At 52.8% G+C, this 130,031-nt stretch overlaps 3 long non-coding RNA genes across 9 annotated transcripts; 2 read left to right on the top strand and 1 right to left on the bottom strand.

Annotated features, from left to right (window-relative positions):
* Positions 1 to 19,291: 19,291 nt before the first annotated feature.
* LOC109445926 (uncharacterized) lies at positions 19,292 to 126,828 on the bottom strand. 7 transcript variants are annotated; one of them, XR_012495971.1, is made up of 8 exons: positions 122,917 to 126,828; positions 119,335 to 122,642; positions 106,605 to 106,863; positions 102,395 to 102,590; positions 81,489 to 81,601; positions 27,034 to 29,958; positions 26,763 to 26,878; positions 19,292 to 23,294 (listed from the first exon to the last, which is right to left on the bottom strand). It is a non-coding gene; the product is annotated as an uncharacterized LOC109445926 (long non-coding RNA). The 7 variants fall into 7 exon arrangements; XR_012495976.1 differs by lacking the exons at positions 119,335 to 122,642; positions 122,917 to 126,828 and adding an exon at positions 115,379 to 116,114; XR_012495975.1 differs by lacking the exons at positions 119,335 to 122,642; positions 122,917 to 126,828 and adding an exon at positions 114,642 to 115,363.
* LOC109445928 (uncharacterized) lies at positions 53,627 to 56,593 on the top strand. Its single transcript, XR_002137112.2, has 2 exons — positions 53,627 to 54,323; positions 55,130 to 56,593. It is a non-coding gene; the product is annotated as an uncharacterized LOC109445928 (long non-coding RNA).
* LOC141571197 (uncharacterized) lies at positions 66,933 to 88,773 on the top strand. The gene is made up of 3 exons (XR_012495979.1): positions 66,933 to 67,040; positions 84,005 to 84,057; positions 84,445 to 88,773. It is a non-coding gene; the product is annotated as an uncharacterized LOC141571197 (long non-coding RNA).
* Positions 126,829 to 130,031: the final 3,203 nt, after the last annotated feature.

Raw genomic sequence — 130,031 nt, 5'->3', positions numbered from 1 at the left:
GGGTGGCCCAAGCTGGATGCAAGATCTCCCTTCTTCCTTGAACTTACTCCAGACCATCACTTCCAGCCAAGTACCCCAACCCTGGCCAGAGCCTAGGTGCCCTCCCGAACTCCTCCACAACACCCAGCCCAATACTTACAAAGACCTAAGGAGCATTCCACCTAAGAAATCAGCTCCCTTCACCCTGTGCCCACTGCAGCTGCCGCTCTCCAGGCGGGGCTCCCAGATCCCACTGTCTGCCTCTGCCCTCCATGTTTGCCAGACAGATCTTTCTAGAATGCAAGCCTGACCGCTTCCTTCTCCCTCTAACTATCCCTGGCTGTCAGGGCTCTCGATGATCATTCCCGAGCTCTGGATGTCCGGCTGCCCTCAGCCTCGCCTCCGCTCTCATCACCTTTGGTTCTGAGCCTCAGCCGTTTGTACCTTCTCGCTAATGTGGACATCTTTATGTCCTTTCTGCGCTGGGGTCTGCATGCATGTTATTCCCACTGCCTGGAACCATGCTTTCCTGTCTTCATCTTGCCAATCTCAGCTTAAGTGTCCCCTCCCTAGAAGACCCTCCCTGACCCCCTGGACCAGGAAAACCCACACCGTAATGAGCTGATTCGCTCTGGAGTTACCTGTTTCATGTGTGTTTCCCACCTGAACTGTGAGCACCGAGAGGGCAGTCTCGCTCAGCCTTGTTCGCTGCTCCAGCTTCAGTATCCGCAGAGTGCCTGGCCCAGAATAGGTGACACTGAAGGTTCACTGGACAGAGGGTCTGCACTGGACTAGAAATCAGGAGACTGAGAATGACAGTTCATATCTACTGCATGCTTACTGTGTACCAGGCCCTTTCTAAGCATAGCATGTGTATTCATTCACTTGTTTCTCATAAACACCTTTGAAATAGGAACTATTATTCTCTTTTTTCTACAGAATGAAGACACTGAGGCACTGGAGGGTTCAGAGAATTAGGCTCACAACTGGCAAGCAACAGACCAGATTTGAACCCAGGTAGTTCCAAATACCATGATGGGGGTGGGGGACAAGATTAGAGGTGGCAGGAGCCCAGAGGAAGGACACCAATGCAGCCTCGATGTGTGTTGCATGGTCTGTGTGTGAATGTGTGTGTTCATTGTGTGGTCAGGGTATATAAGATGTGGGTATTGAATGGTCTGTGTGATATATGTGGGATATGTGTGTCTGTGGTCTATGGCATATGGAATATGTGTGTGTGTGTGCATGTGTGTGCACGGTCACGCCTTTGTGTCGGTGATCCGTGTAATGGGGTGTGTCTCTGTGTGTGATGTGATCTGTGTGCTGTGGGGGAGTGTGTGCTAGTGTGTGTGTGTGTTGTGGAATGGTGGTAACTGGGACACTCCCCAGGGGAAGAGCTGGGGAGAGATGGAGGAGGAGATGTTAACCAGGAAAATGGGAGAGGAGAGGGAGTGTTCTGGTCAGAGGGACGGGAACAGCCCTTGCAAAGGCCTGGAGGCAAGAAGAGGCAGCCTGGAGCAATAGAGGACTTGAAAGAGGGCCAAACCGCTGGGGGGCCCGGAGGGAGAGGCAGGGGTATGGGGGTGGGAAGGAGAGGCAGGGGTGTGGGGGTGGGAGGGAGAGGTAAGGGTCTGGGGATAGCAGGGTGGGCCTTTCTCTGTTAGCTGGAGGGTGTATGTGGGCAGGGGTTTGCTAAGAGGAGCTGAGCCACACTAACCAGGTGTGGGGCTGGTCGGGGGACAGATGCTGCGTGGAAGTGGGGGTATGTTTGGGGAACACAGCATTTAGGAAGCTGCATGGTCCAGGACTCCAGACCTGAGCCTACTCCCTGCTCCACCCCTGAGAGCAATAGCCCCTGAGAGCAATAGCCCCTGAGAGCATTAGTTTCCCATCTACAAATTAACTCCCGAGATTACATTCCAAAGGCCCAAGAAAGAGGCTAAGAATTGCACGTTTCTGGAGCACTCTCACTGTGCCGCTCTGAGAAAGGACTGGGTGGGCATTTGCTAACAAGTTTTCCCAGCACTCCAAGAGGCGAGGCACAGAAGATGTCAGACCTTGACACAGGGCTCAGCTATTAGCACACTGGCCTGGGGGCACAGAGCCAGTAAGCGGGGGAGCAGGAGCCAGGATTTGAACCCAGGTGATAGGACTCCAATGAGATAATAGTTGCCTCATAGTCTTCACAATGCAACATGTCTTATCTCATTTGATCCTCTACTCTCAGAGATTCCACGTGGTTATCATACTGCATTAGAGATGGGAACACTAGCTAGAGTCCTATGGCCCAGCCAGGACTCAAACCCAGGCGGTACTGCTCTAGAACTCTCCACCCCCTTGCATGACAGGCTGTGGGTGTTCTCAGCATATGCCCTAAAGGGGTCCTCGGACAGGGGTAATTGTGTGGCAGGTAGAAAGAACTTGGAATTTAGGGCACAGAAACCCAGTTCTGCTGCCCACCTGCTGTGAGACCTTGGGCAAGTCCCTTCCCATCTCTGGGCTTGGGTTCACCCACCTATACAATTCACTTAGTCTGGGAAGATTTGTTCTGCTAAGAGCCTAAAGGTCTTGCCTAAGGTCAAGCAAGCCTCTTAAGCTGACTGGGGATTTGAACCTGGAACCCCGGGGTGTGCCCTTCACCGTGGCAGGCCTACTTCCCAGCCTCCTGGAGCAACGTCCTGCCCCTAGGGCCCCGCAGCGCCGGGCTGACGCGCCCCACGCGGTTCCAGGACCCGCCAGTCTGACGTCAGGCCGGGCCAGCGGGGCCTAGCTCTGCACAAACAGACGGCGCGGGCCGGGCCGGGGGCGGCGATGACTCAGGGCCCCAAGACGGGCCGGGAAGCGGAAAGTTTTGTGCAGATGACATCACCGGGCCGCGAGGGCGGGAGTGGGCAGGCTCCGGGAAGCGGCGGCCTGGCGGGCGGCCCGGCCTGGGTCAGGGCGCCGAGGGGCTGCCGCGGGGCGGGGGTGGGAACGCCGGGACGCCACGCTCCGCCGCGCCGAAAACTACCCCTTCCCCCACCAGCTCCAAGCCCTGAGTCTCAGTCCCGAAGCCGGATCCGCGTTCGCCGCGAGCAGCGGGCTCCACCCGCCTGCAAGGACGCCGCGCTCCCCAGCGATCCGGAGGCGCCGCATCCATCCTGCTGCGTCCCTGCATTTTAATTACCGCCGCATTAATATTCATGAGCCGGGACTCGAGGGGACCGCGGGCTGTCGTTTCCCTCGCCCGTGCACCCCCCCGCACCCTTCTTCCCCGGCTGAGTCGTGGATTTTTTCCCTCCCTCTCCCAGCCCCGCCTGCGCCAACAGTTGGTGCACAGCAGATCTGGGGTGCATGAGTGTGAGCGGGTGTGGGTGCCTTTGGGCAAGGGCGAAGGCGCGAGTGGGGGGACCGGGACCCAGGGTGCGGGGCTGAGTGTGAGTGTGGGATGTGCCTGTGGGTCTGTGTATAAACATGTATGAATGTGTTTCTACGTGCCTGTATGTGTGACTGTTTGCCTGTGTGTCTGCTTGTGTGGACGTGTTGCCGGTGTGAGCATGTGCCAGTGTGTATATGTGCATCCCGTGTGTGTGGGGGTCTGTTTGCACTCTGCACATATGTATGCGTGTATGCACATGTGTGCTTGTGTGTCTCTGGGAAATCCCAGGAGCTGTGTGCAGGTCTGGTGGAGGCAATTGTGTGTGTACATCTGGCCTAGGCTCGGGGAAGGGTCAAGGCTGCCAGAGTTAGCAGGGCCTGGCTACACAAATGGGGAAAAGGAGGCCTGAAGAGAGGCTGGGCCTTGTTCAAAGTCATCCCATAAGTCAATGGCACAGTGGTGCCCAGGCCCAGGGCCTGGCTGATGAGCTATCACTATCCCTTTCTCCCAGCTCTCCGGTGCTGTTGTTTAGAACAATGGCAGCCAAATGTGCTGAGCTGGCACCTCTCGTGTGACCTTCGCAGTAAACCTGTGCAGCAGGCTGCTATTAGTCCCCTTTGCAGATGGGGAAACTGAGGCAACTGGTCCAGCTAGTGAGAGGTAGAGTTGGAGCCCAGAAATATCTGAGTCCAGAACCCCTGGCTTTGACCACTGCACGGTGCTACCCCCTGTGGAATTGTGTGTGTGGGGGTCCTCACTGGTGTGATCTGGGGGGGTACTCAAAAGTTCCTCAGGGCTCCAAACATTGCCCATGCCCAGACATCAGAGCCAGTGTTTCACAAGGAACATGGCTCCGTGTCTGCTTCCTTCCCAACTGGGGCCACTTGTTTGTAGCTCTTGCCTCCACCACCCCCACAGTCTGTCCCCAGCCACCGTGCACATCAGGGGCTCCATGGGAGGCAGGAGGTCAGGTCATGCTTCACAAGGGAGCAGGCAGGCAGACTTCCAGTCTTCTGGTCCTCCCTGGGCTGGGTCAGGCAATCCCTCATTCACTCATTTGTTCAACCAACACATGCTTAAGTGCCTACTATGTGCCAGTCACTCTTCTTGGCACTGGGGAGTCTCAGTTTACGAGGAGTCACTGTGTTCCCAATTCTGGTCATCTCCACCCAGGGTGAGGGCCTCTGAGTCCTAAAACGGGAGTTCTCATCTCTGTGTGTGCATGCTCACTAGGGACACCTGTGCACTACAAACAGCTTGCCATCCTGGCTTTACTACAGAGGTCTGGGGTGTGTAGGGGTGGGGTGGGGCAGAAAAGATCTGTGTCCTCTTTGAAATAGTGGAGAGCCAGCCAGGCTGTGCTAGGCGGCTGGGATCTTCATGTCTCTCTTCTGGAGCTTGTCTTCTCTCAGCCTCTAAGCCAAGTAATCCCTGGGGCTGGCCGGCTGATCTGTCTTTCCCTGGATTGAGCCAAGGCCATCTTCCCTCTCACGTCTACCCTGCCCCAGGCCTGCCCTTTTGAGCACCCAGGACAAGTCGATTGCACTCTCCTCTCTGCCTACGCAGTGTTGGGCTGGAGCTCATGTCCCAGCCATGTCCCCTGAGCCTTTTCTCTCCTCCCGGGGGAGCTCCACAAGAACATAGATAAGGGGACAGGGGTGCAGTCTGGGACTCTCTGGAGAGGAAGTAATGGTTTCACCAGGCTTCAAAGGTCACGTAGGAGTTTTCCATGTGGATGATGGGAAGAAAGGGAGAGAAGCATCCAGGCAGAAGGAACGGCTCAGAGGGGATGACTGCAGCCCCGTTCCAGGAACCAGAGCAGGCCAAAGGCATGAGGTCAAGGACACTGGGGACAGATTTTCTCCTGCAGAGGCTGAGGCAGTACACTTTTAGGAAGGACTCTCAGGTGCGCCTACCCTGGGCGAGAATCCCACTGTCCCCTCACAGTGAGAGCTTGGACAGGCCACTGAGCCCCCATCCCCCATCAGTCAAATGCAGAAGGCAACACTTTTTTTTGCTTGGTTATATTCAGATTAAGAGATGCTGTCTGTAAAGCACCTGGTACAGTGTGTGGTGCTCCTACGTGGGACATTCTATCCTCAAGGACCCAGGGAGGCCTCTGGGATAACCGTCCTCAGACATTTCCTAGCCCCAAATGGTATGTAAGGATCAGCCTGTGGCCCACAGCCTAGCCAGTGAGGAGGAGTTTGGCGAGGACAGACTTCTGGGAGGGGTAGGGACAGGCTGCAAACATCATCTGTCAGGGAGGGCTAAGGCTCTAGGTAAGAGGAGCGTCTCAAAGACCCAATGGCCCCACCTGCTCACTGATCACTCCACGTAGATCTCAGAGATGGGGCTGTCAGATTGCTGGTCACTCAAGTAGCGGGACAGCCAGCAGTCAGGGAGGCGCCGTCAGGCCCACCAATGGCATGGCTCTCTCCTCCAAGCTCCCTGCTTTCCTTTAAAGTTTCCTCTTTTATTTTATTTTTTTAATGTACAAGGCAAAACTAAAAAAAAATTTTTTTCTTAAAGGAAGCACTATAAAAGTTCATGCAATGCATCCTGATCCTGTCCTAGTTGTTTTGTGTGTGTATGTATGTTTATAGGACATTTCTCTGCCTACAGAACTGTCTTTCTAAGCCTCCCATAGAATGATGTCCATCTCTGCTCAAAGATCTTCGATGGCTCCCCATTTCCATAGAGCAAAGGTAGGTGTCTAAGGCCTTGGCAGCCGAGCCTGAGCCTCAGCAACACTACTCTGGATTCTCTCCCCATCGCTCTCCATGCCCCGACTATGTTACATCCTCTTATGCTGCCATCGCTTTGCCCTGGCTGTGCCAGCCTCCAGGAATGGCCCTGGGCCCTCCACTAAAGTCCTCTTCATTACCCAAGACCAGCCTTCCCTGTTCCCTAGCTTCTGTGCCTCCACCCCAGCTCCCTCCATCCCTATCCTCCACACTGAACCCCACCTCTGTCCTGGTGCCCCCACAGCACTGCTAGTATTTTATGGTGGTACCTTTCACGGCTAACTTTCATGAGGATCTCATTGGACTCTTGTGTCCTCACTCAGTTATGAGCTTCGTGAAGGCCTGGCCGGGTGTCCTTATTTTTGTTGCCACCTACCTTGATGTCTTACACATAGTAGGGGCTTGAAATGTTTTATTTTTTTCAAACATTCAACTTGCTTTTTCTTTAGGGATTCAGGCACTAAACAGCCAGATCAGGGTTTGAATCCTGACTCTCATTTCCTAGCTGTGTATCCTTAAGAAAGTGAATCGACCTCTCTGAGCCTGAGCTACTTCATCTGGAAAATGAAGTTAATAATAAAACCTCCCTCCAAGAGTAACAGTGAGATAGGTGTATATAAAACACCCAGCACTGGCTTGAAGCAGAGAGTGGCTGACATGTTCTACTCACTCATTCGGGTTACTCAGTTTTGTGTTTTCAGTCTCATTCAGACTTGTCCAAGGTCACCAGTCCAGTTTGGGGCAATGCTGAAACTGACTGCCATCTCCTCCCACTTTAGTGCTCCTTACTTCCCTCTGGTGAGTGAGGGCCACAGGTCCCTTTGCAGATAGGGAGAACACGGTCCAGAGCTGCTCACCCAGCATCACACAGACTTGTGATTGAAGCAAGGGTCAGCCTGTCTGCCAGGTCCCGGGGTGGGTTCTTCAGGCCGCTTAGAACAGGAACCCCAGAGCCCCCACAGACTCCATGAGACCCACCATCCTAACTGGGGGTCTCTGCTCCACCTGGTGGTCAAGGAATCAGTGACATGGGCCCCTTGGAGGCCTGGTGACCCCCACAATTGAAACAGTCACTAAAGTGAACAGCCCCCACTTATGAGGTGTGAGAAGCTGTGCTAAGTTCTCACAGTGACCCTGTTATCACATGTTCTGGGGGTGCTCACTCACACTATTGGGGTACAGGGCATGCTAAAGGAGGGCACAGTCAGTACTGCTCTTGCCTGAGCCCTTCATGGGGACAAGGGCTGTGCTGGAGCTGCTCTGGGGCTGGAGCTGGAGGCTAGGTGCTCCCCAGGGCTGGGAGTGCTTCCCGGGTCCCCCACAACAAGTGGGGGCGCCTCCCAGCCCAGGTCCTGCAGAGCCTGCCCAACTTCGTCTCTGAGCCACACCCAAATGCTTCCCGGCTTTGCCAGGGAGACTGGAAATTTCTGCTCAGCGGCTTCTCTGGGGCGATTTCCACCCTGCTCAGCGGGAGATGGGGAGGAGGAGCCAGGCTGCTTGACAGGCTTTGCATTCTCATGGCTCCGCTTTCTGCTCAGGGGGAAACAGGGAGGGCTCTGCTAGGCCTCCGTGAGTCCCTCAGAAATAATAATAAACAACCAACTCCAACAACAGTGACATGTATTGAGTGCTTACTGTGTGCCAGGTCCTGTGCTAAGTCAAGACTGGCATGGCCTCAAGGAACCTTCCAGCACCCAGGAGAGGCTACCACTGTTAACCAGCCCACACCTGAGTAGAGAGACTCAGAGCGGTGAAAGTGGTCACCCCATAGCCAGGAGTCAGGCATGATACTAAGATCCAGGTCACTAACTGGCTGAGAGCAGGCAGGGCTGGAAGGGGCCACGTGGTGCCTGCCGTGGGGGAAGCGCTGGGGGGCCCTAAAGGAAACTGAGGTACATGGAAGTCAACCATGGCCTGACCAGAAATTCTGCAGTCCAATAGAAGACATGTTTAGAACTGGGGTCTCTGTTAGCATCTAGGATTGTCCTCCTGGTGGGTACACTGAGTCTGCCTGGAGACCTCAAGGGGTCTGGAAACTTCTCTGTACTACTGGTCCTGGTAAGCCAATAATTCCAGACACCTCCCACCCCTGCCTGGCCCTGGGGCTGGGGTTGTCTGGCACTGCTCAGTCAGATGGGCAGGCATGCTCACTGCCCTCCTGAGGCTCCAGGCAAAATGCCCCTGCCAAATTCAGCCGGTGGCTAAGGTGCCCCTGCTGTGTGCCTGGCTGTGAGCCCCCAGAGCTGTCACCAGGCCCAAAGGCACAACCGGGGAAGGAGGGTGAATGGAGAGTCTCAGGCAACGAATAGAGGGGGATCAGACACCTTGGGCAGGCAGCTGAGCCACCGGCAGCAGTAGGGACCCTCACTGGGCTCAGGTCCCCCCACTCGTTGAATGGGCATAGCATCCCTCCCCTCCGGAGCAGTTGAGAATTCAGTGAGCTCCTGGGGAACAGCGCAGGGTAACAAAAGGGGCCACCCCAGGCCTCGCTCCCCCGGTGTCCCCCACCCCCACCTCCGGCGCAGTTCCCCGCCCTGAGCTCGGCCGCCCGCCGAGGTCGATGCGTGCAGGGCGCGGCGGCGGCGCGGGCCCAGGCGCCCTGTTCAGCGGAAAGGAATGTCTTGCTGGGCGGGGGAGGCCGCGGCCTCCGAAGCCGTGTAAACCCCGCCGCCCTCCCCGGGCCTCATTTACTGCGGCTCTAAAGCCGAGCTCTCGTTCCGCCAGCCCGGACGCTCGCCGGGTGCGCCGCCTGACTCACTCCTCGCCCCCCACCGCCGCCTCCCGACCCCTCCCCGCCACCATCAGACGCTCTCCAACGTTTGCCCAAAGTTGGGGACAGTCTCCAAAAAGGGTACGCGTGACCCTGCTCGCGGGAGTCCCTCAAATCCCGTCCCCACGCCGCCGCGGAGCGCCCTCCCCTCCCCGCGCCGCTCGCCCGCTCCCTCCCCTCCCCCCCTCCATAACTCAAAAGCTTGTCAAGCTGGTTCCAGACTCCTGGCGCCGGGCTCCGCTCCAGGAAAGAAAAAAAGGAAAAAGAAAAAGGGAAAAAGCCGGCGCGAGGGAGCGAGAGGGCTAGAGAAAGGCCCGCGGAGCGAAACTGCGCCACTTGCGCACACAGCACAGCGGTCCCCGTCCCCCACCGCCGCTCCCCCTAACCCTAATGGGGAACTCCCGCACCCTGGGGGGCAGAGGGCGCGCGCACAACACAGATCCATTATTTATGGTCGAATCAATTATTCAGCTGCCCAGGAAGAGTCGGGGGGCGGTTAAGGCCGGGAGGGGAAGCGGCTGCGGAGACCACCCCGCCCGAGGTCGCGGCTCTCCCGCGGGGCCTCGAGCCTTGGGAGTCGGGAGGCGTCGCCACTCCAGGGGTCCTGTTGTGAGAAAGCTGCCTCGGGGTGGGCTCCGGGAAGAGCGCGAGGGAACCTGCGGAAGCGGGAAAAATGGCTCAGAAACCTCTCAATTAGATAGAGGAGGGGGTGGGGGGCAGGTGGCTGGGTTGGAAAGCTAGCTAGGGTGGAGGTGGCGGCGTGGGAAGAGCCTGGACTGTGAATTCTTTCCTTCATTCATTCCCATCTTACTGCGAGCCCACTACGTGCCACTGTGCCCACAGCAGATGGGCCATAGTAGGAGAGGGTTAAGAGCAGGAATTTGAAGTTAGAGCTGGGTCCAAATCCTGTTTGTATTGCATTCTCCCCTGCTGTGTGCCTGTTGGCCACGGACTTGCCCTCCCTGAGCCTCCACTTCCTCCTCTGTAGGATGGAAAGGAGCAGAGTGAGGACTTTAAGAAGGCAAATGTGATGATTCAGTGAAATGGGGCACTTGGGCAGGGCCTGGCACAAAGTGGGGGATGGGAGGTGGGTCTTCTCCTCACATTGAGGGGAGCTTACCCAGGCCCCCAGTATCCTTCCCTCTCTCCCCCACCCGCCTTCAACTGTGGGTCCTGCATAACCTTCATCTTCCCCTGGTTTCAGACATTTGAAGGTCATTATCAAAGCCAAGTCAACTCCATGGCCTCTGCCCAGGGCCCTCACCTCTGGCTGGTTTCTCACCAGCCTGGTCCTTCAAAGGCTAGTGCATATGTGGCTGCAAGAGGGATCTGCCTGAGGCTGTATCTAATCCTCTTGCTCCTCTTCTCCCAGCCTCTTCCCTACCCCATGTCCTCCATTCTCCTTCCAGCCTGCTTCTCCTTGCTTCCCAACTGGGCTAGAGGGGTTTGGAGCCCTGAGGTCATGGAGACAGGGATTGTCAGAACAAGAGTGGGGCTCAGCTCTCAGGAGGTCCTGGCCCTCCCCAGACAAACGTCGCCACTGCCCAGAGTGCCAGCAGGTTTTTCCAAGGCTCAGAAGCTAAGAAAGCTTTTGTTTCTAGACACAGGCTTGACAAGGGATTCACTGTCTTCTCACCAAATCTTGCGACAGCTGTATTAGGTGGGCCTGGACAAATCCAGGTTTTTTTTTGGGGGGGGGGACTGAAGCTTTTACAGTCTTGGGGACACTCTAAGAAAATAATGCAAAGTTATGAATACACAGTTAAGCCCAGAGCCTTGCCAAGAGTCCCTGGGGCTAAAGCTTCATTAGCTTCTTGGTAAATCACCTCTGTAGGTGGGTGACACAATTGTCATCCCTTTGCAGAGGTGGAAACAAAGCTTAGGAAAGGGAAGTTGCTGGCCCAAGGTTGCACAGCTAGAAAGGACAGAGCTGGGTGTGAAGCCCGGGTCTATTTTACAGGCAGTGCCTTGAACTGCCTCAGTGCACATACAGCCTGACTGCCTCATCTCTGTGCCACATAGCACCTGTCTCCACCGCGGGTCCGGCCCATGCAAGGTCAGGGAGAGCAGCCTTTGCCTCCAGACCAGCCTCTGCCCCTCCCTCCCAAGGCCTTCATGTGCAAGGCTCCGGCTTAGGAGACTGTTTTGTGACAACAACTACACAGTACAGGAGGACGGTCTATTCTGACTTTTTCATTCCCACAGCCGTACCTGCTCATTCCAGAACTCAAATTCCTCAGCTCCCCCTCTTAGGTGGTGAGCTCCCTGGGGGCAGGGGCGGTTCTCTTTTCTCTGGCATAGCATTCTGGTTCTCAGCATAGTACAGGCACAGAACAGTCAGCGCATTTAGCAGTAACATTTATTCTCAGCTTGGGTGGGGGCAGGGTGGTGGTGGTGGTCAGGGGCAGTAGAGAGCTTGTCAAACTGCACATTCCTGGGCCTCTCCAGGTCCCCGGAATCAGGCTGTCTGAGCGGAGGACCTGGGTCTCTGCCTCTTATAACTCCTCAGATGCGTCTCAAGCTCAGTGAAGTTTGAGATTCACTGACCCAGGAGCCAGAAAGGGCCAGAACTGTACCTAGACCAAGCCCCTCTCACAAAGGGGTTGCACGTCCCCTAATTCTGGCTGATATTACCAGTGTACCAAGCTCATCTTCCAGCTGAGAGTTAATGATTTCTAACACTTATTTATTTTTTAAATTTTATTGGGGAATATTGGGGGACAGTGTGTTTCTCCAGGGCCCATCAGCTCCAAGTCATTGGCCTTCAATCTAGTTGTGGAGGGCACACCTCAGCTCCAAGTCCAGTTGCCAATCTTTAGTTGCAGGGGGCGCAGCCCACCATCCCATGCAGAAATTGAACCGGCAACCTTGTTGTTGAGAGCTCGTGCTCTAACCAACTGAGCCATCAGGCCGCCCCTCTGGAAGCTCAGTGGCAGTTTATTGTCTTCAATCTAGTTGTGGAGGGCGCAGCTCACTGGCCCATGTGGGAATCGAACCAGCAACCCTGTTGTTCAGAGCTCGCGCTCTAACCAACTGAGCCATCTGGCCGCCCCCATTTCTAACACTTATGAAAGACCTACTGTCTGCCTGGGACTGGATCTCAAGGCTTCAGATAGTTGACTTCGTTGAACACTCACAGAAAACCTAAGAAGTAGAGACAATTATTGACCTCATTTTACAGATGGAGAAACTGAGGCCTGGGGAGGCAAAGTGACTTGCAGAGGGACATGGCACTGGGAATGAGGAGGCTAGAATAGGAATGCGGTCTGCAGGACTACTGACCTCAGGAGAGTAACTTGCAAAGGTATTGTGAGCACATCCAGAGATGAAAGCTCATACACCAGCCTGTGGAGGAATCAAACACGCTATAGTCACTACAGGGACCGCCAGCTAAGAAGTGCAACAAAACTAGGCAACAGACCCCAAAGTAATCTAATCAACTAGGCGTCTTCTCCCTGGTCTCTTTGGAGTCAGGTCCAAATGATGTGTTCGGTAAAAGGATTTGATGTATTTGCTTCAGGCGAATCTTTGCCTTTTCTCTGCCCCTGCAGTTCTGGCACAAAAGGAAAGGGGCCAGGGCAGCAAGAGGAGAGAACCAGGGCTGGGGGGGCACACGGCGCTGCAGGCCAGTGTGGTTCCCTGGGCCTAACTGCAGGGCTGTAGCACTATGCTTTTCCTGAGTCAGTGCTCTCTGCAAACGCATTCGAGGAGGGTGACAAAGGCATGGGGGAAATTTCAGATGGGGACTGCTCCTGGTGCCCGAGGGGCTAGCTGAAACAGAGGGTGTGGACTTGTTCTGGGAGGGCTCAGAAGGCAGAACCAGGGGAGGCCACCGAGGGAGGTCGGTTTGGCCTCACATGATAAACTATCCAATAGGGTGGACTTGTAGTTAATGAGTATCCCACATGGCGAGGTATTCAAGGATAGGCAATCTGGTGTGTGTGTGTGTGTGTGTGTGTGTGTGTGTGTGTGTGTGTGTATCTGTGTACGTACACAGCCATGACTAAGGAAAAGGACTGGCTGAGGCAACTTAGATCTTTTTCAATGTTGAGACTTTGGGAATTTCCATTTCTAACTTAACTGGTCAGCCCAAGTGGAACTGATAGGAAAATTAACAGAGAGGGAAAGTGGCAGGTAAAGGTGCCTAGACCAGACCCTGGAGAGGTACCCAGGGGCACCGAACCAAGACCCCAGCCCTTGGCCTTCCAACAGAACTGCCATTTTTTTGACATTCAAATGTATTCCTTTCGCAGTCATCTGTAAATGTCCATATCCCTTCATTATAATTAATAATATTACTGATAACTGACAATCAATAGCCATAATACCCATAGCATGAATTGAGCACTTACTGAGATAGGCTCTGTTCTAAGCACTTTATATGTGTAAATATATGTAAATGACACGAGAGTCCTGTGAACAATGTTCTTATTTTTAGTATCACTCCCGCCTTACAGATGAGGACACCAAGGCTCAGAGAGCGGATGCACAAAGCCCTGGACGCAGAGCCAGGCTCAGGAAGGGAGCTGGGAAATGCTGGCAGAGGCTTGAGGAGAAGCATGCTGCCCTCCGTCACGGGGCTGCTTCTGCCCTCAATAACCCGGGACTGTGGGCACTCCCAGCCCCAGAGGCATGGGATAGCAGAACCCAGAGTGGGAATGGGGAGAGGGGACCATCTTCTCCAGCCCCCTAATTTTACCCCAGGGAAACAGGTATCAGCAAGAGAGGAAAAGATGTCTCAAGGTCATCAGCAAGTCCAATGGCCGCTGAGTCTCCTGACTCCTTCACTTGGGCTTCTCCCACTGCACCCCTACATCCCGCTCCTCTTTAAAAATAATATTTTAGAAAGTATTATTAGTAGCATATTACTATGAAAACATGATTAAAAGAATGAGAAGACCTGTCACATGTCTAGTGGTTACTGTGTGCCAAGTGATGTGTGCAGAAGTTGTTTTCTCACCTGTAAAATGGGGTTGATAACAAATGCCCCCCTCGCCCGCTGACCTCACAGGGAGGGGTCAAGGTTAAGGTGATAGTGATAATAGCTATAAAGCCGCACTTTATAAGTTAGAAGACATTGTCAGTGTGATCGTCTTTGAATGTTGGGCATAGAAACTAGAAGTAAGTGCTGTGGCTCCAGCAGGGAAAGCAAGAGGCATGTAGAGTCCAGAAGCATTCAGTTCCTCCAGGGTTACATCGTCCTTAGAAAGCACCAGGCTACTGTTCATTTATTCATCCATCTGCCTGAAAATGATACACTGAGGATCTGCTGTGTGCAGCCCAGCAGCTCTGAGCACAGGCTTTGGATGAACTACTCTGGGGCCTGAATTCAAGTCTGGGCTTCACTACCTTCCAGGTAACCATGGACTTCCCTCTTGGAACCTCAGTGTCTCGTTAGGATGTAGCCCAGCTACTCTAGCAGAACCCAAGGAACAGGTTAGAGGAGAGGGATTGATTTCCTTCATATTTCAGTCTAGGGGACTCTGGGTTGGGAGTCAGTCCAGGGGCAGGGTTCCTTGCATCTTTCCCATCCTTTGGAGGATTGCCTATATCCACAAGGTTGAAGATGGCCACCACCTCCCCCTGCCCACTCTTTCCTGTGTGCTCTGGGGGGACCAAGGAGGTCAAAACTTCTCCTTCCTTTGCAAGCTGGATGGTGGGTAGATCACCTCTCTTGTGTCCCATTGGCTACAACCAATCACATAACCACACCTAGCTGCAAGGGACTCTGGGAGGTGTAGTATTTAGCTTGGCAGTGGTATGCCTTATTAAAACTCAGGAGTGAGTATTCTGTTATTAAAGGGGAGATGGCAGAATGCATGTTGGGCACTAGCCAGCAGCCTCTGCCATGAAGGATTCAGGGAGATAATTTGAGGAGGCACTCCACACAGGGCCAGGTACGCAGCTGGTGCTCAGGAAGTATGCACTGTTATCATTAGTATCACAGGTAAGTCCTGTGATAAGGTAAGGAAAAAACAGAAAAGAGGCCTTGCATTTGGGGCTTGGGACCCACCAGGAGAGAAAGGTGACATTGGGGGCCTTGCAGCCTGGCCCCACGGCTGCCTCCACAGAGCATGGCAACCTCTGCCGTCCCAGGGCAGGAGGCTGGGATCCACGTTGCAGCACTCAGGCTCTCAAACGCTGGTCAGAAGACTCGGTGAGGTCTTTGATTCTCCTAATGCAGCACCAGCTGATTTGAGCTCAGCAGTGTTGCCTCCCTAAATATTTCCTCTGGACCCGAAGCCCTTCCCAGCCCAAGGAGACCTGGTGGGTGTCATGACCTCCAGCGCGCACCATGTTCCTGTGGGTCCAGCTCACCCCCAGCCACTGAGCTGGAGGATCTCTTCTCCTGCAGATGTTGGATTCAGGGTCAGGAGCTGAGAATCCCAGATCAGACAGACCCTGGCTCTGCCTCTTGGCATCCGTGTGAGCTGATCTCTCCAATTATAATAGGGACGAGAAGGGCATTTGTATCTCCATTTGATTGTAAAGATTTATAAAATAATCCATGCGAGGTGCTTGTGGAGAGAAAGGACTCGATGAACGGTGCCTGCTCAGATCAGGATTATGACTATTATTTTCTTTCATTAGTTCCGCAGTCCTTGACTGGCTGCCACCTATCCACACGTCCCTGCCGGCGACGCCTTCCAGCCTGCAGTCTGCACACTAAGCCTTTTCTCAGGTCCCCAGACTGGGCAGGTCCCTTGCATATGCTAGCTTTGCACTCTAGCTTTCTCCTTCCCAGCACTTTCCATGATGAATTAATTATTTGGGTGGAATGCTGCCCTCCAGATGAGGAGTCCTGTGGCACAGGGACTGTGATTATCTCATTCATTGTGGTGGCCCTCGTGCCCGGAACAGGGCGTGGCACAGTGAAGATTCTAGTAATTGCTTGTGGAAAGAATGAATGGGTAAATGAATGGGTGGAAGGATGAGTGATAAGGCTTTTCGATGTCAGCCCAAGAATGTGTATTTAAGAGCAGAGTTTACAGATGCGGAGACTCTGATTTGAATCTCAACTCTGTCATTGACTTGCTGGCTGATCAGAGGCAAGACCCTTCTTCTTCTTGAGCCTCATTTTCCTCATCTGTAAAGTAAGGCTACCGACACAGAGTGGCGAGGAGTCACTGAGATGATGGGGAAATGATGCAGAAATATTGAGCATGGCTCAGTGAATGCCAGCTATAATACTAGTCACAGTTACTGTCAATTTCCTCCTTGAATCAGCAAGAAAGTTCTGCTCTGCTCTCTTACGTCAAAATCCCCTGGACTGACCCACCCTCTTGACTACTGGAAAGATCAGGAATGGCTGATAAAAGCTTGCATTCATTCATTCATTCATTCATGCACAGGGTGAATCAGCACACATTTCCTGAGTGCCCTCTGGACCTAGGGCTGGATGCTGGTGGTTGGGGGCAGAGAGGAGGGTCCTACACCAAGGAGAACACCATCGAGTTCATCCTCTGTGCAAAGGAAGTGGCGGAGACCCTCTCCCCACATCCTGTCATCCTCTCACCCCCCATGGCTGGTCCATCTGTGTCCTCTTCCTGTGCCTCTCTCATTCAGGCCTGGGTGGGAACTCTGCACCCCCACCCCACCTGCAGCCATTTCCTGCCCTTCTGTCGTCTGCTTCCTTTGATCCTTTTGTCAAGAGACTCTTGGAAGCCTCTGAACCGTTGGCAACCCTGGCAACCTCCTCAGAGGGGCTGGGCCTGGCCTGTTGACCTGGAAGGGGCTGGGCCAAAGTGGGTTTTTCTCTTGTGATGCTGCTCTGAGAGGCAGATGGCTTCTGGCCTCATTCATTCATTCACTCACAGGTTCCAGGCCTGTGCTGGGCCCACAAAGTGAACAAGACACCTGCAACCCCTGCCCTCATGGAGCTCTCAGGCCAAGAGTAGACTCATGGCAAGGGGATTGTCTGCAGAACTCCTACAGCAGGAGTGATCTGAGGACCCCAGCAAGAAACACCAAGTTAGGAGTCTGGCCTCTGGTGAGCGCCTTTACTTCTGAGCCTTGGACCATCAGGGGACTGGAGAGAGGGCTGATCCCTCATTCTCTAAGGTCTTCCAAACTCGAAAGCTGTCAGAGGCTGAGGGAGTAAGTGCCCAGGCCTTGCTAAAGTGGGCGTCCTGACACAGGAAGGGGTCCCTGTGTGGGGAGAGGAGCCCTTCACCTTGCACAAGTCTCCACGACTGGCTCAGGGCAGGAGTTTGGTTGATGTTGAGGGGTTGCCATGTTTCGAGCACTGACCATATGCCAGGTACGCTGGGTTGAGCTGTTTGTGCAGGGCACGACTGTTTCCTCCTCACTCTGACCTTAGGTGGTAGGTATAATTCTTCTCCCCATTTCACAGATGAGAACATGGAGGCACTGAGAGATGAAGTTTGCCCAGGTCCCTGCAGCTTGCAGATGGCAGAGCTGGGTTTTGAATGCTGTGTGCCTGACTTTAACCTTCACTCTTCTGTCCATTAGTGAATGATTGGGAGGGGGGCCTAGGCATCAGGACCCTGGGCTCGCCTCTGAAGTACAAAGCGGGGGAATCTGCCTTTTCCTTGTTCGTGCCTCAGTGCTCCCAGAAGCACTGAGTGGCTGGGTGGTTCACTTTCCTCCTGGGGAGGGTGGGAAGGAGGAAAGAGAGCAGAGGCTCACCTTCTAGGGGACTTCCTTCAGAGGACAGCAGTGCAGACTCTGAGAGCTGCCTCCTTTCTGCCACACCCACTCTTCTGGGGCCGCTGGGGACCTTTTCCTCCCCAAACGCAGAGACAGCTAATCTATCCATCCATTCATCTGTTCACTCATTGATTCAGGCCCAGTGTGGGCAACAGAATACACAGGTGAGCAAGAGACGCCACGTGTGTGTCCTCAGGGAGCTTCTTGAAGTGTAGCCGAAGACACATGGTGAACAGGTGAATGAGGTAGTTCAGGTTTAATAAGCTCTGTGAAGGCTGTGGTGATGAAGAGGCAGACAGAGGAGTGAATGAGGGGCGGGCTGGGGACCTCCCTGAGGAGGTGACATCTGAGCCGAGACCTGAAAGGTCGATAAGAAGAGCCCCTGGAAGGGCTTGGGAAAGGGGTTACCAAGTGCAAGGAAGGGCAAGTGCAAAGGCCTAGAGAAAGGGAAGAGATAAAAGGGGGGTGGGGGGGAGTGACCGGAGGTGACCTCAGCAGGGGCTGTAGGAGCAGTCAGGGTCTGGTGCCCTCCTGGGTGCAATGAGAAGCCGTGGGGTGGACACAGCCCAGTCACTCGTCACAGGCTCCCTGGGCTTCCCTGGGGCTGCACTGAGGAGGAGGCTGGCAGGGGTGGGGGTGGGGTGGGGTGGGGGTTGAGATGGTGAGGCTGGACTGGGAGGGGGTTGTGGGAGGCTCCGTTCCTTCCTCTGATTTTTTGGAATAGTTTAAGAAGGATTGATATTAATTCTTCTTTGAATGTTTGGTAGAATTCACCTGTGAAGTCATCCGGTCCTGGACTTTTGCTTGTTGGGAATTTTTGATTACTGCTTCAAAACCATTGCTAATAACTAGTCTACATACGTTTTCTATTTCTTCCTGGTTCCGTCTTGGCAAGTTTTATGCTTCTAGAAGTTTCAAGGACAGGGTGAGACGATTACTGGGTAATAGGGGTGAATCAGGCCCTGCTCAGGTCTCCTATCTGTGTGTGCAGGGGATGGTGGGAGCTCCTGAAATGACAGTCACAGCAAATGTAATCCCCCATCTACAGGGCTCCAGCACAGTCCCGAGAAAGATTTATCCATGGCCACAAACGGAGAGGGCACTGCCTATGGACAATAATAATAATAATGGTGACGACGCCCACGCTCTGTGCTGAAAGCCACACTTGCTCAAACTCATTCCATACCTTTATCTGCCCCATCTCACAGATGAGGAAACTGAGGCTCCATGGAGTGGAGTGACCCTCAGGAGGCTTCCACTGACTCTCAGCAGGGCCTGCAAGATGTCACATATTGGGGCCTGTTTGTGCCCCACTTGCTGCCTCTATGTGAGTCACAGACGCTTCCTGTGGATTCTGGGAGGTATTATGCTCCCACCAGCCTCAGGGCTTTTGCACATGCAGGGAACTCTCTTCCTCATGTTGTAATTTTTAGGGTATGTATTTGTTGCCCCAGAGTATTTACCTATGAGGATGAGGTTAAGGCTTATTTCTCCCTTGTTTCCCCAGGAAGTGGCCAGGCCGGGATGGAGCAGGGGCTCCCCTTCTCATGGGAAGGCATGAGTGAGTAAGTGGGCAACAACCTAAAGCAGGGCGCATGTTGCAGTCTGGCAAGGGGCGGGCAGGTCCCATGGTCCCGTTCTTCTGTCCTGGATGGGGCACCCATGTTTGCTCAGGATGGAGCTGACTGGTTAACATCATATCATTGAATCCTCATAACCATCCTGTGAGGTTGCTACAATCATTTTTATAAACGAGGCTTGGAGACGTGAGGTGACCCACCCAAGGTTACTCAGCCAGTGAGTGGCAGAGCAGGGATGGCTTTCAATTTATTGAGGTATAATGGACATACAATAACTGCACCCATTGAAATTATACAATTGGATGAGTTTTGCACAGGTATAAACTCATAAAACCACCCCTACCATCAAGAGAGTGAACATAGCCACTGTCCTCCAAAAGTTTTCTTATGCCCCCTTGTGGGACCTTTTGGCCCAAATGATCCCAGGCAACCACTGAGCTGCTTTCTGTCACTATAGGTTAGTCTGCACTTTCTAGAATGTTCTATCAATGGAATCACACGGTATGTATTCTTTGTCACCTGGCTCCTCTCACTTAGGCGCCATGACCTTGAGATTCCTCTGTGTTGTTGTATTAGTTCACTTCTTGTTGCTGAGTGGTGTTCCCTTGTAGGGATGTACTACAACCCCCTGGTGGACACGTGCATTGTTTCTGGTTTTGCCTGTTTCAAATAAAGCGGCTATAAACATTCACGTAAAAGTCTGTATGGACCTGGGTTTTCATTTCTCTGGCATAAATGCCTAGGAGGCGAATGGCCCAGTCCTCGGGTAAGTATGTTCCGCTTTTTCAAAAGCTCCCAAATGTTTTCCAAAGTGGTTGAACCACTTTACTTTCCCACCGGAAGTGGAGGAGGGTCCCACAGGAGGGTGGGGACTTGAATCCAGGCCTGCCCTCTCCAGAGCTTGTGCCAAGCCCCAGACATCCAGGCCCTCTCTCCCAGTCCACCTTGCTACCTGGGCTGCTGGCAGGAGAAGCCAACAGGCAGCAGGGTTGCACCCCTGAACCCCCAATCCCACCACCAGGAGCAGGCACCTCCCTTGCCCTGCTTGCATCAGTTGCCCACCCGCCCAAGTCTGGCTTCCTCTTTGAGCAGCGTGCTGCCTTCCCAAGGGGCTTAGTTGTTCTGGAGGGCAGGGCTGGCACACAGTAGGCACCGGGCCAATGCCAGCAGGCCGAGAGAATAGCCAGTGGGCCCTCTGTGGACGTTTGTCTCTGGCTGTGTTGAGGAGCCTGGAGTCTCCCAGGCCAGTGAGAAAGGCTTGGTGGGGGGCTGGGGAGGAGCTGAGGGTTTCACTGGGTTCCTTACCAAGCTGCTGAGAGAGGTGAGAGAGAGTGTGTGTGTCTCTGTGTGTGTCCCTTTGAGCTCAGAGAGAAGGAGAAAGAAAGAAGCCATCAGAATCCTGGCAGAGGCGGAGAGCGGGAGACAGAGACAGAGAACCAGAGAGAAAGAGAGAAGCAGCCCAGCTGAGGGGGGCGACCCTCCCCTTCCAGACCCCAGGGAGGTGGGCAGGAGGCAGGGAGGGGTGCAACAGGGGAGCAGGAATTCTTCATTAAAAATGAACCCCCGGAGCCGGGCCCGAGGCGGCCGAAGTGCTGGGCTGCCGCAGCTGCCCTCGCGCAGGAGCACTGAGGCCCGCGCTGGCTCCAGCCGCCCGCGGCCGACCTCACGCGTCCTTAAAGCCAGCCTGTCCCACTTCCCCCGCCGGTTGCTACAGCAACTGAGCTCTGAGTAATCAGCTGCACGGTGACCTTTCTTCCCCCGGAGAGAGGGAGGGAGGGCAGGCGGGAGGAGAAAGGATGGAGGGAGGGAGGAAGAGAGAGGATGGAGGGAGGGGGAGAGGAGAGACGATGGGGAGGAGGAGGAGAGGATGGAGAGGGGGAGAACAGAGGGAGAGAGATGAAGAGGAGGAGGGGGAGAGGATGGAAGAGAGAAAGAATGGAGAGAGGAGGAAAGATGGAGATGGAGGGAGGAGGAGGGGAGGGAGAAGGGGAGGGCCAGGAGGGAGACTGAGCGGCTGGTCAAAGCTGTAAAAACACTACAGCTGGGGTCTGGGGGCTTTGTGGGGGAGGAGCTGGCAGTCAGAAGGCGGAGAGTGGAGAGGCTGCTGACAACACTGCTGGTAGAGCGGGTTCCGTAATGTGGAGGGCACTGACCTGGCCAGATCCCTGCCCAGAAACCCCCTTTACTGCAATCACCCCTCCAGTGCCGCCCCTCCTAAGCCTTTGGGGATTATGAGAGAAGGATGAGTCCCCCTGTGCTCTGGGTTAACTCCCCCATTCCCCAGATGGGAAAAGTGAGGCCAGGAAGCTTGTTTACAGTTTCAGAACTCAGGCCCTTCACCTCTGTGACATCCCTTTCCTCTTCCCTCTCCCCAGCTGCCTCTGACTGGAAGCAAAGCAAGCCAGGGCCATGCGGGGTGGGGGTTGAGTCCTGGTCCACTGCCAGCTCCCTGCTGTCGGGACTCAGTTTCTTGGTGGTAAAGCAAAGATGCCTGAGACCGACGCATGCTGACCAGGAAGGCAGCCTTTGTGAGAGAGGGTCCATGGAGCGTCTCACCCCCAAGTGCTGATTTGAAATTCTCTCAACACAGGGGAGGATGTGAGAGATCCAGGTGCTGGAGGAGGTTGGGGAAGGGGGTAGGTGCAAATGGGAAACCAGGCCACAGAGGAAGTCCTGGGGAGTAGGGACACGAAGGAGGGAGGGCATGGAGCCTTCCTGGTACCTGGTATCCTGCCTACCCACCCACAGGCTCCTCCCCAGCCCGGCAGACCTGGGCCACCACTAGGCCCTGGGGACCAGTCGGCCTCCTGTTTACCAGGCAAGCCAGCCCCCAAGTCACGGCCTTGCCCACTGAGTGGGGGAAGGACAACAGATGGTGGAGGTGCCATTTTAACCAGAATCTGCAGTGGGTAGGAAAGGGGAGGGGGGAACCCAGGGCTGGAGGGGGCAGAGACCTAGCATTGTTGCCACCCCCAAGGTCCCTGGGTCCCTACTCCTTTCCACCTGGCACATCTCCCAAGCCCAGGTCACTCAGGTCTGACCCACCAACCGTCACTGGGCCGCCCAACCCTCTATGGAATCTGTGGGTGCGCCTCGGGTCAGCAAGGTGTTAGGGGTCCCCTGGGGGGAGCAGGGCAAGGAGGACAGTCTCTCAAGGCTCCGGTGCAAGGAGAGCCCTGTGACCCCCCCACCCCCAGCTCATAGCCAGGACTACTGCTGACCAGGAGGTGCCAGGTACCGAGAGGGAGTAGTGGCAGGAGGGGTGGGGCAGACTGAGGGCTCCAGAGCCAATTTCACCTCCACCTGCAGCTGGAGCGCTCAGGGCAGGTTGGGAGCCAGCTTGGGAGGGGTCTACATTTTTATCCTGTCTCCTCACCATCTTCAACTACAGAACCTCTCTGGACCTCCAGCAGTGAGGGGTGCTAGCCCCACCCACCTTGCTGGGAGGCAAAGCAGGTGGTGCTACCGAGGCGGAGGCAGGCGAGCTGCAAGGCATAGAGCTCACTCAGAGGCCCTGTCTTCTACAGAAGGAAACTGAAAATCAGAGAGGGGAGGTCCCTTGCCCAGAGGCACCTAGGTGGTGATGGGAAGTGCTGCCAGGCTCTGGGTTGTCCAGGACATGGTACACATGAAGCCACAAAGCGACCACACAGAGTTGGCATCAGAGCTGGCTGCCCCGGCTGGGAGCCGGCTTGGCCCCCAGTTCTTGACTCCCTGGAACGTCCTCATTCCAGAATCCTGTGTGCACCCAGACCTTCTTCACACAAGTGACACTCATTTTACAACAAGCCCTGTGGGTAGTCATTTGGGTCATGGAGGAGAAGATTGGCAAGGATGGCTGTGTCTCCCTGAGCCCAGCCCTGGGCCCACGAGGGGCCAAGCACCCACGTGTGCTTTCTCACAGAGCCTCCTGGGCACCCTGGGAGGTGGGTGCTGCTGTTATCCCTGTTTTCAGATGGGAAAGTGAGGCTCAAAGCGATGTGGTGTCTTGCCTCAGGTCCCACCACACTGAGTGCCAGAGCTGGGATCAAAATCCTCTTCTTGACGTCAGAGATGACCTTCTTACCCCAGCCTGTAACAGCCAGGCTTGACCAGATTCTGGGGCATGGGTCACCCATGCCGGACTTGGCTGTGAACAGAATTCCTTTGCCCCTATTAGAAAATGTTGACGGAAACTGCACAGAAGGTCCCTGTGGGCAGAGGAAAGAGGAAGCTTGTCACAGGATAGTCACATGGGCAGGGTGAGACTGGCCAGTAGGGTTGGAGAGGCCATGGTGCCAGAGGGCACTCACAGCCCAGGGATCTTTTCTGACAATTGCCCCCGTTAGACAGATACAGAAGCAGAAGTTCAAGAGATGACTCACTGCAAGTCCCACAGGGCACTAGCATCAGAATCAGGGCAAAGGCAAGATTCTCTGACCCTCAACCAGTGTGCTGTTTGCTGTACGCCAGAGCTACCTCTAGCCACCCACTCACCCCCATTCACTTATTCTTCCATCCATCTATCTGCCCATCTACCTACTCATCCCCATTGACTTACCCACCTACCCACTCATCCATCCATCTTCTCATCTACCAGTCCATCTGTCCATCCACCTGTCCATTTATCCACCCAATCATCATGAACCCACTTACCTGTTCATCTTCCCATCTACACCTCCATCCATTCATCCATCCACCACCCATCCATCCATTCACCCATCCAGTCATCTATCTATTCATTCATCCACCTGCCTTCCATCCATTTACCCATCCACCTTCCCATCCACACATCCATCTCTTCACCCATCCACCCACTCGTCTATCATCTATCCATCCATCCATCCATCCTTCTTTCCATCCATCCATCCATCCATCCATCCATCCATCCATCCACCCATCCATCGAGTTATCCTTCCATTTATCCAGTCATCTAGCTATCACCCATCCAACTATCACCTACCCACCCATGTACCATCCATCCATCTATCTTTCACCTACCATTCATTCATCTATTCACTTTATTCTGTAACCATTCTGAGTCTTGTTCCTATACCTTTTTGTTCTGAAGCATATATTTATGTGCACTGGGTGCTGAGCCTGTGCTCTGTGTGGAAACATACCAACTCCCCACCCCCAGTTCAGTACACCAGTTCCAAGTGATCCCCATCAAGACTGTTACTCCAGTGGAAGAGGTTCAGGCTGCCCCTCTTTCTGCTGGCCTTCACTCAAGTGGGAACTGAGTAGGTGCTTCTTCTCCTTTTCTCTTCTGAGTCACTTCACCTCCCCAGTTGGGTATTTCAGTCCCAAGAGAGTAGCCTCAAAAAATGTGGGAAAAGACCAACTGATGAGTATGGAGTTCACTTCCATAACCTTACCACTCTGCAAAGGACACTGATCACCAGGAGTTTGGGACCGTGCCATGGGCACCAGAGGCTGCCATAGTATGGGCCCAGACCCACCAGTCCAGGGACCAAGGACCAGTAGAATGGTCTGGACCAGGAACTGGGCAGCTTCTGCTCCTGCCTCCAACCTGCTGTGTGACACGGGGCAACTGAGAACTGGAAAGTATTGTCCCTGTCCTGAGGATTTGAGGGAAACATAGAAGTTTTAGAAAAGGCAGTGGCCCTTCACCAACACAATGGGAAGTTCTTTGAAGGGGTTAGCAGGGCTCAGCGTTTAAGGCGTACATTCTCTTATTACAAAAGCCTTCTGGAAAGGTCTCTTGATTCTGCTCAGACCAGTTAGCCATTCATTCATTCATTCATTCATTCATTCATTCATTCTGCACCATCTGTGCTAGGATCTATATGACTCCAGAGATCAAGAAATCAATAAAGATATTTTCTGCCCTCAAGAAATCTGCTGACACGTGGCTTGGAACAGAAATCAGTCCCGTTGCATGGGTGCTGGTTCTGGCACAAACTCAGTCCTGGGGGATCCGAGGAGGAGTGTCAACTGTGCCTGGGCTGGGCGGGAGAGGAGGGGCACACGCAGGATCCGGAAGGACAGGGCGGCTGATGTGGACAAGGGCCTTCAGGGCAGAAGGAACAGCACCTGCAAAGCCACGGAGGCAGGGGCGGAGGGGCCGGGGGAGAGAGGAAGGGAGCTGACTCCCTCGAGTACCTCCTATGTGTCAGGCACTGTACCCAGTGTTCCTGTCTCATTATCTCAAGATCCTCCCTACAACTCCACATGGTCAGCGTTCTATTCCCTTGCATATTTCACCTACTATAAAGCCAAAGCTCAGAAATGACCGGCAACTTTCCCAAAGTCACATGCTAGATCTGGGACACCAGCCCAGGCCTGTCAGCCTGACTCCAAAGTCTGGAGCCTTCATTCATCTCCCCTCACTCTGAGCATCTCCCCCTCTAGGTGTGAGGGTGAGGGAGAAAGCATCCCCATCAGTATTCACCTCTTTCAAGCAGCTTAGGGGGCTCATGCATTCATTCAATTAACAAATATCTATCTACCTGTTCTCTGGGTCAGGCCCTGTGCCAGGCTTGGGGGTGTAGCAGTGACAAGAGAGCCCCCTCCCTGCCCACCTGGAGTTCCCTGTTTGGGGACTCTGTGGGGATACACCTTAACTCCCAGCAAAGCCCTGCTTCACCTGCTTAAAAATAAACCCAGGTGCTGTCCAGGCCCAAAGAGTGTGTGTGTGTGTGGGGGGAGGCACAGGCTCCCGAGCCGGGCTGGGGAGGCAGCAGGCAGAGCTGTCAGCTCCTAGCAAGCTCCTCTCATCAGCATGGGGCCCCAGCCTTCCTGCTTAAAGATCGCCTCAGGCGCTCTCTTAAAGATGCGAACGTTGCAGCTGACATTTGGGAGATTCTGGCAGGCGATCAAACCCGAGCTGAAAATCGGAGCTGCTGGGGGGGCACCAGGCAGCAGGGACCATGCTGCTTTGGGCTGAGGGCAACTGGGCTTGGGCAGCCGGCCCTGGCTAAAGTTGAGCTTTCAGTCCAGCCTCACCTGGCTTGGTATCTGGCTCTCTGCTGGAAGGACAGGGGAGGAGGAAGATGCAGGAGTCAGGGGAGGAAGTGAGAGGAGAATGGATATGGAGAGACCTAAATCTCTTAGTTCACTCCCAAACTCTAGGTCATTGTCAATAATTACACCAATTGGCAAAAACAAACAAACAACAAAAACAAAACTCCAAAACATCCACAGAGTGAAGAGTTACTGAAAAAGGTAAGGTGGAAAAAGGTTCCTGGTGCCAATGACATCTCTGGCTGCAGTGCCCAGAGCTGGGTCCCCCCAGTGCATGGAGGAGAGTGCTCTGAGGAAGCTGAGGAAGGAGTTAGGAGAGAAAGATTCCCACTCCAGCTCCACCTTGGACACTCTTGGCCTTCACAAACTTATGTGCCTGAGCCAATCGTGTCTCCTTTCCCTTCCTTTATATCCTGTCTCCTTTCCACCCACTCATCCACCTACCTACCCATTCATCTATCCAATCTACCCTATCTTCCACCTAACCAGTTCACCTTCTGCGTTTCCATCTCTCCAACCATCATCTATCTGGTTAACCAATCATCTCCTTCATCCATCTATCCATTAATTCATATACTCAGCCATCCATCTCCAATCCATTCACTCAACCCCCATTCATTCATCCATTTCCCCATCCATTCACCCATCCCCCATCAATTTCCCCATCTTATATACCTTATCCATTCACCCACCCATCCAAATGTCCATCCATTCCCTCTGTATCCATCCGAAGAATATTTCTTCAGCACAGGAGAAGCACACCAGCCCACTTGTAGGGCGTAGGAAAGGCTTCACAGAGGACGACCACCTAAGTGGAGACATAAAGAATGGCTAGGAGGATCCAGGAATCCACTAAAATGTGGAAGGGAGAGTGTTCCCCAAAGAGATGGGAGGCAAGAGACAAAGGCCTCTTCGGGACCATCAGGTCTCATTCTAGTTGTAGCTTAGGAGAGAGTAGCTTACCAGAGAGCCAGGGAGAAGCCAGCTCAGGCTGGAGTGGGCAGCAGGGCCAGAGCACTAAGCTGGGACAACTTGCCCGGCCTGGAACCAGTCACCCGGGATCACGGGAAGGAAAGTGAAAGATACAGAAGATGTCTTGGTCCTGTAGCTGTTTACCGCTGGCCCCTCCAAATAGGCCCCACCAGTTCCTGCAGCCCTCCCACCCACGTCTCCGTCCTCTGGATTCCCACTGTACTCACAGTTAGGTCCCCACAGTCCCACTCTGATAGGACTTTTCCTGATATGTGTGAATTCTAGCTTCTCAGGGTCTAGGCTGTGCCTTGTCCTTTTAGGTTTCCTGTCCATGGTACTTGGCCAAAGCTCAAAAAAGATTCAAACAATAAAAAATACCTATCCTCCTCTCTAAATCCTCCCCTTCTTCCTCTTGGGGACCCCTTCCATACACCCAATCACCCTCTCCTGAAATTTGGGTGTCGTCCTCATCCCCTTCCTGTCTCCCTGGTACCCTCATCATGTCCAATCAAACACCCAGACCTGTCAGTTCCACCTCTGACATACCTCGAATCGGTCACTTCTCTCTACCTGCTCAGCCACCAACCTGGGTCAGAGTGGCTGCATCCAGTCTGCCTCCACGTTTGCTCTCCATCCAGGCCATGTGCATGGTTTAATCAGAGAGATCTTTTCTAAAATATAAACATTCCACTCTCTTCTCCTATGTAAAGCTTTCATGACTGCCCTCTGGATTAAGTCCTAAATTCCTGTCATTGTCTGTAAGACCCTTCCCAAGTTGGCCAATCTGACTTCTCTGGGCTCCAGGATCATCCGTCTAAGATATGAGATCCATCAAATACATTGCTGTCCATACTGGGTCTCCAACGCCAAGGTCCTGGCTCCATCCATGGGACTGGCTAAAAGCCTAGAAACGTCCTGAGTCTTCAACTCCCTGCTCATCCTACACTTGACTCCACTTAGACCCCATATGGTGTCCCAGTGAGCCAGGCAGCAATCCCATGTTCTCAATACCATAGCCAACACTTGGCTGGCCCTCAGCTAAAAGAATATTGCTAAGAGCGACAAGAATATCAGAGTTTACCCCAGACCCTGCCTCCCCAGATCTGACCATTTCCATTTGTTATTTGTGCCTTAAACCAAAGCCAACTGCCTGGCCTCTTCTCTGCCTACAAAACATTTTTACTGATTTTATGGCTACAAAAATGTTCTTCCTGTCTTCGCATTCACAGGAGAGAGAGAGCCTGGCCCTGACTCAGAATTGGATTCTAGCTGGAGGCGTCCTCTCTGTGGCAGGCTCCAGGGAAAGGGTTTATCTGTTTGTTCCTTGACCTTGAGCGGGAGCTGAGGCAGCCAGAAAGAGGGGAGACAGGAGCTGGGAGGGGAACGAGGGGGAAAGCTGGAGCTGTGGCCCCAGAACCCTGCTCTCTGCCTGGAGGGACCAGCCAGGGGACGGGAAATGAGAAGAGAGGGAGGAGACGAGCCATGCTGCTTGCACAGCTGGTCCATGGAGGCCCCCGAGGAATAGGAAGCAAGCTGCTGCTCCTGATTTCCCTCCTCTGAGGTCCTCAGGCTGCACTGCCTGTCTGTCCCCACCCCAGTTCTCCTGGAAATTGAACAGACCAGGTATTCAGAGCTGGAAGGAATTGTCTACTACCCCGGGAGAAACAGAATTGCCATCCACACGGGGGCGGGGGTGAGGTGGGGTGACAACTGTGGCTGTTACAGACCCAATGCTAGATGGAGGGACACAGTCCACGCCCACAGTCAGCCTGTAGACTGAGGACAGTGGCACTTACGAGGGCAAGAGATGAAGAAATAAAGCAAAGGAGCCGTCAGAAAGGGTCTTCTTGCTTCCCCCTCCTGGTGCGTGACTGAAATTTAACCTAGACATTTCTTGAGCTTCTGCTATTTGCCATGTCCTGTCTCTCAATGAGCCAACCATCTTTCCTCCAGCTGAACTGGAGGGAAGCTTAAAGTAAGGACTGTTTATTTCCTCCCAAACAACCTCATTCCTAATACAAAGTAAAACATACATATTTAGATACTGTAGGAAATACAGATAAGCTCAGTAAAGAAGATAAAGCCCTTTTCCATCCCATCACTTAATGGTGGCCACTTTGGACATTTGGGCTGACGCTCCCCCCTGTCCTCCCCATGCAGCATTTTCTCTGCGTCTTACACACGATGGGCATGTGAGAACAACTCGGTTGTCTGGTCATTTACCTGTGGATTCATTATCCTTTCATTCCAACAGCATCCATGGAACCCTCAGTAGGTAACCATTTAGGGGTATTTTAAATTCTTTGGGAATGCAAAGACAGGTACAGAAGCTTAAGCTAACACTGGTGTAACCCAAATAAAGCCAAGGTTCCACATGGCTCACTCTGCCCTGAGTGATTTGATAGGCCAGAAGTCAAAAGTAATTGAAATGAGTTTTCTGAATTTACTGGTCTCCCAAAGAACCTCAAAGGAGTCTAATTTACACCTCGCAGTAATTGCTCTCACCAGCGCTTTTTCTATCTCCCCAGTTCCCTCAATAGATGCTCTGGATGTTTGCAAGTGCCCAAACTCCTGAACCATTTGACCCGGTTGATGGTGCTTTTCTGTCATTCAAATTCTTTCCCAGATGCTTTTCCTGAGAAGACTCAGGGACAAACCCTTCTCTGCCCCTCCTCCAGGTAGGGTGAGTGGTGAACGGCTCATTCTCTGGGTCCAAATCCTGGCCCCATCACTCATCAGCTGTCTGGCCTTTGGCCAGTCGCTTCACCCCACGCTACCCAAAGGATGGTCCGCAAACTGGTGCTGGTCTACGTACGGTTTGATCTTGAGGCATAGATATTGAGAATAATTAGTGGTGGCTGGTTAGCTCAGTTGGTTAGAGCGTGGGGCTGATAACACCAAGGTCGCCACTGGGAGCTTAAAAAAAAAAGAAAGAAAAGAAAAAGGAATTGAGAGTAATTAGAAATGTTCATTTCAATTTGGCACTTCCTATATCCAACTGTGATTGGGTATCATTCCTGAAAGGATGGACATTTTTTCTAAAAGTTCCTTCAGCACAGATAGTTTGAGAAGCACAGACTTAACCTTCTCTGTGCCTCAGTTTCCTCATCAGTAAAATGGGAATAATGATGGCCCCTAACATCATCATTCTGGAAGGGTAAACAAGTTCATTTACGGAATCCTATCCGCATAGTGCCTGGACATTGCCATGTCTCATTAAATGTCAATGTCACTATTATTTTGGCACATTCTCCCTATTTTGCATTAAGAACACCAAATTCTCCTTTGAGGGCAAGAGAAGGGAAGTTGGGTGGGAAGTGGACCCAGGTCAATGCATCCTATTCCATCCTCCAGTTTCTATGATTTTTTAGTCAATCCTTGAGATTGAGACACTCTTGTGACTGCATCCAGAATCTTTCAGTGGTTCCTTCCAAAGGAACCACTGGCAGTTTATTCACTTCACAAATATCTATAGACCACTTACAGGGTTAGAGGCAGGAGAGCCCAGTGGCTAAGAACTCAGGAGTGAGACAGCCCTGGGTACAAATCCTGACTCTGCTACTTACGAGCTGAGTGACCTTGGGCAAGTCACTTAACCTTTCTGAGCCACAGTGTTGCCATGGGAGGGCTGGAAATGTCCTGAAGTCAGGACTCAGCCCAGCCTGGGCCCTGGCAGATGACCCCCACACACTTGACAGAGCATGACTACAGGTGCTCACTGCACCTGTGGTCAGTGTGAAGACTGTGGCGGCCTTCCCGGTTCCCACCTGCAGTGAGTTCTTGTGGACTCAGGAAGAATAGGTGGTGATTGGAGATGCCAAACTTGTTGGGTGTTACTTCTAGAAGAGTGAATGAATTTAAGGACTTTGAATACTTGAGAATGGAGGGATGTCGTAAAAAATATAAAGGTCTCCAGGCGAGTAGAAGTCTTAGCAATTGGACGGTGTCGCAGGGACCGGGGGAGCTTGTCTAACGCCCCTCTCTCCAGCATGCTGTTCTTTGCGGAGGGAAAAGTGTAACCAACTGGCTCAATGGTGGCTCTGAAAGTTTCTCTGAATGGCCTGCTGTCACGTCTCCTGATTCACGGGCTAAAGCAGGTCATGCGGCCACATCTGACATGGGATGGTAGGGGAAGTGCACCCCTCACATGAGGCCTGCACATCATGTGGCGATGGGACAGGCATGGATAATTATCTCATTGGGAAGACAGCTAACAACTGGAAACAATGACGAATCCACCATCGTGGCCACAAATATTCACTCCACTCTCTTGCACTGGTGTGGGGGATTAAAGACGGCTGCAGACTCTCTGTCTTCCCCCATCAAGACATGGGTGGGTTTTTTTCGCCCCTCCTGAATCTGGGCTGGCCCCAGGAGAGGCTGTGAACAGCAAAATGGAGCCATGTGATGCTGTGTAGCTTCTGAGATTTGAGGCATCTGCGTTCACCCTTCTTGGTGCGTCCCTCTTGGAAGTCAGCACTATGTAAAAACCCACCATGCTGTGAGGAAGCTGAGATAGCCACCTGGGAAGAAGAGGAACACTGAGGAGCCGGGCATAGAAAGTTCTAGGACCTTCCATCGCAGCCGCCAGCTAAATGCAGCAGAGTCAATCATGCTTCTCTCTTTTTTTTTTAAAGATTTTATTGGGGAAGGGGAACAGGACTTTATTGGGGAACAGTGTGTACTTCCAGGACTTTTCCAAGCCAAGTTGTTGTCCTTTCTCTTAGTTGTGGAGGGCGCAGCTCAGCTCCAGGTCCAGTCACCGTTGTTAGTTGCAGGGGGCACAGCCCACCATCCTTAGCAGGAGTTGAACTGGCAACCTTGTGGTTGAGAGGACGCGCTCCAACCAACTGAGCCATCTGGCCACCGGGGAGCTCAGCCACAGCTCATTGACTTCATTCTAGTTGCGGAGGGCACAGCTCGCTGGCCCATGTGGGAATTGAACCGGCAGCCCCGTTGCCCAGAGCTCGCGCTCTAACCAACTGAGCCACCTGTCCACCCCAGGGACTGAGTCTTAACTGACTCTATCACACAGAGTGTTTCTTAGTTGTATTCTTTTTCTTAAGTCTAGAATATTCTTTATTGACTGCTTGTGGATCATCCATTTTGAAGTGTCTCTACAGAAAGTTTAAAATTCACAATTAGACTTCTCAAATAATGCATTTCTGGGGGCACAGACATAGTTGAATTTAAAATTCATATCTGCTCCAAGATCATATCCTGTATTCCAAATGCCAATATGTCAGAAGTGTTACTAAAATGTCATTTGTAACTCGAATTTTGCAGAATCAACTAACTGCCAGAGGGGCAGGAACCGTGTCTCTTTTACCCACTTGTCATGCAAAGAGCAGGCTGTTCCAAAAATGGCCCTGGGTTCTCCCTCTAGGTTGTCTGGAAGACAAACTGCTAGGGTGGGAGTGGAGGTATCAGACTGTTTCCAATGGGGATGGGTGTCTGTGCCCAGGCTTAGCTTCCTGCAGGCAGGGTGGCCTCCTCCATGACTTCCCTGCATCTTCCCATGGGCTCCTGGCCCTCAGGCACTGGGCTGCGAGTCTCACTTCATTTCTCTTTCATTGGATGGAGATGAGAAATATTTGCATTTTTTAGCCCTGCAAATCCAAAATTTCTGGATTTTCTCTTTCCCTTTCATCAGTGCTTGCAGACAGGCTAATTCCCTTTGGCGCCCATCTCTTTTCTGTAGTATCTTGTGAAATGCAATGTATTAGTTTGCTAGGGCTGTTGTAACAAAGTACAGTAGAAATTTATTGTTTCACAGTTCTGGAATCTAGAAGCCCGAAATCCAGATGTCGGCAGGTTCATTCCTTCAAAAGAAAGGATCTGTTCCAGGCCTCTCTCCTTGGCTTGTAGGTGGCAGTCTTCTTCCTGTGTCTTCACATGGTCTTTCCTTCTGTATCTGTTTGTGTGTAAATTTCCTTTTTGTAAGAACACCAGTTATATTGGATCAGGGTCCACCCTGATGAGCTTGTTTTACCTTAATCACCTCTTTACAGACCCCATCTCCAAATACAGTCACATTCCGAGGTCCTGGAGATTAGGCCTTCAACATATGAACTGGGGAGACATGATTTAGCCCCAAACATGCAACAAATAGCAATCAAGGCATACTAGACATTTGTGCTTCCTGAGCTTTTCAGCTAAAGCCTCAAGTACAGTATCAGCTTTGCAAGTTATTGTGGGCAAGAGTCTTCCCAAATGTTTCCCACCGGATAACATGGGTCACCATCTTTCCTGCGTTCAGTAATGGTTTCCTTGTCCCCTGGTACTTGTTTCTAGAGCCAATGCTACATATTTTTTGTTGTAGCCACCTCTGCTAGGTACCAATTTCTGTATTGGTCAGATTTTGCTCAGTTATGCTGTATAACAAACACTCCTAAATGTCAGGAGATTGCCATAGCCCAGGTTTATTTGCATTCAGGTATAATGTTGGCTACAGTTTGCTTGCCTTACCGCTCAGCTTCATATGTCATCTTCACTCTGGGATCCAGGCTGGAGGTGCAGCCTCTGTCTGGACTGTGGCAGCCACAGAGCAAAGAGCCAGAGAGCTGGGAAGCTCTGACATCTTCTCCTGGGCACTGGTATATGGTCACTTCTGCTTACATTTCCTTAGGCAGAGCAGGTCACATGGCAGAGCTGACGTCAGGGGATGTGGAAGTATGCTCTGTCCATACGGAGGTGCTCTGAGTCACTGACCACAGGGCAGGGCGGTATAACCTTCTCAGCACAAAGAATTATTGGGAGCAATGGCACCATCTGCCAGAACTAACGCTGGTTGAGATTTACTAACCAGTGTGGGGCTTGGCTCCAGCAATGTTACGTCTTTGGCTCGTGGATTCCTCCTCCTAACCCCATTTGATAGATAAGAAAACTGGTGTTTCGAGAGGGGAAGAGGCTTGTCGATGACCTAGTATTAAAACAAGCTCAATGAACATACTTTGAGAAACCCTATGGATCTAGACACATATCAGGCCTTGTTCCTAGTATATCTCTTCCCAGCAGCCTCAGCGAGAACATGCTTGGTGAGAAAGGGCTGGCTCAGGATGTGGCCATGAGAGCACAATGTTCTCAGTTGGGTGGGGAGTCATGAGCCAGCCGCACACCCTGCCAGAGTGTTAGAAGAGCCTGTTCCTTGGGGAGCCTGCACCCCACCTTTCAGCTAATGTCTGCCTCAGCCCACCTGCCCTGTGAATCTAGGAATTCTGCCAGAGCTGTGCAGGGCTGAGGGAGGGCCAGGGGTTTATGTAAATAAGTACAACTCCCCTTGGAGGAAAGGGAGAGACAGAGCCTGCTCCGCCCTAGGAGCCTGCATGGTATGTAAGTCTGAGCTGATCACCCGCTTGCTGGAGGAGCGCCCCTGCTCTAAGTGCCTAGGGGGAGGTGGGTTGAGCATTTTCTGGTTTGTTTGTTTGGGGGAGGGAAGGCGGAACTTAATTATATGGCTTTATTATTATTATCCTTGTTTTACAGATGGGGAAACTGATGCCCAGGGAGGTTAAAGTGACTTCCCACATCCAGTGGTGATGGACCCAGGACCCAAAGCGAGCCAGGACAGTGACAATGAGGCCTGAATGCGAGGCCCACGCGGACCTGCATTCAAGCAGGCTGTGGGGCGGGCTATAGAGAAGGGGTATCCTCGGCTCCTCAGGGTTGCCCTCTGCTGCTCAGGGTTGCCCTTGGGTCTTCCAGGTCACACAGGTCAGCAGGCCTGTCTTTCAGTGAAGGGGAAGACGTAGGTGTGACAGTGGTTCTGTGGCAGAGGGACATAATCCAGGGGCCTGATAATGGGAGAGAGCACCCAGCAGGCGGCAAAGGGCTGTGTGCAAAGGACGGTGTGAGGACCCTCTGACAGATGTAGGACACACATTCCACACACACTAGATTCATACACTGCACACAGCACATACTGTATTCACACCCGCCTCACACACACACCACAGACTTGGTTCTGACACTCAACTCAGAGAAAACTTTTATTTTCTTCACTTCAGATGTTTGAAAATGTCATGATTAGGAATAATAATAAAAATAATAAGGATGATAGCAAGCCTTCGGAGACCTTACTGTGGGTCAGGAAACTTGCTGAAGGCTTTGTGTGGACCTCACCAGGTCCTCACAACCACCCTGTGAAGTAGGTGCCATTGCAATCCCCATTTTAATGATTGGGAAACTGAGGCTCTGAGGATTTGGAGCTTGGAACCGATGGACCTGTCACTGCACACAGGCCAGCATCACTGTGACCACACAAATGACCTTGAGAACAAAAGCCCTACCTTGCTGCAGACAGAGCTCTGTGCTCCCCCCTCACCCCCACCCACTGACTTAAGCTCCATCTGCGGATGAGAGGTTTGGGACTCCCCTCTGGTTTGCAGTGGCAGTTTGGAGGGGGGAAGGAGGCAGATGACGGGACAACAGAGGGTGCAGAATGGCCAGAGGAAGGAGCTTGCTACTGACATGCCTTTACCTTTGGAACACAGACCACGCCCACTTCCTTAGGGAAGGGAGGCAGGGAGGGACCAGACAGCCATGAGGCTCCAACATCCGTGGGCCCCCAGATGACCAGGTGAGGGGTTTCCCCTGAGGGGATGAGGGCTGGACCCTGGGACTCTGGTTTCCTGAGGCCATTTCCCACACCAGCTCTGGTCCTAGCAGGGCCCCAACCATCCTCTCCCTGTGGAAGGGGCTGGAATCTCCAAGAGCCACCCGCCTGCTCCCCATTCAGCGCCCCCTCCAATACCAATAAGGGCTCCTGCCCGTTAATGAGCCCTGAGAGGACAAGACTGGACACAATCTGTGTGGCCTTCCATTGGGGTTTGGATAACCACATGCAGGGACATGCGACCAAGGGGGTGCTACGCAGCCATGAGGAAGAACTAAAGGAGAAAGTCTAACGTATAGACTTGGAAAGGAGACCATAACGTGTACAAGGAAAAAAAATCACCAAACAGGATGTATAGCATTGCCCAACTTTTATAAAAAGAAATATTAGGTCTTGAGAAAGACTGCTGAAATTCATGGCATCTGCTTCTGACGTGCTTCCTGATTTTTCACGAGAAGCATCCACTTCGAAATGCACAGGATCTGAAGGTGATGACCAAACTTTCTGATAGTCCTTGTTTCTAACTGTTGAATGATGAAGGCCTCTTTAAAAAACACAATTTTAATGTCTTTCAGTGCATGCAAACAAAAAGCTTTTTTGCCCAGCCTTCCTCACATTAAGAAAGCAGCAAAGTTCACTGTCCTAAATTTTAAAATGTCATTTGTCAAGTTATTGGAAAAATAAAACATTTCAGCCTGAGTAAAAAAAAGTATTTATACATGCTTGTATTGACAGAAAAACCCAGAAGATTTCATGTTAAACTTTTGACACTGATTATTTGGGGGAGTAGAATTGTGAGGTGTTGGGAGGGAGGTAATTTTAGTATTTTCTTTCTTCCTTCTGTACTGTAACAATGAAGACGTCTCATTTTTGTAATTAAAAAATTAAAGGGGGTAGGGAGTGGAACATCTTGAGTCTCTGCAAAAAACACCAGAATTTACTTCCCAGCCTCACTTCAGGGAAAGTGGGTGGCTTTGTCCAAAGACCAGGGGTTCTTTCTCTTCTCTTGCATCTGTCTTCCCATCTTTCCCAGCAGGGACACCGTGGGTGGGTGGGTGGGGGTTTCAGCACCACCCCCGTAGGGTGGAACCAAGAGGCATTTGAGATAAACTGCAGGGTCTGGCCAAGAGAAGCCTGGAATCGCTGCGACAGGTGGGTACATAAATTATAATAATAAAAGTAACACGCACACGACTGGGGTGGGGGCACCTCCAAGTGCCCAGAGCTCTGCAGAGGGCTCCACCACCGAACTCACTGAACCCCAACAATGGCTCAGTGAGCTTTCTCATCTTACCAGTGAGGAAACTGAGTCTCAGAGATGGGTCGTGGGGAGCAGACCCGGCCTTGCCCTGGGGGCCCAGGCCCCAGCCACACTCTCTTCAGGGACAGAATCGTCCAGCCGCAGAGTCCAAGTTATTACCAAGAGGCAACAGAGACACCAGGCAAGGAAAGTAGGTGAGGTGGACACAAGACAGGTCATGGTGACCATGACAGAGCCGCCCCCACATGCCCAGTGCAGTGCCCACGTTGACTTGGTCCTCGCAGGAGGTACCACGGGCTCCATTGGAAGGTCACAGAGGGGTCAGTGGCCAAGGTCAGTATGATGGGAAACGTCATGGCCAGTGTTTGAGCCTAGGTCCGTCTGATTGCAGAGACCTCCTCGCCAAACACTAGGCCCAGCGTGCAGCACTGTCCAGAGCCCCTCATCCTTGGTGCCTGCTCAGAGCTTGTCCCCAAGCACGAGCTTGATACATATACAACCTCCTTCCTTGTCTTGGTTCTGCCAGGGTGTGACCTTGGCCAGGTCGTTCTGTTTCCAGGCTTCATTTCCCTATCTGTGCAGAAAAGGGGCTGTCCTGGGGGTGTCCTAGCTCCCCGTGCAGCTCCAACATCCTAGATGTCCATTATGGAAGACAGGAGGGACTGGTGGGGTCCTCTGGAACTGGGGCAAATTTGGGGGCCAGGGTTCCATTTGGGGTGATGGAGGAGAACCCCGCAGACGGCCCCCAGAACCCTCAGTCCAGAAGCCCTGCCCAAATCTGGCTCCCACCTCCATCCCTCTGCTACGCAGAGCCATGTTGGACCAGACTTGGGTCCCCCCATCCCCCAGAATCACGCATACTCTTGCCTCTAGCTGGGGCAGCCCCCGCCCCGGTCAGTGCTCAAAGCGCCTTGAAAAATCTCTCTGGCATTCCTTCCCCGACACCCAGCCCCAACTCGCTGCGAGGTGAGCAGAGTGAGGGGGAGACAGGGAGAGAGCAGAGGGAGCCGGCAGGCGCGAGAGGGAGAGAAATGCAAATGGTTTTTATCCTCCTTTCTTTTAAATGCTGAAACCAGCCTTGACAGCCTCTGAAAATAAATGGCACTGACTCGCTGGGATTTCAAATTCCGTGATTAAGGGCTGAAGCAAATACTTTTTCCCTCCCTCCCTCCGCCCCCGCCCTCCCTCCGTGGGCTGATAGAGCGGCACGCAGGACCGGGGACAGCTTTTTGCGAGCCTGCCAGGAGCTCTGATACGCAGCCTCCTGCCGCCGCCAGCGCTTCTGCTCCGACTCCCGGGCAGTTTATCAGGAGCGCTCACGCCGCAGCCGAGAAAGCAGCTTTAAATCCCCTCCTGAGCCTCAGCGGCCTTCTCCTAGCGCCTGCACGCCACACACACAGGCGCGCACGCACACACACACCACACATGTACATATGCATAAAGGCACACACGTATGCACAGTACATACATGCAAATATACACGAGTGCATGCACACACGAACACACACGCACACAAACCACACGTGCACACATGCATAGAGACACACAGGACACATACACACAACACAATGCACACACATGCACATGTGCCATACTCTAAATCCAGCCAAGCTGGATTTCTGCCTGTTCTCCAACCAAAGTTGCGGGGATAAGGGAAAGAGGAGAAAAACGGCGAAATGCAGAGAGGAGGGGGAGGGGCCGGGAGGAGAGAGGCCTCCTCTAGGTTCCCAGTTTGCAGGAGCTGCCTTTTGGGGGCTACCCTCTCCTTAGCTGCTAACTGCTGGCTGGCAACTCCCGCCTCTGCCGCCTTGGTCTTCCTCCTTCCTGCTCAGATTCTGCTGGCACCGCTGTAGCCCCAGGAGCAGGGAGTTCTGGCTGCCCAGGGGCCAGGCCAGCTCTGGGTTGTACCTTCTCAGGGTTGGATTCCCCCGAAAATGAGGGGCTGGCACAAGTCGGGCCTCAGTGTGACCACCAGTGCTGTGCACCCACGGTGTGCCAGGCAGGAGCTGCGGCAGCACCTTACACCTCACCTGTGAGGAGGCCGCTCCCCTTTTACAGGTCTGAAAGCTGGGGCTCAGCAGGCGCCACAAATGGAAAGAGGGAGAGTCAGGATTCACAACCTGGCAGGCCTTGGGGGTCGGGGTGGGAACTAAGAACACTTCCCTGATTCTGCAAGGGCCAGCTGTGCTCAGAGACAACATCCAGAGTGACTCCCTGGCCAGCTGGCTGTCTCTCACTCTGTGGTCTAGACCCTGCTGATGGATGGTGACAACAGGTGTGCTCAGGTGCCGGCTAGAGGGGGCACCATTCTCCAGGGTGGTCATTTGTGGGGAGCTGAGAACTGGGGTGAGGTGTGAAGCAAGTCCTCCCTCCCGGTGCCCGCTGGCTGTGTCACACCATCTCCCAGCAACCGTGAGCAATGCCTTCCTTGGACAACCTCTGGCGGGGCACCTGTGGAGAGCGCTGCACCACACATCCATGGGGGGCAATGCCAGCCAGCAGAGGCGAGGAGTCTTTGCAAAGGCTTCTGGGCTTCAGGAAGGGCTCTGCATAGCTGGAGTGCCGCTCCCCATGCTCCTCTCCACACATCTCCCAGAAGGCCCCACCAGGCGATAGGGGGGATAGGCGGGATTTATGGAGAGTAGTGAGCATGTGAAGACACTCATCCTGCTTGCTGAGCTCAGTTCCATATGCCACAAAAATGCCTCATGGAATCCTCACTGCAAACAGACCCATTTACTAATGGAGACAAGTTGAGGCTCAGACTGGGAAGTGACTTGCCCAAGGACTCCTAGCTGGGAAGAGGCAGTCAGGATCCAAACTCGCATTTACCCCATTCTGCCCCTGGAGGCAGAGATGTCACGGAATTCCACTTGGCTCTTTATGTGCAAAATTGTTGGGCTGAATTGTATGAATGTGCTGGTATTCAGCCATTTTAACCCATAGAATCCTCAAAATTGTGCGGTTCAACTTGAGAGCAGCACTCATTGTACATCAGTTCCATTGCTGGTCAATACGGCTCCAAAGCAAAGCAACGCCAAGTACCAACTGGGCCTTCTTCATTGATGGAAGGTCCATGGGCTCTTCAGAGAACGGTGACCTCCATCCAGAGATGGGGATTCTGGAACCCAGACAGGTCACGTTCCCAAAGCTGCCCAGCAGGGTGGTTTAGATCTCCCCCAGAGTCTCTGCCTTACACTTTCTCGCTATAGATGCTGAGACTCTGGGGGTCGGGTCACCAGATTTAACAAATAAAAAATACAGGACACCCAGTTAAATTTGTGTTTTGAATAAATAATAACATTTTAGTTTAAGTATGTCCCATGAAAATACTTAGAGTGAAAAATTACTCACTGTTTATGTGAAATTCACATTGAACTGGCTGTCTTGTATTCTATCCGGCAACTCTATCTGGGGTTTTCCTCTGAAAACAGGCTTTGAAATTGGGTGCTCTTTGATCCGGAAACCCAACAACCATCAGGAACGACACTGGTATCCCTGAAATTGGGACCGATCTGGACAGATGAAGTAGCCTGGGATTTCGGGCTGAACTAGGCTCCCCCGACTGCCACTTAAGGAAGTGGGCAGTGGGGACTACAGTTGGTCATGAGAGCTTGGGGTTCCACACAGACTGGAAGATGCGATGAAATGAAAGCTGAGACTTTCCAGAAAACCACCTGTCATGCAGGGTGTCATGTAGGGTCTCAGCTCCCGCTCCCCACATAAGAACACAGGACATGGTGAGGCCAAAAAGGAATACCCACGGAGCCATAGATAGAGGAGTCAGACCACTATAGTCTCGCTGGCAGCTGGGTTGGAGACAGGAAGCAGGAGCCATACTATCCACAACCTGCCGTCCACTTTTCTCTGCCAACCAACCTCACTTGCTAACTGCAATCCGCTCTTGCTAGCTCAGCCACCATCTTCTTGCTAGCCCCCCTTTTTCTGCTAGCATAGCCATGGCAATTAGTGGCCAATGGCTCACTGGTTACAGCTGACGGCCATCTAGCCACAGCTGATGGCCATCCAATCAGTTGATGGCCATTTACTACCTGAGCCAGCACCTTTCCACGTGAGGGCGAGAGCCTGGAAACTGCACTCCTGGCTCTGTCCCCACACCACCTGTGCAGTCTCCCAAATACCCATTCCAACCCCCTTCCCTTTGGTTCTCCTCTATCATAGAGTCCAGAAAATTAAAATACTCAATTTTCAGCTTCCCTTGCAGCTAGGGGTAGGCATGTGACCCAGTTCTGGCCAAGGAGATGAAAGCAAAAGGTTCTTAGGAAGGTTTCCCTTCCTGCATTAAGAGGCAAAGATTTCAAGGAAAATACAGTGGTACCTCGATTTTCGAACATAATCCGTCCCAGAAGACTGTTGGAGTTCTGAAACGTTCAAAAACAGCCGACAGCTGGGTCTCAGGATCTTGTACTCAACGGAAGCCACGTGACATGTTTGACTTCCGAGGTGTGTTAGAAAACCGAAGCATTTACTTCCGAGTTTACAGCACTCGTAAACCGAAATGTTTGTCAACGGAGATGTTCAAAAACCGAGGTACTACTGTACACTTCACCCTGCCCCACCTCTTCCTGCCTGGAATGTGGATGTGATGGCTCGAGGTGGAGCAGCCATCTTATGACTGAGATGTTCGCAAGTGCCCCATTAGGGACCAGTGCCAGGTCCTGGGCTCTGGCAAACCTTTCTCAGATCTTACAGTGTAAGAGACAGTGTAGAGTCTACAAATGCTCCTTTTGGGGGACGATGATCATTCGAAGATCATGTCCTTCATGCCTTTTGTGTTTCAAAATGTAATTTATTTCATGAAATGAAGGGATAGTTGATGATGAGTTTTTGTAGTGCGTGTGTTTTTGTTTTATTTTGTTTGTTCTCATTAATGTCCTTCCCTAGCAAAATTAAAAATTGGCATCACCTTAACAGTTCCCCAAGTTTTCTTTGGAAATTGTATTGGTTTCTTAAAACCAAAAGCTTAGGGAATGTACCTAAGAATCCCTCAAGTCACTCATATACCCAGGCCCATCTGGGAGAAGAAACACAGAAGCCGGCAGCTGCGGGGGTGGATGGCCCAGTGGCCCATGTTCCAGGCGCCTGTACTTTGGGGCCCAAGGGCCTGGCACTGGGAGGAAGTTCTCAGCTTGTTCTGTGCCTCTTGCTGCCTCCTCCCCACCCCCACAGGCATCCACAGAGGATCAAGAACAGCTTGTTCCAGCAACCCAGGAAGGTACGCCCAAGTACCCAGTGTTCTAGAGGCCAGCAAGGGCATGTACCTGGCTCAGGCAGTGAACTGTGTGTGCACACCTGTTCCAAGGCCCAGCAGCCTAGCAGGTCCCGGCCAGGGACAGCCACACTCAGCCCAGCTAACTCCGGAGGTGGCCAGGGATAGCAGGGACTCATGGGAGAGTCCAGCCCCCTCCCTCACCCTCATCCCCACCTCGCTACCCCTGAAAAGGCACAGGAGACCCTGCTGACCCACCCATCAGGAGAGAGAGGACCGGGGAGAGAGCGATGGGCTGGGAAACTGCTCAACCAGGAAGATAAAAGACGAACAGGGTACTACACTCTCAGCATTTTAAACCTTGCAGCTCCCACAACTCTGCCCTAATGAGAAGCAGGAAGGGGAGGGAGGGCCTCGGAGGTGGAAAGGATGGCAGAGCAGAGAGTTTAGCCTGGTTTCCACCGTGCCCTGCCGTGCCCTGCCACCTGGGGACCATCCTGCCCCACACAGACCCCGGGAGAGTGCTTCCAAGCAGCAGAGAGCAACCAGAATACCTGGATTGCGTTTGGGGCTCACTGTAATGGTGCAGACTGGGGTGCACGTGAGGATGACACCATGCATGGGAAATGCACTCACACATCTGTGGGTCATGTCCATGGTACCGCGCATCATGCCAGAAAGGTCCTGAGGCTGTTACAGCAAGACCCACGCACTCTGTCCCAGCCCCCTCTCCCCCGCCATGAAAACACACAGCTGGGGGCAGCACAGCGGCACATGGTTCTCTCCTTAGGGGTGAGGCCCAGCTTCAACATGTGCAAGGTCATCCAGGGGCCAGGTGTCACAGCCACCTTGTTAAACGTGTCTGCTTCTTCCAGCCTCATCCTCCCCACACCCCAGCCCCAGATCCAGGCCCAGCCTGCTTTTAACAAGGCAGTGAAGAGTGTCAGCTAAAGGTCTGGCTGGCATCAGACAGTGCTGAATTCAAATCCTGATTGAGCTGAAAACTGCCTGGCTGGGTGACCTCGAGCAGATAACTTGCCTTCTCTGAGCTTCAGTTTCCTTTCCTTTAGGGGAAGATGAAGTCCACGTCCAACAACTGCCATGAGGGTCAATGTCAGTGCCAATTAAAGGCTCTGGTTGGCCGGTTAGAGAAATGGCCTGATTCCTTCCAGAAGTTTCCAATGTTTCAGTGCCCACAGGGCTCCTAGGAGATGCCCCCAGATCTCACCATTCAGGGAAGCGTGGGCTCCACTTTCATTAGAGAGGATTTATCTTATTTTTAAAGGAGTTGAGGCCACTTGGCAATCAGAGCCCTCCTGGCTGGAGCAGAGAAGATCGGGAGGGACATTAATCAGGCGTCTAAGGACATGCAAATCAGGAGACGCTCAAGTGATTAGGTGAGGTGGGGCCTGGGGTCCGGCCTTTATCTCTAAGAAGAGAGAACCAGGGGGGAGATGGGTGGCTCAGCTGGTTAGAGCTCGAGCTTGATTCCCACATGGGCCAGCGAGCTGCGCCCTCCGAAACTAGAATGAAGTCAATGAGCTGCTGCCGCTCAGCTCCTGGGTAGCCGGATGGCTCAGTTGGTTGGAGCGCGTCCTCTCCACCACAAGGTTGCCGGTTCGATTCCCGCAAGGGATGGTGGACTGCGCCTCTGAACTAATAATGGCAATTAGACCTGGAGCTGAGTTGCGACCTCCACAACTAAGATTGAAAGGACAACAACTTGACTTGGAAAAGTCCTGGAAGTACACACTGTTTGTTCCCCAATAAAGTCCTGTTCCCCTTCCCCCAAAAAATAAAAAACAAGAAGAGAGAACCAGAGGCGTGGCTGGGGGCAGCAGCCAAGGGATTGCCATGGGGGCAGGGACAAGGGACTGTGAGTGAGTGAAGGACAACCACACAGGTGGCCTAAGGGCCTGATATTGTTGGAGTAGACGCGGTAGCCCTGCTTGCTTCTGCAGCTGTAGAGCGTGGGGCCTGTTTTGGCAGGACCCTCTGCCTGGCCTGGATAAGGCCCGTCTCCCTAATGATCAGAGAGTGGACAGGACCGGGGCCAGGAACGTGGTGCCAGCAATCTGGCAGTGTCTACACCGTGACAGACGTCCCCACCCCACGTGGACCCAGGGGTTCTAGTCCACAGACCTGACCTGACAACATAGACCAGTGAATGCACAAGAATGCCATCTTGGGGACGTGCACATTAATGAAAGACTGGAAAGAAACCGTGTCCATCCAACAAGGAGAATGTCCGAGCTGGTTATGGGATGTGTTTACGATGGATCTCCCTACCCCCCGAAAAACCATGACTTAGATGTGGGAAGAGGGCACAACATGCTGTTTAATGATGGGGAAAAAAGTAGGTTACAAATCACCAGGTAGTGAAGTAGTGAAGACCATCTTTGGACACACACACACACACACACACACTATATATATATATATATATATATATATATATATATATATATATATGAAAATATCTAAAAGGAAGGCTAGTCAAAGAAAGACCAGCAATAGTTACTATGGAGGGGGTAGATTCCAGGTTATTGTTACTTCTTTTCTATTTGGGTTTATGATAATGAGCAGATATTACTTTTATAATCAATAAAGCTATTTTTTATTCTTGTTTTAAGAAAACTGCTCTGTTGCTTGACCTCACATCTGCCCAACCCCTTTCATAGAAAATAAAATATCCCAGTGGATGTGACAGTGACACCTGCCAGCCTCCTCTGGGGGGTCAGGTCAGTGAGCCCCCTTTCTACCACCCAAGGAGCAAGTAGGCCAGGGACTGGGGTCACTGTCGGACACTCATGCTGCCACATGCCATCTTCGGAGGATGCAGAAGAAATGGGGTGCATGGCAATCGCCCTGTACAGGGTGTAGATACACGTCCTGTGTAAGTCAAAATCGCTTTTCCTCAACCCCCGGGGCCGGAGGCATTCAGGACTCAGAGTTGTTCCTTTCAGATGGTGCATGTGATATACATTAGGTAACACCCCAGCAAGGCCTAGAGGGCCCCCACAATCATACACATTAATATCCAGTAATGAAACGTACCCATGTTCACATCAAGGGGGATAGATAAAACTATAAATAGCTTCCCGTCAGCTGAGGTCACGTTTTGCCTGCAAATGAATCTGCCACCATCTCGCAAAAGAACTTTGACATTCGGACTTTTTATTCATTTCAGAATTCCAGTGAAGGGATGGGGGCCAAATCAGGACCGGGGCTCGGGCTTGTTGGTTTGGCTCTTCCTGCCCAGTTCCCCCAGCAGCAGGGCTGGCTTCATGGGCAAGCAGCCTGAACAGTTTCTCAGGGCCCCGGCTTGGTTTCATGTTGTCACCATCTTGAAATTCTTAATACATTTTGGACAAGGGGCTCCTAACTTCCTTTTGCATAGGATGCGGCAAATCATGTGGCTGGTCCTGCCAGCACCCAGAACAAGGGCCCGCTCAAGACAGTCGCTCAGTGAGTGCTTGTCGAATGAATGAATGAATGAATGAATGAATGTAATGTCATCCCTGTCCCACCCTGCTTTGCCCCTCCCTGTTTGCCACCAGTGTGGGGAACTAACTCTCATCAGGGTCCTGAATGGCCCACTCACTGGACAGCGTGACATCCATGCAGATTCTTGGGGTGCCCAGACCTTCATTCTAAATCTCAGGGGGCATTTGAATTTCTAACTTGCACCCCAAGTGATTCAAACACCCAAGACATTGAGAACCAATCGTGTGGTTGCTTTGAGGGCAGGCTTGCTCTCTCTGCCTCCTTCTCTAGCTGTGTGATCTTAGGCAGGTTGCCAAACCTCTCTGAAATGGGCAAGGGGTCAACTCCTATCCTTAAGTCCTTCCAGGCTAATTGCCTGGGAATAAGCGCCTTCCTGCCCGTTATCAGGGGGCTCCCTGGGGGCAGACAGTCTTGTCTTGTCCCCTGAGCACCCTAGGACGCAGCCTGTGGGGACCAGGCATATGGGGGGTTCAGGAAAGAATTCCTAGTGTACAGAGGGGAAAGGAGGATGACCCCCAACCTCACAGTGCTGCATGAGGGTGAGAGAGGGCGGGCAGAGGGCTTCGCCAGCATTGGCTGGACACACAGTAGGTGCCACATAAATGGAGCTATCGTTATTGGTCTCACACCCTGCTCTGGAGGCTGTGGCAGCCGGTGAGCCCTGCTAGGGGCTGGAGGCTTGCAGGCTGGAGGCGGCTGCAGGAGGAGAGGAAGGCAGGGGCCAGGAGGATGGAGTCCAGGCACGTCCTGATACCAATTAAGGCAGCGCTGGCACAGGGGGGCCTTGGACGGCATTTATCAGCCTGCCGGGGAGGGGCTGGCAAGCTGTCCTCCGGCTGACGGATTAGACAGCGGACAATTAGGTTTCAGGCTCTCTCTCTCTCTCTCTCTCTCTCTCTCTCTCTCTCTCTCTCACACACACACACACACACACACACACACACACACGCACATCCCTTTCTCCATCAGTCTGCAAGGCCCATTGACAGAGCCCAGCTGGGTCTCTGCCCAGCCCCCAGTGGTAGGGACAAAACAGACACAGAGCCCCGAGGAGGTAAAGAATGCCCCTCAAAGAGAATAACTAGGCCCCCACCCCCAGCGCTACACACATGAGGACCACGGCTCAAGACCCCACAGTCTGTACACCAAGCATCGCTTCCAACTGGATCAGGAGTGGGGGAATTCTCGAGAAACCAATATATAGGAGATGACAGCAATGTTGGTGCTTCTTAAGGCTGAGTGGGGGATGAACTGGACTCGCCCAGGCACCCCCTTCCTTCCAAAGAAATACCTCTCCCCATCCATAATTGGAGCCTTTGATCCATGGGTCCCAAAGGAAGGAATGTGTGAGCAAGGACAGGAACTGTGAAGGACTCTGCAATCCCAGAGGAAAAATCTTCAGGATTCTAAAATGTTCTATACTGCAGACACTCTGGGATGAGTCAGGAACACAAGAAGGGATAGCTGACCCGAATCCTTTGGGAAAGGCAGAATGGCCGGAACCCTGGGGCAGCTCCCACCCACAGCTGCTGCCGTCTGTCCTGGTCTAATGCCCACCTCTCCCCCGGGTCTTGGATGCTGTGGCCGCTGGTGGAAGGACCCTCCCAATAAGACTGTCTCAGGCACCTGAAACTCGACAGGCTCTAACCTGAGCTCATTAACGTTCTTGGGCTCTCCACACCAGCAAATGGTATTGTTGTCACCCCAAAGCCCAGTCTAGAAATCTGGGTTCAGTTTCACCTCTCTACCAGCCTCACCCTCCACGGTTGTAATAATCAAACGCCTCCCTTAACCTCCTGGCCAGCTCTCAACTCCACCTCTTCTTCGTCCCATGGCCGCCATCTCTCGCCTGGATACTCCACGGGCCCCCAGTCTTTGGTCCTTCCTCCTCCAGTCGGCCCCAGCCAAGGAGTGTCACCTAGAATGCCCTTTAGTCACACAGCTTCCCGCTTCACGACGCCTCCTCAGTGCCCACCACCCTCAGGAGCAGATGCCAGCCTGGGCCCCCCACAACCCTGCTGTGCTGGTTCATCCACTCTGTACCCTCTGTGATGCTCTGGTTTATTTATTTGGTTACTCAGTTGCTGTTTGTTGTCCTGCCTTCTCCCATTGAAATGTAATTCTGGGGGGCCGGGCGGGCGTAGGGACCAGTTCTCTTTTGTCCACCCTCTCAGCACCTGTCACCTGGCAGGGACTCTAGGCATCTGTGGGGTGAGTGGGGACAGGAGATCCATCCTCTGGCTTCTGTCCACCCACACGGGCCACACCCAACTCCTGGCTGTTTCCTGAAGACCACACTGGCCTCACTGTCCGTCCCTGTGCCTAGAATGCCCCTGGCTTATCATACCTCTCTTCAGCCACCAGCGCCCGCTCCCACTTCCAGCCTCAGCTTAGATGTCACTTTTTCCTGAGGGCTCCTAACTCCAGCTGGAGCAATCTCTTCCCCTGGGGTGATCACAGTCCTGAGGGCCACTGAGTCCAGGGGCCAGTTCACTCACCTGCTTCTCCCATGCCATGTGCACTTCCTGGGGGCTGTCTCATTCAGTGCGTGACACACAGTAGGTGCTCAATAAATGTTTGTCTCACACATGAATGAAGCTGGAACACCTCCTCTCTCCCTAGCAAAGCCCCTGCTGTCCTCTGGTCCGGTCCGCCCTCTGCCTGGGGCTCTGAGAGCTCTGGGGCCAGAGTGGACAATGACCAGGCACCAGGCTGAATGACACGGACAGAAAGTGCTCTGGGGATGGCCTGTCACTGGGGACTCTGCCCTGCAAAGGGGGCAAAGCCTTCTGAGATGATGGGCTTTGAAGGGCAGGATGACAGTTTGGGGAGAAAACAGAGAGAATATTACCTTTATCAGTGAAAAGTTACATGCTGGACACCGTGCTGGGCTTGTTCACAGGTTCGCTTGTTCATTTCTGGTTATAACCTTTTAAATAAATAGTTTTACCACCATTCTTCAGATGAAGGTAGCTGAAGAGACCTACCTAAAGCCACTTGCCCAAGATCTCACAGCTACACAGTGTGGCTGGTTCCAGGGGCAATGTCCTCGCTACATCTAGGGCACCAGGGACCACTGTGTCACCATCCAGCATGCCACCCTATACCGTGCCAGTGTCTGGGGGGAGGTAACTCTGTGAGCAAAGGCATGGGGGCTGGGTGAACCTGGTGAGTAGTGGCAGAAAATACCTCAGAAGGCTGTGAGGACTAACTCCCCACCCCAGAAGTCAGCAGTGAAAGCCTGAGGGGAAGTAGGTAAGGTCAGTCACTTGTCCTCTCTATACCTCAGTTTCCTTGTCTGTAAAATGGGGACATAATGGCACCTATGTCATACTGAGGATAAATATCTCTAAAAGGCTTAGAACAGTACCTGGCACAGAGCAAGCACTCTGTAAACAGTTTCAAATCAATAAATGGGGAACATGACGGGTTCGAGTCCAGACAGAGAGGCTGAGTAGCCCCCAGGGTGTCTCTGGATGGCCAGGCTCAGTGGGTCCTGGGCCAGTAGGAGGCATGAGGCGATATGCTGGGGTGGGGTTGCGGTCATGGCTTTGCTTTCACCAGCCAGATCCTTGGGGAGCCTTGGGATTGCCCAGTGGGGTCACCAGACCTGAGGGCAGTGGGCAGCTTCCCTGTCCTGGTCTTTGGAGGCTGAGCTGCAGGGAAGCTGCACGGACCCCTTCTGGATCCAGGCTGGAAGATGGAATAACTGTCCTTCTCTTCTTCACCCAAATGGGCACGTGTGCACAGAGGCTCCTGGTCAGACCCCAAGGAAACAAGAGGAGGTGAGACGGTCCCCTGAGCATGGGTTAGGCAGGCAGGGAAAGGGGGTGAGCCCACCGTCAGGAGCCACCACTATTAAAGTATAAGGTCATGAAGATACCCTAAAGCAGAGGGGTGGTCCCAGTTCTTGAATAGGTATCACAAGGCTGGTTATTTTTCAGTTCTAACTCCATCACTTGCTCACTCACTCACTCAACAAACATATAAGGGGCACCTACAAAGCGCCAGGCCTGCCCTGGTTATAAGGTAAAAGCTGAGCACACAGACTCAGTATGTGTGCACAGGGGACTGACAGTCAGGTGACACATGGAACAGGCTCATTGTCACTGACACTGAGGGAGAAGTTCAGGGTGCTGCAGAAATGGACTGGCCCCTGAACTCACACCCGGAGGTCAGGGCAGCCTGCCCTGGGGTGGTCACGTTTAACCGCGACAGGGATATCTGTTAGCTCAGCAAACACATGGCACCTCTCTCAGCCTTCGTTTGCTCATCTGTAAAATGGTTACTCATCACAGCTAGTGCACCAAACCTGCTTGGGGAACCTCAGGGAGTCAATCAGATCTAAGCAGAGGAACTTGGTCCGTTAAGAAATCGCTACCAATTTACTCTGTTCATTTCTCAAGGGGGGAAGGGCATTGTTAAGGCCCTGGGGGTCTGTGATCTATACCCAGGACCTCATCAGACCAAGGTCAAAGGCAGAATTCGCGGCTGTCGGATCCCGAGAGGCCTGTGGCCAAGCCACCTGGCCCTCTGTGGGTCCCGTGTTCCAGGGCCACCTCCTCCCACTGCCGCCTGACTTTGCCCACAGGCAGGCAGGTCCCTCTCCCTCTCTGAAGGGAGGAATCACAGCCAGGAAGGCCAGAGTTCTGCAGTGCCCAAAAGTCCTCTCTTGGACCAGGGGTGTCATTCTTGCTCGCTCATTCCCCCATACACACCACCAACCCTAAATATGGAGCCTCCACAAAGCATCTTATTAAGAAATTGGTCAATCTCCTGCTAATTAAAATAAATTCTATGCCATATTAAAGGCCAATTAATTTTCAGGGCTGCCAGGGAAACATGGCCTGGAAAATGTGCACCCCGGCGCACCCCCCACCCCTCAGAAAACAGCAGCCATGCAACGAGCTGCTTCCAGCCAGGAAGAGAGGAAGGGAGGGCTGGCAGTGACCAGGCTGGCAGGCGAGGCTTCCCGTTCCTAGGGGACCCTGCTCACTCAGCCCAGGAGCTCCCGACCCCATCACTCCCCCAGGACAAAGACCAGATCTCCCAGGCAAACCCCACAACCAAAGTCAAGCCCCTTCTCCAAAAAGGGTGTCCTTAATTTGTGAAAAATTTGGTGTTCCAGAAGGCTTGTGATCACCAGGCCCTGCCCCCTTGGGTTATCTCACTGAGCCCCACAGCAGCCCTTGGAGGGAGGTGCCATTGTCCCCATTTTGCGTATGAGCAAGCTGAGGCCCAGGGCCACCAAGTCCTTCTCCTGAGGTCACGGCTTCTAGGGGCAAAGCAGGATGTATGCTGGTCCCCTCTGATTTTATCCAGATAAACCTGCAGCAGTTCCTTTTGCAACACTGAGGATTTTTTTCATAACATAAAAAAGGGCAGGGGAATTGCCATGTCTGGATAAAGACAAATTTCATTGGCTACATTTGTTCAAGGTGAGGCTTACCTGCTCCCTAATCATAAGAAAGCTCCTGTTCCAATAAAACGCACCTAAGCTATCAAAAAAAAGAAAAAGAAAGGTCCTGTTTACTGAGAGTTTGGTATGTGCCAAGAGTCCTGCTAGGCCCTGTACAGTTGTCATCTCACTGAATCCTCACTAGTGCATGAGGCTCAGAGAGGTTAGGTAACATTCCCAAGGTCACACAGCCTGCCCACGTCTTAGCTATGGCAATCTCTTGTCTTTAATGTCCAAGTTTTTCCATTTCCTCAAGGTCAAAGCTAAGGTCTGTGGGTCTTCTCCTCTCCTGGCAGGGCAGCAAGCTACAGAAAAGAACACTGGATTCACTGTTGACCTTGGACAGAGGCCCCTTTCCCTCTCTGGGCCTCAACTTTCTCATCTGCCAAACGGGAGGGGCTGAACAGACCCCTGCACCCTGTTCAACTTGAGCATCCTACAGGGGCCCTTGGTTTGGGGCAGGTGGCTGGGAGCAGAACATCCGGTGAGACAGCAGCATAGCTGTTTTTCTGCCAGGACAGGGAGACCTGGCTGCCTCGAAGTGAGTGGCAGGAAGAGGCCTAGTGGCCAGGCAGGGGCACAGTGAGAGCAGTGGGGACAAGGGCCCAGCCAGGCTGGCCACAGAGCAGCCCCTGGCTGCCCTCGTACTGCAGGCAGCTCACAGGGCAGTGAGAGGGGTGCCCTCCTCTCTGATCCCAGCAGTTCCTGTAGGACCTGGGAACCTGTTGCCCACCTTCCCCCGGCTCTCCATTCCCCACCCAATCCTGGAGATCAGTTGCTCTGCCCAGGCCAGGTGTAGAAGGCAGTGGAGGTTTGCAGGAGAGGGGCTGAGAAGGCAGGTTATGGGGGGGAGCAGACTTTCTATGGGGCCACCATGCCACCCCTCACCCAGAGCTCTAACTTGAAGGCCCCAGCATTTCACAGAAGCTTTTCCCATGGGAAACATCAGAGAGGCACTGAGGTGTCCTGTTTCTCCTTGATAAGGAAGGAGCACAGAAGCGGGGAGTGGCTTGCTCTCCTCTGGTGTGTGCGCTCACTGCTTGGGGATGGATGGCTCCAATCATTCAATCCACTCTAAGGAGCACCCACTGTGTGACACTGGGCACCGAGGACGAGAAAATGAATGAGCCATGGCCCTCACTTGTGCCTAAGTCACACCGACGTAGGAGGATCAGACGGGAGGGAAATGTGGATACCACACTGGGACAGCTGCCATTTGGTTGTGTGTGCACAGAGCTCTGGATGCAGAGGATGCTGAGCAACCTGCCCAAGGTCACGCTTGGCTGAGGTGGGTTCGCAGAGCCCAGTCTCAGGGCCCCCAAGATGCCCTCTCTTCTCCTGATGTCTTGTGCACACATAGGTAGTTGTTTTGTTAGTGTCTTTTTCAGAATGTGAGGCCCCTGGAGGGAGGGATCCTGGGCACCTAATGTAAGGTTTGGATCAAGACGAGTGCTCAATAAACACTGGATGAATAGAAGGGGAAGGAAGTTAGGGAGGGAGGGAGTAAGGAAATGAGTAGAGTGATGAATGAATGAATGGGTAGAAGTATGGAGAGAATGGGAGGGAGAAAGGATAAGTGGGTGGATGGATGGATGCATGGATGGATGGATGCATGGATGGAAGAAAGGTTGGGTGGGTGGGTGGACAGATGGATGGATGAAAGAAAGAAAGATAGAATGGGTAAATGGAGTGAGTGATGGGTGACTGCCCTCTTCACCAGGGGGCATCCAGTGACTCAGGCATGGAGGGTGAGAGGATGGACTCGGACACATGAGCAGGCGATTCACCTCATGGCCCCTCCCCTCCCCCCTCTCCCATCCCCAGCATTTTCATTAGGACACATCTGCTGCACCTTGGCCCCTGCCGGGGAAGATACAGACGCCTCCGCTGGCTTTATTAAGGACCTATTAACCCAACGTCTGTCAGGCCTGGGTTATAGAAGCAGCTCTGGGTAGGACTAACAACCCTGCTGCTAGAGACCTTGGTTGAGCCCCAGAGGGGCTCCAGCGGGGAGGGCCGGTAACCTAAGGTTACAGGGAGGGCTTTAGCGCTGCTCAGACCTGCCTGGTTTAATCTCAGTTCCTCTGCTAATTGGCTGTGTGGCCTTGGGCAACTCACTTCCCCTCTCTGAGTCAGCTTCCTCACTTATAAAATGGAGTTAAAATGTGCTTGTTTGAGGATTCACTGAGCTAATGCCTTACATCAAACAGCAGAGCGAGCACTTGCTGTAAACATCCGAGGAATCTCTGGGAGCCAGGCAGGGCGAAGCTCTCCCATGGGTTAGCCACCTGATTCTGTGGGACAGCAGGTGCTGTGACCATCCTGAATTTATGGATGAGGAAACTGAGCATCACAGGGAGATTAAGTGCTTGGCCAAAGCCACAGGGCCAGGAAGTGACAAGGCCAGAATTCAAATGTAGGCAGTGGACGTCACAACTAGGCCATTTTGTGCATGGCTACTGAGTGGGAACAAAGCCTGGGGCGGGTGGGTAGGGCGGGTGGGGGCGCCTCTTCCCCCAGTGCCTGGAGGTGACCGCACAGCAGAGCACAGGGGAAGCTGGGACAATCACGGAGATTTACGGCTTCCAGTGCCCATTAACTGCACCATCTGGATGCCACACGTCCACTAGGGACCCCGACCCTTCGGTATAAATGGCAGGGAGGGATAAAGTGGGTGGGAGAACTGTCGTGAGCGGCTGGGTTGACTGCAGGGATTGTGTGGGGCCCGCCTGGCTCTCCTTGAGCCCCCAACTACTCTTGAGGGTGTCTCCCACCTGAGAGCTGGGTTCCCCCCCAAGTCTCAGGAGAGTCCAGAATGCCTGAACCCCAGGGTGCAAATGCAGAGAGAAGGCTGTGGTCAGATTAACAAAAAAAGGTCAGAGGATGAGCAGGGAGGGTGTGTGTGGGGTGGTGACAGTAATACAAACAACATGATAGTTGCTCTAGGGACGGGCGTGAGGATCCAGCACGTGATGGCCTTCAGGCCTTTGCCGTGTGAGCCCCAGCGAGGAACTTCACTTGTCTGAGGCTGTGTCCTCCCATCTGTGGCATTGGGATAGCCATGGTACTTAGCGCTTAGGATTGTTCTGAAGGCTGAATTAGACAAGGAAATGCACTGGCCTCAGTGTAGTGCCTGGCAGTCAGTTCACCATTAGTGGTTGTGGCCCTTATTGCCCGATTTGCCAGATGGAAAGACTGAGACGCAAAGAAGGTAAGTGACTTGCCTCAGGTTGTACAATAGGTGGGGGGCAGAGTCTGTGCCAAAGAGGGACCTGCCAGGCCCAGATGGGGCACAACCAGGTCCAGTCTCGAGGCCCTAAGGCGGTAATCCTGGATCACACCAGGCAGAGTGTTAAACCTCCTCCAGCTCCAATAATGGTTACCAACTTCTGAGAACATACTCTGCGCCAGGCGCCGCCGTGCTAAGAGCTTTTATGCATCACTTCACGGAAGCATCACAACTTGGGAGGTGGGCATGGTACTGTCCTATCATCCAGATGCGCAAACTTTGGTGGGGCCGAGCAGGGCTCAGCACCAGCACTGGGTCTGAAGCCCGTGTCTCAGCACATGCTACGCCCTCTGGACAGAGGTGAGGGCTTGTGTTTATTGTAACAACTGTTCCCAGCTCCCTCCTCCCCTCGAAGGAGAAGGACAAATACAATGCCATGTCAGCCATAGGGACCAGAAGTCTTCCTGGTCTTCTAGACATCAGACAAGCCTCCCCTTGAGAGCTGGGGTGCCTCTTTCACATGTTGCAAGGGGAGGGAAGAGAAAGGAAGGCGCATCACTCAAGCCCCTCCCTCTCTCTTTAGCTCTGTAGAGGCTGAGTGGCCAGAGCCCTTCAGCCTGCACAAGGCCACACTGGGGACCAGGCTTGGTGGTTGAGGAGGGTTAGTTTTCAATCAGTACTCCCCCTTCCTTTCGCACACACTCCCTACATTCCCATCTGGTCAGCCTGAATGCTCAAAGTCTACGTCTGCCAGTACAAATAACAAAAGCATCTCGTTTCCATTCTAGAAAACCCGAGACCCAGCTGCTCTGCTTGCCTTCTCTTTCCGCCAGTGTGGTCAGGGCAGGAGAAGGGGAAACGGCAGCTGTCCTGCCCACGGGAGAGAGGTCCCTAGGTCCTCTCTGGGGCCCATACCCCAGGGAGGAGCCTGGTGAGCCTGATGGACACCCCACCGCCTGCCCGGAGCAATGCCAGATGGGGTGGCTCTGGCTCATGGCCTGTGCCCCAGTCTGCAGGCCCCTTGACCTGTCCTGCAGGGACTTCCTGGCCTGTCCATCTGAGGTGACCCTTCCCCACAGAAGCCCAAACCTCTGACCCTTATTAAAAACAAAACAAGCAAAATCTGGAGAAAAAAAGTCCTCCACAAACAGCTTCAGAGATGATCGTGTCCCCCCACAACACACACCAACACGCGTATCTCAGACATTCAAGGCTTCAGCCAGGCTTCCACATAAACAAGCTATTGAAGGGTGAGTTGTTTATGATCAACATTTAGGCTTCCCTCAACTTTTTCTGGAGGGATGGACTGTTTCATAGTTTTCTGGTGAGCAGGAAGCAGAGAGGGAGGCTGGGGTTTGGCAGGATTTCATTTTTCCCTCCTGCTCTGAGCTGGTTAGAATTTGGGGAAGGGGATAAGAGAAAGGGATCAGGAAACACGGGAGGGGGGTAGTCCCCCCAATCCCCTGGGGAGGTCAGGCTCAGAGAAGGCTGCAGGTCAGCCCTGGGCCTGGTTAAACTGTTTCAGGTCGGGCCTGCGGGAGGGTAAGGCCAGGCGCCCTAATCCCCTCGGCGTCCGGGGTCCAGCGCCCGGCGCTCAGAAAACATGTGGGACCGCTGGCTGATGAGCCCCAGCCCCCTCGGCTCCCCGCCTTCAACGCCTGGGAACCAGTGAATCCGCCAGGAACAAAGGCGGGGCTGCTTTCCAAAGGCAAACAACCAACAGTTTTGCTTTTTTTTTTCCACCCAAGCGGGCGGTCGGACAGGTTTGGGGTCCTGGCGGCGCCTGGTCTGTGGCGGGTGCCCCACGACGCCCGCGCGGGGCAGACCCCGGGCGCATGTGCAGGCGGGGCGCAGGAGGCCGGGGCCGCCCGCGCAGCCTCGCTCTGGCCAGTCTCCTTGGCAACGGGCTCGCGGGGGAGGGGCCGGGCGGCGCGGGCCGCGGCGGCAGCTATTTCTGCCGCTTCCTGTTCCTCGCGGCCACGTCGCCATGGCAACCATGTTACTCACAGCGGCCGCTTCCCGGCACGGCTGGCGCGCGTGACCCCGGCTGCTCGCGTACCCTAGTCTCTCACTCGCCGTGCTCCCCCTTACCCACGGGTCCTTTTCCTCTAGCACCCCGGCCCCACCCAGCGCGCCCCGGTGTCCCGTCCTTCCCCCCATCTCCGCCCCGCGCTGCCGCCAGTTCCCGTGGCCAGGGAAGGAGATTGATGGGGGACGCTTATTAAAAAACATTGTAACCGTTTCCGTTTTTATTACGTTGACAAGGGAGCGTTATTTATTGTTATTGTTTGCCGAGCGGGCCGCGCCGGAGCGCGGCGGCCTCCGGGGGGCTCACCTTTCGGGCGGTCTTGGGGAAGTCGCGAGTGGGAGCGGAAGGCCGGGCTCCGCAAGGACGGGGGGCCGGGGCGGCGAGGGGGCGCCGGCAGACCCGGCACCCTGGGATCCTTCCTCGCAGCCCGCCGGCCGACCCCCTCGGAGGGGCGTGTTTGCGCGGGGAGAGACTGCAGATGCCGATGTCTCGTGTTGCAGGAGAAAGGCAACAAAAAATAAAAAAGGAACAGATGACTTCATTCTCGGGAAGGCTCTGTCCTACGTGGACCAATTTCCTGGGGACTGTGGTGGAACAGCCCTGCTGCCTTTGGAAGCACTTAAAACTAAACCAGATAAAGACCAGAACATTCTCAGCCTTGTCTGGACCAGGCAAGGGCAGGCTGGTTGGTGGCGCGTGAGCCCTGGGTGCTCAGGGATGAGGGTCAAATTCCTCCTTCCCCGCTGAGGCTTGGCTTCCAGCAACCTCCCCATTTAGACTCCAATACCCTGAGAGGCTGGGCAACTGCCCCAAGGTCACACAGCCAGTTTTTATCCTTCAGGATCAAAACCAGCAGAGGCTGGTGAGCAAAAGCCAGTGGCTGGGCTAGGAGCCTTGGAAGAGAGTCAGGCTCAGCTGGAGGCCTGTCCAGGGGAGATTAACTCGGCAAGTCTAAGCTGGCCTGGGTTCTGCTAACCCCACCGAGCCTCAGCTGCGGGGTTTGTGGGAGGTGTGTCTACTGGGATCAGATGGGCCTGAAGGATGCCCCGCCCAAGCCCCTGCTGGGATGTTAATCTCATCTGCTAATTAAAATTTGCAATACTGTCCCTAATTCAACTCCCCACTCTTGAAAATTATTAGCTGAAATGCCAACGATCCTGCTCAGGACAGAGAAGCCAGAGGAAAAAGGCCTCTGGAGTTCACACTGTAAAAGATTTTTAAAAACATGTTTATACTTTTAAAAAAACACTCCCAGTGACACAGACCAGGTTTTGGAAACTGAACTTTCAGAGCCCGCCTCGGCCTGTTTTGTATGGGTTGTTTCTCCCCTTTCTAAGGGCACAAGGCTTGGGATTTGGTCACTGAGGCTTCTCCCAGTCTTTTGGCCTTAGATGATAACAGAGCTTTCCAGCCCCAGAATCGTCCTTCCAGACTTTCTGGAGTCTAAGTGGACAGGCCAGTTCCTGGCTAAGCCCTCTGGGTTTGGGGCATCACAGCAAGATAGTTATCTTCTGCTCCATTGCCAGCACCCATCAGCTCTCAAGTGCGGAGCCCTCCCTGAATGCATGAACCAAACAAAAGTCCGGGCCCCAAGAAAAAGAGAGTGCCCCTCCCCCGCAGTCCTCCCTAGCACTTTGCTGGTCACCTCTGTAATATGGGAAGGCAGAGAAAAGCGGTGGGGGGCAGTGGCGCCTTCCACTCCTCTCTCACCAGCACTCACCCCATGGGCTGGCCTTCCAAGCAAAACATCTCTGGCAGCAGGTTTAAGGAGTTTAGCTGATGAGAGAGTCGTGCCCCTGGCCAGTGTTTGAAGATTACCAAGATGACAAATGACACCCAGTATCACAGAACTCCAGAGCTGGGAGGACTTGGAGATTACCCACACCAACCATTCCCGCTTTCCCATTATACAGATGGGCAAACTGAGGCCCAGAGAGACAGAGAGAGAGAGGAAGAGACCTGCCTGAGATCTGTCACTGGTTAGTGGCAGCACCTAGACCAGAACCTAGGTACCTTACCTCCCATTCAGGAGCTCATTGCGCACTCTGATTCTTCTGTGGAATTATCTGAATGAACAGAAGTTCAGGAGCTGGGGAGATGGAGATAACAATGGTGAGGCAGGAGGCACTGAATTCAGACTGCCTGGGTTCAAATCCTCACTTCTAAGGGAAAACTTGGACAAACAAATCCTCTCCAAGCCTCTGTATTGTCTTCTGTATTCACTGGAGATAATAATAGTACCTGCCCTAAGCTTGTCTTAAGGCATAAAGAAGATAGTGCGGGAAAACCAACTGGAAGAACACCTGGTATGTACAAGTACTTAACTAATGTTGGCAATGATGCTGATGCTGCTGGTGTGCTGGTGGTTGTAGTGTGTTGAATGGCACCCCCCCTCCAAGAAAAAAAGTTCACGTTCTAATCCCTGGAACCTGTGAATGTGATCTTATTTGGAGAAAGGGTCTCTGTCGATGTAATTACGGTAAGGATATTGACATGAGATCACCCTAGATTACTCAGGTGGGGACTCAGTGCCATCACAAGTGTCCTTATAGGAGACAGAAGAGAAGACAGGAACACAGAAGAGGTCATGTGCACATGGAGATAGAGATGGGAGTGACGCAACCACAAGCCAAGGGCACAGAACACCTGGGGCTGCAGAAACTGGAAGAGGCAAGAAAGGATTCTTCTGCTCATCTTGGGAGGGAACACAACCCTGCTGACACCTTGACTTTGGCCTTCTGGCCTCCAGCACTCAGAATAATCTTGTCTTAAGCCACCAGGTTTATGGTCATTTGTTATGTAGCCACAGGAAATTGATACAGTGGCAAATCTGGCTTTGCCGCTGGAGTGATGGTAATGATGGTTGGTGACAGTGGTGGTGACAATGGTCATGATAATGGAGGTGATAGTGATGCTTGTAATGTCTGTATGAGTTTCCCGAGGCTGCCGAACAAATCACCAGCAAATTGGGAGGCCAAAATAGGGTGCCAGCAGGGCGCGCTCCCTCTGAAACCTCCAGGGAAGGAACCGTTGCAGGCCTGTCTCCTGGCTTCTGGTAGCTCAGGTGTCCCCTGTCGAGGTAGCACTCCGATCCTCCATGCACGTCATCTCCCCTCTGTGTCTGTCTCTGTGTCTACATTTCCTTTTTTGATAAGGACGCCAGTCCTATTGGATTAGGGCTCATCCTAATAACCTCGTTTTAACTGGATTAGCTCCGAAAGACCCTGTATCTCCGAATAAGGCCTCATTCTCAGGTACTGGACATTAGGGTGTCAACATATCTTCTCGGGGGCACGATTCACCCCGTAACAGTGGTAATGATGGAGATGATGGTAATAGGCTTCAGCCTTGGACCCCCAAACTCTGTAGGAGCTCCTTAGGGAGCAGTGGTCAGTTTACAACGCTTTCTGGAGGTCAGGGACCTGTTCTCTGCAGTGAAGGGCTGGGTCGGAGTATCCAGCTACAGGAGCAGAGAAATGAAAAAGGCGGTCCCAGGACTCCATTCCCAAGTTAGTCCCATGGGAAGATCCAGACACCCTTCTGGAAGCGCTGCCATTTGCCAGGTGTGAGGCCTTAAGCAAACCGTTTAACCTCTTTGCCTTGGGTCGGATCTGATTGCAAGGACTTGCTCAGCTCCAGGATGCTGAGAGTCTGGGATTCCCTGTGTGCTGAAGTAGGAGCCCAGCCACCTCAGGCCAGGGAAGAGTGTGGCAGGGCGAGTGGGCAGAGGAAGGAGGGGACAGGTATGCGTGTGAGCGGCTACCTCCAGTTCCCTGTGCGCATGCGTCCTCCCTCTTATGTGCTAGCACTGCTATTTTTATACACAGTTAAGTCAGTGCTGTCTCCTGGCCCCTCCCAGCTGCCAGAAGCCTCCCTGAGGGCAGGGACCATGTTTGCTCATCTGTGAGGCCCCTCAGAGCCTGGCCCGGCCCTCCGCACGTGCGGATTGAGCATGGACTGTTTTAAAGAACATCAACTCCCTCTCTTCTCTTTCCATCTGGGCACAATGGCGGGGATGGCCACCTGTTTCTGAACGTGATATTTCTCCGCCAGACCCTGGGCCCCTCAGGGAAGACGTGCCACAAACTGGGTAGAATAGCAGAGTCAGCTTGACCTCGCCTTTCTTCTGGAGTCTGAAGCGTAGGCAGACTGAGCCCTGACCCCAGAAAGCCCACTGGTCTCTGGCAGAAAACAGGCAGGGTCAGGCCACTGTTTTTTTTCTTATTAGACACAATTACATTAACTCCCTCCTCACCCTATCTTTTTCCAGCTCTCACAGAGCAAGACTGATAATAATAATAACATAATTCATTCGTTTGTCCAGTCATGGCTATCAGGGGGCATGAGCTCTTCCAGGCACTGTCCCATGTATCAGGGGACAGTGGACTCACATTCTAGGGAAGAGAGAGACAAAGAACAAAGAAACCGGCAATACCAGGATCCAGGGCACAAGACAAGTTACAGAGGAAACGAAAACGGGGAGGGCCTAGGCTGGAGAACGCCAGGGTTGGAGTTTGGAGAGGGAGGTCACTCAGGTGAGGAGGTGACAATGGACTGAGACTTGGGTGAAATGAGGGAGTGAGCCCTGTGGAGGGCTAGGAGGAGAGGTTCAGGGCACGGGAGCAGCAAGTGCGAAGTCCTGAGGTGCCCTAAGGAGAGGGGGCAGTGCATGCAGGTCTTGTCAAAGTCTCAGGTTTTTTCTGGGTGTTCCTGAAACCAATAGAGTGGGGAGGACAAAAGACAGCCAAGGGCCAGTTTGTGTGTTTAAAGGATCTCTGTTTCCTGAGTGGAGCACAGACTGAAGAGGCTGGAGGAAAGCTGAGAGAACAGTTAGGAGCTGATGGAGTCCAGGCAAGAGATGGTGGTGGCCTGAGGACAGCAGCCGTGGGGGAGGGACAAATGGCTGGATTTAGGGTGTGTTTTAAGTAGAGCCATCAGGATTTGCCAAAGGATCGCATGTGGGTGTGGAGGAAAGAAAAAAAACGTCAAGGATGACCGTAGTGTCTTGAGTGGTGGGAGGTACCATTTCCTGAGCTGAAGAAAGACTACAGGAGAAGTCGGGTGGGGTGGGCGCTCAAGAGCTGGCATTCGGACACATTATGTCCAGAAAGCCTATTTGATACTCACATATCATGCACTTAGAGCTATCAGATACTGTCGTTTAATCCACCCTATGGTAGATTATACACCTATGTCAATATAACCACCCTAAGAGGTAGGTGCTATTTTTATCCCCATTTTACACATGAGAAAACCGAGGCCTGGAGAGGAAACTGGCCTACAGGTTAGAGCTGATGAGGATACAAACCCATGTATCCTCACGGATTCTAATTCCGAAGCTCATCCTCTTGTTCAATCATTCATTCATTCATTCATTCATTCATTCATTCATTCAGTGCTGTATGCACTGCATGCCAAGCCTTGCTCTGAGCACATCGAGCTAATCGCTGTGCAGGCGCCTGGAAGGTGTGCCAGCAAGCCAGACCAGGCCTAACCACAGGAAGCTGACTTTCTAAGGAGGCAGGCAGGTGACAAGCAAAGAGAAGCACAATGCAAGATGCTCACAGACTGTGAAAGGGCAGTGGGAAGAGTGGCAGTAAGAGGGGACATGTGCTGTACAGTGCGTGGGGCTGCCTCGGAGGGGGGATACCTCTCAGAGGCAGCCCAGCCGAGAGAGAGGAATGGCGTTCCCAGCAGACAGAACAGGAAATGCAGAGTGTCTCTTGGTGGCACAGTGGGGAGGGGAGAGGGCTGGATGGTGGCACCAGGACTAGGCCAGGGGGCCGGAGCGCCCCCAGAAACCAGCCACAAAGAGGGGCCAGAGGCAAGTGAAGTGGGGAAACAAACCAAAGCAGGCAGTGAGGGGCCCTCACCTCACAAGGTGAGCAGCCCTGGAGCTCCGTGAAGGACATCAGACCATGACCGCCAAACCTGAAACATGCAAGTACAGGCTTTGACCCAGTGGAAACCAGGAGACGGATGGCCCAGGCCCAAATAAGGTGAGGAACCCCCAAGTTCTTCCCTCTTCCTCTACTGTAAGTATCAGCACTTAAACCCAGGGCTGACTCCACGGCTGGGCCCTAAAGCACCAGGCTGTTCCACCCCAGGCTGCGCTGCCTGTGGCCTCCAAGGAGACCCAGGGCACAGCGGCATCTGCCCTCTGGCACCACTGAATCCTATCATCCAGAAATAGCCCTGCTGAGCCCTGTGAGCCATTCATTCACTCCCTAACGCACGCAGTCAACAATTATTAGTCAATCCTCAACGCACCCTACTCTGTGTTGGGGAGCAGCATGGAATGAGACCAAGTCCTGTGCATCAAGAAGCTAAAGATCAGGGCGAGCCCGGTGGCTCAGGCAGTTAGAGCTCCAAGCGCCTAACTCCAAAGGCTGCCGGTTCGATTCCCACATGGGCCAGTGGGCTCTCAACCACAAGGTTGCCAGTTCAACTCCTCGATTCCCACAAGGGATGGTGGGCTGTGCCCCCTGCAACTAGAAAAGGGCAACTGGCCCTGGAGCTGAGCTGCGCCCTCCACAACTAAGATTGAAACGACAACAACTTGACTTGGAAAAAAGGCCTGGAAGTACACTCTGTTCCCCAATAAAGTCCTGTTCCCCTTCCCCAATAAAATCTTAAAAAAAAAAAAAAAAAAAAAGAAGCTAAAGATCATAAATGTAAAGTCAGGTAGAGAGGTACAGGTGTGATGGGGAGGAAGGAGGTGTGGCCGGCCAGAGAAAGATGGGTTTCCTGGTCTGAGCTGGAATGGTAACTCCGAGTTTGGGGACCAAGCCCTGTTGGATGCTCTTTGGGTCCCCCTGGCGCACCCTCTCCCTGGCTCATGGAGATGTGGGGGCTCCCATAGCCACGGGCAGGCTTCTTGTGAAGAGAGAGCGTTGCTCCCAGGCTCCAGAACCTTTGTTCCCCTACCCTCTCCTCCCCACGCTGCTGGGCCCTCCCTCTGAGTCCTCACCCCTCCTTTTCTTGGTTAGCTGCCAATCTGGGGCAAAGCCAGGCCTGCAAGCAGAGCAACCTCTGAATGCCCAGGGGCCTATGTCAGAGCTGGGGAGGAGCTCACAGCACAGCCCCCTGCCGTGGGGTGCAGGCTCAGCTCCTTTAGGCCTCACCCCTTTACCTCCCCTCACCCCATCTTCTGCCTGGGCATACTAAGTGTTGGGGGAAACAGGGTCCCTGAGACCCAGGCCTCAGAGACTGAATACTTCATGTGGGCTGGAGGGCAGAGAGTCGGGCTGAATATTGGGAAGGGAAGGGAAGGGAAGGGAAAGGAAGGGGAAAAGAAAACATTGCCCAGCAGATAAAGCAAAAAATTTACCCGCAGCCACTTCCGTTTAAACCCTCGACACTCACTGAGCTAAACGTATCCCTGGATGATCTCAGGGCAGCCTCACACCCATGAGGGATGAACTATCACTTGCCCCATTTTATGGAGGAAGAAACTGAGGCTCCATGGGTCCAATGAGTTACTTAGGTGGGAGAACCAGGACTCCAGCACAGGGCCAATGACATTAAGCCGGTGTTGGCAGAATGGCAGAGAAATTGGGAGTCAGGTGAACAGCTGTAATGGCAGCAGCTCCGTCAGGCTCCCACACGCGGGGTGGGCCAGGTGCCTTACATGGAGGGCCCCACTGGGTCCTCACAACAATCCTGAGGGTGGGCCGCTACATTAGCCCCATGTTATAGGTGAAGAAACCAAGGCCCCAGGAAAGGGGTGAGTTACTCCCAAAGTTGCAAAGTAGTGAGAGGGTAAGATATTTGAGCCTAGGTCTCTTGGATGGGAAGGCCCAGGCTCCCATGTACCTGGGAAAACAGGAGGGATGAGTTAGGGGCACGGGGTCTTGAGAACTCTGGCCCCTCAGGCTCTCTGCACAGGCCTCCCTGTGTCCACGTGGCGAGCATGGAGGGTTGGGCACCTCCGAGGGCTCCCCAGTGGCCAGCCCAGCTATTGCCTTCTCACATCACGTCACTGTTACAATCCGTGCTGCCCCAGGACCCAACCCCGCTGCCCTCAGGGCTGCCCTCCACTGCTGGGTCTCTGCAGTATGGTGACCACGGGGAGGGCACTCTGGGGAGTCCAGCCTTTCAGAAGCTTTGGCCTGGTCAGGGGTATCCTTTACCCCACAACCTCAGAAAATGCAGCTGCCAAGCTGCTGGAGTCTACGGAGCCCAGGACCCCAGCCCAGCATCGGCTGAGGCAGGAGGTGCCTCCAGGGGTGGGGACAGAGGGAAGGGCCATGGGGTCTCCTCCCACTGCCTCCTCCTGGGGCCAGTCCTCACCCTCATCGCTGCTGCAGAGCCAATGGGCAGGGGTCTGTGTGTGTGACTTTGCATGTCACTGTCCGTGTGTGTCTCCACGCGTATTTGTGTGTGTGCATGTGCGTGTTTGTGTGTTGAGGTGGGCAGAAACAGCAGGATGGGAGAGGGAGGGAGGGAGGAAGGCAGATACAGACAGAACAGAGGGCTGGGGTGACAGACAGAGACAGCCATGGCAATACACAGAGAGGAGAAAGCTTGAAATACAGCTGGGGAGAGAGGAACTCAGAGAGGGGGAGACCAGCGAGGGGCCAGCCAGCAGCAGAATCATAAAAGCAGAGCCCTGAAGAGCTGGATGTGGGGAGAAAAGGGAAAAGAGAACGGAGGGAGGAGGTGGGAGCCAAACCCGGAATACAGCTGGGGGCCCTGAGAGTGGGGGATGGGGGCTGAGCCTGGGGGTCTTTGATGGGGACATGGACAAAGCCATGCCTTCTCCACAGTAACATCCTGAGTCAGCCCTGCAGAAAAGTCTGGGGCTAGGTGGGAGGCAAAAGCGGGTCACCCAGCCCCCGTCTGGCCCCCAATGCCCTGGGGAGAAGACTGGCATGAGGATACCAGCCTGGAAGGGCGTGGTGGGATCTTCTAGGGTCTCATTTTGAGCCCTTGAGCCCCCAAACCCCTCTTCTCCCTGTATCAGCCTGGGCTGTGTGACCTTGGACAGGGACTTTGCCTCTCTGGGCCTCCAGCCCCATGAAAGGAGAGCTGAGCTTAGTGTGGGAGGACGCCAGGGGGGTTGCAGAGTCAGACCCAGACAGGCCTGGGTGCCACTCGGGCTGGCGAGTGTCTGTGTCCAGGGTGCTTGTCTTCTAGAGCCGCGTACCTTCTCTGTTGTGAGGGATGGTCAAATAGGGTCTGCTGAGAAACGTGTAAGCGGTAAAGAGCTAGGGACAATAGGTTGCTTATTTTAAATGGTCATTCTCAAAGGTAAAGTCAGATTTATACAAAACTGAAGGGGAAGGAAAGTGCACTGAGAACCCGCTAAGGGACCCAGACCATTTGGGTGGGGAGACTGTGGCCTGGATCTACGGGCTGGGCTGCCCCAGGAGCAGCAAGTCTGTCCTGGGGACTCCCGCCTGGGCAGCAGGGGTCCCCCTGGGGCCAGGCTGGACCCTAGGGAGTCCTGGAAAGGCATGGGCATGCAGTGGGACCCCCTGAAGGCTAAACTTGCAGACAGGATCTCCAGGAACCCCCAAGCCTCAGAGTCTCTAACCATCCCCCCATCCTGTGGCCCAGGAGGAGGCTGCCAAGGGCAGAAGGAAATAGGGACAGGGAAGGAGGCTGGGGTCTGGTTCTAACTGTGAAGATTTTTTTCCATTCTGTAAAGGTAAGGAGGAGGGATGTGGGGAGAGGAGAGAAGAGGGGGAGGTGGAAAGGAAGGAAGGAAAGAGAGGGATCAGGAAAGGGAGGCAGGGAAGGAGAGGAACAAACGGAGAGGGTTTGAAACCTGTGAGAAGCAGCCCAAGGAAAAGAGTAAATGAGAGAAGGGAGGGAAGAGCTGCGAGAGGCTGCGGGAGCCCACCGTGCAGCAGGCAGGCGCTCCAGAGACAAAGGCCCGAAGGCCCAGGGAGGGGGAAGGAGGGGGGGGAGCTGAGAGGGGGAGGTGGCAGGGAGGAGGAGGGAGAGGAAAGCTCGGCAGCCTGGACGCTGCCTGGGCTCCAAACCCGGCCAGCAGAGACCCTGCCCCCAGCCAGCTGAGGCTCTGACCCTCGGGAGAGGGAGCATGCTCCAAACTTAAGAGGGAGAAAGTCTGCCAGCTGCCCTTGGGGCTGTCACAACAGATAAAACCTCATCCAGGCTTCACCAAGAGCGCCCCTGCACACTAACGCACAGCAGCAAGCTAAAAATACTGGCTTGAGAATGGAGGAGGGTGACAGAGGGAGGAGGGACAGGAGGAGGGTGGGAGGAGGATGGGGAGGAGGGAGAGGAGGGAGGGGAGCAGGGTTGCAGGTCCGGGCTCAGGCAGCCCCGGTGTTCCAGAGCGTCCTAATGACCCAGATGTGCTGCTGCAGAGAGATGACTGCTTTGGGAACTGCAAATCACCGGCCCCTGGCGGCCCCCCCCTTGGACAGGGTGAGGTGGGGAGGAAAGAGCTGGAGAGAGAAAAAGGAGAGAGGCAGAGTGCGAGAAACCTGAGAAAGAGGGAAATCTAGGAGAGCAGAGCTCTGAAGGGCAGGGGTGGAAAGGACGAGGGAGGGAATATGAGGAGGGAGGAGGGAGCAGGGTTGCAGGTCCGGGCTCCGGTGTTCCAGAGCGTCCTAATGACCCAGATGTGCTGCTGCAGAGAGATGACTGCTTTGGGAACTGCAAATCACCGGCCCCTGGCGGCCCCCCCCTTGGACAGGGTGAGGTGGGGAGGAAAGAGCTGGAGAGAGAAAAAGGAGAGAGGCAGAGTGCGAGAAACCTGAGAAAGAGGGAAATCTAGGAGAGCAGAGCTCTGAAGGGCAGGGGTGGAAAGGACGAGGGAGGGAATATGAGGAGGGAGGAGGGAGCACGGGGAGGGAGGAGGGAGAACAGGGAGGGAGAAGGGAGGATGAAGAGGGAGGAGGGAGGGAGAATGGGGAGGGGGGAGGACAGGGAGGGAGAAGGGAGGACGGGAAGGAAGGAGGGAGGACGGGGAGGGAGGAGGGAGGACGGAGAGGGAGGAGGGAGGATGAAGAGGGAGGAAGGAGGGAGAATGGGGAGGGAGGAGGGAGGACAGGGAGGGAGAAGGGAGGACGGAGAGGGAGGAGGGAGGAGGGAGAACGGGGAGGGAGAAGGAAGGACAGGTAGAGAGGGAGGAGGAGGGATAGAGGAAGAGGAAGGGTGGTGGGGAAGAGGTGGATGAATGTCCCTGGGGCTCTGAGGCACAGGACTCCAAGGCACCAAACATGGAGGCCAGGTCTCTCCCTGTCCACTGGCCCTGGATGTTGGGGAGTTTGGCTGAAGGTGTGGCTCCTTGGAGAAGACCTGCCAGGACCCCCGCCCAGCCCCGGCTCAGCCTTGGTGCCCTGGCTAGTTTAATACTCAGAACGTCCTGGAGAGGGAGGGACCGTGTTGTCCCGTTGGACAGATTCACTCCTGCTTTCAACAACATCTATTAGCACCTTCTCTGGGCCGGATACTGTGGGTGCAGGGAAAAACAAGGCAGAAAAGTGTCTGCCGCACATGGACAAAGCTGTCCTTAGGCCCATAACATGAGAGAGAGAGAGAGAGAGAGAGAGAGAGAGGTCAGCAGGGTAATGGTGGGAGGAGGTGCTCATGATGACCGGTCCCAGGAGATGACAGGGAACCTAAAATCTGAGTGGCAAGGAGCCACTGAAATCCAGAGGCATGTACCCAAGAGGGAAACGGAGGCTGTGAGACAGCAGGGTTCAAACCCAGGCCCAGCTGACCCCACCTCCTCAAGCCGGGCAGGTAGTCAGGCAGGTAACCGGGCTCACCTGCAGCTCCTGAACCAAGGGCTGGGCGACCTCCAGGGGACGCAGGGAGGCCAAGGGACCTGGGCCCCAGGAGTTGTGGGAGCAGCAGCAGTGGGGCCCTCATATCCCCACACATCACAACCTACAGGCCTGGCGCTGTGGCAGTGGGCAGATATGCCAGCCTCTGGGACAGACACTGCCAGGCCTGGCAGGGCGTGTGACATTGGGAAAACCACCTCACCTCTCTAAGAAGGGCCTCTTTCCTTTCATTCACCAATCTTTTTCATGCTGAGCTAGAACTGTCTATGGCCTTATGGAGGCAGGACTGCAAGGTGGTCTGGGGCAGTAGGGCTGACTGCGTTCTGACCCCTGAGCAGCTCTCCCCGGTCATGACAACTCAGGCCTGTCCCTTAACCTCTGTCTGCCTCAGTCCCCTAATCTCTAAAATGGGGCTCCAGTGAGGTCTTGCTGAGATGCCTACATATAAAGCCGATGCTGGCCCAGAGCAAACAGGCAGTGGGGCCCCAGCTCAAAAGCCGCTCCCCAAAGAGGCCTGCCCTGCCCCCCTTCCCGGTCACTCTCCACTGCCTTGTTTCTCTACAGCAGTTATAATCCTAGGAGAGGCAGCAGCGTCCAGTCCAGCTGTGATGTTCGTCCACTGGGAGCTTTGGGTAGTGACTTAACTGCCTTGCCTCAGTTTCCCCATGCTCAAAGGTGATGGTGGTGATGGTACCTGCCTCATGGGGCTTTCATAAGGGAGTTGGAGGTAACCCTGCCAGCCATCGGTGCCTGGCACCAGGGTCTAGCTTATTGGCCCAGGCTATGGCATGCTCGCCCTCTGAAGTGATCTGGTGTCCTTTGCGTCTCCCCCACTGGACCAACCCTGAGTCTCCTGGAGCAGGTCCTGTCTATCCTTGCACCGCACCTCGGGCCGGGCCCCTCGGCAGCTCCTTCTCTGTGTGGTGGTGGTGGAGGCTGTGGAGTAAATGCTGACATGAGTGTCTCCCACTGCCTCGCAATGTCTCTTTGGTTTCTCTCCAAACCCTCTTCTCTGACAGAGTACATAGTTCAAAACCACACTGGGACAAAACAGAAGGAAGCCCCATCCTCCCTGCCCACTCCTGCTTGCTCAGCGTGGCACCTGCCTGAGCTCTACCTGTCCCCTTCCCATCCATCTCTGCACCTTCCAGGTCCCCTCTGCAGCTGCCCTTCCTGGGCTTTGCCTCCCCACCCGTCAGACCACCCCCACCCCGGGCCCCCAGTAGGACAACGATAGCCTGAGGCTGGGGTCCCCTCACACACAAAACACAAAGCAGGGATGTGACCCCAAAGAGGAACAGAAAGGAAGAGGAGGGTCTGAGAGAGACCTGGAAATGAATACCAGGAGAGTTGGAAGCTGAACTTAAGTTGTATTTCAGATATCTATATTATACACACACACACACACACACACACACACACACACACACTCGTGTACTATACCAGAGGTGCCAAAAAAAATCTATACAAGTGGACATTTTGGTCAACGTTGCTCAAGCAGTAGTTTGCCGTAAGTCTGAAGTGTCTGGGCACTGATGAGAACCACTTTGAGCACCTCTTGTAATTGTAATATATATATATATATAAAATATTTGGCCTTTCCTTATCTTTTCATCCTACTGTCTCACTAACCATTTAATGCAGCCCCTGATTCTTAGGCTTTCCCCCCTTCTTTGTCCCCCTGGGCTGCCTGGCTCCCTTCTGCAGCTCCCATTGTGTGTGTGAGTGTGTATGGTATGAGTGTGTGTGTGTGTGTGTATGTATGTGTGTGTGTGGTGTGAGATTGGGGCTGGGGAGTCAGGGGAACGGGCACTTTCTATGGGGGCTGAGAGGGAAGGAGGCATTTTCCCCACAGCTGAGCAGGGCTGGACAAGCGCCCTGGTCCCCAGCACCCAGGACCCAAGACTGTGCCAAGGTGACGTGGGCTGGCAGGGCTGGGTGGTTGTTTGTTTGATTTCCCCCTACTTCCAAACTAGTTGAAATTACACACCAAGAATCGATTTAATTAAGTTTTCCGGTGTGTGGCATAATTAGTACGACACACGACTGGAACAGGGTGGGCGGTCCCATCTCTGCTCTTGCCTGTTAGAATTCTCAGCCCTCGGGCCACAAAATATACCAAGTGGTAACATGGGGATGGAAGGGCCAGGGCCAGCCAGCTGGAACTCACCTCCTTGGCTCTGCGGGCTTCTGTCTGTGTGAGGGGAGCCGGGTAGGCCCTGCAAGGAACCCACCACATACCTGGTGACAGAAACTGGGCCCAGATGGAACTCAGGGAGTCTGTCACCCTCACAGGACCTCAGACTGGGCAGCGAGGATTAGAGAGCGGCCTTGTTCTCTCTGTAGGATCAGTGATTTCTCTATAAGTACGTTATTTCCAGGACATGGTCACCCAGGGCCTATTTGCTACAAGGTCTGCCCAACCTCTTGGCAGCAATCTAATCACAGATGGACAACCCCGTAGACCCGGAGCCCCGTCGAAGCCAGCAGGACGTGTCCTGTGGAACCCTAATACTCTCATTTCTCTCATACTCGAGGGCTGGACCGAGGGAGGACAGGCCTGTGGCCTGGCTGGAGCTTCTTGACCCCAGTCAGGAGAGGTGAACCGTAACGCTGGGCTCCCATCCTCCTGGACGAGGCTTGCTTGGACTGATGGAATCCCAAATCAGGAAGCACCTTTAGGAGTCTTCCAGCCCATGGTACACCTGGGGAAACTGAGGTCCAAAGAGGTGGGGGAGCCAGGTCCTAGTTACTGACTGAGCGAGGGAGAGGCTGTTGGAGTGGCACCCCTATCTAAAAGCACCTCACATGAGTCCAACCTTGTGGAGCGCCCTCTCTCCCCTGCATGAGCCACCACCCTCTCCCTCACCCCTGCTCCTGGCTTTGGCACCCCTTTGGGCCATGCCTGGCCCTCTTCCCTTTCATCTGAAAATTCCATGACCCTGTCCTGAGCTCCAGCGACACGGATCCCAGGCCCCAGCCCTGATGCATTGCCCTCCTCTCCTTTCCCCTCCTTCTCCCCCCGACTCAGGCCACCCTGGGGCCCCTTCTCTGTCCCTCACAAGAGGTGCCTGGATCCGGACTGATCACCTTGCCCAGTGGACTCTGTGACCGTGAAGGCAGCCCCAGCACTTCTTTACTCACCACCACATCCCCAAGGCCGAGTTCAGGACTGGGATGAAATAATGGAGTGAACATTTATTAAGCACTTACTGTGTGTCAGGCGCTGTCCTAAGCTCTTTCCACGTATGAGCCCCGAGTTTCACTGCTCTTTCCACCAGGGCTCCCGTCCACCTTCCCGTCCAGGAAAATTGAGACTCAGAGAAATTATGTCACTTGTCCAGGGGACACAATTATTTGGTCACTCATACTTGCGAGAGGCTTCCCTTGATCTCTTCTGCACCCCTCTCCTTCTGCGCCTGGGCTGTCCCTGCTGTGCTAACTCCTCTGCCCCCAGAGTGCCCCCCACCATGCCAGCCCCAGACTAGCAACCCAGGGGGTGTTGCCGGCCCCCCATCTCACTGGGCCTCGTTCTCTGCAGTGGAGAGAGCAGGGCCACCTTGAGGGCACACACAGTGGGATGTGCCTTGGGGGACACAACTAATTTTAACAACAGCCTTAGGAAAAAGACAAATCTGTTCCCATTTTTTCCTCCTTGGGGGAGGAAATGTGTGTGCGCACACATGCATATATGCACACATGGTTCAGAGCACCAAATGTCAGAAGACTGACTCGGGGGTCACCTGGCCACATTTGCAGCAGCCCCACATGCTGACTGCTGGCAGCCAGGTCCCCACATTTGCTCAGCCAAACTTCTGGCTGTGCCCTCATTCATCAGCCCAAAAGCCCAGGAACATCTCGTGACCCACCTTGGGAGAAAGCTGAGCAGAGAAGGGAGAGCAATAGCCTGCCCAATGGTGAGCCAGGCACCCTTGAGCCAGGTAATGACCTGGGGCCCTCAGCTGCTTCCCCTGTCAACTTGGCAGACAGGCTGCTGAGAGGAGGAAGCCAGACAAGTCAGGGAGAGCACCGGGCACGCTGCTGGTTCTCCGGCCTGTGTGTCCCCTCCTCTCCAGAGACAGGCTGACTTGCCCAGCCCAGATCATCTGACAGGCCAGACAAATGAGGGCATGTGGCCCAATTCACTCCTATGGACCACCTTGGAGTTTGGGGCTCTTGTGGGGATATGAAGCATTTGGAAACTCTCCCCCGTCCTCCCCACCATCCTTTTCCCTTCCAAGGCAGGATCTGGCCTCTTGAAATTCTGCACACTAATAAAATTGTAACTAATTTACATCTGAGATGGGGAGTGAGTGGCAGCGGTTGTCATGGAGACCATCTCCAGGGCCCTGGCTGCCTCTGCCTCTCTGTAGAGCCAGAGATCAAGAGACTCACTCCAGCTCTGCAGCTGGGGCCAGTCCTCGGTCCTCGTGCCTCCCAGACACCTTGCCCTCCACCCCCATTGGGTAGGTCCCTAAGGGATGGGATAGGGGCAGGTACCCTCCAACACACAACAGAGCACGTAGACAGGTCTCCCGGGCTGGGGCTGAGCATCCACTGTCACCCCTGCTTCTCTCACCCTGTGAGACCAGCTGGCTTCTTCATTTCAGATGGAGACCCCAAGAGGGACACAGGCCCTTTCTCTAAGCACAGTCAACAACAACACTCAGCGTGGGGACAGTTTCCAGGGATAGAGCAGAGCCCTGAGCTGCCCACAAGCCCGCTCTCCTGGGGTCCGCTCTGAGAGCGGTCCTATCCTAGACCCCCAAGTGTGCCCTCCCTGGCCTCACAGAGTCTGCTCACCAGCAGGGAACGTCTTCCACTTAGTACAATAACTAAGTGTACTCTATGCTGTGTACTGTGCTTAGCCCCTCACATGCATCACCTCAGTTAAACGGCAGGGCCACCCAAAGCAGAGAGTAATGTTTGAATCCCCATTTAGTCAATAATGAAAAGGTCTGAGAGGTGGGTGCACAACACGCAAGTTCAGACCCCGGGTAAGCATAGGGGTTGGAGGCAAAACCAAGTCCCTGATTCTAAAACCATCACGGTAAAGATGATAAACTGCCTCCAGGGAAGCAACTGAACAAAAATAATTATAACAAAACAGAGCACTTGCAACCAGAGGAGGGGATCTCAGGAATCATGGAATCTAAATTGGGTTTTGAGGGATGAATAGGAGTTCTCCAAGGGGACATGTGGGAAAAGAGCATTCCAGGCAGACGGAACATGTACAAAGGCACAGAGGAGAGAACCTGCCTGGTGCACTCAAAGATAATAACTGGATGCTAGAGGGTAATGTGGAGAAGCATCCGAGTCAGCAGGAACCCACGGGGGCAGGGCCCTGAGGGTCTTTGCTCACTGAGTTAGGCCCCTGGAGCTCATCCTGTAGAGAAGGGAATAAACAGCTGAGGTCCAAGCAGGGCCACCCTTGGCATTTGTGAGACCCAGGGCAAGTGTACAAAGTATCTAGACATTTACCAGTTAGCGATCTGGCTAGAAAACCTGTCGTTCTGGCTGTCCCCTTGACATACACCCTCACAAGGCTCTGGAAGGCCAGGTTCACCTTTATATCATCATGTCCTCAGAATGTTGAGCCAGCATGTGAGAATGGGAGTAGAGCCAGGCCCTGGGCCTCTGACCCCAGCCCCAAAAGGGGACTTGTGAAATGTGCGTTCCTGGGCCCCACTCCAGACTCAGAAAATCTTACTCTTCATATGGCTATATTTTAATAGGTTCCCCGCTTGTAATAATTATGTATAAAAAGCTGGAGAAGCCCCTGCAGAAGACAGTGGAGTCTCTGATGGGGGCCAGGGAACACAATCAGATTTGTGTTCTAGAAAGATGTCTCCAGCTACTGGGCAAGAGTGGGCAAGAGAGGAGAGGCCAGGGGAGCATGGAGGCCAGGCAGGCGCCGTGTCCAGGTGGGAGGGTCAGAGGCTGGGGCTAGGGCCGGACAGTGACAGCTGCCAGCAGAGGCTGTGTTTGAAATTCAGAGGCTGGAATGGACAGGGCCTGCTGCTGAGGTTTGGAGGTGAGCAAGGATCCAGGGTGCTCCTTTGGGATCATAAAATCTAATCGGGCTGCAGGAGGCCTAGGCAGACTTCATTAGGCAAGAGCCTGCTCCCCTCTGCCTGACCCCGGCCTCCCTGGGGCCCTTCACTGTCATACTGAGGGTCAACTCAAGGCTATGAGGGGGGAAAGAATGAAAAGCTGGTCCCTCTCTCCTCCCCTCTTCCCACCCCCAAGGAGCTTCAGCTCTGCCTCGAGGAGGAGGAGGCTAAAGTGAGCTGCAAGGAGCAGCAAGCCACCAGCAGGGCAAGGCGGACAAAAGCCAGGGAGGTTGAATGATTGGAGGACGTGGAAAGGAGGGAGGTCTCCTGCTATAGTAGGATTTTGCTTCCATCCTGAGAGCAGGGCCCTCTCACCTTCCCTACCTGGCTATAGCACTCTGGAAAACATCTTGGGAATAAAAACAACAGCCACAAAAACAACAGCAGCAACTCTTCCCATTGTCTCAGCATTTATGACATGTCACACAGCAAGAAAGGGGCAGAGGTGAGTCTGTTGGGCTCCAGCCATGGGCTGGAAGCCAGTCTTCTCCGTGCCAAGCAGAGAGGGGGATTAAAACTCAGCCCCTGCTCTCAGGGTGCTCACAATCTATTTGGGGCTGAGACTACTCTGGATTTATCTCTGGGGGCACCTAGAAGGCTCTGGAAGGTCCATGTGTCTCTAGAAAGCTATGTTGCCGAATGCCAGCTTTCTAGACCATATGGGACTAGACTGTATTTATCAGCAGCAAGAAGAGAGAGAGCTTGCAGGAGCTGCTGGGGGAGGCATGACTTGAGCAGAATGCTGAAACAGCAGTCATCTGAACACGTGAGAAGAAGTGGAGAGGGCATGCTAAGTAGAGGGTTACAGTCTGGGCAAAGGTGTGGGAATGGAGTAGGAACAAGGAGAAGGTCAGTGGTCTGGAATGACCAGTCACAGGAGGCAGGGACCCCCCACGTGCAGGGCGAAGGATGTACCCAGGCCTGGCATGTACACTCATGTGTATGTACCATCAGGAGGCTATAATAATGGGACATGGAGGCATCCACCATCACAGGCCTGGATGGTTCCCCGTTGTTAGGGGTGGGTTTGATGAGTTCCCAGGAACAAGAGCCATCCAGGAGGAGGCATCGTGAGGGGAACGGAGCTGAAGCTCTCGGAAGAATGGAGGCCTCTGATTTCCCAGAACCGTGGGAGAAACGTTCCCATGCCCCATCCCCACCCCAACCAAGGGCAGATAACCAGGAGGCAACAATGTAGATCCAGCCATTAGCTTGGCCCCGCTGTCTCTTGCCTGCCTCTAGCAGAAGTGGACACCCTGGGCTCAAACCTTGCTTCCCCATTTACAGTGTGACCTTAAGCAAGTTTCTTCACCTCTCTGAGCTCAATTTCCTTACCCATAGAATGGGCATAAAAACACCAACCTCAAAAAGGTTTTTGATGTGTTTTAGGATTAGATGACATGATGGAATGATAGCATTTGTTGGTGTACTCGGTGCACAGCTCATGTTTCATAAATGTTGGCTCCCTCACTCTCATCCTCAAACCCACAGACAGGTCAGGTGCAGCTCCAGAAGGTTCTCACTTGACCTACACTTTGTGTTGCATAATTCTATGTCATTCGACAGTCGCGCCAGGCTGAGAACCTCGTATGACAGAGATGTGGTTGCTGGTGGCCTTTCCCTTTAAATCAATTCCACTGTGTGTTAAATTGTGTATAAGGTATGAAGTTCAGTTTTTAACAAAATGAACATCCAACTGTTCTAACACCATTTGTTGAAAAAAGTATCCTTTATGCGTTGAATAGTATACAATCTTGACCTCCCCCAATTTCCTGGCCTTACTACCCAATCTTTTGTGCCTTTCAGTCATTCATTTAATAAATACTAAGGGACAATTGGGCATCCATAGGCAGAGAGAGAGAGAGAGAGAGAGAGAGAGAGAGAGAGAGAGAGAGAATCTTGACTCTTACCTCACACCATAATACAGGAAAAAAAATCAATGCACAAAGGATCATAGATCTAAATGTAAGATATCTAACATAAAACTTTTAGAAAACATGAGGATAAACCTTTGGGACTTGGGATTAGGCAAAGGGTTCTTAGACATGACAATAAAGAACAATCCATAAAAGAAAAAAATGATAAATTTTACTTCATCAAAATTAAAAACTTTTGCTCTGAGAGCAAAACTGTTAGGGGAATGAAAAGACAAGACATAAATTGCGAGAAAATATTGCAAATCATACATTTGACAAAAGACTTGTATCCAGAATATATAATGAAATATAAAAACTCAAAAGTTAAAAAAAAATCTAGTTTAGAAATGGGCAAAAGATTTGTCCAGACATTTCATCAGAGAAGACATGGATGACAAACAAGCACATCAGGGACATGAAAATGAAAACCTCAATAAGCTACCACTCCACGCCTAGGAGGGCTAAAATAAAAATACTGATAACACCAAGTGCTGCCAAGTATGCAGAGCAACTGGAACTCGCCATTGCAGGTGAGAATGCAAAAGGGTACAGCTGCTCAAGAGAACAGGTTGAAAGCTTCTTAAAAAGTTAATCTTAGGGCCGGCCCGGTGGCTCAGGTGGTTGGAGCTCCGTGCCCCTAACTCCGAAGGCTGCCAGTTCGATTCCCACATGGGCCAGTGGGCTCTCAACCACAAGGTTGCCTGTTCGATTCCTCGAGTCCCGCAAGGGATGGTGGGCTGCGCCCCCTGCAACTAACAACAGCAACTGGACCTGGAGCTGAGCTGCGCCCTCCACAACTAAGACTGAAAGGACAACAACTTAACTTGGAAAAAGTCCTGGAAGTACACACTGTTCCCCAATAAAGTCCTATTCCCTTTCCCCAATAAAATCTTAAGAAAAAAAAAAAGTTAATCCTACTCTTGCTGTATGATGCAGCCATTCTGAGTGCTTATCCCAGAAAAATGAAAATTTAGGTTCATGCAAAGCTGTGTGTGTTCAGAGACACAGAAGCATGAATGTTCACAGCAGCGTTATTTGTAATAGCCCCAAACTGGAAACATCCCAAATGTTCTTTAGCAGGTGAATGGGTAAACACACTGGTCCATCCTTATCATGGACTCTTACTCAGCAATAAAAAGGAACAGACTATGGATGCACACACAGCTTGGATGGCTCTCAGGGCCATCGTGTTGAGTGAAGAAGGCCAATCTCAGATGATCACATACTGTATGGTTCCCTTTTCTAAAGGACAGAACTAGAGCCGTGGAGATAGGTCAGTGGCTGTTGGGTTAGGAGTGAGGGCAGAATATGACTACAGGACAGCACAAGGGGGTTTTTTGCGGTGATAGAATTGTTTTGTATCCTGTTTGCAGTGGGGGTCACACATATTTATATCTACAATAAAATTCATAGAATTGGACTCCAAAAAGAAGTCAATAAAAATGCAATTTAACAGAAAGACTATGCAGGACCTCGAGTTCTCAGATAGCTTCTTCTAGCAACCCTCACGGGCCACAGCTCTCCCCTACAGCTCCTTTGAACAGATTAGAAAAGGGTACTGCCTCCCGTGTGGAATACAGCCCTTTCCAGAGCCTTCAGCTTGGCAAGTGGAGGGCTGGTGGAACTGCAGCTCCATCTGCCCCGAGTGGTACCTTTGTGCAGTGAACTACCTACACAAATGTCCATGTAGGTACCAGAACCCCTGTGTTTCCTTCTCAATCTCTGTTCTTCCCCCAAGGACGGAGCTTTAACAAGCAGCCTTCAGGGAGCGGGGGTGAGGGGTGGGCTGTGCATTAGCCCTGACTGGCCAGGCTGGGGCCTCTTACTAATGGTTGTGAGTGCACTTAATGCTGAGGCTGCAGGCTAGTGCTTTTGGGGCCTGGTGCTTAATGGCTCTAGCTCGCCCGCCAGGGAGAAAGAAGGATGGCTGGTTAGCCAGACACACAGCCAGGCTCAGATGGAAGGAGGGGGTGGGGGGACTTGCCCCAGCCTGGAAACCTCCCTCCTTCAGACATGTGCAGTTGGGGTGTGAGCAGATGCAGGCAGAAGGACCTTGTTGGAGAGGCTGGCTTTGCCTGAGCTTGGTACCAGTCCGGGCCTGTCCCTTAGCACACCTTTGCTCATTGACGATGGAAGTGTCACGCCTCTGAGTGAGTGGGCTTCAGGTGGGCCCAGCCATACCTGCTCGGTCCCAGGAATCTGAGGATGATGGTCAGGGTCCCAGCTATTACTTTCCAGCACCTGCTGCTGCTGGCACTGTGCTAAGGGGTCTACCAAAGTGGCAGTAATAATGAAGGCACTGATAGCAATAATATGAAAAACAAGTCATGTTTACTGAGTGGCTGCAATGGCTAGGCCTTAACCCACCGAACAACCCGGTAGGCTAGTCTGTTGCTGCCTTCATTTCACTGTGTGTAAACTCTCTGCAAAGTAAGAACGTCAATAGAGGTAAAAGGACACTTTGCTTTCTCACATGTAAAAAAACAAAACAAAACAAAAAAACCACAAAAGCCCAACTCTCCCTTTAAGCCTTTCTTCAAGGTTGGTTCAGGCCCCACCTCCAGGAAGTCTTCTCCCCTCCAGGCTAGAAACAAGCTGAGAAACAGGATTCCTCACTCTTCCAGGGGGCACCTCTTCATCTTCCAAGGATGAGCTGGTCTTGCCTTCTCTGATGGAGCGACATGAGGATAACACCTGGGACTCCAAAGTCACTGCTACTACACTAACTGGACCCAGCTAACACCAGGAGGAGGACAGAGGGACAAAAACTGCAGAGAAGCCAAGCCAGAGCCCCAACAATAGCATGGATCTCTGGATCAAACCATGCCTGAAACCCACAACCACCTCTGCACATTCTATTACATGAGCTCACAATTCCAGATTTTCTGTCTGTTACAGCAGAAAGAGTTCAAACATATAGAGGAATTCCCCAAATATAGACAGTAGCTGTTTCTGGGGGGTAAATAATGAGGAAACTTTCATTCTCCAATGTACGTATTTTATATTGTTTGCAGTTTTACAATGAGTGTGCAACAAAATTGGTGCTAGTGTTTCTGTCTTGAGCAAACAAGTTGGCTGTGCGTTTGTGGCTTGAAGAACTGGGTTGGTGGCAGTGTCAATAATAAAGGAGTGAAGTGGGGGGACAGATGGCGGGTTTGACCTGGGGCCTGGCTGATCTCTGGTGAAGCACCCATGTAGGGACTTTAAGGGGCTGCTGCTCAGGATGGAGAAACTGAGGCAAAAGTGAGTCAAGGTGAAGGGCAGGTGGCAGTGCTGAGGAAGGTCACATGCCACAGCCAAGGCCAAGGCCTTAGTCGTCAGTGAAGTTGATGATGATTCCTCCCCAATATGCTCCCTTTGGGAGCTGTCACGGTGCCTCAAGCATCCCCATTGTTGCAACTGATGACTAAGGCTGGCTGTGAGTGGCAGAACCCATCAAGCTGCACGTTTCTTGGAAGTTCGCCCTCCCCTGTGCCCTACATGTCCAGTCCTGTCTCTATGTTGGTCATCACCTTGAACCCTGAAGCATCCTATTATGAACCCATTTGACAGACAAGGAAATGGAGGTTCAGAGAGGTTAAGTCATTTGCCCAAGGCACAGAGCTAGTGAGGAATGGAGGTTTCTGGCCCTTTGGAGCCCAAAGCCAGTGCCGAGGCCCTGAGACAGGACCTAGGAACAGGGTGCATTAGAAGAACTGTCCGGAAGCAAGCAGGCTGGGGCCATAGGGCAAGTGGAAGAGGCCCTTCTCAGCCACATCCAAATCCTACTTTCTCAAGCAAAAGGCTCCACCTTCCACCGGATTTGGCTTCCTGCTCAGTGGAGCGAGGCTCCATCCATTCTGGTCTCGGTTTCTTGTTTGGAGGGGAAGGGTCACAGAAGGGCCTCTGGAGTCAGGAGAAGTAGCAGCAGCTTCAGGGGCGAGTTGTTTTTCAAAGACCTAGAAAGCGAGAGGAGGCGGGAGGGGCAAAAGGCGGATGCCTGGCCCCGGATGCAGTGATGAGAATGGGCCTTTTCTCCCGTCTACTCCAGCGGGACCCACCTCTCCTGGCAATGCAGGCAGGGGTGGAATTGGGGCCGACGGAGCGGCAGGGCTGTGAAGGCCAGCCCCAAGCGCGCTTTCACACCCTTCCTTATAAAGAGCGCAGGGCGGCTGGGCCACGTCGCGCCTGACGCCAGGCTGCTGGGACCCGGCGACCCGAGCGCGGCCCCCCCGGCGCGGGCCGGGGCGCGAACGCTGGGAGAGTGCAGGCACACAGGCGCGCTCGCACGGAGCCCGCAGAGGAGCCGAAAGGAACCAAGAAGTGAAAGTGAGCAACCTCTAGTGAAAGAAAGAGACATGCACAGACAGCTCGGGAATTTACGCCGGTGGCGGCGAGCTGGGCATGCCCGGGCGCGCACACGCGGCGCGATCCCGGCAGCTAGGCGCGTGCTCGGCGGCCCCCACGGAGGAAACGCCACTGGGGGCCGTCACTGGGCTCGCGCGCGTCGGGAGGCCCTGCGGCGACAAGGCTCCTCCCTTCCCTGGTTCCTGCCTGCCTTCGCCTCTCCACGCCCGGCGGGCACAGTGTTTGGCACCCAGCGGGCGCTCTGGACGCTCGCCGGACCGAATCCCCGGCCCTGGCACCTGGTCAGGTCGTGCTACTCCGCCTGGGCTTTAACGTAGCGCCCTAAAGGCCCTTAGCATTGGAGAACTTTTGCCCCCTCTCCTCCCCACCCGTCTGCACGAACTGTTCCTTCCCAGCGGCTCCCAGGAGCGCCAGCCCTGCAGTGGTCCTTGCTCAGGTGGCCTTAGCAAGAACCCATCTCCCAGAGAAGGAACCTCCAAGTGACAGCCCTGGGAGACCAGGAGCCACTTGGCTGATGAGAACAGCTCGGCAGCAGGGGCCCTGGGGCCTCGGAAGCCCCCCCCCCCCCCCCATCGTCTCCTTTCCAGAACCAGCTTTTCCAGCTCAGCAGCATTTTCCAGCTCTGGCTGGTGCAGATTGTTTTCAAACCCTGGGGCTTGGGTGGGAAGAGTAAAGACTGGGAAGCTGGTTGCCCACATAGTGTTCTGCCATTCCGAAACCCCTCTCCTCCAGAGGGCCCCAGGGACCCTCACAGCTGAAATAAACAGAAATCAGGCCCAGCCTTAACAAAAAAGGCACCGACGCTCATCAAGTCGTGTTTTTTGGATAGATACCAGGTAGAAACCATGAATAGTACTGCAAGGATTAGCTGATGTTCTTGGTGGGCAGTAAAGGGCACTAAAGGGTCTCAAGAGACAGAGAAGGACATGGCTTCTTCCCAGTGCTGAGCAAATTGTTCGGAGACTTGGAAGACTCACCCCAGACCTTGTCTCAGCTGGGTGAGGTCCAGGACTCGGACCCGCAGGACGTCCTCCACTAAGCTGGGATGCAGAAAGACACACCTGGTCCCGGCTCTCTCAAAGCTCACAGCCTGATGAGAGACAGAGAAGTGAACAATCAAACTAGGGTGGTCAGGAGCCCAAGAAGAGCACTGAGGCAGAGAGGCATCCCAGAGGAGGTGACATGGCGACTGAGAAGGTGCTCTCTGCAAAGGCAGGGATGTGGGAGAGCGGGCCGTCTCAGGAGGCTGCAGACCCCAGAGGCCCCACACACCTGGGCTCAGAAGAAAGCTGTAGACGCCATTAAAATAAAGGTGAAGATCCCTCAGAAACTGAGGCTGCCCTTCACTCTAAAGATGGAGAAACGGGCGATCTGAGAGGTGCAGGGTCACCCAGGTGGCTGTAGTCTGGGCTGGGCCTGAGCACAGTGGTGCTAAGTAAATGGGGATTGTGAGGATTGGAGTCCAGAGAGCGGCCGGTGTCCACTGCCCCTCCCTCCCTGCCTTCCTGTGAATTGTACATTGAATACCTTCTACATGGTGATTAAGATACAAACAAGAGCCCAGTAGACAAGTGTGAGGATAATTTTAGCTGTTGCTAAGTGGTATGAGTGTGAGTGACAGGGGGACTGAGAGAGCAAAATTAGCAAGGGCCTCTCTGAGGATGGGGCCTCTGAGCTGAAGGACAAGCAGGGTTCAGCCCTGAGATGATTTGGGGACAGAGCACCAACCAGGCAGAGGGAATGGTCAATGCAAAGGCCCTGGGGCAGGAACATGCCTGGTGTGGTGTAAGAACAGAGAAACAGCCTGCAGGGCTGGAGCAGAGGGAGGTGCGTGGGGGCTTAGGCCTTGGAGAAGGGTTGGGGTTTGATTTCAAGTGAGTATCATGTGTAGCTGGCATGGAGAGGGCAGGGACAGCTGTTGTGGGCTGTGGGAGAACCACAGAAAACCAGAGAAGCAGCTCCAGGATGAGCACGTGGGCTGAACATCTCTTCACCCCCCTGATTCCTTTGGCTGCAGCATTTTCTAGGAGCCCTGTGGCCAGGGGGGAGGGATACAATCATCCCGCCGGGCCGGGAGCTGCTTTGGCTTGCCTTCCTGGTGACTCCCACATGTGTGGTGTGTTCTGGATCACCTTGGTTTGCTGCCACCAGAGGAGCACCGTCACCGTCCTCACCGTTGGCAGCATCGTGGTGGGTAACGTTTTTTTGCGCACTCACCATGTGCCAGGTTTTGGGCCAGGCCCTTTATGTGTGGCTGCGAGCTCAGTGCCCATTTCACAGAGGAGAAGACGGAACAAGGCAAAAGCATCCGGCCAAGAGTGCATGCTTGATGTGCCCTCACTCAGATGCAAGTCGGATGCAAGCTCTGGGAAATGTATGGCTGGCTGGAATGTCAGAGCGGAAGCCCAGATGGAGCTGGAGTCTTTGCTGGGGGTGGGACGGTGGGGGCCGGGGTTGGAAGATGAAAAAAAAAAAGTCAAAAGCAGGAAGGTAGGCTGAGTGCAGGTCAAGGAGAGAGCAAAGGTGAGAGAAAGATATGTTGAGTCCTCCATCCTTGAGCAAGAAGTAGTGTGCACGATTGGCACAGGTGTGCACACATGCATGCACACACAGGTAAACACACATGCACACATGCAGCCTCCAAGTCCGTGCACACACATGCAAGCACTATATGCACTGCCCACATAGGCACACAACCCTGCACATGCGTATCTGCACACGCGTGCACAAATGCACCACACCCACCTGTGTGGACACATGCATGCACATGCACATGGACACAAGCACAAAACATGCTCCCAGAACCTCAAAACAGACCATCTGCACATTTCTCTCCTTAGCAGTTACATGATTCATTCATTCATGCAACAAACATATGTTGAGCCATTTTCAGTGCCTGGCCAGGCGGTGGGCACTGCACACCCAGCCAAGAGGACCCATAGCCCAGTCCCAGCCCAGCTTTCCGGGAGCTCACAGTCTAGGCTGAGAAGCGACAGTAAACAGTGGACTAAAATCTTTAATGACATCTGTCTCTGGGGCCCTGGAGGAAGAAGCGTAGGATGCTGTGGGGAGTCTGGTGAGCTGGTCTGTGGCAACTTCCCAGAGAAGGTGTGTTTCCATGAGTGAGGGGACTACAGTTTGGTCAAATGACAAGTCAGGTCAGGAAGGAAGAAGTAGGTGTGTAAGTGGGAGAGGCTCAGACAGGCCTGAAGGCCTGTGGTAGGGGGGCACGCTCAGGCCCAGGAGTGCCCACTCATGGACTCCCCTTCCCCATTGTGAGTTCAAAGGACCCAGCATAGGTGAGTGCCTAGTCCCTAGTCCCTTATGCAGGAGCCTGGGAGTGGCCGCAAGCAAGCAACGTCCTATGTCTCCCCTCCTCTTCTCTCCCCCTGCCCCCTCCCCCCTTTGCCTTCTCCTTTCCCCCTCCCCTTCCCCTTATTCCTCCATCCGCTTTCCTTCCCTCCTCCCCCCTCTCTCTTTTGCTCACATACAGGCCTCAGTTTCCCTATCTGGGCAATGCGTGGGTACCTTCCTCAGAGCTGTGAGGTGAGTTGATGGGAGACTGCCTCCCAGAGCGGGCCTGGGTCACTCCCCATCCCTCCAGGCAAAGATGGGGCCGGATGTGCCCCGCATGTGGCAAAAACATCCCCACCCTGCACCCTCTCAGGACCCCTTCTCACACCACACACACAACTCCCCCAATACACTCGCTGCGCCCACATATACACTCACACCACACCTACCCTACACCACTCCTCACACCACATGAGACCACCTTGGGCTGTCCAGACAGTCTTACCCTCCCCCTAGCTGACTGCCCCCTCAGGTCCTGGCTTGGCGGTGACAAGCAGAGTGCCCTACGACACCCCCACACACACACCCTGGCTGCAGGCTCTGCTCATTGATCCAAAGATGCTCTTTCCTCTTCCTCAGGCACTTCTCTGAAAGATGGAAAAATCGATGTGCTCAGAACTGTGGAGCAAGGAAGGTACCGCCCGCCTGCGCTGGAGAGGAGACCAAGGGCAGGGAAGTCAGGCACCTGGGGGGGCTGTGGCCTCTTCCCCATCTCCCAGAACTAACTCAGAGGCAGGTGTGGCTTTGTTTTTCATATTTTCTTCTGATTATAAAAGTCATATATGTTCATTGGAGAAAAGGAAAATCACCGAATCCACCCCGGAGGTAACCTCCCTGTTAACGTGCATAGGAAATCCTTCCAATCTTTTTTCTCTACACATCGAAGGCACTTTTTATTTTCGCAAAATTAGGACATGCTCGACTGCTTTACTCATCTAACTCTGCCATCAACATCCTTCTCTCCTTACTTGGTGCCACACCATTGTACCTGAGTTGGGTGATGGACATGCACAGCTCAGGACTTGGGGTCAGACTCTTGGTCCGTTGGCTGTGTGACCTCGGGCAGGTGGCCCACACACTCTGACCTGGCCTGCCCTCTGTGTGGTGGGGCTGCTGGCACCTGCCTTACAGCAGGTGGTGAGAATTACATGAGAAAAGTGGCAGACAGTGTTCATTCCATCGAAAGCATGCCATCAACTGTGGGAATCATTATTTTTTATCTTTGTCGTTGTATAGTTAAATCATCACTCTTTCACCAACCCTCAATTTTTGAACATTGAGCTTGTTTCTTCAATTTCCCTTAAAGAAGGCTTCAATGACTGTCCTTGCCAAGAAATCTTTGACAAGTCCTCAACTACTAATTTTGAGTAATTTCTATGAGGAAAGTGCACGTTTCTAGACATGGCCACGCTGCCCCCCAGAAATGTTCTGATGACACTGCGTGAGTTTCCTAGGACTGTTGTAACCCATTACCACAAACTTGGTGGCTTAAAATAACAGAATTTTACTCTCTCATAGTTCTGGAGGCTAGAAATCCCAAACCAAGGTGTCTCGGGGCCACACTCCCCCTAAAGTCTCCGGGGAGGAGCCTTCCTGCACATTGCAGCTTCCTTCAGCTACCCACCTTCCTTGATTTGTAACTCCATCACTCCAGTCTCGGCCTCTGTGGTCATGTTGCCTCCTCCTCTGTCATTTTCCCTGCGTGTCTCTCACAAGGATACTGTCCTATAATCCAGGACGACCTCCTCATCTCAAGATCCTTAATTTCATTATATTGGCAAAGACCCCTTTTCCAAATATAGTCACATTCATGGGTTCTGGGGATGAGGACATGGTGATATCTTTTGGAGGTTGCCATTCAACCCATGACACACTACCAAGGAAAGAGGGTCATGTAGAATTCCATTTCCCTCACCACATAGAATATTCTCATCTTTCTAAAAACATTTGGCCAATTTCAGAAGGTAAAGAGGATGTCTTGTTTTAATGTGCATTTCTTTTAGTATTAGTGGAGAGGAATCTCTTTTCATATGTTTATTGGTCATTTGTATTTTTTATTTTCTTGTCCTTTGCCCAATTCCCTATTAGGTATTATTGTCTAGATGTGTAAGAGCCCTTTGTAAATTAAGGATGTTGAACTTTTATTATATCTTGTAAATAACTTCCTAATTGGTCACTTGCTTTTTAGGTTTTTTTTTAATATTTCTTCAATGTACATAACCTATAAACTTTTCTATAATCAAAGCCTCGAGAGAATTTTACCATCAGTTGAATAATTAAATGGGCTTTTCTCACTCACATTATTTTCACCTAGCACTTTTACAGTTTCACTTTTGTATTTAAGTTTTTGTTCTGTCTGCAATTTATTTTAGTTATGGTGTCTGTTAAGGCTAATTGCCTCCTTCCCAATTATTGAACAGTTGTCTTAATGTCATTGAATAAATAGTCCATATTTTTCCTACCTATTTTAAATGATTCCTTTATAATGCATTCAATTCGACTCCAGTAACTTAGTAGACTGAGCTACTCCTCCTGCTGAGGGATGTCAACAAAATTTAAGAACAACAAAAATAATAGATGTTGAAAGAAAGATAGGAAATTCCCACGTGCTGGAGGTTGGGAAGAGAAAACCAGAGCCAGAAGCTCTTCCATAACTGAGGACCCAACAAGAAGGCAAGGTCCTCAGGGAAGAGGCACTCACAGGACGAAATGACCCACCACAAGAAGAACATCTGACCACCAAGAAACTGAGCTAATTGCACGGTCTGGAAGAGACTATAAAACAAGTGTGCTTTAACTTATTAAAGGGAAAAAAAAAAGAAACCGTAAGAAAATAAAAAGACACCATGAAAAAAGAAGAGGCAGATTTGTAAGAAAATGAAGATTTTCTAAAAATGAAAAATGCAGTCACTGAAATTAAAATTTCAATGGGTGGGTTGAATAGCAGATTAGACACAGCTGAAGAAATGTTCATGAACTGAAAGACAGAACTGAGGAGATTACCCAGAGTGCAGCCTACAAAGATAAAGAGATAGAAAGAATGAAAAGGGAAACAATTAAAATGCAATGAAAAAGTCCAGGTCTTAGAGAAGACCTGGAAGGAGATATATTATGAAGAGAATGTATGAAAGATCATATTTGACCTGATAATACCTGTGTATATTCCAGATGTGATAAATGACACAACTCCCAAGTACATCAATCCTAAGAAAGATAAATAACAGTGAATCTACACTGAGATGCATATATACTAAAGACAAAGGAAACAACTTAAAGCAGCCAGAAGGAAAGATTACCTAACACCATTAATAAAAGCATAGTGTTCTTAGCACTTTACACATTAGCTCTTTAAGTCTTCAAAACAATACTCTTAGTATTATTATTATCCACATTTTAAAGATGGAAAAGTCAAGGCAAAGAAAGTTCAAGTAATGTTTATTAATCTAGTTATGTAAGTAATTTTTGTTACAATAACGGCCGCAAGAATCACACCTCCCCATGACCATACCCTTTTGTGATGTGACTTCGCTTCTCCTCCCTCCAAGAGGACACTCTTGCCACGAGGGAAAACATGAGTCTCTTTCCCCACCCTTGAGTCTGGACTGGGCTTGAGACTTGCTTTGACCAATGGAATGCAGCAGAGACAATGCTGTGTGACTTCCAAAGCCAGGCCTTTAAAAAGTCTTGTAACTTACATTTTTGCTATCTTAGATCACATCCACCATCATGTCAAGAAGCCCACTGTAGACTTCTGGTGGAAGATAACCAAGGTGACCCACCTGACAGCCAGCACCAACTGCTAGGCTTTTGAGTGAGACCATCCTGAATCCTCCAGTCCAATCAAGCCCCAGATGAGAGCAGCTACATGAGTGACCCTAAGCAAGACCAGCAGAAGAACCGTCCTGCTGAGCCCAGCCTAAGTAGCAGAATTGTGAGCAGTAGCCAACAGGGCACAAAATTACACAATGATTCATGGCAGGGCCAAGGTGGCCCAGGACTCCAGAACACACACTTTAACCAGGATGCCACAACAAAACCCATCAGCAACAACGAAAGCCAAAGACAACGCAATCATAATATCTTCAAGATGATGAAAGAAAATGCTTGTCAATCTCAGCTGTCCTTCAGTTAAACTTTCAAGAGTCAGAGCAATAAAAAATAAAAATAAATAAAATTTTAAAAAAGAGTGAAAGCAAAATAAAGACATTTCAGACAAAGACTGAGGAGCTGTACCACTCACAAAGAACAAAGGATTACCTAAGGAAGAAGGAAATTGAGCCCTGTATCAAGGATGTGTTGAATAATTAGCAAAGATACTAAAACATGGGTAAAATCTAAGGGAGAGTTGGCTGTACACATCAGTAATAATAATGACAAATGTATGCTCCAAGACAAGAGGGAACTAAGATACTAGGCAATCATGTATGGTGACTGGAAGGTATGACTGGGGTTAAATCACTCTATGACCTTACATAGTCTAGGAGGAGGGTGGAGAATATTTATTTAGATTGTGTTATGTCAATTATACATGATAAAAATTTAAGGATAACCTCTAATAGGCAGAAGAGGAATATATAACTTTCAAACCAATAGAGGAAAAAGGAAATAATCCACAATCAGCCCAATAGAAGCAAACAGAGAGGAGGGAGGGGAAAAAAGCCATTAACTTTTTGTATTTTGTAACTGACCACTTTTGTAAAATTTTCCTATTATTTAAGTTTTTTCATTTGTTTCCCTTGGGTGTTGATGTAGACAATTATATTATACACAAATAAGAATAATTTTGTCTCCTTTTTAGTGGTCATTCTTTAATTTATATTTCTTGTCTTATTGCATTATCTAGAACTTTCAGAACCATGTAAAATTATAGAGGCATTATTAAGCATCATTGCCTTATTCTGGACATTACTGAGAATGCTTCCATCATTAAATCTGATGTTGGTGGGGGGGCGGCCGGATGGCTCAGTTGGTTAGAGCGTGAGCTCTGAACAACGGGGTTGCTGGTTCGATTCCCACGTGGGCCAGTGAGCTGTGCCCTCCACAACTAGATTGCCGCTGAGCCCCCGAGGGGCTGCCAGATGGCTCAGCTGGTTACAGCGCAAATTCTCAACAACAAAGTTGCTGGCTCAATTCCTGCATGGGATGGTGCACTGCGCCCCCTACAACTAAAGATTGAAAATGGCAGCTGGACTTGGAGTTGAACTGTGCCCTCCGCTTGAGATAAATATTCTATGTCATTGAATTAGTCACGATAAGGTAGATTACACTGCAATAATAACAACAAAAAGTCACAATCTTATGGCTTGATAGAGGTTTATTTCTTGTTCATATGAAGTCAGCTGTGGGTCCAGCAACTCTCTCTGTTACAGCTGTGATTGGCTCAGCAATCCACCTCCACATCATCAAATGCTTCCCCACTTACTGAGGCAAAGAAAATAGAATTGAAGAGACTCGCAATTAAGTGCTTCTACCTAGAAATGGAGCACGAGTGGAAGTAATGTCACATGGTCCTGCCTAACTCCCATGGAAGAACAATCCCAGCCTGGAAAGAGGTCTAGAAAGATTGGCAAGCATTGCAGATGTCACCATAACCATATTAAGGAAGCTGAAAGACCCTAAAGGTCAACTTGAAAAGTCCTTGGACCTTGGCTGTCTGATGAGTAGTGGAGAAGGCTCATGTACAGCAAAAGGTGATTTATAGGCCCTGACAAATTCTGTCTCCATCGGAGCCTGGCTGCCCGTTTTCCCCTTTAATTCCACGAGGTCTCTGAGTCCTTTTAAGGGGTCTCCCCCTTTCTTGAGTGTATTTGAGCAGATTTCTGTTTCTTATGACTCAAAGAGTCTCAGCCAGAACAATTTGCTGGTGCTTTATTTAGGATTTTTATCATATTCCTAAGCTGAACTGCTGTGGTTTTGTGCTACCTGACAGCTCTTCATTTTAGGGTTATGCTACATTCTTAAGATAGTTGGGGAAACTTCCATCTTTCCGGTGTCCTGAAACAGAATATTTGAAATATTTGAATATTTGCCAGTAAACTTGTCAGGTCCTAACACTTCTCTAGGAAGTAGCTCTCTCCCTACTTTTCAATTTACTCTGTAGTAATAGGTTCTTTTTTGGTTTCCTTTTACTTGTTGAATTGGTTTTGGTTATATGTGTTTTCCTGTAAAAATACCTTATTCATATTTTCAAATTTATTATCATAAGGCTTTACTTAATATAATTTTTAAAAATTTCATTCCTATTGTGTATTCATTTCTCTCTGCTTGTTATCTTTGGATCTGCCAGAAGTTTACCTAATTTATTAGACTTTCCAAGGAACCAATTCATAGATTTATCTTTTATTTCTATTGTTTTCTCTTCTGTAATTTAAATTCTGTTTTTTTTTTCTTTATTGACTTCCAAGCTTCTTTATTTAAGAAATTCACAACATTGAGCTATGAATTTTCCTCCTTGTAACATTTTAACCACCTTCCCATATGTTTAGATGTGCGGTATTTGCAGTGTTATTTTTTTTTTTTTGTAAATAGCTTGTCATGTAGGTTTTATTTAGAGTTATTTACCAAAGTGGTTTTTAATTTTCAAATGGTTGTCTTTTTCATTTAAACTTTCGTTAATAATTTCTAGCGTAATTGCACTGTGGTCAAAGAATGAGACTTTCACTATATCTACTTTGGGGATTATATTGAATTTTTCTTTATGACCTAATATATGATCAATTTTCATAAATGTTTGATGGACTCTGGCAAAGAAATGAGTATCTTTTATTTGTAGGGTACAAAGTTCAATTATTAAATCAACCTTATTAATTATAGGATTCTGATCCTACACTAGCGTGGGGAGATTCTCTTTAAATACGTCAAAGACAGAAGTGTGTTATGTCTCCAGTGGTTTTTTCATTTGTTCTTCTATGTATGTCTAAGTTATTACTTCCCCTGGGTGGGTCTAGTGCTATATAGGACATAAAAGATCATGACAATCAGATCTTTATTTGACTTGTGTTCTTCTTTATCAATACAAATGACCTTCTATCCCATCTCATGATTTTTGCCTGTGATTCTTTATCTGATATAAATATTATTACCTTTCTTGTCATTTGACTGGAACTTGCCTCATATAACTTTGCCCAATCTTTTATTTGTATCCTTTTTGTGTCCCTCGGTTTTAAGTTTATTTCTTATAAGCAGCATATAGTTGAATTTCCATCTTGGTTTTTGTTTTATCCGATCTGAGAATCTTTGGTATTTTACTAGGAAAACATCATGCATTTACATTCATTCATTATTGACGTTGACGCAGCGGATCTCATTTCGGTGAAAAGGCTGGGCTCAGTCTTTTCTGTTTATCCTATAACTGATTCCTTTTGTTTTCTGGGCTCTGAATTTTCAGTCTTCTCCAGACTTTGGTTAGTAGATATTTCATTTCTAATTGCACTAGAAGTCATCTTTATACTAAAAAAGACCCCTATGTATTACAGATGCCTGATCATCTGAATGGACTCTGAAACAGGGCCCCCGGAGCCCCTCCTGCCTGTCAGGTCCCAGCCACCTTTCGACCCATATTGATGTGACTTAAAGTTTTAGATCACATGGTTAGATCATTATTTTTCCATACTACAATTTGTCATTTAAGAATAATTTTTGATATTTCTATTTGATCTATAAATGATATTTATAATAATTCTTTAGACTTGCTATATTTATTTATTTCTTATTTTATTATTATTTTTTTACCCCCTCCCACACACTTGCTATATTTTCATTGATTTCAGGGCTAATGCCCAGACTTTTTAGCCCCCGTTTATCCTTCCTGGACTCCCAGCTGGTGGGAGCATACCTTTCAGTAATAAATGTTTCAATACTCCCTCCAAACTTCGCTAATAAATGCTTCAGTATTTCCCCCACTTTGCAAACGTGTGCTCCGTATCACTTAGCACCCAGTATGACACAATCAAAACCAGCCTGGGTTTGTTCTTTTACAGGTAAGTCACTTTTCTTCCTGGAGGCACATACAACATTGTCATTATTTGGATAATTCATATTGTTTTCCAGGACACGTCTCGGTAGGAGTCTCTACTAATTTCCTCCAGAATGCAGCGAACCTTTCCAATCTGTATATTTAGATCTTTTTGCTTCACTTTAAGGCACAGGTGAGGTTTTATTCATTATAGTCTAAGTTATCTCTTACTCTGACCTTTTCTGCAAGACTCCCGTTATGGGTCTGTTGCCTCCCGTTCCTCATCACCTTCCCGTGCTTTGTTTTCATCTCTTGGTTTCTGTGACACTTTTCAGAAAGTGTCTTCAGCTTGGCCTCCCTGTCTCTGCATTTTGCTGCTTTATAGTTTCTGTTTGTTACTGCCTCTTGTGTGGATTCCAATTCTGCTATTATGTTGTTCTCTTTCCTTGCCATCCTTCCTCCCCTCATCTGTATTAGTTTCCTGGGGCTGTACAAATTATCACAACTGGGTGGCTTAAAACAACAGAAAGGTGGTCTCTAGCAGTGCCGTAGGCCAGAAGTCTGAAATCCAGGTGTAGGCTGGGTTAGTCCTTCTGGAGGCTATGAGGGTGGGTCCCCTCTCCTGGCTTCTGGGGGCTGCTGGCAGCCCTTGGCCTTTCTTGGCTGGCAGCTGCGTCACTTCAGTCTCTGCCTCTATGTTCACAAGGCCGTCTCCTTGTCTCTCCTCTCGTGTGTCTTTTCTTATTATACAGATACTTACGACTGGATTTAGGACCCACCCCATTAACCCACGATGATCTCATCTTGAGATTCTTCATATCTGCAGAGACCCTTTTCCAAATAAGGCCACATTCACAGGAACTGACAGTTAGGACTTGGACATATCTTTTTGGAGACTACAATTCAACCCACTACACCATCCACGTCCCTCTTCATATCCTCATGCTGCCTTTCCCCATCTGTCGGGGCTTCCCTGTGCTCCCCTGGTCCTGTTTTGCCATTAAAGTTGCCCCTCAGTTTCCTGGCATCTTCTTCTGGTTCCTTCAGGAAATCGCTGTCAGCCAAACAGCCTGCTGTTCGGTTGTTGCAGAATGCCAATTTCTTTTCCATGTTCTGCAGTTTTTTCAGAGTCCTTTGTTGTTGATGCTTATTCCTCTATATTGTCCCTCAAACGCAGAAACGTCAACCCACACGCCACGATTATAAGTAGACGGTATGTCAATTGCCTTTGATCCTGTTCTCGTTACTTGCCTGATGGCTACATCCCAGTCTCAGTGTTTGCTCTGGGCAGCAGAATCCAGGGGACTTAGCTCGATCCAGCTCCCATTTCCAGCAGGCTTCTGCCAACTGCAGCTCAGCTGAGTGACGGCAGCTTTCTATCTCTTCTGCCCCACTAGGTGGTTCTTGGATATTATGAACCCACGATATCAGCAAAAGTTCCAGCATGCACTGCTACTGGAGCGTTCCCTGCTGCTCTCCCCGCACCCACCCTCCCCTACACTCATCTTGTTTGCTTCCCAGAATACCATGCACCCTGAAAGCCCCCTGCCTTGCCCACTTTCTCTGAATGACCAGGGACTATTACTCAAGTCACCTCGCAGGCTAGTTTCTGTGGGAGAAGGGACACTGTCAAGTTTTCAGACTGGCACAGATTCGAGTCTCTGAGTGGGGGCAAATGATGGAGGAGGTTCTGAGCACCTTCCTACTTCGGTCCCTGGTGTCTGTGTCCTGAGGCTTCCCTCCAACACTGTCCCCCACCATTATCGTCAGCGTTGCTCCTCCAGATTCTGGCACGAGGTTCGCAGCTCTTTCCTACACTGAGTGAGGTTTCATCTTTCTCTCTGCTTTCCTGGGCATTCTGTGGAAAAATAAGAACAGCTGTATCAGGGGGCTTCTAGTTAGATGCCATTTTACATAGAAATCCATGGATTTGTTTTTCAACCCAGACTTGCTCGTTTATTCACGTTTATTTATTCCAAAAAAGAGTAGTGCCTTCACCATCTGGCTTCATAGGGGGATGTTGAGCTAAATCGGCTAATATACCAGGAGAGGATGGAGGATGGAGGAGTGGGGGAAAGGCCCAGGCCCCAGCCCCTACCTGCTCTTCTCTGCAAAGCTGGCTTCCCCAGGGGTCTTTCCATCTCGCAGACTTTATTCTTGTGCCCCCCAATTAGCAGTCTATGAAATCAGGCAGGTTTATTGAGCAGCTATAATACTTTGACCCAGGCACTAGGTAGTTCTAGGCGCGAAGGAGATAGAATCGTGGGGATTCCTGCCCACATGGGACCTGGTTTTCATCTCCCACTTTAGAGCATGGTGTCCATTTGTCCTCATGGTTAATGATGGTTATTTGGTTAATAACCTCGCTAGACTCCTGTCAGGAGGGCAGGGACAGTATCCTTGTTAGCACAGCTGGGACTGGGTAGGACGGCCTGGAGGAGAGGCCATCTGAGCCGGGCTTTGAAGGGTGGATAGGAGTTCAGTGAAGATAAGGTGAGAGAGAGCAGGAAAGAAGGGTGAAGTCTCTCTCTCAGGGGTCTCCTCAGCCCAAAACCTGATCCTCTCTCGGCCTTGTTCTCACTGTGGTTTCTGCTGCTACATGGAGAAAGTTCCTCTCTGGATCTCATTCAAGGTCGAACCACCCCAGGGTCTGGGCCGTGCTCAGTCCGCCGTGTTTATTCCAGTGGACGGCTGCGTCCTAAAGCAAAGGACAGCCAGGTCCTCTAGGCCTAAAAGCTAAGCCAGGAACACAGACAGTGCCTCCTCTGCTTTCCTTTCTTTGGCTTGCTCTTTACTTTATCTTCTTAAAGCAGATATAAGTGGTGCCTGTCCCACCGAGGCAGCCTCCAGTTGTCATTACTTTTCCAACAAGCACGTTCATGGCTGGGTCTCCTGGATATGAACCAAAAGCCATTTGCTTCGGAGGCAAGATTTGAGTCAGGCCCAGCTGGGTTTTCCCATCCTTTATTTGCCCAATGCTATTAATAATTAACGGTACAGTAATGAGAATTGCTTTTAATAGAATCTGCTGCCATCACCACATTCTGTTCCCCACCAAGGGTTTCCCCCAAAAGGATTCACGCTCACGTGGCTGTGTTTACTGCCACAGGCACTGGGCACCGGACACGGGAAAGCTGGAAGTTCTCCTGCCCATGTCCTTCCCAGCCCCTCCTCTCTTCTGGGCCTGAGCCCCACTCCCCCACGATCTGGAAGCCCCTCTCACCCCTCTGCCATTTCCTAACCCTCCCCAAAGCCCGGTGGAATGAGGCTGCCCCATCCTGCCCAGCCAAGCATGGCGCTGTCATGCCTCATCTGTCATCAGGGCAAACTGGTCCCATTGGGCAAGGATGGGGCAGGCTGGAAGCTGCCTGGCACCCAGCCTGGAGCAGGCATGAGACCCACGTCACACCTACAGGAGCTGACACTCTGGATGAGAAACTCATCTACAGCAGAGGCCAGTAAGACGGGGTGTGGGGGAAAGGGCCTGGCTAAGCTGGGTGAAGTCCTGGCTTGGCCACCATTTGTGGGACTATACAGAGTGTGGTCACCCTGCCCCCAGCCTCAGTTTATTCATCTGCAGAACGGGGATGAAGATGGTCCTTCCTACCCCCATCAGAACATTCTGGGAAGGAGAGCGAATGTGAGGGAAGCAGAATTAGGGGCTACTCCTTAATACTCCAGGAAAATATCCGTGATGTGCCCAGGTTTAGTTCTTCATGATGCTCGTCATTGTGACACTATTAATGATATCACAAGTTGGAAACCACCGTGTTCGGTATTAGAGGACTGGTTAATAAGCGTGAGCGTGGGGAGACTGGTTAGCTCCGCTGGCTAGAGCGCGGTGCTCTTAACAAGGTTGCCGGTTCCATCCCCACATGAGCCACTGTGAGCTGCGCCCCCCACAACTAGATTGAAACAACTCCTTGACTTGGAGCTGATGGGTCCTGGGAAAAACACACTTCAATAAAAGTCAAAAATAAATAAATAAGTGTGAGCGTACCCACACAGTGGGACACGTGGCCGCAGGTGGAAGGGGGCCTGCTTCCCAAACTGCCCTGCGCCTAGGAACCCCTGGGAATCCTGGGGAAATGCAGGTGCTGGAGCTTCAGGGCTGAGACCTCACATCCTCACATCCTCACATCCTCACAGCTGGGAGGGGGGTGCTCTGAGTACCAAGTGGGTGGAGGCATCTGATGCTGTACAAGTTTGGCGTCTGGTGGTGAACGGAAGACTCAAGTGGCGAAACAGAGTGTGCTCTGTGACCCGCTCCTGGGCTTGAAGCAGAGCTAGAAGTCCACGTTCATTACACAGTGGAGGTTAGAAGCTCAAAGTGCTCTTAGACGGGTGATGAATTACAGATCACTTAGAATTTTCTCTTTGGTTTACCTTAATTTCAAAATTATCCACAATTAACATGGACTACTTTTACAAACGGAGAAAAATGTCATTTTTTTAAAAAAGAAGAACAAATGTTCTCTTCCTTTTCCTACAACACAATCAGGGTGATATTCAGCCTGGAAAGATGGGAATTAGACAGACGAGGACCAGTGTGGGTTCTGGCCTTGGTCCACAGCCTGCGTGGAGGGCCATGGGCTAGACTGACTGGGCCACAAGGCTCCAGCATTCGGCACCGGCCTGACACCATGCTAAGCCCTCTGCTCTGTGTCCCCGCCCCCCACAACCCCTGGGAGGGACCATCACCACAGGGACTGGTATTAGTGCCACTTTGCAGGGAGGGAACTAGGAGCTCTGGGAGGTGAGTACCCCACCCAGGGTTGCCCAGCTCCCTGGGGGGTAGATGTGGGGGGTGGGGAGTGAGGGGCTGCTGGAGGAAGCCCCTTCCTCCTTGAAGGTCTTTGTTTGGCCACTAGTCAGGGAAGCCTCACTGGAAAATCCAGAAAGACAGGTAATGAAGAGCTTCAAAAATTAGCTGGAGTTTTTATATCCTTGGGGGGCGGGGGAGGCAATGGGGAGCCATTGAGTGTTCCAAATGAAGAAGAAATGATTCAAGTTCTGAGCAGCTTGGAGCAGAGAGCTGCAGTGACGACAGGAGGCCCAGACATGCGCTAGGAGGTGATTACAACAGCCTGGGCTGGATAATTCGTAACAATAACAGCAGTGACAATAAGAGTTAACATTTACCGAACTCCTATGGCCTCCAAGGAGGTGACAGACACTCTTCACTTAATCGTCACAACAGCTTTAGGGCGGGTGTGCTGGGGTTCTCCCCATTCTACAGATGGGAGAACTGAGGCTCAGTGCCATGAGGTGGCCCAGCTGCGATAAGGATCCAGATCTACGTGACTTCAAATTGGGTGCTCTTAGCACAGTGCTAGGCTGCAGAGAGAATGGGGAGAAGGGAAAGGCCACTGAGTCCCCGGGAAGGACAGGGGTGCAGGGATGGGGCAGGGCCGGAGTGGGGCAGGGTGGGACTCAGCCATCCTCCCACCAGCACTGGTGACCACACCTTCTGGCCAGGCCTTTGGCTATTTGATCAGAGACAAACAGGACACACACCCTTCCAGGACAGTCTAGTAGGGCCACAGACAAGTAAACAGACCATGGCCAGAGGGAGAGTCAAGGGCAGCTCCCTGGAAGAGGGGAAGCCCCTGCTGAGTCCTAAACAATGAACAGCTAACCCAGTGACAAGAGAAGACATTCTAGGTCTCCAGACAGCATGTGCAAGGTCCCAGAGGCCTGGAAAGTAACTGGGCTGGCTGGAGCAGGGGTAAGGGGTGGAGATGCGGGAGGCTGCAGGGCTGGGTAGGAACCAGGACCCTGGAGCGTTCAAAGCCAAGGGAAGGAGCAGACTTCATCAGGAGTGACTGGGGCATCGTGAGCTGGGGGGGGGACACCTCATCAGGCCTGCAGGGCCCTGCATGGGGCCAGGTCCTTGGGGACATCCTGGAGGCCAGGGCCCTGGAAGAGGCTGGTGTGCAGTCCAGGCAGGAAGTGAAGGAGGAGAAGAAGGGTGGTGGCTGGGAGAAGTGGGCAGATGTGTGCTTCCTTGGGGAAGAGTGGCTGCAGGCTGGGGCAGGTGAGAGAAGGGCGGGAAGAAGGATGGCTGTGAGCACCCAGGGGGCGATGGTTCCCAGGGGGGGGGTCTGGGGGACTCAACAATGGCTCTGTGGGGATGTGTGTGGGCAGCATGGAGGGATCCCCCACTCTAGGGTGCCCTGAATATCCCACACTCTAGCTTTGGTCCTCTGACCTGTCTGCTGGAGAAATCTGGACCCTGCTCCTGTGGCTTGGGCCCCCCACCCCCCACCCATGGGACTCTGGCTAGAACCCCTGGTTGGGGAGAAAAGTGCTAGCCCAAAGGACACCAGAGCTACCTTCAGCTGAGGGAGGGACAGCATCTCATTGAACCCTCCTTCTAGCCTCGTTGGGTCATTTACAGAGGGGGAAACTGAGGCCTGATGTCATAGACCAAGGACACAGCTGGAGAGGGATGAGATGTGTCTCAGAGGCTCAGACTTTCCCCAGGGACATTTTGCTGGTCTAGGTCAGGAAGTGAGAGTTGAGGAGTGTGGGGGGGAGTGCTTTGTGACTCCTGCTCTCCAGGAGTCAGCCCTCCCCTGCCTGCCTCTGTCCAGGGACATCCAGTAGTGGGGCATGGCCTCCTGAAGCAATAGTGGCAGCTGGCCCTGGACCAGGAACTGGAGAGGGAAGAGGAACAGCCTGCAGAGGGGGGTGGGGAGACAAACCACACTGCAGCATTCACTGGCAGTGCTCCCCGGCCCCCTGGGAAAGGACCGCAGACAGCCCACCCTACGCAGTGTCATGCAGGTACTGTACCCAGCAGCCACTGCCCAAAACTGTGGCACCGCCCCCTGGCCCCCACTCAGCCTGGACCGGGGTATGCGCAGCCCTTCGTGGTTGAGACCTTGGGGCTGGGAGAGCTTGGGACTCCATCTGTTAAATCCACTCCTGTTACCCAGTTAATCCTCACCAAACCTCATGCAGTGGATACTACTCCCAACCCATTTTACAGACAAGGACACTGAGGCCCAGAGAAAATGACATGAGCTGGCACCCAAACCTCGCTAGGTGCAAGGCCTGCCTGCCGTGTAGACATCTGGTAAAGACCAGCTCCTTGAGTGATGTCCTCAAACACAACTGGAAAGAGGTGCCCACATCACTCCACATGAGCGAGCTGGAAGCAGGCTCAGCTGGAGTGAGACTGGGCGAGGTCACACAGCAGGCAGTGAGGTCCCTGTCCTTGCCCTGTGCTTCCACTGGCCTTCCACCGGGCCCCTTCACAGGGGAGCTGCCTGGAGGCTTCAGAGAGGGAAGAAGAGAGAGGGGTGTGGGTGATCTGAGGCTGTGGTCACTTGAGCTGCTGTGACCTGCCAGAGGTGGATGGCCCTGGCTAGCAGACCTGGCAGCTCCGCACACACCCAGGTGCCCCAGGGAAGGTGGGAACAGCTAGAGACGGACCCAACTGCATCTTAACATCTCCATGCGTGCTGCTCCAGAAGCCAGATCTGGAGGCTCTGAAGCAATGTTGTCCAATGTGGGGTACTCAGGAGCCTCAGTCTCCCAGCCTCCCAGGCTGGGTAGCCCCACCCAAGAGGGGACCCCCTCGGCTGTCAAACCAAATCAGTTCCCAAACATGGGTTGGAAAATTCTCCAAGTTCCTTCCCTATGTTGGAGACCAACCATCCCCATCAGCATGTGAAGGTTCTAAGTCCTGCAGGAAGGAATCCTACTCGATTCTGCTTAATCCAGCTTCCCCCACCATTGATTTAACCATGAACTCGACTTTTACCATGAAATACATACTAGCATCTGTAGCAGATTAAACATAGTTACAAATTCATTGGCACTCCCATCATTGAGAGGGGGGTCTAGTCTCCCCTCCCTTCAATCTGGGTGGGCCGCAGGACTGCTTTGATCAGCATCAGCTGCCAGAAGTGACACTGGGGCAGTCCCAGGGGTGGTCCTTAACTGACCTGACAGCTTTACCCGCTGCCTCTCGGAGTCTTGAGCTGCAATATAAGAAATCCAGTCTAGGGCATATGAGGCACCAAGATGAGGCCATCTTGGGCACCGGCCCGGTGGAGCCTTCAGATAACGCCCGCCCCAGCTGCTGACCGCGACCATACAAGAGACCCCAAGCAAAAACCGCTCCACTGAGCCTGGTCAACCTCCACACACATCACAAGAGAGATGAATAAACTACTGTTTGAAGCCACTGCGCTCGGGTGGTTTGGCACACAGCACTGGGTAACTGGAACCGTGTCCTGTAGACCCCTTGGGTGCTAACAGGAGGTTTTCACCCCATCCTCACTGCCCATCATACCAGACCCTTCAGTCGTTACCACATGCAGGAGCTCGCCTGCCTCACCACGGCTTTGCGCAGGTGTGCCCTCTGCTTGGAATGCCCTTCTGCCTCCCTTTCCACTTGGGAAGACCCTTCTAGACTCAGTTCCTAGGAGGCCTCCACTTTAAAGGCTTGTCTAACAACCATCAAGGAAGCTGCAGCGTCCCAAGGCTGGGATCCACCTGGGCTCTGACTTGACTGAGCTGTATGAACTCAGTCAAGTATTTGCCTCTTTGGGTCTCAATTCCCTCATCTGGAAAATGGGGATAATAATGGTAACTCCTGCATGAGGCTGTTGTACAGATGAAACAAGACAGCAGGGTAAAGCGTACAGTAGGTGCTGAATAGATGGTAACCTTATTAGCTGCTTAACACTTCCATTTCCATTGCCACATGGCTGGGAGTGTGTCATTTGCACTCAGGCTTCCCCCAGACCAGGAACCCACTCCCCAGAGCTCACTGCTCACACAGCCTTTGTGAAACTGCTGGTGTTTAAGAGAGGTTTGGGGGAGGATGAACCTGGAAGAATCCTTGGAGATTCCTTATTGTGACTGATGCCCAGAGAGGTAGAAGGCCTTGCGCAAGGTCACACAGCTAGTTCTGGTACTGGATCCCAGGTCTCAGCTCCCATCCCGTGCCTTGTCTGACATGAAGGTCAGACTGGTCTTCTCTGACCTCTCTAATCTCTCTCGTGCCCGCCGGAGACACAGGTAACCCCACAGCCTGATCTCTGTCTCCACTGTGAGACCAGCTCGCTGCAGGGTCCTCCCTGCCTCTCTTTCCTCTGTTCTCTCCCATAGATGTCATTGGCCAGGGAGTATGAACTGGACACCCGTAGTGTGCCAGGCAGAGATACAAGCTGTCCTGCCAACCCCAGAAGGCCTTGGGGAAACCCCAAACTAGCATCAGGGAAAAGATGGCAGGATGTTGGCCACTCCCCCAGCCTGCAAGCGTAGCCGTGTGGGATAGAGTCTAGAGCCCCAAAGACTTTGGCTCAAGTCCCAGCCACTCCTCTCACCAGCTGGGGAATTGCGCGTAAGTTATCTCTCCCAGCCTCACCTTCTCCATCTGAAAAAGGGGAGTCAGAGCACTTCCACCAGGGATGAGCTGAAGCATGGAGAGCCCTGGGCCTCACGGGGCATCTGGCCCCCCCTCTCCCCATCACCCTTGCTTCCCATCAGTTTCTGGGAGGCTCAGGGTTCTGAACACACTTCGGGGGTCCTGGAGCTCTGAGGGTATGGGACAGAGAGTCTAGAATCTTTGGGACATACAGTCTAGAGGGTTCTGGAGAAATCCTTCCCGGCAGGAGAAGTGGCCTGGGTGAGCAGGCAAGGCTTCGGGACTAGGGGCCCACAGGCCTCAGACACACAACGCCGGTCCACGTGGGAGAGCACTGGATACCGCACGGATGAGTGTGTGTTTGCTGCACTGAGACGCGCGTGTGTGTGTGTGTGTGTGTGTGTGTGTGTGAGATGCATATGCCTGCTGTGGAGAACGGGAACAGGGAGGAGGTGGGAGGCCCTGCAGCTGTCCCCAGTCCTGGGAGAGCAGGCCAGGCCTGTCCCTGCCACTGGAGTAACCCCAGGACCTTGAGTTGGGAGCACTACTGCAGCCAGATTAGAGCTGGGAGCTTCAAACAGGGCTGGCCTGGCAATGGGCCTGCAGCTCAGGCTTAAAGGGGCTGCTGAAATTATAAATAGCCATCACGCAGGTGACTTCCCAGTCCTCCCTGGGGGGGGGAACATTCCATCAGCCCCTTCACCATCTTCCAGCCCAGCAGCAACAGGGGGGCAAGGAGGAGTTGGTACCTATCAGAAGGGTTGCGGCCAAACAGTCTACCTATTAAACGGCACACTTGGTTTTAAGTTGCAGGGATGGCGAGTGTAGGCCAGGAAGCCCCTCCCCCGATGACCCTAAGGAGTCCTCGTTATTAACCATATGCTTCCCTGACCCCAAATCTCGAGCTCATAGGGCAGGCTCAGAAGTGGCTTCAGGGGAGGAGCTGGCATCCAACTCTGGGGTCTAGGCAAGCATACCATCCGTCTTGCCCCCCTGAGACCGTTTCCCCACACGTGGAGGAGTGGAGACCAGGGCCAGCTCTGGGTGCAGCACGGAGCCAACTGCTGTCAAGAGCGGGATGACCTCTGTGCGCCCAGGTTCCGGCTCACAAAGGGTAGCCTGAGGAAGTCAGTGTTGCTGAGCTTGTTACACGGCTGGTGACCCCCCCCCCCCAGCCCCAGTTCCCTTACCGTGCTCCCCAGGCACTTCTCTTCTCAGGGCCTCCATTTGCCATGTGTGAATTAAAGGGGTGGACAAGGGCGATGGTGACAGCATAGAGTCAGCCCGGCAGGCAGGTTCTGCTGGCAGGTTCTGCTGTAGCCCCATTGCACGGAGGGGAGGCCGGAGGCTGTCGAGGTGCCAGGGACAGACTGGCTCAGGGCCGCACTGCCAGGAAGAGGCCAAAGAGCGATTAGAACTCAGCTGTCTCACTCCACACCAGGAGCTCTTAACCTCTCCTGCCATGCGGGCTTCTAACTGATTGCTCCACCGATTAACTGATTGACTAACTGATTGACTGATTACCTGCCAATGCCCCACCTCTCGCCCCACCGCCGACTCCAAGAGTCTCGAAAATCCCAACCCAGGTGCGCCCCACCCACAGTGGGGTAGGGGGCGTGGCCGGGGCGTGGCTCCCTCCGCTCCCCGCCCCCGCAGGTCCCAGTCGGCCTGTTAATCCGCATCCCCCGAGGCTCCTCCATTCGCCCGCTCGTTGCCGGGGAAACGACCTCTCTCCCCCTCCGGCCCTTCAAAGGGGTCTCCCATCCCCTCATTGGTCCCACCCGGCCCGGTGTCCTCCAGCTCCGGGATCGGCCGGCGGGAGCTGGGGCCCCAGATAGGAGAGAGTGGGGGAGACACAGACATGGAGAAACACCCACAGGTGGAGAGACAGTGGGAGGGAGAGACAGAGATAGAGAAGAACACAGTCAGGGAGAGACACAGGCTGCAGAGAGAATGGAGACGGAGAAGAGACACGAGAGACATGAAAACACACCCCGCCCCCATCACAGTACGAGAGACCAAGAGACCAAGACAGAGAGGGCGAGACTGGAGGAGAGAGACAGCACAGAGATGGGGAGAAGTAGAGGGGGACCCCCAAAGGATAAAGACAAGGGCAAACAAGGGGGAGAGAGTCGGAAGGGCGCGAACTTGTGAAAATAAATATTTATAAATTGAGTTTCTAAATTCTTTTTGCATCTTCGTAGTAAATTATTCATCTGTGTAACTCCCCTCTCCTATCTGCTTACAGAGCGGGGTGGGGGGGTGTCCATTTCTGTGCTCCCCCTCCCCGTCTTCCTCCTCCCCGTCTTCCTCCCCCCACCCCTCTCCCTCCCCACCCCCCTCCCCCCTCCTCCTGTCCCTCCCTAATCCTCTCCTTCCTGTCCCTTTCTTCCCTCCTACTCCCGCTTCTCCCCTTCTGTTTTCTAGTCCCACTAACACCCTCTCCCCTCCCCTTCTACTCCTTCTCCCTCTCTTCCCCCCTCCATTTCCTTCCCCCTCCATTCTCCTCCTCCTCCTCTATCCTCCTCCCCTTTTCCCTTCTCCTCCCCCTCTTTCCTACTCCTCCTTCCTACCTCCCCCTTCCCTTCCCCCCCCAGCCCAGCTTGGAGCTGGGCACCTAGGCAGGCAGGCTGGGCCACTGCCACTGGGAGGTGACCGGCTGCCATGCTCTCCAATTTCTTCCCCGCCTTAAATAAGAATAATCGTCTAACTCAGCAGGGCTGGGATTAAAAAAACACTCGTCGCTGGCAGTCTGGCACCCCCAACCGGGACCACAGAAATATTCCTCTAGAGGGCTGGGGACACTGGAGTTGGGGGGAAAGGTGGGTGCCCTTGGAGGAGGAGGCTGCGGTCCCAGGAGGGCCCCGGACAGAAGCTAGAGGCCACATTGCTTCCCATGGGACCTGGACAAGCCCCTCAGTTTGCTGAGCCTCAGTTTCCCTCTCTGTGGGATGGGGACAGGGACTAACTGTTCTCTAGGCCCAAACCCTCTCTCACATCTGTTTGGGAGTCTGGAAGATTTCAAGGCCCTTCTGACCATTTCCCACAGCTTATCAGGCACAAAGGATGAACAGGGTACAGTTCATAAAAGCATGATGTGCGTTCCTAAAATCAGGCAAGGACCCAGCCGCCGGTCATAGTGTGCTGCGTAGAGAGGCCACACCCACTATCAGTCTGTGGCCTTGAGCAGAGTGCCTCAGTTTCCTCATCTGCAAAGTGGGCCGGTGATGCCTCCCTTCCCTTGACAAAGGATGAGTGCTCCCACCCTGCAAGCTGCTACATACTACACACATGTCAGTGTCTAAGCAGCATTTGTCACCTCTGCTCCATGTCACCTCTATCTGACCACCCCTTGCACCCAACCCCTCCTGACTACCCAGAATAAACAGCCACAGGAGCCAACACCAAGGGTGGGGGGGACCGGGTGCAGGGAGTACTGGATTGAGGCTCTCCTGCCACTGAGATTAGCCAGGAAGTCACCAGCAAATCTTTGGGGAGCCTTCAGGGATCTGGACCCTTCCATCCCAAGTGATGCTGCAGGTGGAGTTTTGCCTCTACTCAACTGGCCTCTTCCCCTTAAGGCTGGGCAAGGAGGCACGGGTGTCAGGTCCTGGCTTTAAGTCCTGACCCTGCTGTTTGACCTTAATCCAGTCCGTTTCCCATCTGGGGTGAGAGTTCCAAGGTTCCTTTCAGCCCACTCCTGATTAAGATACCTGTTATTGCTTTTAATGACAATAAGTGCTACTGGTCCCTTACTTGTTAGGTGCCGCGAGCAGTGCTCTGAGCCTTACAACAACTTTCATCCTCCCCACACCCCTGTCATCTAGGGCCCAATGACTACTGCCCCATTTTACAGATGAGGAAGCTGAAGGTCAGGGCAAGGACTTGCCCCAGGTCAGGCAACTGGACCGCGGCTGATGGGGTTCTGGCTGAGTCTGCTCTGGTGATGCAGAGGGATGTCATCACCCAGATCCCTGTGCTTCCCACAGGAACGTCCTAGGCCATGTCAGTGCCACCCAGAGGGAGGCTGGCTTTTGGGGGCCCCAGCTTGGTGACCCCAGCCCCGTCGGACATCCAGACACACTCGTCTTTGATCTGAAGACTTCTCTCCTTTCTGTCTTTCTGCACAAGCACAGAGAGAAGCGTGTTGGGAAAATGACCCCCTCTGGGTATCTATCTGCCCCTTCTACTTCCCGTGGCCAGTGTCACCCTCACTGGCCTAAAATAGTGATTCAAGCCTTTCGTAAACCCTTGGGGGCTTGGGGGCAGGGGGTGCAAAGGGAGCAGGTGGCTGGGCTCTCATCCCTCACCCCTGCTTGGTTCAGTATTGATTATTTGGGTAAGATTTATTTTGAGAAGTAATAAGGCATGAGGTTGAGATGCAAAGATGGGTGTAAAAAACCAGTTTGAAACTCACTGTTGTAAATAATGAGGAGCCAGGTGGGACAGAGAATTGAGGCTTCCTGAAGTCTCCCCACTTACGTAACTCAGTTCTTCCCAGCAGTCACCCCAAGGGTAAGGAGACAAAAACAAAACTAGGATGTAAGGAGGCCTCTCCCAGAACTCCACAGCCCGGAATGCTTTACAAGGTCATTGCATTCAGTGATTGAAACAGGCCCACCACAGTGTGGATGAGGCAACTGGGGCTCAGAGACCTTAGGTAATTTGCCCAAGGTCACACAGCCAGCATAGACTCAGCTAGGACACTCTTGGGTCTGTCTGCCTCCAAAACCCATGCCCTGACACTGAGCGCCCTCCCCTGAAGAAGCTGCAGGGTCACCCTGTGAGTGTCATTGGCTCTCTCCCCCATCCTGCTCACGGTCAGTGTCAAGGTGTCCTGAAGCGTTTCTTTGGATACCAGGGAGGATTCACAGATGCTCAGGAGCTGGTCTGAGAGAGCCACGCTCCCCGGGCAGAACTGCCCCTGCTGTGGGCACTGCCATGCTGTCCACCTACCCTCCCTGAAGGCAGGGGCCTCTGCCGCCCCAGCTGGGGGTGACAGCCGTGTTTGCCACTCCTGGAGGAATGTTTGTTCCCAGAGCCTTTGTGCCCCTAAGAGGCCTCAGAGCAGGTCGCTAGGGTCCCCATTTTAGAACACGTCTGTTTTCCTTGCTGCTCTCTCTCTCCCTCGCGTCTTGAGTTGGACTGTGTTCTGACCTCAAGTCACGCCTCCTCTGGGAGAAATAAGGCCAGGCCCTGGTCAGTCCTGAGCGGTGTGGCCCCTTCTTCCCTAGAGGTGGAAGTCTTCCCAGGAAGGGGGTCGGTGGAAGCAGCCTGGGAATGGCCCACCTCCCACTGCACTGAACACCAGGAACACCCAGGCCCAAGCTTAGAAAACGTCCATGTTGTAATGGATGCTGGATGGGATGGGAGGGAACAACAGAGCAGATAGAGACCAACCTGTCTTCCGCTGGGTCTCAGCCTCTTGCAGTCTGGAAGGTGAGAGGTGTGGAGTGGATGGAACTCTCTTTGGAGGTGGGGGAACTCTCGGTTGGTACCACTCCCTGCAGGATCTGCTCCCAGAGCTGGACCAGCTTCTTCAACCTGGAAGCAGGAGCACGGGAGGCCCGGGCAAGGCTGGGGGTGAAGGATGGGGGGCCTTGGAGGGGCGGAACTAATGGTGATTTTCAGGCCCACCCTGGTGACTCATACACCCCACCTGTGGTGAGAAAGGTAGAGATTTTCATTATCATTAGTGGGGGTAGTTAGAAATGATTAGAATCGGCGGCTCACCCAAACGCTAACCATGGTCCTCTCTGAGTGGGGAATGTTGGTGATTTTCACTTTCTTGCTTATAATTTTCAGTGTTGCTTGAATTTATTTATTTATTTTATAATAAGGATGTCTTGCTTCCCCCATCCCAGAAACAATAGTGATGTTAACCAAAAAAAGAAAAGAAAATTTAAAAATCAACGAGAATAAACTTTGTAAACAACAAGATGCTCTTGCCAGGAGATGAAGCAGATACGAAAACGACAAAGGGGAAAAGGAACAGGCTGTTTGTTCTGCAATCAGACCAGCCAAAGACCTGGACTCAGCAAGTCCCAAGGAAGTGAAGGCGAGTTTCAGAAACGTGACAGAAGAAAGCTCTGGGGGGGACATCAGTGCCTTTGAGAGGAGCCAGTAAAGAAAGGACCTGTGAGGTGTCTAGCTGGGAGCTGGGATCTTGGAGCCCAGTCCAGGCGGGCACCATGGCTCAAATGCTGCTTGCTGGGCAGCTGCAGGCAAGTGACTCAACCTCTTTGGAACTCAGTGTTTGCTCTCTGTACAATGGGCATGGCAGAGCAGCACTATTAGAACTGGGATCACAGAGTCAAGATGGGAAGGGCACCCCCACTTTCCACCTCCCCTCCTCAGTGTCCCATTTGGAACCCCCCAGGGACAGAGAACTCACCTGGTCCCTGGAACTCACTGGGCTCCATTAGCAACTATTCTTAAAAGCAACTCCTGACCCTGGAGGCCGCAGCTGCTGCCAGAGAACTGTCAGAATGTTCAATGCACCTGCCCTTTGACCAAGCGATTCCATTTTTAGGAATTTATACCACAGTAACACTCGCTCAGGTGACAAGGGAAAAGGCACAGGAAATTCATTGCATCACTGTTTATAATAGCAGAACTTTGGAAACCCCCTAGACATCCATCTGGGGACTGATTATATAAATGTGAACGTGCTGCCCAAAGGAAGAGCAAGGGGCAAATACCTGCCTGCTTTTTCAAGGAGGGAAAAAGAACAATAAACCTTCATTTACATTTCAAGAGGGGCATCTTGACACTCACCCTGCTGTAAACCCACAGAATAGCCCTGGTGACTGGTTGCCCAAGAAGAGAGCTGGGGGGTTAGGCAGGAGGGGGAATAATTCCAGCTTTAAAGTCTTTTCTCTTCGACTCGGTTCACTAGGAGTGTATGCCCTGGAAACAGCCATCCGCTGGCCTTCACCCCACTTAGATGGTGAATAGAAATTTCCAGGTCTCACCCACAGCCAGTCCTCCTCAGGACCTGACACCCTGTGACCAGTGCTGGCCAATGTGTTGTGGGAGGAAGTGACGCTCTTCTCTGTCTCAGTGACCCAGAGATGGAGGTGCCACAAGACAGAGGCAGTCTGGATCCCTGAGTTTTCCCATGGAGGGCAATTGCCTGGAGAATCACCTGGCCTCATGGCAGACTGGATGCAAAACAAACTTTTGCTGTGTTGAGACAATTTGGTGAGGGGATCATTTGTTACTGCAACACAACCCAGCCTTGCTAACCAATACAGATTTGGAAAACCATATTCTGGTTCCAGGGAAGCCAAGAGACCTTGGGTAAGTCTCCTGACTCCTCCAGGCCTCAATTTCCCCATGTGTACTGTGGGGTAAGGGGTCTTTTCTCCTTCCACTTGGGCCCGTGCTGCTCATGTTCCCAAACCCCGAAACCTGAGGAATATTTGCCAGGCTGTAGGGTGCTGAGTGCTCTCTGGAAACCCACCACTGGGCAGACCACCTCCGTGGCATCATGAAATCCTCACAGTGGCCCCAGCAGGGAGGCACCACCATTATCCCCATTTCCTCCATGAGGAAACTGAGGCTCAGAGAGGGGAGGTCACTTACCCAGGAGCATCAGCATCTGTGATTCTTAACTGCCCTGACGACATCTGCCATCTGACACTTTATTTCTTATAAATGCAACTTAAAAGAAAGTCCACTGCTAACAACTTGAGAGAACTTAGAATGAGGATTATTTTTTTAATTTACCATCTTAACTATTTTTAAGTGTCCAGTCCAGTGGCATTAAGTAGCTACATTCACATTCTTGGGCAACCATCCCCACCATCCCTCCATCTCCAGAGCTCTGTACCCATCAAATAATAACTCCCCATTTCCCCCGCCCCCCAGGCCTTGGCAAACATTCTATCTTCTGTCTCTATGAATTTGCCCATTCTAGGTACCTAATATCAGTAGAATCATACAATATTCGTCCTTCTGTGTCTGGCTTAGCATAATGCCCTCAAGGTTCATCCATACTGAAGCAGGTGTCAGAATTTCCTTCCTTTTTAAGGCTGAATGATATTCCATTACATGGATACACCACATTTTGTTTATCCACTTGTCTGTTGATGGATACTTGGGTTGCTTCCACCGTTTGGCTATTGTGAATAATGCTGCAATGATGGTTGTACGTATAGCTGAGACCCTGCTTTCAGTTCTTTTGGGTTTGTACCCAGAAGTGGAATTACTGGATCATATGGTAAATTCTATTTAAAAATTTTTAGGCAACGTCATACTGTTTTCTGCAGCTTCTGCACCGTGGTACCTTCCCACACAGTGCACACGTTTCCAGCGTCTCCACATCCCCATCAGCACTTGTTGTTTTCTGCTTTTTTGTAGTAGCCACCCTGACAGGTGTGTGAGGTGGTCTTGCTTTGCATTTCCCTGATGATCCCTGGGGAAATAAGGACTTTTTAAAGCCACTGGTGGGTCTATAGTGGTGCCATCATCTGTGCCTGCTTCTAAGGGAGGAAGCAGGAGGCCGGGTGCTGCCCCGCTACTGGGAATAATGCAGCCACATCTCAAAGTCCTTGACCCCCAAACAGGTGAGTGGGCTGTGCTCCTGGGGCTGCAATGTGACCTGTGCCCCAGTGAACAGGCTGGGGTGGAGGCCCCACCCTGGCTCAGGGCCCAACTTCTCTAGAATTTCAGCCTGATGTTGCAACCCCTACTTCCCCAGCTGGGCCTGGGCAGGAACTGAGCAGGGTCTTTCCAGCCCCGGCTGACCCTGTGACCTCGAGTCCCCACCCAGGCCTGGGACACAGAGCAGCGGAGGCAGATCCATAGCAAGGCAGGAGTGGGGGTCAGCTGCATGTCCCTTGGCCTTCCGTGTCCAGATAAGGGCAGATTTGTGTGTGGGACAAGAGCAGGGACTTTGGAGCCAGACAGGCTCAGGCTGACTTTCATTTGACAACTGTGTGACCTTGGATAAGTCACTCCCCCTCCCAGCCCTCACTTTTTAAATCTGTAAAATGACTGCAATAGTGCTTGGCACATAGTAAGTACTCACTAAACATTTGTATAATTACCAACATACTATCATCCTCATTATCACCAACATCCAGACATATGACCAGGCCACGCCTGTGTCAGACTGTCCATGGCGCCCCATTGCCAGCTGGAGAAAGTCCACCACACTCTTACACACTGGTGGGCACTGCCTAGACTGGCCCCTGCCAACATCTCCAGGCTTCGCTTCCCCTCACTCATCACATCCCAGTCATCCGGGCTGCCCTCCTTTCCTTCCAATACCCAGCGTGCCTTTCTGCCACAGGCCCTTTGCATGTGCTCTCCCTCCTGCCTGAAATGGGCTTCCCCCACCTACTCCATTCCCATCCCTTCAATAGTTAACTCCTAAAAGCCTCTGTCTCACCTCAAAACATTACATCTTCAGAGAAGTCCTGGACGTCCCCGCCCCCGTCCACATGGGAACTGTAAATCCCCTGTAGCACTTCTCAAGGCTGCTCACAGCACTGAATTGTGAAATTATGTGAGGAATGTCAGCCTCCCCACATGAGCTCTCTGAGGCCAGGATCACGCCTGTTTTGCTCCCCATTAGAGTGCAGGCACAAAGGACAGGGTTGACCCAGGAGCTCCCCAAATATTATTCCCATCAAATCATTAATTTCCAGAATTTTCCTGATTTGGGAAACTCAGATTCTTTTCAATTAAGACAATCCATTACCTACATAACTAAATATGCTTTAACTTTTTGCCTTTGTTAAGATTTTTCTACTCATTAAATGAACAAATCTGAGAAAACCCTCAGCTACATCCTGTGTCCTAATTTTTCAGCTCAGGAAAATGTGGTCACTGCACTCAGAACAGCTGCTCACAATTCCTACTGTGCCTTGTCACAGCCCAGCCTCCGGCCACCCCTTCCTCGGAACACACGGGAAGCTTCGGGCTGCTCCACGGGACCCCCTTGCTTGGGGATGAATGCCAACCATGAGTAATGGCGGGTGGCGGAGGGAGGTGCAGAACATTTTCAGCCCCGTCAGCAAAATCAGCCCGAGCCACGGTGGCCCCTTGCCCAGGGTTAGGGCCTGACTCAGCTGATCCACACATAGCAGCCCCCCAACCAGATGGGGAGTGAGGGTGCGGACCCCAAGGGGGCCCCAGGGCAGGAAGCTCAGACAGGCTTTGCCGCAGCCCATGCTGTCATTGATTCCTCCATGCTCTCACTTATCTAGTTCAACCAGATAATGCGCTGAGTGACGACTATGCTCTCGGCCGGTTTGGGGAGGTCCTCGTGAAGACCAGGTCCTGCCCTCCTGTAGCCAGAGAAGGGTGCTGAACAAGCAGTTCCACAAACACAGTAATTCCTTCTGGGGGGAGACCCAAGGCTCCACCCCCTCCCCAGGCTCACCACCCTTGGTTCTCTGGGCTTTGGGTCTATGGGGGGCGTGGCTGGCTTTATAGGATGCTGGAGAGAGGCCCTTCAGAGAAGGGCCTGTTGATGTCCATTCAGAATGGTTCTTAGTGAAAGAACTTTCTTGACACAGCAGTGCAAAGAGGCTACAGGTGATGATACGGTTAGCACCGCTGGGGCTGTGATAGTGGTGGGGGCCCGCACAGGGAAGGAAGTACCTGGAGGAGGCCTGGAAGAAGGGCGGACAGTCTCAGGACATAGGTGAGTGGAGGCAGGCCTTAGGACTTGGGCTCACTATCTGCTTGGGCCTCGGTGGGTGCATGCGCCCTGCCCACAGCAAGGACCTGCACTTGGGAGAAGAAGTGCGGCCTGCAGCGGGGGCCCGACACGCTCACAGACATCAGAAATTGACTGAGCACCCCCCCTTTCTAGGTTCTCTTGGGGCTCACATTCCTGTGTGGTAGATGAGAGTGGACAAATGAAACACAAGCAGCTAGATGGGATGTGAGAGGTGGCAGGGCCAGGGAGGCGGGTGGTCAGGGAGGATTCCTGAGGGGAGGGGGGCAGTGAGCATGTCTAGGGGGAAACTCCCGGAGAGATGGCTCCTGGGACTCCAGGGCTGGTGAACTTGAGAGGAAGGAGAGTGGGCGTGGGAGAGGGAGGAAGGGTGGGGGCAGGTCAGAGGGAACTTTCTAGGCTGCAGTGGGACTCTGGGAGGTGGCCGTCAGGGCCCATCCTGGCTGCTGGGGGAAGGGGAGGTTACAGTGTTCGAATGGGGTGTCCCAGGTAGAGCAGTGGGATTGTGGCGCTATGGGATTTGCAGAGATGAGAGAAAGGGAGGCTGAAGGACAAGGTCACTGAGGCAATGAGGTGGGGGGGGGGGGCTGTTGCTATCTCTTGAGCCGGCAGGGAGGGGACACAGGATCCCAGAGAGTCCACCAAAGTCTGGTTCTTGGTGAAGACAACTCAGAGATGAATGTGGCAGAGCCTCATGCTTCATGCCCCCCTCCACCAGCCGGGCACACACAGGCACACCCCCCTCAGTCACTCACGTGTGCACCCCACAGTCTCACACACACACCCTCACTCTCGCCCACACTGTCTCAAGCACACACACATCCTACACCCCCACCAGGGCTCAGGAACCCCTCGGACGTCTCCCCAGGTTTGTCTTCATGTGACTGATGGCGGCGCCCAAACGCTCCCCACTGGCCAGTGGTCAGGAGGGCCATTTCTGAAAGCCCCATCTACCCCAGAGGAGCTCGTCAGATGTAAAAGGACCTCCCCTACATCCCGAAGATATTTGAGTGAGGAGAGCCATTTCCCCATTTGGATGAATCGACCTGTGAAAATCCAGGTTGTCACACTCACGCGTGCGAGCACGCACACACATGGAGAGCTTCTCAGAGAGAGCTGTGTGCACCTCTGGTTTCCTGCCCAGAAACCCCAGGCTTACCCACCAGGTAGCAGGCTAAACCTCACCCCCCCCCCCCAAAGGAAGTCCTTATCTATGCAGAGCATTCAGGGTGCCTCAGCCTTTGGGGGATCTTCCCTTCCTCACAGCTGCCTGGTGGGGTATCCTACCCCCTTTCTGCAGCTGAAATGACAGGGGCTTTCGCTGCAAAGGGGAGCAGACCCAGCTAGGGGGACAGGGAGGCCAGAGTCTGTCCCTGAGAAGGGAGGCCTAACCCTCAGGGAGATGCAAACACACAGGGAAATTCACACTCCAGCTGCTCGCCAGCCGAGGACAAGAGTTCTCAGCTGCTGTCACCTCAACACACATGCGTGCACACAGACACACGTGTGTTCACGGACACACACAATCCCACCCTCACACTGGCACACAGACATGCTGACACACTCACAATGACTTGCACATATACACCGATGTAACACACTGACAGGTACACACACAGAGAACTCTGGAACTTTGGTTCTCCAGTGGGTCTGAGCTGTCTGGTCCAGAACGGCCCTCTCTATAGGCTGGAACCTCCTCTGTGAAATGTTCCCATCTTCACATGACCCTCCAGGCTGCCCCCCCCCCCACTGCCACATGTCACCTAAAATCCTGAGAAATTAGGAAAAATTCTTTTAAAACTCACACCTCAAATTTTAGGCTTACACAGTATTTTGAAAATTTGGGATTCAGTCCTCAGGCTCAGTCAGATGTGGGCTTGTGTTACCCGGCAGGTGGGGGCAGGTAGGACCCTGGGGGTGGGCAGGATGGAGAGCATGGGTTGTGGTGGGGGCCAATCCTGCCCCACCATCCATAGCTGGAGCAAACTCTACAGAGCAAGAGATGACTGAAAGCTGTGGGGGTCAAGGATAAGGCTCTGAGTCCCAACTACCCCCACCCTGCCAACTTGGCTCCTGGGATCCTCAGTTTCCCCATCTGTATAATGGGTGTGCTGCACCTCACAGGGCTCAGGTGAGTTAAATGACATCATACTTTCACATTATAAGCCCTATAAGCCCAAGAAAAGAAAGGAGGGGGGTGGAATGGGGAAAACTCGCAGTCAGTGGCCTCCCTGGCAAACCCGGCTGAAAAGCAGCAGCATTTTCCTTTTCTCTGAGGCTGAAGCCGAGCTTCCCATAGGATCGCGACAGCTTATCAGGAGCAAAGAGGCTCTCTCCGCCAGAAGGTGACTGTGGGGGCTCTGGCTCCTCCTCCAGCCTCCAGCCCGACTCCCACCGAGGAAAACACTGAATCCTCTCCTCCCAGTTCAGGTTTCCAACCCCCCCACCCCAAAAAAAACCCCACAAACAATTTTGCATATATTTAAATCTCCTTTGCTGTTTCCAGTCTTGAGTCCCCCTTCCCTCCCCCCAAAAAAGGGAGAAAGAAATTACAAAAGCCCGTCATTTGTCTCCGTCCCCGCACCCCATCTATCAGGCCGCTGAGCCCGTCGCCTCGAATGAGGCGCGCGCCCGGACGGCCGCTTTAATGGGGCGCCGCGTGTGACTGTGCGGCGCGGCGGGCGCAGCCGGCCGGCATTTGCATACATATTAAACGGAGCAGTAAAAAATGCAGACATGCAAACCATTTGGACGGGCTCCTCGGCGCAGAGCCGGCCAGGAAATCAATCTTCTGGTTTCTTAAAGGAAACCTGCTCAGGAGGAGGTGGCGAAGCAGCAAAGCCCGCAGGCCCTGGGAGCAGGCAGCCATCATCTGTCCATCTGTCCCGGAGCCCAGCCAGCTGTGGGGGTCCTTCCCAGCCATGGCCTCGGTGGAGCCACCGACAGGGAGCCAGAGGAAGGGGAGCCATCATCACCCTGGGCGTGAGTCCTGGCTCAGGGGGCTATGTGCCCTAGAGTGAGAGGCTGGGCCCCTCTGAGCTCGCCCCACCCGGTGATCGGTGATCGTGATAACTTAGGACAGTGCCTCCCCCAGCCCCACCCCCAGTGGGTGCTGGAGAGTTCCCCCTCACTTTGTGGCTCTGGGGCTTAAGCTACTAACCCAAGGGGGTCCAGCCCTTCTATACAGAGCCTGGATCCCAAGCCAGGTGTGGAGGAAACTGGCCAAAAGCACAGGCTCTGGAGGCAGGTGGCCTGAGTTCAAAGTCTGGCTCTATTTAGTACAAGCTGTGTGACCTTTGGCAAGTGAATCAACCTCTCTGTTTCATTTTAAAAAATGGATATCTCCCTCTTAGGCGTGTTGGATTAAAATAGGTCAGTCACTGCCTGGCACACAGTAAGGACTCAATAAAGAGGGGCAAAGCAAAGGGTAGATTAAAATCCCTCTCTTGGGGCAAGCCACTCCTCCCATGAACCTCCTTACCTGTAAATGTGGTGTTGATTCTCACAGGACCGTCTAGCTCACACGGATCATCTACCCCACCCTCCAGAGATGTGGGCTCCCAGGAACCCCACTGCTGACTCCAGCCAGATGTGGCAAGGTGGCACTTCTGAGGGCTGCTGAGCCCGTCATCTCCTGGCAGCTTAGGCAAAACCCAGGGCCTAGATGGGCGGGGGACACTCTGACAAGCCCCAAACGGACTGAAAGTCTGTGGTACCAGGAAAGGCAAGTGACCCAGAGTCTTGGCAGAGCCAGACTGGCGCTGCCCACTTCACCTGGCCCCTCTCTGAGTTCTACTTTCTAGATGAGGAAATTGAGGCCCAGAAAGAGGTGCCACGCCACGAAGCTTCAAAGGTGGTGGAGCTGGGATTCAAATCGGGTCTGAATGACTGCAGAAACCTCTTGCCCAGAGGTCGCTTGTAAATTGTGTCAGCAGAGAGAGCTCATCTGCAGTGTCAGGGAACTCTGCTCCCCTAAAAGTATGTGTTTGTGGAGAAAGAAATCCCTTTGTGCCTGAGTTCAAATGAATATTTGACACCCATGAAGGTCCTTCCTTGAAGGGAACTGGAAGAAAGAAGGAAATGGGGCTTTGGAAAACTAGTCAAGTTTGGCCTTTATCCATTGACTCCATGCTCCTGGAAGCAAGGAATGGAGGTGACCAGTATCCCCAAGACAGGCTGGGCAGCGGACAGTGCTGGGAGGTCATGGTGGGCAGCACCCAGCCCGATGAGAGTCGCCATCCTCTCTGAGACCCCAGGGCTTGAGTGAAGAGCCAGGCCAGGGCTGGAGGGAGAAGGTCCCCTGAGATTCAGAGCTTCCCACCTGAGTGGCAACATGACCTCCCCGCTCTGTAGACTTGCATTCTGGTGCCATGGGTACAATAAAGGCTAAATCCAGGGTGCGGCCCAGTTCGGTGGTACCTTGCTGTGTGACCTTGGGCAAAGGCCCCACCCTCTCTGGGCCGAGGTGGCTGAGCTGACTGCACTCCTTCTCTGTCTCTCATTGGAAGCCCCTCCCTTTTACCCCTGGCTTCTACCTTCCTCTGCAAGCCCCAGAGTACCGGCCGCCCCCACTGCCCGGCAGGCAGGCGGGTGGAGGAAGCCAGCAGGGCGGGAAAAGGCGGGAGGGGCAGGAGTTACAGGAACCGGCTGGGCCTGGGCGATTGCTCAACTGGGGAGCCTGGCCCGGCCAGCCTCCACAGGCCCCCACTTCCACCAGCCCGCCCTCCCTCCTAGCTCTGCATTGCAAACATTCCTGGCCAACCTCGGTTGCTGCAGCCCCGGAAGGGGGAACTGCCGCAGACACAGCACGAGGCCGCCAGAAACACTTAACCCCTTCCCTCCTTCCAGGCAGAGCCTTCAGGCAGGAGGATGGGGCTGGGCGGCGGTGCCAGGGTTCCCAGGCTCTGAGTGCCAGGGTCTGGTGAATCCCTGGCAGCCCTGGCTGGCCCCAGGTTACCAACAGGGATCAGCAGGCCGTATGTCATGCTCACACAGTCTCTCGCCACAGATTCAACTCAGCAGACATTTCCAGAGCTCCCCCGTGGGGCTGGGTACTGTGCCTGGCACCAGGCATGAAAATCTAACCAGGAGGTTCTCATGGGGCCCATGCTGCGGTGAGTGGTGGGGGGAGTCAGATAAACAGGCGTTTTCAGATCATTACAATGAGGGGTGCTACAAAGGAGAAGTACAGGGGGAGCCAGAGGGTGAACAAAAATTAGGCAGGGTGGGCTTCCTGGAGAAAGTGACATTTAGTGAGCCATGAGAAGAAGAGAGGGAGAGTGTTTCAGGGGGAGGATGCAGCAAGCGTGAGGCTTTCGACAGAAGAGAGAGATTGGAACATTCCAACCTGTGTGTCTGGAGGAGAGGGGGTGAGGGGTGGAGAGCCCCCAGGTGGGAGAGTTTGGTCTGTGCCAGGCTGCAGAAGGCTTTGGGGCCACTCCTGGGCTTGGACTATCTTCTAAGGGCAGTGAGGAGCCATGGGAGGATTTTACCTGGGGAATGACCAGGTCAAGTCCAGCTCTAGGCATTGAGATTTACTCGAATGAAAAACAGAACCTTAATGGAAAGAGGGAACCAGCACATTTTCACGTACAAACCAATATATTTTAAGACCAGAACACCTGAACCACGCCAAAGTGCCACCAACAGGAGACATTTCGAATGGCAGCCTGGCACCTGCACCTGGCACCAGGTTCTGCTGGGGTGGGGGGTGCGTGGCGCTCTGAGCCCTGCCCTCCCCAGGCCAGCTGGAGGCAGCAGGCTCAGGTTGGCCCCTCCTCCCAGAATGGGGCCCTCCCCTCCCACACCCTAGACACCACTCTACAGACAGCTGGAGCTCAATAAATGCAGCAATTAGTGTTGAAGTTGGGAGGAGCTGAGCAATCATCCAGGCCCACAGCCTCCTCACTGCACAGGTGAAACTGGGACCCAGAGGCGGCAGCGGCTGGTCCAGGTTTCCGCTGGAAGTGGGGGTGGCAGCACTGGACGGGCCCCTGTGCATATGCCTCTGGCACAGGGGGCCCAAGAGGCATGTTTCCCAGATGCCCATAGCACGTGTCCAGAGAGGAGGGTAGCGTGCCAAGGTTACGGCCTCCCCAACCAAAGCCCCCTTCCTTTCCCCATCTCTCATAGCCTCAGGTCACTTCAGGAGGCAGAGGCCCAAAGAAATAGAGATTCAAGTCCAGACAACTAAGAACCATTTGGAAATGGGCAGTCACTAAACCCAGCTGGGGGAGGGAGTCAACACCTCTGCTCCCTTAGGGCTTGAAGGAATGAGCCAGGGGACATAGTAAGTCGGTGGGAAACTTTTAGACGGTATGGTTTTTGCTATGGATACGTTTCCCTTTCTTCTCCTCCTCCTCCTTTTCCTTCTTCTAGTTTTCTTCATGAAGTATCACTCAGAACACCAACATACCAAAGAGATGAAATGTAGCTGCCCAGACTGGACAGGAAGGGGTGTGTTAGATCCGCCCCCTTCACACTCTGTGGGTTCTGTGTCCACCTGGCCAGCCCCAGACTCCTCAGAACAGACTGAGGGCCAGCAAGAAGCCCAGCCCGGGGCCGGGGAAACTGAGGCCCAGGGAGGGGGAGGCACTTGCCCAGAGTCACACAGCCCTGAGGGATGTAGGCAGGTGCTCCTAGGCCAGCCCCACCCAAAGACCATTTCTGTCAGCCCAGGCCCAGGCTATAGGATCAGGCGCCAGCACCTGCCTTCTGTTTTCCCAGCTTTTCTATGCCTGGTCTGTTTGTTAGGACAGCAAATTTAGCCAGAGCTCCCCAAGTCCTGCTCAGTGAGTTGGGACTTCCCAACGGAAAACACGCCCAGGACGCTCCCTGTGTTGAAATCTTGCTGGACAGGACAGGAAGGGGCTAGGCGGGCTCTGTGCCTGCACATGCCCCCAGAAAGGAGGGGCTGAGTCCCTTCCAGCCTGCTGAGGTCAGCCTCCCTGTAGGAGGCCTGAGCAGCTGCTAATGTCTATGTTGTGGCTGTGGGTCCATCCTCAGTCACAGAGCAAGACTCCTTCCAGGCAATCGTTTTTCTATAAGCATTCTTTGAACCTGGGTGCCACTACCTCGGTGACCTCCCATCAGCTTTGCCGTGGTAAAGCATTCCAGAGCCCTCAGGCAGGGATTGTCTCCCTGAATCCTCCTCACAACCAGAAGAGTTTGCCACGATCACCCCATTTTACAGACGGGAAACTGAGGACCGTGATGTCACTTGCCTGAATCACACCGCTAATGGCAGACATGGGCAGGCCTGGATACAGGTGCCTTGGGCACCCAGGGGGACACTCTCACTACGGAGGCCTCACTGCCTCCCAGCCTGGAGATGTGACCAGTTCTCATAGCGATGGGGCTCCAGGAAACCAAAAGTTCCCCTGGCTCACCCTGATGCCTCGTCTTGTTAATGTACACAAGATAAATATTTGATCTCACCTGTTTATTATTTGTATATCTTCGGCATTTATCCATCTTGTTTACTCTCCACTCTAATCTTCTCCACCTGGGTTGACGCGAGTCACTGATTTTGTCTGAATTTCCAGAACGCAGAGCAGCCTGTGTTGCTGTAGTGGTCATGACACCCCCAAAAATCTCATTTTATGCATGTTGTAGACATGAGTGGCCTAACTTGGAAATTTTGGTGGAACCTACTGCTTGGGGACAGGGATGGCACAGGTGAGCGTTCAACAAATGGGGCTGGATTATTATTCTCGCTGTTGCTCACTAGGGCTTGGCGTGCCTGATAAATACCTGATCTCCTCCTCTGCCCTTCACGTCACAGGTTAGCAGGTTCACTTCTCTAAGTTATTAACTGGCACTAAATGATACGAAACCAACGGTGTGAATGAGCCAAGTTACCTGTCCTTCTTGTACTGAAGTGATGGTTACCATGCTAGTCGGCCTACAAGACAGTCTGCAAACAATTCCTACCTCCTGGTCTTCGGGTCTCTGTAGGCTTTTCCCACAAAGAATAGGCCTGCCTTGTATGACCAATAGGACACGGAGAAAATGACCACATGTGCTGCCTAAGGCTCGGTCATTAAAGACATTGTAGCTTCAGTCTTATTCTCTTGCGTCACTCCCTCTGGGGGAAGCCAGCCACCATGTTGTGAAGAAACTCAGGCAGCCCTACAGAGAAGCCCGTAGGCCAGGAAGCGAGGCCTCCTGCCAACAGCCAGCACCGCCTTGCCAACCATGTGAGTGCACCTTCTGAGAAGTCTATCCTCCGGCTGAGTCGGGCCATGCGATGGCCATAGCCCCAGCTGACAGCTTGACTGCTACCTCAAAAGAGACCGCAAGCTAGAACCAGCCGGCTATGCCACTTCTGAATTCCTTTCCCAGAGAAACTGTGAGCTAATAAATGCTTATTGTTTGAAGCTACTACATTTGGGGTGATTTGTTATGCAGGTAACTCATTACTGATGAGGTTACTAATAGAAGAACCAGAGAGACCTTCCGGTTCTGAGGACCTTTCATTAACTGGGTTCCCAAAGTGTGTTCCTCGGAATACTGATCCCAGAAAATGCTCAGGAAAGCGAAAGTCCATCCAATGTAGGCAGAATGTGGACGTGGGTCTCTTATTCGAGATTCCCAGCGCAGAGCCCTGTGGGCCGGGAAACCCAGCACTCTCCTAATTCAACACTTCTCAGCCGTCTTCTCGGAACATCAGCATCATTGCTTCAAAGGCCTCTGGGAAAAATAGCCGACCTGTCAGAGCAGCAGGCTCCTTGAGCACATTACATGATTGTGCCCGGTATCAAAACAAAACCACTCCCAACCTGATGTTCAGAGTGCAGCCCGGGATTTTACATAAAGGCAAGATGGCCGGCCAAAAATAACCGATGGTCTGTCTATGCTTCTTGTCCACTTACGGGGCTGGTTTGCCCTGGGTCTCCTCTGGTCCCATCACTCTTACAATTGGTCAGGGTTCTAGGCCAGTGTTTGGCCTTGGACCACAGTCCATTTGGGGACCCACTTGGGATTCAGGATTTGGTTCCCAAACTCTGTGGCTCCAGCTCTCATCAGCTCCGAAGCCATGACTTGTGGGCCACACTATACCCTTGAACTCTCCACCCCTCAGAATGCAACCATGATCTTAAAACACGAACCACTGGAAAATAGCATTTGATATAGAACAATTCATTTTACAGGCAAGTTTTTAAGAGTGAATCCACCCCCTTCAGCAAGAGAAGGTTGTGCTCAGAAAACCACATTCTTTCGGCCCCTGGGGCTGCATGGGGGGTGGGAACAGAGATCTTTCTACTTGATAGGAAGCAGAGGTCTTTTTTTTGTTGTTAAAAACATCGCTTTACCCTCATGTTGCTTCATCTTTCCCGAAGTGGACATTCTGCGGCTCTCGGGCCAGTCTGGAGCCATTACTTCCAGAAAACAAGTATCCTGTCCTCTTCCCTCAGGCCAGAGGTGCTGGTGTGGACGCCTCACTACCCAGAGGCTGGCCCAGCATCGGCCTCACCTGGGAGGTCCTGCCTAGGCCTCTGCATCAGAATCTACATTTAAACAAGATCCCCACATGATTTGAGGCATGTTAAAGGTGGGGAGTGCTCAGATGCACCCCAGAACTATCGTCTCAAAGTACCCTCAGCCTGCCCTCTCATGGGCTGCCATGCCTGCTCTGCTTACTCCCCTTTCAGGTTCTCTGTCCCCTCGCAGACTGCTTCTCAGAGGGGTTCTGTGTGTTCCCTATACCTTTGCATCCCCATTTTATCACAGAAATCCAGTAAGATGATCATGGCACGGCAGAGTGAGAAGTCAGGAGACCTGCACAAGAGGTAGTGACAACAGTAAAGATACCCACAACCCAGGTGGTAGGCACTGGGACCCAGAGATTCAGAGAGGGGAAGCCATCTACCCAAAGTCACACAGCAGTAAATGGCAGAGTCAGGCTGACCCCACAGCCACTGAGAGTTCCCCAGACAGGACACCCTGCTGGTGTGACCAGGACTTCCTTTCTGGGGAAATGGGAGTGGCTGCATGGGTTGTCAAAGAGATGCACCCCCATTCCAACTGGTTTAGCCAAGGGGTTCCCAGTCTGGAGTTCCCTGGGGGGCCCTCAAAGGTTGTCTGGGGGGGCTCCAGGCTATTTACAGCCTCTTGAAGTCCCTGATGGTCACTGCACCTTTACTGAGAGCCGGGCCACCACGACCTACATATACTCCTTTGCTTTGGGCAGGATTCTACCAACCCACTGTGCCTATTCAGACTCTCTGGGCTGGTGGGAGCTGAGCAGGCATCACAGTTGCCCCCGATTAACCCCAAATGAGAAAGATTATATTATTCAACAGATACAGTTTGCTTGTTGGGCAAACAAGGGCCTTGGGGCCAATAACAGCAGGAGGGACTTTTCTGGTGGGAATGTGGAGAGGAAATTCATTTAGAAACTTGAGTTACTAAAGGGAGGGCATTTGTCTCAATTATTTTTCAGCGGTGACACCCGCTTTCTTATATTTTCTTTAAAACAAAGCAAGTGCTTCCCCACCCCCACCCAGCCCCACTGGTGCTGGGGGTGCCGAGGCAGCCCCATGGGATGGCTGGGCTGAGTCGCCTGGGAGGCAAGGACGCAAGGGGCCGACTGTGCCCCCATCCCTGGTCTTCACCAGATGCTCCTCATGCCACATTCTCCATGAACCCTGACCTTGAGGACAATGTGGAGGCTCTTGCTTGCAGGTTTTCAGGGGAGCCTGGAGGAAACCAGCCATGGACACACTTGAAGTTCTTGTAGCGACCTGCAACAAGACAGGCGTGCGTCTCTCTGAGCAGCTTCTCCTCAGCTCTGCACCTCCCTTTGCACCTCGGGTGTGGCCGCGTGTGCTTGTGAGCCATGGTGGTGCCTCGGTTGCTCCTTGTAGGCAGAGTCCTCCCCTCCACTCCTCCGACCTCCACCCCAACCCTCAGGAGGTTTGAGGTCTTAGAGGGTCTGGTCAGGAGAGCTCAGAGGTCAATGGCCGGGCTCTGAAGGCCGATGCATGCAGGGGGCTTGCAATCAACTGACAGCTTCACCTCACAGCCCCTCGCCTGAGCGCTCTTCCTCTGTCTAGAGACATCTCGTTGGTTGTGGAGACCCTGGAGCTCATAACTGAAAGGCATCCTCCCATCCAGGACCTGAAGTCACCTCTGGGCACAGGGCTTGGGGAGGTGGGGGAAGAGACAGACACAGTTTCTTCTTAAAAATGATCCTCATGTGTCTGAGTAGCAGGAGCTGGAGACCCTGGGCCAGAGGTCTCACGACCATGGACTAGAACACCACAGTGGACAAGCCAACTGTGTTTCAAATATAACCCAGGAGGAGTCCACTTTGAGGTATTAAAAAAAGGCACCATCCATCCATCAGCCACAGCAAAGGGCCTAGGTCTCTGATATCGACGCACCAACTAGGGGACTTTTTTAAAGCCAAGGTCCTGCAGGGGTCTTTCCAGCAATTCCTTATGGGATGGGTCAGTTACACAGCTTTGGGTGCCCTTTGTTTTGCCACGTTTTCACTGGTCTGTCCACGTGTCCCCTTCTCCTAAGAGACGCAGGGCAGGGACCACCTGTGGTTCATCTTTGTGACCTGACAGCTCTCCTGGTGCCCTGCAGTCAAGACCCAAAGTCGGGACGATGTCACTCCCTAGCCCATGCTGGAAGCGGACCCCAATTTGTTCATCAGCAGAACAGAGCACCCAGGTCCAAAGACAGGCCCATCAGTTTCTCACTGCGAATCCCTAACAACCCCCTCTCTGTGCCTCATTTTCCTCGCCTGGACAATAGCGGTCCCAATCACTGGCACCGCTGGGGTTGTGTAAGGACAGCCTGAGCAGGTGAGTTTTGTGCTGGACACACCTGGATGGAGTGGGGTCTCACCGTCTAGCCTTCCAGGGGCCAAACTTATGTAATGCTGGGCGCTCAGGTACTGAGCGGTGTTCAGATTTTTTTTAAAGCAAATATCTCTTAAAGTATGAGGATAAGAATCATATATTATTTGTGGAAAATGGGATTTTTTAAAAGAGGAAGCTTGACCTCTTTCTCCCCACCTCCTACCAGGCATCAGGACGGTTACTTTCCCTACATGTTACCATTTTACAGATGAGGGAGCCAAGGCTCAAAGAGGTCAAATGAGGTTCCCAAGGTCACAGAGTGGTAGAGTCAAGCTGTTAACCATCAGTGTCTTGGCTCCATAACCCCAGCCTCTCTAAGACATTTGCTTAACTCCCCAGCACCAGGCGACCCATCACAGAGATCAGTGATCAACTGCACTTAACCGAATCAGAAATCACATGGTAAAGTATATTCACTTCAAAGACTTCTCTGAATGGGAACCAATGTGACAAGGAAGGAAAACTGGAATCAGGTCACACAAAACAGCCAGGTAACTCCAGAAGAGTGCAACTGTCCCAAGACTGTACCAACTCGGGCCAACTTTCATCCAAGTCCACAAGCCAGGATAAGGTGGGGAGGAGGAAGATTCAGTTGGTTCCTGGGTTTTAGTACGGGCCTGAGAACGGTGGGTGGGGGTGTGAGTAAGGGGATTCATGCTCTGTGGCTTTCTTGAGGCGTGCATCTCAGAGAGGGTCTCTCAAAAAGCCACGTGAGGTAGTGATTAGAATCTGGGCTCTAGAGCCACAGAAACCTGGGGTTCGCTCTTGGCAAGATGTGTGACCTCTCTGACCCTCAGTCTCTTTATCTGAAGTGTGTCCAGCAAAGCTTTACTGTCCAGCTGCTCTTTGTGGACCTGGTGCTGGGTGCTGGGGAGTCAGCAATGAATTGGAGAGACCAGACTGGGACCTTCACCAAGCTCACTGTTTAACAGGAGACAGTGAATGTAGAGACTAACAGATTCGGATACCAGCTCTATAGAAATAACACAGGGATGAGAATAATCTCTATTTCAGGCTGGTGGTGAGGGCTCAGAGTGTGCATCCAAGTCAAGACTGAGCCCAGCATTGAGCACATGGTGAGCGCTCAGTCCAGGAAAATAGCTTTCGTTCCTTCTGTTACCACTGTAACCTGAATAAAACTGGGCTGCTGAGGGGCCCAGTCTCATAATCACGTCACATGCAAAAGAAACACCAGTCTGACATCCGCAAATCACTGGAAAGCAGTTTAAATCTTCCTGGTCTCTCAAAAAGACACCAAATGGGACCTCCTTTGCACACCACACACAAAACCATTTTCAAGACTCTGTGACAGTCTATCTGCCCGAAGGTCTCGCGGTAACAGCGCTAGAAACAACTCCTTTCTTGGCACCTATCTTTTATCCTTCTCAGAGAGGGAGGGGCTGCTGGGCCTGGCCTCACTAGACATGGGACTGGCTGTATCCAGGCTCTGCCATGTTGGTTACCCACTCTGTGCCTCAGTTTCCTCATCTGCAAAATGTGGATAACAACAACACAGTTTTCAATGAGTTATCGTGTGGCAGCTCCCCACAATAACTTTCTAGGTCTTAGCACCCAGCGGCAGCTCCCCCCACCGCCCCACCGAGCACAGGGAAAGGGCCAGGACTGATAGCAAAGCTCTGACACTTTCTGAGGAGGGAGCAGCAAGGGCTGGGACTGTGGCATTAAGGTGGCATTCTCCCTCTTCCACAAGAGGCACATCCGGGCAACTTCCCCTGAGTGTCACCTGCTCAGAGGATAGGGCCAGGTATTCCCCAGGAACTTGGGGCCTGCTGAAGCACTGGGGAAAGATGGTTCCCTAACAACTGAGGCCGCGTGGGCAGCGTGGCTCTGCTTCCTTCTGGCTTCTAGGGCCATAGGACCCATATTAGGCATTTGAATGTCTCACTTCCTGAGGGAATTGGGGCCAGGCCCTTGCCAGGTGTGTGGTTTCTGCTCTCACAGGGCTTACAGTCCTGTGTGAGGCAGATAAGCAGGGTCTGATTATGAGGTGAGACACCAGGGGGCGGTGGGAGAGAAGCTGCTGGGGTGTCTGGGAGGGCTTCCCAGAGGAAGAGGCACTGAAGGGAAGGGCTGGAGTGAGAGGAAGGTAAGGCATTCCAAGCAGAGGCCACAGCCTGGGCAAAGGCCTGGAAGGGAGAAAGGTGGGTTCAAGGAGCTAGGAGAAGTTTTCTTCCACCTCCCCCAATAGGCGCAGTTTACCAAGCATTGTCACCTACACCATCTCACTTGGCACCCTCCCCTTCCCACTTTCCACCTCCACCCCTACCCCTTGTGTCAGAGAGCAGGAGCTCTTACTCCCAATTCACAGATGGGGAGACCAGTTCAAAGAGAAAGCCAAGGACAATTCCTGGCTAGGACTCTGGCCCACATCTCCTAACTCCTGGCTCAGGTAAGACTCAAGATGCAACGCTGGGCCGAATGCACCCCTAGCATCAGCCAAATAAATGGTCAGGCGGACCTATTATCTCCCCCATTTTACAGATGAAGAAACTGAGGTTTAGTGAGACCACAACATCCCTCCAGGCCTGCTTTTTTTTTCTATCCCTGGGGACCTAGGACAAGTCGGAGGTGCCAAGATGCCTTCCCCAGGTAGAGCAGGAAAAGGCCAGGACCTGGGTGATTCCCAGCGAAGGAGGACGGAGAGCCGGGATGGGTTGGAAAACGGACACCAGGCAGGGGAAAGCAGAGGAATGTGGGTGGGGATGGGGGTGGGCCTTTCCAGGAGGCCAGTGGGCAGGGAACAGCACCCTAGGCTGCCCTTTCACTCACTCTCGAGACCCCGACTTCCCGGAAGACACCACCCCCCACCTGGGCGGGCAGACGGACCACCGCCTCCTGGCCGCCCAATCAGACGCACTCCCAGTCTGATGGGGGAGGCAGTCAGGGCGGAGGGCTCCCAGGGCCTTACCGGAGGAGCCCCCCCGGACCTGCCCCGGACTCGGCGGCCCACCGCCCACCGCCCACCCCCCAGCCTCATTAGCACCGACGCCTGTCGTCCTCCCCTCGGCTTCCGGTGGCTCCAGAATTTAAAGGTTAAATCCTAACCTCGTCTCAGCAGTTTCTCCCGGCTTTGCCTACCCAGCGCCAGTTGCTGGTAATTATATGCATCTCCGAGCAGCCAATCAGCTGTCAGACTGACAGATACTGATCTTTTCGTTTTATTTTTAGCTCTGTGCTTCCCCCTCTAGTTGCAAAAAAAAATTCTGTTTGTTCTGTGTGCTGCTGCTTGGCTCCCAGCTCTGCAGCCGGCTCTCATCTCCACCCGCCAGCCAGGCGGGAGCAAGCAGCCAGAGGGGCTGGAGCCGCCTATCCCTACAGAAAGGGGGGAACCAAACGCACGGGCTGCCCCCAGCTGCAAACCCCCAGGGCTGCGATGGGGAAGGGAGGAGACTGGGTGCTGCATGCAGAGGCGCCCTGGAGGCTAAGGGAGTGGGAGAGGAGTTGTACTTGGCCTTGAGGCCCAGCATGGAAGGAAAGCAAGTCCTCACCTGCAGGCTGGAAGCTAGGAGAGAGATACAGAGACACAGAGAGACATGCAGAGACAGACGAAGCTAGGCTGAGAACAAGAAAGAGAAGAGAGTGGAAGGAAAAATAACAAGCTCTCGTGCCCTGGAAATATTTCCCCCCCAGAACCGAACAGACAGAAGCAGGAATGGCTGACAGCACCGTGAGCACTGAGTGGGAGTCTGGACCGGCCTTTCCAGCCAGTCCTGCGGACCTCGGGCTTCCCCTCCGAGGCCTGGGTGCCTCATCTACCCTGTGAAGGGCAAGTGAAGTGCTCTCCAGGGTCCTTTTGTGGGTCATTCCAGAAGGTTCTGTGGACCTCCCTGGAGGTACCAGGAGGCTGGCAGGTGTGGGGGCCTGACAGGTGTGAGGCTCCTGTTCACGCAGAGTCTCTGGAAGGAAGGATGGAAGGAATCTGAGGCCCAGGCAAGCTCTTAGGTCACAGCGCGGCTCCCAGACATTTGAGGGATGGAAATGATTGTGAAGCTTCCTTCCGTCAGAGCACTCTACAGTTTGCAAAGCACTCCCCTCACCTCAAGGGCCTCTGTTCCTTTCCCATAATTAGCCCCAGGATGAAGTAACATAGAGATGGGGATGCCTGGTGAGGATCACCTCTGTTCTGATTGACCCTGGGGGAAAGGAAGGCAGTGTAGCCTAATGGTTTGGGCTTTGCAACACAACTGATGTGGGTTCAAGCCCCAGGGCTGTTGTTGACCAGCTCTGTGAACCTGCAAACACCCTGCGCTCTCTGGGCCCCAGCGTCCCCACTGGAAGGTGGACCCCAAAGCCACTCACCTCACAGGATTGCTCTGGGGAGTGAAGTCACACTGTACATGTGCTCCCCACAGCCCCAGCATCCACGGAGCCCAGCACACTTGTGAGCAGGTATTATTAGCGACTCCGTTTTGCGGATGGGGAAACTGAGGTTCATGTGACTCGTAATTGGCAGAGCTGTGACTAGAAACCCCCCCTTCTTGGCTTCCTTTTCTCTGACACCACAGATGGTGCACTGAGAAAAGAGGGAAAGGAGAGTGGGGAGAAAAGAATGAGGACACCGAGTGAGATGGAGAGAGGCGGCAGCACCGCGATCAATTACTTGGGCTATAAATTTCTGCTGTTTTGCAAAGTGAACACACAACCTCGGAGAAGCATCGCTCCCTGGGTCTGCTTGGGAGAAAGCAAACAGCCAAGCTTCCGATGGTGGGAACTGGAGAGGGAGAGGAGATGAGCTCCGGGTGGGGTCAGAGTGGCTGGTGGTGTGGGCAGAGGGTCTAGGAGCCATGGAAAGGAGCAAAGGAGGGGAGGGATCCAAGGGGGGTGGGATTGGGAGCTCGCCCTTCTCTTCTCCCAGAAGCTTTTCTCTCATTGCTCCGAAGGAGAAAAGCAGCCCTGGGGAGCCCTGTCCACTACAGCACGCCTGCCTGGCCAGACCCCAGCCACTGTCTTCACAGCTGTTCCCGGGGGCTGCTGGAAAGGGGCTCTTGGAGCTTCAACTCCCTCATCTGTAAAATGGGGATAATGAGGGCTTCCGTCTCCAAGACATGATGTGAGGCATTAAAAAGATGTAAATGGCTTAACCTGGGGCCTGGCATACACAGCAAGTAGTTAATACTATTGTTTCGAAGATAACTGAAGGCGAAAGGGTTTGTAAAAGGCTAACATTAGTTTGGAAGCCGGTTGAATAGTTAAAAGGGTAGGGGGTGGTCCTCCCTCTGAGGGACAGTGGTGGAAAGGGTTGCCCACAGTGGGGATATAATTGACCTCTCGATCTCCCCGTATGCAGGGGCCCAGAGCAGGGGCTGGGGTGCAATTTGTGATTGGTAAATAAGGCCAGAGTGAGGCAGCCCAGGCTCCCAGCCTCCACCTTCCCGAGCCTTGCTATAGCCCATTTAGGAAATGAACCATAGGCAGAGGCCAACTTATTCCTCAGGAATCCAAGGTGCCTCAGGAAAATGGGATTCTGGGAACAACCCTCTCAGCATTTCAGAAGCTCCCAATGTGTGCTCATTTTCTGGTGGGCAGAAGGAAATTCAGCAGTGAACCAGCCTCAGGCCCTGCCTTCAAGGAGCTATTTGTCAGGGAGGAAAACACAGACACAGCTGCCCCCAAACCCTGGTCTTTGGACCCCAGACAACAGCCAAAGTAATGGGAGGCCACCAAATGGAACAAGAGAGCCCCAGACTACAGACATAATAAAATGAGGAAAGCTGGGGTGGAGGGGCCTGAGGGCGAGGGGTAAAGCTGTAAATTGGGGTCCTGAAGAAGATGCCTTGAGTTCAGGTGGGCACCAGGCACAAAGCCAGCAGTGCACACTCTCCAACCTGGGGGATCCCAGGCTGAAGGTAGTCGGGGAGCTTGCTATTTTAAAGGAAACCCAAGATGGGTTCCTTTAGAATAAAAAGACACTTCCCTGGATGGGGAGAATAAAAATGTTACTTTAGTTAGAATGGGACAACAGCTATAACAAACAGCCTCCAAATAAAAGTTTATTTCTTGCTCATGGTACAGTCTACTTTGGGCTGGTGGAGGGGAGGAGCCAGGGTCCTGCTCCACACAGTCACTCAGGGGCCCAGGCTTCTTCATCTTGGGGCTCTGTCATTTTCTAGGGCCTTATCCTCCTCTGCAATAATCTTGTGGAAGGGGAAAGAGAGAGTGGAGGATGACATGGAAGGAATTTATGGACCCAGCTAGAACAGGGGTGGGCACATCATTTCAGCTCACATTCCATTGGCCAGA

This window comes from Rhinolophus sinicus, linkage group LG04 (assembly GCF_036562045.2).
Source record: "Rhinolophus sinicus isolate RSC01 linkage group LG04, ASM3656204v1, whole genome shotgun sequence".
NCBI lineage: Eukaryota > Metazoa > Chordata > Mammalia > Chiroptera > Rhinolophidae > Rhinolophus > Rhinolophus sinicus.
The sequence above is the reverse complement of the archived record's forward strand: the minus strand, read 5'-3'. Positions and strand labels throughout refer to the sequence as shown.